Source organism: Helianthus annuus, chromosome 9 (genome assembly GCF_002127325.2).
Source record: "Helianthus annuus cultivar XRQ/B chromosome 9, HanXRQr2.0-SUNRISE, whole genome shotgun sequence".
NCBI lineage: Eukaryota > Viridiplantae > Streptophyta > Magnoliopsida > Asterales > Asteraceae > Helianthus > Helianthus annuus.
This window is the reverse complement of record NC_035441.2, coordinates 180,248,726-180,354,596: the sequence shown is the minus strand read 5'-3', so window position 1 is coordinate 180,354,596 and position 105,871 is coordinate 180,248,726. Positions and strand designations below refer to the sequence as shown.

The following is a 105,871-nucleotide window of genomic DNA, read 5'->3' as shown; positions in this document are numbered from 1 at the left end:
CATTCAAACTTGCTCAAAATTTCTTTTCTTTCTCCCTCGTTATACTGCTATTACACCTAAAGTTCTAAACCTCTGCCCCATAATCAGTGTGCTAACTCGAATCACTGGTACGGTACCCTATCCGATCGATCTGAAAACAAATCAACGGATGTTTAAGTGCTGCCTGAAACTCAGATTTCCTGTAGAACTCGAAAAGCCCTTTTAAAGCCTTTAAAATGACCGAAAAGCCCCTACGGGGCATAATATTAACTTAAACTCGTTACGGGCGTCACGGAAGGTATCCTACTGATACCACAACCTATTTAAGGCATATTGACTTAGGAAATAAGCGTACGACTCTCATGGTTAACCGTTTCGCCTATTGCGCGCACGGTTCGGCTTATGAAACTAGTTTTCATAAATTAGCCGATACGGGTCAAATTATATTATTTGAACCCCAAAATCCAGAGTGTGAACCATTAACCCATGTAAAACAAGTCTCTGAACTCGTTTGGGGCAGAATCACATTCCATTCTCGGTTTTCGCCTTTCACGCGATTAAACCATATCTATACATATCGGAACCAACCGGTCTAGGCTACGGCCATTATAAAGACTCGTTAGGATTCTAAGAGGTTAATTAAAACCTTCGTTCCAGATTAGGAGCCCCAGTAAAAGCTATCGGTGATTTAATCCAATTAAGGAAATATACTTGCAAAGGTAAATACTTTAACTTATTTCCCCTATATGGGCTTGGGTTACGGTATATTAATACCGCTTGATTGAGCATTGTATTCTTCCATCGCTTAGGTGGTTAATTAAATAATATGATCGGCTCATTTAAACAGTTTTGTTTCTTATAAGCCTTTGGGGGTTTAATGACCGTTGTCCCGGATATCCTTGGCATCATTTTACGAAATGGCCACGACCATCGACATCCCGGTGTAGGCGTACACCCGGTATAAAGTGTCGACATTAAATTAAAAGACGTAGCCGTTGGTTTTTATACTACGGTTTTACGCAATGTGGTGTGTCTATAAATCTTTAACCCGGCACGACCCGGGCTACTGAACGCATAAAAGAACATGTAAAACGTTCACAAGATTTTATTATAATTTTCCCAAGTTATAAAAGAGTTTGTGCCTTGTGCATTCAAATCAATTTTAATAAACATTTTCAAATGTGTCAGTTGAATGTATTTACCAGTGTAAACTGACGTATTTTCCCCAAAAAGATTAAGTGCAGGTACTAGACGAAATTGGCTGGTATTAGCTGCCTAAGCATCGAACATAGTCTCGCAAACTCGATGCCGTATCTGAATGAACAATATTTATTTATTTTGATCCGCTGTGGATATATTCAACTTCTGTAATACCTTTGATATTACAACCAGAGGTTGAAGTTTATATATTTATCTTAAGCTTCCGTTGTGCATTATATAATTGTGTGGTTTGACTATATTGTTGCCAACATCGTCACGGTAATCCCCCACCGGGCCCACCGGTGAGACACGTGGAAATCGGGGTGTGACAGGTTGGTATCAGAGCCAACATTGAGTGAATTAAACACTATCCTATTGTGTTTAATCTCAATGACACAATTGCACATACTTGAGTCTAGACAATAACCTAGGACAAATTCGGATTAATACTCCTTTTTGTCTTTATTTTCGATTCGATTTTTAATAAGTTTTGGAGCAGGAAAATGCCACCTGTTATATTCCGAGGAAGAGGAAGGGGAAGAAGAGGCAGAGGAGAAGTCGTGACACATCACGATAACGAAGCTGGACCATCTGGTACAAGACATCCTTCGATGACATGGAGCGAAGAGCCACAACGACGAAGGGATCTTTACGAACCCGCGAGGCATTCCACTTCGCACAGCTCGACGCCGTCTTATCGGCACTCCTTTGGGCCAAACTCAGAGAATGATCCCAACAACCCACAACCTTCCTTCATACCTCTACAATGTTCGGTATCGACCCGGAATTATGACGACCCTACTCCATACTACATAGGTCAGTTTAATCCGGCTGACTACATACATGAACCTTCAGGTTTTGTTCCACTAGGGCCACAAGACCACTTCTCTGAAGATCCCATGGAGGAAGATGAGGATCCTACTGAACCTGCTCGTGGTACGCCCACGCATCCGATAGAAGTCTCTGATGGGTCATCCTTCCATGGCACACCCTATCAGGGACCAGACAGTTTCCAAGCGTTGTTTGACCGACATGAGTGGTACTACACGCCACCTCAACAGACATCTCAACAACCGCGACATCCACAGGATCCCTCTGAGGATTCACGCTTTGAGGCAGTTACGCCACCACCTCCGCCACCGGCGCAACCAGTAGTACCTGATCCGCCAAGGCGTAGGAGGACAAATGCTCGTATGTCTACACGAGGAGGAGGGGGTATTCACTTCAGCACTCCTCGACATTCTAGTAGTAGCCACTATCCGCCACTACAAGAAGAAGGACCTTCAAGTCCTATACATGAGGCGAAATCCGCACCAGCTGCACAAAATTCGCCACCATTTGGGTATGACCAACCCATACCTGCTTACACAGGTCCAACGGCTTACAACCCGTTCGAACCGTCACAAGCACAATACAACTATGGCTATGAGCGCGACCCATATGTGGTGTCGGCAAGATATAATGCGCGCTACCCTGACGGAGCACATGGAAACATGGGACCACCGGACTACTCAGCTCATGGGTATCCAATACCTCCCAGACCTCCAGTTCCGCATCAAGCGCCACAACCACGTTTCTCTCCTCCTGAACAGGAAGAAATACTCCATCGACTAGATCGTGTGGAGAGAGAGTTCGAGGAAGAGAAGAAAAGCCACCGAGGATTTCTCAAAGGCTTGGCGAACCTACTAAAGGGCAAAAAGAAGAAACGTGACCACTAGCCCTTAATAGTTGTACTAATGTAATTTCTACTTTGAAATAAGTCCCTGTGTGGACAACTTATCGTATTTCAGTCCCTACGTGGACTTATCTTTAGTCCTTGCATGGACACCTATCTTGTATTAGTCCCTGCGTGGACTTGTCACTTATTTTAAACCTCTATGGAGGTATGTACTATTTGAAAGACCCGTTTAGGGCAATATGTAATTGTATTTGAGATTATGGAATGTATGTTATGAGTTTTGTTTTAATAAAATAAATCAAAACCAATCCTTTTATATTGATCTGCCTAGATAAAGAATCTTAAAAGGTGAAACCTAGCTTGGTGTCTTTTAAGATCCAGTCAAGATGGTACGACCTAATTGAAAAGATTCTGATTCCCTGTTAACCTCTGTACGCATGTTAACAATCATGGCAGATGTGATTCGTTAAAATCACGCACGTCATTCTTATACAATAATCCTTTGAGGATTTCAGAACCCAAATAAATGATTTATAAATCGTGGGTTAAATCACCAATGAAGGTGATCAATATTATTAAAACATCCATTAGTGATGTAGTGCCTACGGGCCAACCATATTAAAACATCCATTAGTGATGTAGTGCCTACGGGCCAGTATTATTAAAACATCCATTAGTGATGTAGTGCCTACGGGCCAACCATATTAAAACATCCATTAGTGATGTAGTGCCTACGGGCCAGTATTATTAAAACATTCATTAGTGATGTAGTGCCTACGGGCCAACCATATTAAAACATTCATTAGTGATGTAGTGCCTACGGGCCAACCATATTAAAACATCCATTAGTGATGTAGTGCCTACGGGCCAGTATTATTAAAACATCCATTAGTGATGTAGTGCCTACGGGCCAACCTTATTAAAACATCCATTAGTGATGTAGTGCCTACGGGCCAACCATATTAAAACATCCATTAGAGATGTAGTGCCTATGGGCCGTAATAAATGTCTTTTAACGACAAAAGGCAGTGGTGGTCTATGACTCCCTGTTAGAAAGAGATAAAAGAACAACGGTTCAAGTCTCTATGCCTTTGATTCTCTGAAATCTCGGCTAAAATTATAAAACATCCTCATGATTAGGCTTTATGCCGCCAATACTATTTATATAGCTAAAATAGGATATATTCAAATCCTAATATATAATGAAATAATAAGTTAACCAAATATGGTCTCTGTACCATGGTTGACAAATTGTCATAAAAGACAATTATATAATAATCTCCTGAATAAAATTTTGTTATATTCTGTAACAGATTCAAGTTACAATGGCGGATCCCAACGGAGAGAATAGCCATACTAATGATGATGAATACGACAATGCGCCAGTGCATCTGACAGGTGCACAACTGAAGGCTCTGATTGACAATGCTGTTCAGGCAGCTCTTGACCGTCAATATACTGAGTCCCAAGGCAGAACCGTGTCAAAACCACCCTCTAAACCAAAGACACACTCCAAACCACCCTCTGAACCCAAGAAAGATGACGACAAACACTCGTCCACTGAGAACAGCGTTCATCGCGATAGAGAATATACTGATGCATCAAATGCTAAGGGTTGCACCTACAAATACTTTGTATCTTGTAAGCCCCGGGAATTTACAGGGGAGAAAGGTGATGTTGATTGTATCACCTGGCTAGATGAGATGGACACTATTGTGGACATCAGCGGGTGTGCAGCGAGGGATGTGGTGAAGTATGTGTCCTAGTCTTTTAAGGGCGAGGCCCTGGCATGGTGGAGGGCGTTGGTGCAGGCATCTGGTAAGTCTGCTTTGTATAAAATGACATGGGAGGAATTTATTGCTCTCATTAAAGAAAACTACTGCCCTCAGCATGAGGTTGAGAAGATCGAGGCTGACTTTGTGTCACTGGTAATGACGAACCTGGACTGCCAGGCTTATTTGACGAGCTTCAATACGATGTCTCGCCTGGTTCCGTACCTTGTGACCCCAGAACCTCGAAGAATCGCCCGTTTTATTGGGGGCTTGGAGCCCGCAATAAAGGCGAGTGTAAAGGCCTCTCGGCCGACGACCTTCAGGTCAGTTACTGACCTTTCCTTGTCTCTTACCTTAGACGCCGTCCGTCTAAGGACACTAAGGAACAAGGAGGCTGAGAAGAGAAAACGTGAGGATGATACCTCACGAAGATCAGGGAAGAAGCACCGTGGAAGCGGTGAAGGCAAAAGAGGGTCGGAGGCAAAGAAGGATGGGCAAACTGGTGAAAGGCCCAACTGCAAGATATGCAAGAAACCCCACTCTGGGAAATGCAGACTTGCATCAAACTCACAGTCGCAATCAAAGACTCCTTCCTGTGGACTATGCAAGTCCAAGGATCATAAGACTGTGGAGTGCAAGAAAATCAAGGATGCAACCTGCTATGGTTGTAATGAAAAAGGGCACATCAAGAGTAACTGCCCAAAGTATGCCAAGAAGGCGGAAGAGACGAAGAAGTCGAATGCGAGAGTTTTTCGCATGGATGCAAAGGAAGCGGTCCAGAACGACAATGTGCTTACAGGTACTTTCCTCGTAAATAATATATTTGCAAGAGTACTATTCGATTCTGGCGCCGATAAATCCTTTGTAGACCAGAAATTTTGCCAACTACTAAATATGCCTATCAAAACCCTTGATGCGAAATACGAAGTAGAGTTAGCGGACGGCACGATAGAAACCGTCTCAACTGTTCTAGAAGGATGTGAAATGTCCATTAGGAACCATTCTTTTCCTTTATCTCTACTTCCCTTCAAATTAGCGGGTTTTGACATTGTGCTAGGCATGGACTGGTTATCCGGTAATCAGGCCCAAATCATTTGCGGCAAAAGGCAGATAGTTTTAAAGACTCCGAGTGGTGAATCGCTTACCATTCGAGGAGATACGCAGTACGGGTTACCCGAGGACGTATCTATGCTGAAAGCTTCAAGGTGTTTGAACAGAGGCTGTGTAATTTACATGGCTCAGGTGATAATTGAAGAACCAAAGCCGAAGATCGAGGATCTTCCTGTCATTTCTGAATACCCCAAGGTTTTTCCTGAAGAACTACCTGGTTTGCCACCAGATAGACAAGTGGAGTTCAGAATAGACATCATTCCTGGAGCAGCTCCGATAGCAAGAGCACCTTACAGATTAGCTCCGACGGAAATGAAAGAACTGAGGACCCAGTTGGATGAACTGCTGGCGAAAGGTTTTATCAGACCTAGTTCATCTCCCTGGGGAGCTCCTGTCCTGTTTGTAAAGAAGAAGGACGGATCAATGCGGTTGTGCATTGATTACCGTGAGCTGAACAAAGTTACCATAAAGAATAGATATCCGTTGCCACGGATTGACGATCTGTTCGATCAGCTGCAAGGAGCGAGCTACTTTTCGAAGATCGACTTAAGGTCGGGTTATCATCAGCTAAGGGTCAGAGATGAAGATGTACACAAGACTGCATTTAGGACTCGCTATGGTCATTACGAGTTCCTAGTGATGCCTTTTGGGCTCACAAATGCACCGGCTGCGTTCATGGATCTCATGAATCGCGTCTGCAAGCCGTATTTGGACAATTTGTCATAGTCTTCATCGACGATATCCTTATATATTCCAAGAACCAAGCAGACCACGAGAAGCACCTCCGTTGCATTCTCGAATTACTACAGCGTGAGAAACTCTACGCCAAATTCTCGAAATGTGAATTCTGGCTACGAGAGGTTCAGTTTTTAGGAAACGTTGTGAGTGAGCGTGGTATTCAAGTAGATCCCGCTAAGGTAGAGGCAGTTATGAACTGGCAAGAACCAAAGACGCCTACCGAAATCCGTAGTTTCCTAGGATTAGCAGGATACTACCGGAGATTTATTGAAAATTTTTCGAGGATTGCTGCGCCCTTGACTTCCTTGACCAAGAAGAAAGAAAAGTACATTTGGGGCCCAAAGCAGCAAGAGTCCTTCGAAATACTGAAGCAAAAGCTAAGCAACGCACCTGTGTTGACATTACCGGAAGGTACAAATGAATTCGTAGTTTATTGCGATGCATCACACACAGGCATGGGGTGTGTGCTTATGCAGAAGGGCAAGGTGATTGCCTATGCTTCAAGGCAATTAAAGGTGCACGAAAAGAATTACACCACCCATGATTTGGAGTTGGGTGCCGTTGTCTTTGCACTAAAATTATGGAGGCATTACCTTTATGGTATTAAATTTGTGATTTATTCTGATCACAAAAGCCTCCAGCACTTGTTCAACCAGAAAGAGTTGAACATGAGGCAACGCCGTTGGATGGAAACCCTGAATGACTATGACTGTGAGATCAGGTATCATCCCGGCAAGGCGAATGTAGTCGCCGATGCCTTAAGCAGGAAAGAAAGGGTAAAACCTATTCGAATCAATGCCAAGAGCATTGAAGTCAAGAACAATCTAATTGAAAGGATATTAGCTGCACAGCGAGAGGCTGTGTTGGAAGCTAACTATCCAAATGAAAAGCTGGGAGTAACTGAGGAGCAGTTGACTCTTAGCAAGGATGGAATCTTGAGGCTGAATGGACGTGTATGGGTTCCGATTTATGGGGGACTACGAGATGTTGTTCTCCAGGAAGCCCATAGTTCCAAATACTCAGTTCATCCTGGTGCTGATAAGATGTACCAAGACTTAAAGGCAAATTATTGGTGGATAGGCTTGAAAAAGTCTGTAGCCGCCCACGTAGCAAAGTGCTTGACTTGTGCTCAAGTCAAAGCCGAGCACCAAAAGTCGTCTGGCTTGCTACAACAGCCTGAACTTCCCGAGTGGAAGTGGGAATGCGTAACTATGGACTTCATAACCAAGTTACCCAAAACCAGGAAAGGAAACGATACAATATGGGTCATAGTCGATAGGCTGACTAAATCGGCTCATTTTCTACCCACCAAGGAGACGTATAGCTCCGATATGTTAGCCCAACTTTATGTTGATAAGATTGTAGCCTTACACGGCATACCTGTGTCTATTATCTCCGACAGGGATACTAGATACACGTCTCACTTCTGGAAGAGTTTCCAGCAATCTTTGGGCACGCGTTTGAACTTTAGTACGGCTTACCATCCACAGACGGACGGTCAAAGTGAGCGTACTATCCAAACGCTAGAAGACATGCTTCGTGCATGTGCGATCGATTTAGGTGGTAACTGGGATAAAAACCTACCCCTGATCGAATTCTCCTACAATAATAGCTACCACACCAGCATAAAGGCTGCGCCTTTTGAGGCATTATATGGTAGGAAACGTAGATCGCCTGTTTGTTGGGCGGAAGTAGGAGAGGTCCAATTATCGGGACCAGAGATTGTTTTCCAGACAACGGACAAGATTGTCCAGATCTGGGAACGTCTCAAGGCTGCCCGCGATAGGCAGAAGAGCTACGCTGATCCAAAGCGTAAGGATTTTCACTTCGAAGTGGGTGAAAAGGTATTACTTAAGGTGTCACCCTAGAAGGGAGTGATGCGTTTCGGCAAGAAAGGCAAACTGAGTCCGAGATACATAGGACCTTTTGAGGTCATTGAACGGGTCGGGTCAGTCGCCTATAAGTTGAACTTGCCTGAAGAGCTCAATGGAATTCACAATGTGTTCCACATCTGCAATCTCAAAAAGTGCTTCGCCGATGAATCATTGGTGATTCCACACACAGATGTGCATATAGATGAGAGCTTAAAATTTATAGAAAAACCTTTGTCGATTGAAGATCGACAGGTGAAGAAGCTTCGCAGAAAGCACGTACCGATTGTAAAAGTCAAATGGGATGCTCGAAGAGGTCCTGAATATACGTGGGAAGTCGAAGCTACAATGAAAGAAAAGTACCCCTATTTATTTAAGTAAATCTCGGGTCGAGATTTATTTTAAGGGGGTGAGGATGTAACACCTCGAATTTTTGTGTCCAATGATGTGTTAACACGTGTCATTTGATTACACGTGGCATCCATAATAAACAAAGGACTAATTTTGACAAACCTTGAAAGTATATAAATTCGAGGGTTATAAATGTCAACAAGGGTATATATACTGTATAGTAACCCTAAATAACGCTTATACCTTCAAACGAATAAATCATAGATCGTACGGAAGCGAAACGCGGAAAAAGGTGAGAGATTACGAGCTACAGGGGTTAACTGTGTCAACATGTTTAATATTACCTCTGAGTGACCCTTTAACGTTCCCAAGGCTTCGTAACAGTATTACACGCTCACTAGAATATACTGTATAAATTCCGCGAAGTTCCGTCTTAAAACGAAAGAGTTATACTCAAATTCGTATGAGAAGGGTTAAAAGCGTCAACAGTGAAAGTTAAGGCTTTCCAAATAATTAATAAACTAAACGGGGACTTTATAATGCGGGTAAATAACACGAGGCCCCTATCGGTAAATAACCGAGGGCCAAACCGCAAAGTTACCCCTTCAAACCCGAAAGGTCAGGTAAATCATTACGAAAGATTTCGTTATTAATTACCAGGATTTCGTAATCATTTCAAAAGATTTTAAAAATCTGAAAAACAGGCCCCACGCGACCCGCATTGCATTTGTGGTTAAGTTGAGGCGGGCCGCGAGCCTCCTCTTTTACTCGCCTGGTATTTAAATCCCAGGCGGCCCGCATTAGAAACGCATGGAACTCCCATGCGGGCCGCATTAGACGCCCAGATGCAGAAAGTTGTAACTACTTGCCTTTTGGAGCATTTGAACGACCAAACATCAATCAATGAGGCATGGGTGCCCCCTACTCGACCCATAACACTTAGGGACACCTGCCCATCATCCATGATCAGTTGTAGCATGAGTTGTGATGATCTAAAGGCCTTTTGAACATTATAAATAGCCACATTGTGAGCATATGTTCACCACACCTCAAACAACTCATCTACTGATCATTCTAAGCTCTCAAGTCCTTTTCTCTGCTCTATAAACAAGAACACACTTCTGTAAGTCGTTCATAACCATTTTGGTCACACATTTCCATAGTTTTAGCCTATAAACACAACCGTCGTAACTAACGGTTGTCATTACAATAACTTGCAAATGGTTCAGTCTTATGACGGATCAAAAGTAGTTTTGAGTAGGTAATTATGTGGGTAATAAACCTCTAAAAAGGTTCCCCCTGATCACCACTCTAACTATGTCAAATATCGAGTCAAACGTGCGGTTAAAAAGTCAACAGAAAGCTATTTTAGCGATTTATGCATAATCTGTAATGTATATGTTATGAAACCTGTTTTGACACTTATAAAACATGATAATAAGTATATAAACTTGATTGCGCTCGTTTGAATCGACCATTTGCTATATTGATCCGGTTCGGAGCCGAATGTCGCAAAAGTTTGACTTTTGCTTTGACTTCAGTTCTGACCCGTTTTATTGAGGTATAGATATACCTTAGGACTCTCTTAGGACCAGGTTACATGATGGTATGAACCTCTGTGATCGGTTCATGAGTTATCCGAGTCTTTTGCGCATTTCCGTCATTCGCCTAAAAGTTGACCGTAACGGCCTTTATAAAATAAAACGAGTATTTCGGACACGTGAATGGACCATAACCTTGCTTATTAAATTATAAGCATGTCCTTAAAATTTCACGTCAATCCGAGGTCTAGAATGAGAGTTATGCTAAATAGCGCATTTAAAGCAAACTTTAGTAATTAACGGCGCAATTAGCATAACACCTATCTAAACCAAGATTTCGTCACCAAAACTTTTACCCACTGTATTGAAATAATATTTTGGGAATTTTAAAGATTTTTAATAATTTTTACCTCGCTCATAACCTGCGGTTATGGCTACGGTTCGGTAAATACCGAATATGCCCTTTTCGGCCAAAACATGAGTTCTACAAGGTCTTTTGACCCGATTCCAGTTGCTACTGGTTTTAAATAATAAATAAAGTATTTTAAGCTTTATAAGCTGTTCGGGAAACTCAGATTTCCTGTAGAACTCGAAAAGCCCTTTTAAAGCCTTTAAAATGACCGAAAAGCCCCTACGGGGCATAATATTAACTTAAACTCGTTACGGGCGTCACGGAAGGTATCCTACTGATACCACAACCTATTTAAGGCATATTGACTTAGGAAATAAGCGTACGACTCTCATGGTTAACCGTTTCGCCTATTGCGCGCACGGTTCGGCTTATGAAACTAGTTTTCATAAATTAGCCGATACGGGTCAAATTATATTATTTGAACCCCAAAATCCAGAGTGTGAACCATTAACCCATGTAAAACAAGTCTCTGAACTCGTTTGGGGCAGAATCACATTCCATTCTCGGTTTTCGCCTTTCACGCGATTAAACCATATCTATACATATCGGAACCAACCGGTCTAGGCTACGGCCATTATAAAGACTCGTTAGGATTCTAAGAGGTTAATTAAAACCTTCGTTCCAGATTAGGAGCCCCAGTAAAAGCTATCGGTGATTTAATCCAATTAAGGAAATATACTTGCAAAGGTAAATACTTTAACTTATTTCCCCTATATGGGCTTGGGTTACGGTATATTAATACCGCTTGATTGAGCATTGTATTCTTCCATCGCTTAGGTGGTTAATTAAATAATATGATCGGCTCATTTAAACAGTTTTGTTTCTTATAAGCCTTTGGGGGGTTTAATGACCGTTGTCCCGGATATCCTTGGCATCATTTTACGAAATGGCCACGACCATCGACATCCCGGTGTAGGCGTACACCCGGTATAAAGTGTCGACATTAAATTAAAAGACGTAGCCGTTGGTTTTTATACTACGGTTTTACGCAATGTGGTGTGTCTATAAATCTTTAACCCGGCACGACCCGGGCTACTGAACGCATAAAAGAACATGTAAAACGTTCACAAGATTTTATTATAATTTTCCCAAGTTATAAAAGAGTTTGTGCCTTGTGCATTCAAATCAATTTTAATAAACATTTTCAAATGTGTCAGTTGAATGTATTTACCAGTGTAAACTGACGTATTTTCCCCAAAAAGATTAAGTGCAGGTACTAGACGAAATTGGCTGGTATTAGCTGCCTAAGCATCGAACATAGTCTCGCAAACTCGATGCCGTATCTGAATGAACAATATTTATTTATTTTGATCCGCTGTGGATATATTCAACTTCTGTAATACCTTTGATATTACAACCAGAGGTTGAAGTTTATATATTTATCTTAAGCTTCCGCTGTGCATTATATAATTGTGTGGTTTGACTATATTGTTGCCAACATCGTCACGGTAATCCCCCACCGGGCCCACCGGTGAGACACGTGGAAATCGGGGTGTGACAGGTGACCCTCCCGGTGACACGCGGAAGACACCGTGTCTTTTTCCGCGACGCACGGGAGAAGCCAGATTGAGTTATATAAGGCCAGGTCTGGGATGAATTCAGTGCACCAGTTTCGATCAGAAATTGATACTTCTTTCTCTCTCGTTCTGTCATTCAAATTCTAGAACCCTTAAACCTCGAAACTCAGCTCCGCAGAAAGTGTATTAAACCCTAATCGCTGGTACGTTACCTTGTCCGATCGATCTAAAACCAAATCAACGGATGTTTAAGTGCTGCCTGAATAAGGCTATACTTTGTCATCACGTTGTGGTTTGAATCTCGTGATTATCGTTAAAGTTGAATTGGGTTAATACACTACTACGTGTTGCATTGTGTGTTTAATTAGGGGTTAGATCAGAAGGCTTAAATTCACTGATAAAGTAGATGCTTAATTATCGAAAGACTTAGAGCTGGAAACTTATTGTGAATCAAGAGGCTTAGAATCAGGAGGCTTGTTAAATCGAAACCCTAATTCTACAAAGCGAGTCATTCTTTTTTTTATTAAATGCTTTCAAAACCCTAAATGTTTTCCAATTGTTACTTGTATTACAATGATTAAGTTTTTGTATTCTTACTGGGAAACTATCATCGGTATTGGGATTTTGTATACACTACTTGATAATCTTCACTATTGGACAATGGGTTAGCTAATGAGTGATATGACCAGAGTCACAAGAACTGCCATCGAGTGACAAATACTATTTAAATTAGTTCCTTTACTATTGGACGATGAGTTAGCCAATAGTAGTTTGGTAAGATAAACAAATGTAAAAACTCTGAATGTTGTAATTATAAGAACATGTTTTTATATAGATGAATGAACTCAGCAGTATTTCTAGCCGACGCGAATAACCAAGGGGCATCACCGACGGCCTATATGGGCGTCGACGACGCTATGTCTAACTCTTGGTTTCCATTTTATTCACTTCGCGTTCCCGGTTGATCCCGTTCGCTCCCTGATGCTCCTAAAGCTCCCGAATAGCTCATTAAACTTTGTTAGACCTGCAAAACACATTTCTAATCTAAAGTAGGCCATTCGAAATCGAAAGTCATGTAAAAACATAAACTTAAATACGATTAAACACCGGTTTTCAACCACGCATCATGCACATATGGCCATTATAGGATGTTTGTTTTAATGATGTTAAAAATTCAAACATATAACATTATTATAAGATGCGTGTATGTTTATAATACATGTCTCTCGTTTGCTAAAACCATGTATCAACACAACACAACACAACAAACAAAAGATCAAAATAGACAGCAATCTCACAGTTGATCCATATCCATGGCACGTCATGGAATGATAGCCCAACGAAGTTAATAGATACAATATTTAGGGAACATAAGTTTCACGGTCGATAGAATAACTATACCGTGGAACGACCGTGTGCATTCAAGAAACAACCTGACACCCAAATAAGCTATAGTATCTACATATGCGCCATCATCAAGACGACATGGGTATGGTTTAAAATATAGGCACTCACAAGTACATGCTATAAACTAAAATAAGTTTTAAAACCACATAAGATTTTGTGTAACAACCCTTGAAAAGACCATAACGAATCTTAATCGAGACTCCAAACGTGTACGATGGAAACCAGCACGAAAAACGAAGGAATTCTGATTTAGGCCACTTCACGCTACACGACGGTGGAAACATTATGCAGTCGCGCGACACAACGACTCTTTGAGCACCAATGGACACATGGCACCACGTGTTATGCCTACGTGGTGACTCATGACACCTTTGTCCTAGCATAGACCTTTCACGCTACGCGAAGGTGTAACATGTGTTTGGTCGTGTGACGCGACGAGGACCAAGATCAGCTATAAGTTGGATGTGCACTGGGCATTCAAACTTGCTCAAAATTTCTTTTCTTTCTCCCTCATTATACTGCTATTACACCTAAAGTTCTAAACCTCTGCCCCATAATCAGTGTGCTAACTCGAATCACTGGTACGGTACCCTATCCGATCGATCTGAAAACAAATCAACGGATGTTTAAGTGCTGCCTGAATAAGGCTATACTTTGTCATCTCGATATGGTTTTGATCTAGTGATTATCGTTGAAGTTGAATTGAGTTAATACACTAATACATGTGCATTGTGTACTTAATTAGGAAACCAAGACTTAGACGAGAAGGCTATTACTGAAACCCTAAATCTGCAATGTGAGTCATTCTCTTTTGCTCAAGCATCCACAGATACTAGTTCTAAACTTAGTGCCACTACTGGTTCTTTACTTGAGGTCGACTCCTATTATTGTAGTCATGCTTGTGCACTCCAATATTTGACATTTACTAGAACTGATATTGCTTATGCGTCTAACATGTTTGTTTGTTCATGCACGCTCCCCGTGAACCACATTTCCAGTTTCTCAAGCGTATTTTAAGATATATTAAAGGAACAATGGGTTTTGGTCCTTCGAATGAATTGTCATGGTTACACAATCTACTTCTATAACTTCAAGTCCCAATACAACAAGCATCTATTATTATTTATTGTGATAACATCTCAACTATGTACTTATCTCATAACCCAGTACAACATCAATGCACCAAGAACAAGGAAATCAATATACATTTTGTGTGCGAAAAGTTTGCCTTGTGTTGTTCGGGTCTTACATATCCTCGCTGATTACCAATACGTTGCCATTTTTACGAAGGACCTACCACAACCATTATTTACACGATTCAGAACCAGTCTTTGCATTCGGCCGACTACTTATCTGACTACGGGAGTGTATTGGTGGATATATTTTCTGTATATTATATAACTCTTGAAAACAAAGGTCGGTGCTACAGTAGCATCAACATCTGTCATCATCTGAACGGCTATAACTAAAGGAGCACAAGGTACAACATGGGAATTCACAACAGATCTGTGATTGGTACACAACCAAGGGATCGCAAAGTACAATGGGTTGCACATGAGAAAAGCAATGCTGGAGAGAGAGTGAGACCGAGAGAAAGAGGAAGCCAACCGGTGACGATGACGGTGGCAACACTACATCCAACAGAGACCCGGTGGGATAAGAAGCGAGGAAGGAGGAGATGTAGTCAGTTGTCGTTGATGAAATCGAGATCGTCGGCGGTAGTGTGTGGTGACCGGCGACTGGAAATAGAGAGTAGAAGAATAGGGTTTGGTAGATCTTAATTCTTAAACCAACCGACAATGACGGTTCACCGACGGGGAGAGTAGGGGTCACCTCTTGTCACCGGAGAAACATCCAGCACTATTGTTGGTGGCTGGTGAGGAAAAGAACGAGTTGTGGTTAGATGAGATGAGAGGGGATTGACAAAATGTTGAAACAGAGCATAAAGAGGATTATTAACTAAAAGAATATTTTAATAGTTTAATTACATCATATACGAATTTACATTAGTTTCTTTCTCTTTCTCTGTAAGTCTTTTTTCTATATTATTTTATATGAAACAGAATTTAAGTTTAATAACTATTAATAATTTTAATGCTGGTACATCGAGGTGATATCAAATTTCATAGATCAATATCAAATTGAGACATTGGATTGTTATGAGGTTTTAGGGTATGTTTGGCAAAAGTAGCTGGTGGCTGGTAGCTGGAAGCTGGTGGCTGGAAGCTGGTAGCTAGTAGCTGTAACTTTTTAGATATATTTGGTGTTTGGTAGAGTAGCTGGAGCTTTTAATAAAATGCATAAAATTACCAAAATTGACATAACTAAAAATTTAGAAAGTTGGTGCATTAAAAAGTTTCTTATTTTGAGAGGTTAAAATAGTCATTTTTCCCTAAAAGCTTGTAGCTCCTTCTAAACGCTACTAGTAGTAGCGTTCAACCAAAAGCTTCAAGCTCCTAAACTAAAAGCTTAAAGCTCCTTCAACCAAACAAGACTTTTTATTAAGTATGAGTTTTTTCTTAAAAGCTTAAAGCTAGAAGCTCCTAAAAGCTCCATGCCAAACATACCCTTAAATGTATAAGACTTTTTATTTGATTTGATTTGTATAAACGGATTCTTGAAAATAATGTTTTTTTCAGCTTCAAATAAAAAAAAAAAGGTAAGTTCGCTTTAGATAAAAAAGGTATTGCATACGACGATTGGAGAAACAATAAACCAATGCGTATAGATACCGGTTTGGTCATATCACCACTATATTCTTTTGGTTTTCTTTTCGCTTGCTATAATGTATGCGGTATCATAACGAACTGAACCAAATCAAACAGAAATCCTGCTCTCTCCCTAGGCCAACACACAAGTATATACTTAAAAAGAAAGGTGGTGGCAAAGCTACCTACCCATTTCACCCCCAAACTTTGCTATAATGGCAAAAGTAACCCTCTAACTCTGTAAATGTCACTTTGACCCCCTCAAGTTTTTAAATTTTTGACTTTACCCAAAAACTAATTACTTTCGCTTTTATTTTTATGTACGTTTCGGTATAAATTCGAGTTCGCATACGCCTTAACATATTTTTTTGTTTAGAACAAGTCGGGTCAATTATAAGATGCTGGACTACTTTTTGACGTAAATTTTATTTGGAAACAAATCAGATTAAATATATACGTTTTTATTCGATGATATAAATTTAAGTTACTATACGTTCAACGTAAATTTAGTTTGGAAACGACTCAGGTCGATTGTAGTCTATACTTTATCACGCCACATACGATGCCACCGCATGTGTTTATTTTATATACGTTGTAAGTTGGTCTACGTTTCGACATAAATTTTGTTTGGAAACAAATTGGGTCAAATAAATTTAGTTCAAAAACTAGTCGGGGTGATTGTGGTCCATAATTTATCACGTCGCGTATGGCGCCGCCGCAACGTCTGGCGGATAAAAAAAACTAGTATTATATTGTATTTATTGTATATCTTTCTATTAGTTTAGGATATTTGATTTCCTTTGTAACTTTGTATATATACATACCTTTGGGTTTAAGGAATAAGATAATCGAAGCATTTTCTGATTAACTACAGGAACAAGGCACTGATAGTTAACTCATCAATGGCGATCCAGCAGCAACAACCACCGGCAACATCACCGCACCTATCTCCTCCGCCGCGTACCGCCACCGCGGACCTCTTCGGCGATCCAATCGACTCACATCCCTTATGGTTCAAGCAATCCTCATTCCTCAGCCCTAATTTCGACTCCGAATCCTACATCTCCGATCTACGAACCTTCGTCCCTTTCGAAACCCTAAGATCGGAGCTTCAATCACATCTCTCGTCTCTCAAGCACGAACTCGTGGAACTAATCAACAGAGATTACGCTGACTTCGTGAATCTCAGCACGAAACTTGTTGACGTTGATGCTGCTGTTTTGCGTATGCGAGCACCGTTGATTGAGATCCGTGATAAGATAGTGGCGTTTCGTGGTGCTGTTGAAGGATCGCTTGTGTCGTTGCAGGGTGGGCTTAGGCAGAGAGCCGAGGCGTCTGCTGCTAGAGAGATCTTGGAGCTTTTGATTGATACTTCTCATGTTGTGTCTAAGGTAATGTTAGGGTTTTAGTGATTTTTGACAGTTAGTGTTAGATTGAGTTGCAAATGTGTTTGGATAATTGGATCTAAGTAATGTTTAGGAGCAATATTGTTCATGAAGATTGCGGTTATGTCGATTCTTAGATCTCTTATAGACATTGCAGTTGTTCCATTAGCATTACATGTTCTCACTATTTTTTGTAATGATAGATAGTCTAGTTTACGATTTTGGTTCGAGAGGGTATCATATTGACTCATTATCTTGGGCACATTTGACACGGTTAAAAACTCTATAGATGTCAGATACTGTAGTATGTGACTTGGAGGGTCAATTTGAGCAATGGACTTATGTTGTAGTCAGATTTACTATCTTTAAAACGTTAACGATACTGTTACATCAATATAAGTTCACGAGTTCAAAAGGCATTCTTTTTTATTGTATCTAACTGAATTGCTTATTGCTGATTACCTCGATTGATTAGAATATTGGTGCCTGTAGATTGCAGCAAAGGTTATGTAAAATTACTTGTATGAAATGTACCAATCAAGTTTAGGGGTTTATGCAGTTCTGCTGTTGTGATTGCAGGTTGAGAAACTGATAAAGGAGCTGCATAATGTGCCCGTTGATGGCTCAAATGGAGATCTACACACTGCAGAAAAGGGTCATTTAAGTAATGGTGTCTCTATACAACATGCTGAAATTGGAGCAAATCTTAGAGAAACTCAAAGCATGCTTTTAGAAAGAATTGCTAGTGAAATGAACAGGCTAAAGTTCTACTTTGCTCATGCGAAGGTCTTTTCACTGCATCCCTTTTATATTAGTAAACATATTATATATTTTTCTTTTTTTTTATTAACTTACACATTTTTTCTCTGTTAATGGCAGTACAGAACCTGCCTTTTATTGAAAACATGGAAAAAAGGATACAAAATGCCAGCTCATTATTGGATACAAGTTTAGGACACTGTTTTATCGATGGATTAGTACACAAGGATGAAAATGCAGTATACAATTGCTTACGTGCTTATGCTGCTGTGGATAACACACGAAATGCAGAAGAAATATTTCGGTCAACAATTGTGGCTCCATTAGTTCAGAAAGTGATTCCATACACTTCCTCTGGAGTTGTTGGTGGGCTCACCGGGGACGATCTTGAAGAAGACTATAAACAAATTAAACAGCTTATTGCAGAAAACTGTATATTTTTGTTGGAGATTTCTTCTACAGGTATGGTTATTTTAACAATCGGTAATCTTTTTGCTTTTCTATCGTTATCCACAAATCAAGGAATATATCAATGGTTATATATTTGTTTCTCAACATTTTGCAGAAAATTCTGGTTTGCATGTATTTAGCTTCCTTGCTAATTCAATACTTAAGGAGGTTCTTTACGCAATCCAACAGGGAAAGCCAGGGGCCTTTTCGCCCGGAAGACCTACCGAATTCTTGAAAAATTATAAAGCAAGTCTAGGTTTTCTTGCTGATTTAGAAGGTAGTAAAATAAAATCCAGTTTCTTGTATCTCCATTTCTTTTTCAGATAGAGTGGCAAAACAGGCGGGTCGGGCAGTTGGGTAACTTTGGAATGGGATGGCAATGGGTTGGGTTCGGGCCGGGTAGTGGTAATCCCATACCATACCCATACCTGGCCCAATACCCGTTGGGTATTTGTCGGGTATCGGGTATACCCGTTAATTTATCAAAGCATACCGATTGGGATTTCCAAATACATTTTTTTGTATAGTTTTTATTTATATGGCAACTATTATAAATTATAATATAAATTACATACGTATAAGTTTTATCATAAATAAATAATAACATTATTAACTTTTATATACTTCCAAAAGGATTTTTTTTCAGATATCGAACCTACTCAAACAAGTCACTAATAGATAAGGGTTAAGGGAAAATAAAAATATAAATAATAAAAATTCTGGTTTATGATTTGGTATATTGTTCGGGTAAACGGGTATCTGGTTTATAGTAATCGGGTTGGGTATCACCTAATCCCATACCCGTGAAATTATTTAAACTAATCCCATACCGGTGAAATTATTTAAAACTAATCCCATACCCGGTCCATACCCGTCAGGCTCGCGTTTTTTTGCCATTTCTCGGTTGATACTTGATATGACACACTTATATTATGTTAATTATGTTCAAATTTTTGTAATATAGTAATACAAGCAGTTTTATTCATTATATATACGTGTGACCTGTTAAAGACAAAACGTATTCTAAATCGAACCATTCGTAAGCTAACTTTTTATAATCTTCTTGCAAGGATATTGTCCTTCCAGATCTGCTGTCAGCAGCTTTCGAGCCGAGGCTGTATATGTAGATTTCATGAAACAATGGAACATTGGGGTGTATTTCTCATTAAGGTATTGATGATTCTCATCATGGAACAATCCATAAAGTCTAAACCACTATTAGAATCTAACATAAAGCAAGTAATAAAAAGAAATCAAGAATAATTTGAGTGTATACTGTTTGCAGGTTTCAAGAAATTGCTGGTTCTTTAGATTCTGCACTTGTAGGTTCTAGTTTGACCCCAATTCAGAGATCAGGATTGACATTAAAGCAAAGTGTTACTCTTTTGGAATGCCTCAGATCCTGCTGGAAAGAAGACGTTCTTGTTATATCTATTTCTGACAAATTTCTTCGGTTAACATTGCAACTCATATCTAGGTTTGTTGGCATCTAACAATCAAGTTTAAAAAAATATTAAAATGCCATTTTCGTCCTTGAGGTTTGGCCAGTTTTGCAACTTTCGTTCAAAGGTTTGCTTTTTTTTGCATCTGGATCCAAAAGGTTTGAAATCTTGCCATTTTCATCCGGCTCGCTAACTCCATCCAATTTTTCTCCGTTAAGTCAGGGGTATTTCCGTCTTATTTTTTCCGTTAAGTCAGGGGTGTTTACGTCTTATTTTTTTCCATTAAGTCAGGGGTATTTACGTCTTTTTTGTTAACTTAAAGGGCAATTTGGTCTTTTTTCGGGGTATTCGGTCTTTTTACGTAAAGTAAAAAAAGACCAAATTGCCCTTTAAGTTAACAAAAAAGACAGAAATACCCCTGACTTAACAGAGAAAAATGGATGGAGTTAACGAGCCGGATGAAAATAGCAAGATTTCAAACTTTTTGGACCCAGATGCGAAAAAACAAACCTTTGGACGAAAGTTGCAAAACTGGCCAAACCTCAGTGACGAAACTGGCATTTTACTCAAAATAAAATAAAAAACTCAGAGAATGCTTTTAAACTAATATCTCTAACATTTGGACATTTATCAACTGGATCTGTAGATATGCAAATTGGTTGTCAGCTGGACTATCTGCTCGTAGAACCCGTAATTCCGGCTCTAATTCTCCATATGAATGGGCACTTGCTGCTTCTCATGAGGATCTTGTTTATGTACGTTTCACCTTATTTCATAAGTTTTGGGGTCTGTAAGAATATTAATCTGATAGTAGTTTTGTCTTATGTTGCAGATAATTAACGATTTAGATAATCTAGCTGCGGAGGTTTGCGGCAACTATATTGGACATGTGTTTGACGCTATTAAAACATCTACTACAGAAGACGTACTTGATCTTGTTAAAAACAGCATTTCACAAGGTGGCAAATCTCTTAAAGACCTTGTCCCTTCTGTGATTGATTCCATCATTGACACTCTAGTTGATAAGTCTAATGAGGTATATTGTAAGTTGTAACAGCAGTTCTTTATAAATTGAGTTAATTACTGTTTTCGTCCCTGTGGTTTGTCAAAAATCACTATTTCAGTCCATTAGTTTAAAAATTGCGATTTCAGTCTCTGTGGTTTCACTTTCATTACCCATTTCAGTCCACCTCGTAACCATTTCAGTCCCTTTACTAACAGAATAAAGGGATTGAAATGGTTACGAAATTGAAACCACAGGGACTGAAATGTTTACGAAAGTGAAACCACAGGGACTGAAATCACAATTTTTAAACTAATGGACTGAAATAGTGATTTTTGACAAACCACAGGGACGAAAACAGTAATTAACTCTTATAAGTTTTATTAAATTTTTTCCATTGTTGATAATAAACATATTTGGTACCTAATTATAGGAATTAAAACAACTGCATGGAATAGTTGCTGCTTACAGAATGACTAAAAAGCCGCCTCCTGTAAGGCATTCCCATTATGTGTCAGGCGTTTTGCGACCCTTGAAGGTATTCGTTAGTGTAGGGAAAAACAGGTTATGCTAAGTGACTTTTAGTAATAGTTATTTAACAATTTCTGGACTTATACACACACAGGTTTTTCTGGATGGTGAACGGGCCACCACATATCTGACAGAAGATGTTAAAGGTAAACTCGTGCAAGGTGCTGCATTCAAGATTACTGGTCGGTATCATGAGATGGCTGCTGATATCGTTAACACGGTAAATATCATGAAATAGCATAAACATGTATATGAACTCTTTAGGAAGTGTTTGATATGCAGGAATGAAAGAATTTGGTTTTCATTAAAAACTAGAATTTTGACCTGTGCCACGCGTTGCGGCTGTAAGTCACGTTTGTGACTTTGTTACTCGTGTAACGAACACGACAGTAACATCATTAGACATAGATAAAAAGAGTATGTCTCGGACATTGCGGTGTAAAGTTGTAAAAGTAATTTAGACAGTGGTGTAAAGTCGTAAAAGAAAATTTAGACACTAACGTGGTCGTGCATAGATAAAAAATCTAACTTATAAATATAATAAAGGATTCCACGAAATGCCATGTGGCATTTTCTCCGTAGGTCTTTTGTTATTAATTATTATTATTATTAATATAATATAATAAAATAAAGGATATTGATCTAATAATTCTGATATTATTAATTATATAAAATAAGTATATTGATCTAATTCACATTGGTCTAATCTAATTTATTATTATTTTATTATATATCTATATAATATAAATATAAACTATTGTTGAATATAGCTATAGAAGTTGGAGAATTAACGTATATACACTTTTGAATTTAAATTAATTTTATATAGTTAGTAAGTTCTGTTTAACTTATGGTTGTAATTTAATTTACGATCAATCATATATATAAGTTATTTCTCATTATTGTAGAAGATATTTACATAGCTCTTTGAGTTTACATTTTATCGGTGGGATAAACTAATGGGATGAGTTTTGTTTTTTAGTTATTAACAATAACAAATATATAATTTAAAGTTATAAATAGTGGAATCCCTCGCACAATGCGGTAGGAATTCAGCTTTGATCGGTATCAGTTTGATTTGTTATGATATCGTCACTTGGTATGAGATCTTGTGGTAACTTAAAAAAATAAATTTTACTATTCCTTGCACAAAAAATAAAACATAATATCAACGTGAAACCCATTAATGAAATATGTGCTCTAGCTAATATTAGGATTTAGGTGTACTAGCAGATTTATCAGGTGTAGCTTTCCATTTCAAATTATTCATGATTCAAGTTGTCTAAATTGTAAGTTTTAACTTATGTATATATTGATAAATAGCCGGTGGCGGACCCATAAATTATTTGCTGGGGGTGCGGATGAGGCGTTCAACCATTTTTTCAAGGGGTGCGGCTGGGTTTTTTGCCTAAAATATACACTAAATCTTTTTTTTTTCAAGGGTGCGGCCGCCCACCAACGACTGTGGGTAGGCCCGCCACTGTAAATAGCAATAACTATGTATGATATATTAGCATCTTAAATTGTGTAAATTTATTTTTTTTTCTTCAAATTTCAAAGAAATTGACATTTTTATAATTATGGGTGGTCTTAAGCAATTTTTTATGGTATTTGTCATTATTTACTTATGTGAGATATTTTCATTATTCAACTCGTGTAACACACAGGGTCCATAACCTAGTGTATAATAATGTGTCGCACGTTGTGGTGTAAAGTCGTAAAAGTAAACAAAAGGAGGTGTCAAGTTATTAAGTAGAACAAGTTAGGTTCAAAGTTGTCAATTACCAAAAGTTAGTAGTAAATGTGTAACGTACTTATAGATGACGGTTAATAGTGTTCCATGTCAAAAGTTTGAGGGTTAATAATGTTGTCGAAAGTTTGAGGGGTGATATGTAAAAATGTTGTCAAAAGTTGAGGGTTAAAAGAGAGATTATCAAAAGTTGCGGGTTAATGAGTGAATGTGTCAAAAGTTAAGGGTTAAAAGAGAAAGGTCCACCGACCTACCTTTCTCTTTAAGATACAGTAAATAGATCATAGTTCTCAGTGATATTAATAAGGAATACTTATTTTGTCATCCAGGCAAGAAAAACAGAGACTTCACTTCAGAGAATACGTTTAGGTGCTCAAAGGCGAGCTGGTGCCAGCTCAGACGTATCAGACGTCTCGGACCATAACGTTTCTGACACAGAGAAAATATGCATGCAGTTATTTCTAGACATTCAGGTATACATACTTATATTTCATCTGTCTTCTAAGGGGTGTTTGGAACTTATTGAAACTGATCATTGCTATGCTACTTGTAGTCATAATAATAAGAGTTAGCTTTACTGTTTGAATACACTTATTCTGCTTCTTGTTATCTGATTAAATATTTAATCTATTAACGTTCAGGAATACGGGCGTAACCTTGCGACGCTAGAGGTTGAAGCAGCCAAAATTCCAGCATATTGTTCATTGTGGCAGTTGGTTGCACCTCAAAATAGACAAGCGGAAATAAGCTTCTAGTTTTTTTTTTTTTTTTTTTGAGATTTCGTTATTACACAAAAATACATTTCTGGTGCGGCTACTTATGTTTTACATTTCCTGTAAGATTGTTTTGCTGGCGGTCCTGTTACAATATATAGTTTTGTTTGGTCATTCTTACTAATAATTGTATCGAAGACAGTTTTGTAATTAGTGTGATGATTTATCTTTATATGCTTTGAACCCACCCGCATCATTTTTTTCAATGTATTGCTTAGTAACTCTTACGTTACTTTAGGTCACAAGTAGGGGTCTTGAGCTCGGCTCACTGGTAGTTTCTCAAGCTTGAGCTTGGCTCGTTTGTTATCTATCAATCAATACATAATAACAAACTTGTTTAGGCTCACGGGCTCGATAAGCGTTTGGACTTGGCTCGTAAACAAGTTTAAATAAGTTCAGCACGGCTCGTTTATTAGACAACTTTAAATAAGGGGTAGATGTCATTAAATATTAATAATAACTAATATTACACCAAAGCTTGATAAGACTTGATGAGCCTGGCGAGCTTCACATGCCAGGCTCAATAAATAAACAAACTTTAATTTGGGCTCAAGTTTGGCTCTGACTCGATAAAGCTTGACTCATTTCAAGCTTTTTCTCGAACCAATCTCGAGTAGCTTGCGAGCCGCTCGGCTCGTTCGCACCCATAGTCACAAGAAAAGACACTCCTAAAAGTAACATTGGCATTCCACCCTAAAACCCATACATGATGCAATGAGATAATACATGATACATTTGCGCAACTGTATGCACCAAACCTTAAGTTTAAATTAATGACTGAAACAACAAATAAAATCACATCTGGATGCTATTACAACGCTTCCAAACTTTGATGAAAAAATCTAAATTAGAGTTCGGTGTGGCCCGGGAACCAAGGGAGACCAGGTTGAGCACACTGTTTGGTGTCGGGAATAGGAACGATGGGGCCCAAGAAAAGGCGCCATAGATCCAGTATTATGGTAACCAGCATGGCAGCCCCTAAAGCATCAACAGCCACTCTTGGTAGGTCCCATAAATCTTCTGCCTTCTCATCAATCCTACAAACATGAATTGCACCGCTCAGCAACTCACACGTGTCACTTTCATAGGACTTGACAAAGAAGCAGTTTCTTACCTTAGAAACATAGGGAAGCTTACAAGAAAGTAGATGGCATAAAACAAAGAACCAACTTTATACATTAATGTTCTGTCCACAAACGAATAGTAAGGAAACTGCACATTTTAAAACACAAATCTTTAAGTAACATCCTTATTCAATAAATAACAAGAATATATACAAGCTGCAAACAATTGACTTGACAGTTAAAAACACCATATTGATTATCTGTAAAGTATCTAAAATATCTTCATGCTGTTATGTGATGATTGTTGGTAGGCACACATGTAACATTTAGGGCTGCAAACGAACCGAACGAACACGAACAAAACCTTGTACTTGTTCGTTTGTTAAGGAAATATATGTGTTCACGAATTGTTGATGAACACTACCGAACGGGAATTTATGTTTGTGTTTGTTTGTTAATTTTAGGCAACGAACACAAACGGACGTTCATGAACACAAATGGAAACAAACGAACACACACTTACCGAATGTTGTGTTCATGAATAGAATATATAATACACTCATACTTATTAAATATTTTATTTATCAGAATTTTGAAATATTGAAATATAATAAAAAACTAAAAACACAAATGAACTATCAAACATAAACGAACACGTTACTGAACGTTCAGGAACATAAATGAACGAACACGACCCTCTGTTTATGTTTGTCCATTTAACTAAACGAACGAACTTTCTTGTTTGTGTTCGTTCGTTTAATAAACGAACGAACACAAACGAACTTCCCGCCGAACGGTTCATGAACAACGTTCGGTTAGTTTGCAGCCCTAGTAACATTCATAACAAACGGCATATTTAATTAGGGGATACTTCAAAAGAAAAATGAAAAAAAAGCCACATACGTTTGAAATAGCCACGGTTTCCAGGTAAGCAATAAAGTAGGAAAGAGCTAGAATCCATGCGGATTTAATAATCCACTGTGTTTTCACCGGCAAATGAGCAACAGAATGTTGTAGCCTACGAAGTGTTAAATTTGATGTCACATGGTAAAACAAGAAGCAAACAATTGTCAACAAAAAAGTCGTGTGGGGTACCTGTAAAGATATATATTAAAATCAGAACTTTAATTTTCTTAAATTTTACAAATCATACAGAAAACAGGAAAATGTTGAATTACGGCTTACGTCGTTCATCTTCCATGACGGGAAGGTGTAGGAAGCACCAAGCACTGTGAAAAAATAATGGGTCCAAAAGTAATTTCCAACGTAACCAAAGATAATTATCCATAAACTTGCCTGCATTACGAATCATACCAACGTATTATGAATCTAATAGTGACAAGTTCAACTGCAATAAAAATGAAAAATTAAATGAGTAAATTACAAAAATCGTCCTTTATGTATGTCACTTATTGCAAACTGTGTCCTTTGTCTTCAATAATTACAGAAAACGTACTCGATGTTTGCAAACTCTTGAAAGTTATGTCCTTTAGCCCTAACTCAGTTAATTTTTGTGGTTAAGTCTGAGCAAATGGACCCCACATGAGGGTATTTTCGCGATTAAATCTGACCAAATGGACCCCACATGAGAGTAAAATGACCAAAATACCCTCATGTGGGGTTCATTTGGTCAGATTTAACCACAAAAAATTAACTGAGTTAGGGCTAAAGGACATAATTTGCAAGAGTTTGCAAACATCAAGTACGTTTTCTGTAATTATTGAAGACAAAGGACACGGTTTGCAATAAGTGAAATACATAAAGGGCGATTTTTGTAATTTACTCAAATTAAATAGATTTTGAATCGGCAAAAGATGTACTTGCCTTCACCCAATATCGATCCTTCCAGTCAAGGCTACGATCAGCCTGGATAAATTACATGATGTAAACGAAAAAATATAAACAAACCTTTAATATTATAATAAAATTTTGATCCAGTTTTCAAGAGAAGAAGTGAAGGATAAGTAACAATTAGGCAGTTATATACACATAAATTTTAAAGCATAATATCCAATCTTTGCAATGAATCCTTAAATAAAAAAAGCATATAATTTTCACCTTTCCAACCACAAATATTGGTATAAGAAGAGCAGGAAGCACAGAAACAAGTCCTAGAAGCAAGTACTCCAACTCCTTGAAATCCTGTTGATAAAAATCACAACCGTTCAAACGAACAAGTATATAAACACAAATACAATCATCATCTTGTGATAATTATCAATTGAAGCAGTAAACTCCACATAAAAGGACATGAATATGATTTTTTTTTACTTGTCCATGTGTATCCTAAAATAACAGGTACTACATTTGAGTTTAGAAGGTCAAATGAGTTATCAATCAAGGTCAAAACTGACAGCTATTTATTAGACTATGAGCCCACGGGCTTAGTTAGGTTTCTAGGGTTACTCGTAATCCCTATATTGTAACCTACTCATTTAATAATGATCATTTAGTCTTTCATAATCTTACATGGTATCAGAGCCAACCTAGGCTCTATACCGTTTCCGCCGCGCCACACACAAATAACCAAACCCTAGCCGTCACCACTTGAGAAAAACCCTAGACAGGGCGGTGTGCCGTCACTGTCGCCGCCGCCCTGTCTAGCCACTGTTCATTTTCCGTTTCCAGTTCTTTTTTTTTCCCAGTTTCATGTTCAAATAAAGCTTCGTTTTCGGTTGTAAGATTGTAAAATACTGAATGATTTTATTGAATGGTTGAGTTACAATATATAGGGATTATGAGTAACCCTAGAAACCTAACTAAGCCCGTGGGCTCATAGTCTAATACTATTAACCTTTTCAATAACACTTATAATGACCACAACAAACTTCTATAGGTAATCCAAAGTGAAAGAAGCTGGTAAAAACTAGCAGTTATGACACTGAAAACTACCAATAGGTAGCTCCTCTTATGTTCATGAATTTCACATTTAGCCTAATAGGTAATCCAAAGTGAAAGGCCTTGTTCGTGTTTGTTTGTTTGTTTGTTAAGGATGGAATGTGTTCACGAACGGTTCATAAACACTTGAACGAAATTTTAAGTTTGTGTTTGTTCATTAAGGAAAGGAACGTATTCACGAACACAAATAAAATCGGCGAAGACGGCAGTGGCTATAGGTGGATGGTGAGAGGGAGCGGCACTAGACCTTGAAGCCCTAATCGTTGAACGAAGCTAAATAGTATTTGTCGATGTGAATAATGAGAAGGAAAACGGAACGGTGCATAAACAAGGTGGAGATATGGTTTTTTTATTTTATCTGTTCGAGTAATGAGATAAAAATAAAAATTAAAGAATATAAAAAGTTTAAAATAAGTAAATGCTAAAAAAATCTTTAACGAACAACGTAAACAAACCAACATGAACGAATGCTCATGAATAGTTTACCGAACGTTCACGACCGCAATTGAATGAATCGAACGAAATTTCTTGTTCGTGTTCGTTCATTAACTAACGAACAAACATAAACGAACTTCCTGCAGAACGGTTCATGAACTGTTCACTGAACATTCGGTTCGTTTACAGCCCTATCTAAACCTTTTCATAAAATCAAGTAATTCACTTGAAAATAATAATAATAATAACATCTCCGATTGAGGAACAGAAATACATATAGAGGAAAATCATAAAAGAGTACCTCGTAGAGCTTGTAAGGGACGACAATACCGAGACAAAGAGTGAGCCAAAAGGGTGTGTAGAAAAGGAAGAACAGTTCACCCCATCGCTTGCTAGGGTTTGATGCTAGCCATAAACTCGATTTGCATTCACCTGCTTTTACTTTTTCACTTGCTGTACCACCAATTTTCATCCAACAACATTCATTAACATCTGAAAATGTATTTAAAAACCCTAATTTTGGAAGACTGAATTGAATTGAATTGAATTGAGGTTACCTCCCATGGTTACAGTCAGATCGAAAGCTTTGTTTTCTTCTCCACTCAGTCACTGATGCAGTCGGACACTTGATTTGTTGATAGTCACTTCACTATGCACTTTCTCCATATTTAGTGCCTCACTAATTTGTTTTTGCATCTTTTGACCACATATAAACTAAAGTTAACATATTCCATCTTATATATATTAGGTTTAATTTAAACTAAGTGGTGATGCTCATGCTTTGCGGTGGGTTCGTTACGTAGATGAATTCGGTCAGTATTTGCTCGGTAGATTATGGTATAACTAGGATAATGACTCTTGCAATGAGTTTGGTTTTCTATAAAAAAAAGTGGGGTCGGTTATTAGAGCAACCAACCACCACAAATAAGATATAACTTGATATAACCAGGGGCGGACCCAAGGTCAGCCCAGGGTGGGCGGGCGCACCCCCGGGGAAAAAAATATTTAGTGCTAAGTTCCGTCGAAAATCCCGCCCGCACCCCTTGGAATTTTTCGTCCGCACCCCTTGAATTTTTCGACCGCACTCCTTGGAATTTTTCGACCGCACCCCTTGAAATGTTTCATCCGCACCCCTTAGGTAAAAAGTGTCATCAATTTATATTTTAATTTTTTTAGTAAACTTTATTTAAAAAAATAATACTACCTAAATTATATAACTTTTAATACTTAACTAACTAAACCCAAATACTCATACCTTTACCAACCTATAATTCATAACTAGCTAGCCCACTAAGTCTTAGCCCATTAACCAAACCTAACAATATTTCAAACTATAATAAAATAATTAAAGCCCAAAAGCTTTAGAAATTCTCTCTCTCTCTCTCTCTCTCTCTCTCTCTCTCTCTCTCTCTCTTTCGTCCTGCCAACGAATAACATCACCCAGCGACAACAGTCCAGCAGCCGGCGACCACCGTAATTAGCCACCATACCACCGTCGTTCGACACCAAATCTAACCAGAATCCGAACATGGGTAAGTTTCTTTGTTATTTTGATGATTTTGGTTGATATTATAGGAGAAAAAAGGGTAATAAAGTTGTTAAATAGGTTTGAAATTTTGTGTGTTTTGACGTTGTTTATTGTTGTTTAGATGATTTTTAGGGTGATTATGTTGCTTGTATAATTTTAGGGTGATTACAACTTACGTTATGATTTCTAGGGCTTCAATAGTTGAAAATTAAATAGAGAAAGAATTGCTTAAGAAATTAGCTTTAGATGATGTTTTGAATAGATTTCAAAAAATGAAAACCCGCAGGGCGTCGACGTTTTTTATTATTATACAAATTTAGTTTGATGTTCGTTTGTTTTACATGACCCGACCCGACCCGACCCGATACGAACCGATTTTTTTACTTATATATCTAGGGGTCTAAAATTTTTAAAAATGTTCCGCACCCCCATAGAAAAATTCCTGGGTCCGCCACTGGATATAACAATTAAAAAACCGAAACGGAAGAGGGAAACTAGAAAGGAAAAGAACCGGTACGGAAAATGAAAAAGGAAAAGGAAAAGAATGTGAGGAGGGATACCGGCCACCGACATTAAGATAATATGTAATGATTCATGATATTGACAAGTGTTCGTTAAATTAGATCACATAGAGTGCATGAGACGTGATAAATCAAAAGTTATTGTGTGATAATATTTAATTTGTAACTATAGCTAAATAGCGTTCAGAATAATATTTTTATGAGGCTTTGTGTGATAATATTAAATTTGTAACTATAGCTAAATAATGTCTGGAATAATCTTTTTATGAGACTTCAGCGAGTTAAGAATTTAAGAGAAATTACTTTTCTCGACTTAAATCTTACTAGAAAACCATTTTATGTGTACACCACTTCCTAAATAGACTTTATCAATGCTTTTATTTTCAATGATGAGATAAAAGTTGCAAAACTATAATAGAAACACAATATGAATCTTAATAGACTAAATCTATAAAGTTTATGTAAACTTCAGGGACTAGATTTGTAGTTTATTCTGGATCTTTAGATCTTGTATTATTATTGTATTATTATATTAAATAATAAAATAAAGAATTACAGTATAAAAGTTTAAAGTTATTGTTCCATTTTTATTTGTATGTTCAGTTTATTTTGTCTTCATTAAGGAACAATTTAAGTATGCAATAATCAAGATGTAATCAGTTTTTGTTTGAACTAATATCAAATTCAAGTCTATGTTCGTTATATGCTATGAGTCAATAAAGTCACACCCTAAAATCTTATTTTCACACCTCCTATACGGCTCGTATAGAGGGAGAGAATATTGGGTCGTATAACGTTTCAAGAACTTTATGCTTTAATTGTTTACTTTGTTCTGATGTATATGAGCTAAGCTGATCAAGAGCTACTCAAGAATAGAATATTAAAAACTCAAGTTGAGTTGAGTTTGAGCCTAAAAATAAGCTTATTGAAAGAAAGTTTCATATTAAATTAGAACAGTGAGCAGTGTTCGCAACAAGTAAGAACTACAAACAGTGTAGTGTAGCGCGACAATGGGGTTATAGGGTGAAGTGGAGAGGGTAGAGGTGGAACTTGAGACTTGAGGTAGCTAATCTTCATTTTTTTTTATTGTTGTATATTTTGAAAAGATTTTCAGAAGTATTGTGTTGTTTTAACCTTAGGTTCAAATCTCCTCAACGGCTCAACAACATGCCATTTTAACCTTAGGTTCAAATCTCCTCAACAACATGCCATCATGCAAGTAAAACCAGGGTCACAACTCGACAAAGAATGTGACCAAACATTACTTGATATCATCATATAAAAAGGCATTATGAGAATATATGAACCATCAATCAGAGATCTTTAAAGCTTCGGGGATGAAGAACAAAACCGAGATCCATGAATTTTGAAAAATATTTTTTCAAACCAAGGACGACTCAGTCTTTTTAAATCAAGGACGATTGTACCTTTTTCTAAAGACCAAACGGTGTGGGGAACGGCGGGGGCATGTCGTGGGATGTCAGGGTCCGTCCACACCGCCCCCCACAAGCTTGTTCCGTCCTCGCCGTCCCCCTCTCGACGCCCTTGACGATGCAACGGTAATAATTATAGCCGTTTTTTAACGGCATGATTTAAAAAAAAAAATCAATTTTTATATAAATAAACCAATCTTCTACCTTTATTCACACAATCTCAACCCAAACCTCCCTTAGTTTTATACAATCTACAATATTTTTTAAACCCCTCTCGCTATTATTTTTAAATTATCTTATGTTTTTAATTTTCAAGTAATGTAATGTTTTTTTAAGTTATTTAATATTTTTTTTAATTTGTATTGTTTTCATTAATAAGTTACGTAATTTTATAAAAAGAAGAGGATCATCCTTTACACCCTTTAGTCTAATCCGGGCTTAGACCCGAATTTGTATTGTTTTCGTTAATAAGTTACGTAATTCTATAAAAAAAAGAGGATTATCCCCTACACCCTTTACTCTAATCCGGGCTTAGAACCCCAACAATAAATTAAAAGTTTATAATTAGCCTTATTCTAGTATCCCGGTGCATCAGAAATTTGGGCTGTAGATAAGTCAAAGCTATTTGGACTAGATAGTAGATCCTATAAAATGGGCCTAACATTTGTTTCACAAATTAAATTTTGCTAACTAATTAAATGTTTGGTATTTACAGTAAAAAAAGCGAAAATCATTTATGTTATACACTTGAGATTGCTTATTTAATTTGAAAAGTGTTTTTTTTTAAACGGTTAACAAACTCAATTCCGAGTACTCTCGGGGCACCCACTGGACAAACGGAGTACTCCGAGAGTAACCCGAGTCCACCACCAATTCCGGGGAAAACCCGGTAACCCACCCGTCCGTAGGCACGACAGTGAAATTACCAGTAAAACTCGTTTGGCTCAAGGAACCAACCCAGGTTTCCCTGGGTCTCCTATCATTGCCCACCAGTGCCTCACTCTGCACCAAGTGAGAGTCGAACCTGCATCTCTCAAGAGAAATGCAAGCCCTCCACCACTTGATCTAGGAAAAGTGTTTTTTTTTAAGTGTTCATTAACTTATAACCTTTTCAAAAAAAGTTTTAAAAAAATGTTTGGGTTAGCTTTGTGATGGAAAAAGTAAAATGATAAAAAATATGACAAATTTCCATATTTATTTGTTATTTTAAAGGGTAAGGTTACATTGGTTATTTTACGTTGAAAAAGCTAAAATTATTTAAAAACCATGTTTTTAGGATGGAGGGAGTGGTCATCAAATGGTGAGTGTTTAAACAATTTTCTAACCAATAATGTCATGCAATGTCAAGTCCCTACTCCACTCTCCATTTTGCACTCAATCACTAGCAACGGTCAAACACATGAAGAGTGGTAAACAATTTAAAAAAAAAAATTGTGATTGGTTGAAAGGCGTTGGGGGCTACCATTAACCCTCTCTCTCTTCTTTATATTATCTTCTCTTTCGTTTCTCACTCGGTGAGTATACACCAACTTGGACACTCCCCACTCACCGATTATACCCCTGACAATGGTTCCTCACGCGGAAAACTCCTCTCCCCGAAGTAATCCCCGAGTCCCGAGAACACTCCCTCCACCCTTATGAGTTTTAAAAAAGAGAAATTTACGAAAATGTCCAAGAATATTGTTGACTTACGAAAATGGCCATCTCATGCGTCTGTGGAGAAGCGCATCACCGATTACGAGACACCTTTTGCGTCTGCAGGGCTCATTCATGCGTCCACCAATGCAGAAGTGATACGTGTCTCATCCCATCATTCCATGCGTCTGTGACTTATCCCATGCGTCCGTGTCTCGTACCGGGATGCGTCTGGAAGTGTCGGGATGCGTCTGAAAGTACCGGGATGCGTCTGAAAGTTGTAGCCATCTCCGGCTCCATCTCCGGTGAGTTGCAGACGCCTCCGGCTCCGTCTCCGGCAACCATGGCGGCGGTTGGGATTTGGGGGTGGAGGTCTATGGATCGTTTTCACATCTAAACTTTTTTCATTCTTGTAGGTTGCTAGTGAAGCCAGGTTTTCAGCTGAAGAAATCGCATTCTGTACAACAAATCATAAGTTTTGGCCATGCAAATACAAGTACTTGATGCAGAAGCTTTCATGGTCATCAGTATCAGCTATTCTGGCCGGTTGGGATTTGGGGGTGTAGGGGCTAGGGTGGGGTGGGGTGGTAGATGGTGGGTCCTTATGTTCCTTTCCAAAATATGCTTTAATCAGTAGGGTCTCACATGTTTCACATAATTTTGGCTGGATCCATACACGTGTCCATTTAAGAAAGAAGAACGCATAAGAGGGCTGATGCCCTGTTCTAATGAGGCATAAGATGGTTATTTTGGAAAATGATATTGGTCAATGGCATTTTCGTAAATAGCTCTTTAAAAAACAACTTTTTATTCAATGAAAAGCAATTTAATCATTGTGAAAACACTTTTTTAACTTGTTCGTTACTCACAATCCCAAACACCCTGTTGATCATGAAAAGAAGCAAGCAGCAGAGAATGATATTATGGGGGTGTTTGGCCTAGCTTTTTTAACAAAGCTTATAGCTTTTTTAGCTTTTTTTACAAAAATAAGCTTAATTTAGTGTTTGGTTTAGCTTTTTAAGCTTATGCTTATTAGCTTATATAAGCTAATTTTAAGAAGCTTACTTGAAGATGGTTTTTTAGCTTATTTTGAAAAAGCTTCTTTGTGTAAGGGTAAATGATATAAAAAAAGCTATAAGCTAATCCAAACACTTAAACAAGGCTTATCAAATGATAGAAAATAAGCTATAAGCTACTTAAAAATATAAGCATAAGCAAAAAAAAAATAAAAGCTAGGCCAAACACCCCCTATATCAAAAGCATTACAAACAAACTGACATGGCGATCCCCAAATTATTCTTCCATACACACACCAGTGGTGAATTGGAAGGATGAAGGAAGCGTTGGTGGTGTGCGGTGACAACAATTTAACGGTGGGATTGACGATCTGGGACATCGAAACAGGGGTTCATCTTCTTCACATACCCACTTGTGCTTCACCTGTTCATGGAATCACCTGTTTGAGAAATCAATACTTGATTGCTTCTCAGATTCATCGTCCTGGTTCCGTCGCCGCTGGCGTCATCTTCACCTGGCCATTCTCTATAAGGTATTATTTATATTCCCCATTCAATTCAACTCCTTACAAGTGTTTTTTTGTTTTTTTTTTTTTTTTTGGGGGGGGGGGGGTGTCAATGTGAAAAAGAAAATCAGCTCTTACTAAGAAGCTAGAAATTCGCAGCCTCGTGCATCTTTACGGAGCTTACTGTTGAAGCCATTGAGCCGGTTTCCAGTAAAAAAGACGGTATATATTTAGCTGGTGGCGCAAGCTCTGGAAATGTTTATCTTTGGGAGGTAAATGGTTATCTATTACACTCACTATACACTACAACTAGCCACCTTTTCCCTCAAATTAATTTCTATTTCAACAGCATTTCAAGATTATGTTAGGATCAAAATCATACACACGATAACTGGCACAAAACTAAAGGCTAAAAAAAACAATATTTACTTAGTTCACCAATCTTCCTACCATCTGCAGTTATTGCTACGATTCTAAGGGGGTGTTTGGTTTGCGTTTTAAATTTGACTATGGTTGTATGTTTCCTTAATTTTGTCACAGATGCAAATTGTATCTTGTTATTGTATATTGCATCAGGTGGTAGATGGGAAGCTGCTCAAAACATGGCATGCACATAACTCGCCGTTAACCTGCTTGGCGTTTTCTGACGATTCTTCTCTTCTTATATCTGGTTCCGAAGATGGAAGCATAGTTGTCTGGTCAATGATAAGGTGACACATGCCTATTGTTTCTCCAATTTCATTCATTTCCAGCAGCCATTGAAAAATATATTAAAAATCCTTAAAATGATCTTCAATTTTTGACAGTTTGTTAGATGAGACAGACTCGGGATCTTTAAGTACACCCCTAAGCGTTTTAGCCGCCCATGAATCTTTCGTAACTGGCCTCTTACCATCGTCAATTGTCTCTAACTCGGTTTTTGTGTCAAGTTCTCTTGATGGCACTTGCAAGGTTATTTGAAATTTGTAATATTATCTTTTGATATTTGTGTACTTTGAGGTGGCAAAATAGGTGGATTTGGGTTGAATGAAAAGACTTATTTTCATATATATATATAAATCGTTGGTGAGTCAAATTCATTATAAAACTTACATGATTTTAATACAACGTATTTTTTTTCAATATAACGATTTAGGACTTCTACACATAGGAAAATGTCACCTAATAGTTACCAAGTTTCTTTCAACTTCAAAAAACACTCAAGTTTCATCATTAGTGAAAAAAATATGAAATTTGGTTACTATATAACGATTTCCAACCCAAAAAAAAAAAAATACACTTTGGGCGACAGCTAGCCCGTTATAGATAAAAACATAACCCGATTCACCTCATTGATAAGTAAATGGGTCAAAATATCCACCTCTAAATATATCGAATAACTTGAATGTTACCAAATTATGCTTCTTCACAATAGGTATGGGACCTAGTAAATGGGAGTCTTTTGCAAACGTGGTTTTTTCCGCAACCAATAACCGCAACAGTTCTTGACCCTGCAGCGAGGTTTCTGTTTTCTGGAAGTGCAGATGGAAGAATATTCATGACCCCATTTGATGTTGGATTAATGAAGGAATCTACTGTTGAGTCAAAGCAACTAACACTTGAATTGACCGGACACAAGTTAGTATACCAATAAATGAATGTTATATTCTAAGCATATTTTTTAAAAAAATGCACAAGTTTGCTAATTATGGCAATGGAAATTCTAGGGAAGCAATTACGCCATTGACGTTTAGTAGATCTGGTCTCATTTCCGCTTCAGAAGATTGTACTGCTTGCGTATGGGATATTGTTGAAGGTGTGATTATTCGTAGATTTCACCATCATAAAGGTAACTTATATCCTTTAATGGACAATATTTTTTACTGTAAAAGTACTTTTTTAGTTGTCGTATTCTGTTTTTTTATTATTGGGTGCAAACGAGCCGAGCCTGAGCTCGACCAGGCTTGAGCTCGACTCATTGGTAGTTTATCAAGCTCGAGCTTGGCTCGTTTATTATCTATTAATTAATATATTAAATAAAAATAATATAAATAATAGACTCGATTAGGCTCGCGAGCTCCATAAGTGAAGATCGGGCTCCGGCTCGTTTACTAAACAAGCTTATTTTTAGGTTCGGGCTCGGCTGGTAAACAAGTTTAAATAAGCTCGGCTCGGCTCGTTTAGTAGACAACTTTAAATAAAGGGTAAATGTTATTAAATATTAATAAGAACTAATATTACATTTTTTTACTGTAATATTAGATCTTTTCGGTTGTCATGTTTTGTTTTTTATTATTGTTTCCTAGTGAATAATATTACCGGCTTGCAGGTTTTATAACTAATATGGTCGTGATCCCAAAATCTTCACTGATTCCGTCGAATAATTATCAGCGGAATTCTACACGTTTGCCGGTATCTTTGCTGCAAAAGTATTCTCAGCAAAATGATTTAATAAGATCAACTGTTACCCTTATATCTTCACCTGAAGAACAACAAAAAATTAGCCGATATCAAAGTTTCGATTTACTCAACTGGCAGATTCTTGATTTGGAGGTCTAGTCTCTAACTTTTGCCTGATTTTTTCGAAAAATATATCGACTTGTTTGACCATTGAATCTTGTTGTTTTGATGTGACAGATGGAAAGAACACCTGAAGCCTTACAGTTGAAGGTCGAAACAAATATTGAAAGTAGATTGTAGATTAATGGCTTATGGCATGACAAAACGTGTGATGGATATCAAGTTATAAACGATCACTTAAGGCCCTGTTTGCTTGATTTGATAAAATTCAGTTATTCTCTTGTTAAAGCTTGTTCAGACAGGTTTTCAACTTTTCCAAACTGGTCAAAATTTTGGGTGTCAATCGTGTCGGGTTGAATAATTAACCCCAACACGACCCATATATTCACCCGTATTAAAGACATCAAACGTAACTCGGGTAATCAAGTTGTAAACGGGTTGGTAGGTTTTAATATATGGGTTAACGGGTTTGTGGGTCAACTTCTTTAATCAAACGGAACAGGTTAAACATGCCATCCAAACAAGACCCGTTTAATTGAACATGTCAACGTAAACACAGCCTGTTTATTAAACGGGTTAGATACAGTCAGAAAGGAATTACGTTCATGTTGTGTTTCAAGCGATGTCATGAGTTGCAACCGATATAAGTTTTGCATTTTTAACATATTATTAGAAATAAAAGGTCACTGGAATAATATAAATATTTACATCTAAATTAAAAGCATAAGTATGGCATCTGCTTATTCTTCATCATGACAACACCACCAACACCCAATGAGTTAAACTATGTGAGCAGGGCGCTGTACATCGGCCTGAACTTGAGCAGCATATTGCAAGTGCCAAAGCACGTCTTCAAACGATGGCCGGGCCCACGAGTCGCCGACAAAGCATTTTTTAGTTATGGAGATTATAACCGACAAAGATTCCTGTGAGCACGAACCAAGTACAACGGGGTCCACGACTTTCCTTCTTTCGTTTTCTGTTCCAAATGACGCCTGAAACATCCAAACAAATTGTTTAAATCGCTTCAAAAGGCAACGTCTCTTTTTCATGTTAACATTGTTTAAAGAAAATACCATATCGTTCATCAGAAACTCGTCTTTTCTACATACAGCTGAAGGCCCGACTAGCGATTCAAGTAGAATCAACCCAAAGCTGTAGACATCATCCTCTAAGTTCTTCGTTTGCCTGCCAAAAAAATCCATCGAATAACTCTGTTTTATCTCAAACGGGTCAAACTAAATTTTACGTATACCAAGGAAAAAGCCCTTACCATGATTCAACGCCTTCCCCATTTGTCTGCAAAATGAAAAAAAAGTTTAAAAAAGGTTAGATTTTGTTATTGCATAAACAGGCTTTGGCGTGTAAATAACGCTAATATTGTACATACATCTTGTTTAATATCTTCTGCTATAATAGAAAGCCCATAGTCACTCAGCTTTGCCATCCCATATTCATTCAACAAAATATTATTCGCTTTCAATTTGTTGTTAAAGAAACCGGGAATGAGTCCAGTGTGAAGGAAATGCACAGCTTTAGCCACACCGGTTAATATTCGCAATCTGTCTTCCCATTTAAGCACATTTTCAGGATCATTCCCTGCTTTAAACAGTTAAACATTCACAAGTCGTAAATTCTCAAAGTTATGGCCATTTTATATACCGAAATACTTACCAGAAAGTAGCGAGTTATAGTTGCCGTTGTTCATGTATTCATAGACAAGGTGTACTTTGTTTGAAGCACTGTCATTTGGCCCTTCATTGCTAATGCAGTGTCCCAAAAGGCATACTAAATTTGGGTGTCGAAGCCTCGCAAGCAAATCCAACCTTAGTTTAAGGTTTCTTATTGTGTACTTTTTGGAGACGGTTAAATGCCTTATCGCAATGTCTGTTCCATTTGCTAGCTTTCCTTTGTAGATCTGGATAAAAGAAAGTTACTAATGTGTATAATCAACAATCTTACATGTTGAATATTAACAACCCAATCCATTGACTTATGAGTGGTTGACCATTGACATTATAGAAATAATTTCAAAGGAAACGGATTAAAAGTCTCCAAATATGTATTATTATTTATTGCCATAAATCGTTTTTTTAAGCTGTCATTGTAATAGTGTACTTTTTACAAACCGATGTCTCAAATCAAATCAACCCAATCTTATACGTTTTGAATATGATGGGTATAAAAATTTACGCTTTTTGACATGTTACTCGACCTTTCTGTCTAACCTGCCCATTTTGCCACGTGTAATTATTAGTGTGTACATTGTGCTTTTAAATTCGTACCTTGCCGGTTGAACCTTGCCCAATTAAGGTAGAACTATGGAAGTTGTTAGTAGCATCCTTCAACTCTTCAAAAGAGAACAATCTATGCTCCGGGATTCCTTCCGTACCCAACTTTGCAGTCTCGGAAACAAACCCTAATTAAAAAAATCATATTTAAAAAAAATGATGAATCATTGGGGGGGGGGGGGGGGGGGAGCTGTTTTTTTGCTTCCTAGTGTACATTTTACCAAAATTTTTATATGTATTGAGCCCCCCCCCCCCCCCACACACACACACACACCGTTTAAAAGTTCAAGATCTGCCATTGGCTCATGGTTTTCAAAACACTTACTTGCATTGGTTAAGAGCCCAGACGGATAGTCCGAGCCAGAATAGTCTTGCACCGGTTTCTGAGGCAATTTCGGTTCTGATAAGCCGCGAACGCAACTTTTCCTACGAATTACCACAAACCCGAATACCAAAAGCACTAGAACTAAAACACACCCTAAAACCACTCCCACAAGTATTACCGGATTCTTTCTTTTTCGTGAATCTTTGAAACTTTTCGGATCTACTTCAACTCCTCTAGCTTCCTCTACACAATAACTTGATGGATGTTGATGTTTAACATCATCAACCATTAAGCAATTCCCATCATACTTAACAGTCCTATTGTTGTTCATGTCATTGCTTAAACAAGAAGGTAGAGCGCCTGTAAACCGGTTTAGCGAGATATCTACAGCTGCGAGTTTGTTTCCGCATTGTAACCGGCTCGGTAGTTGACCGGTCAACTTGTTTGATGTTAGATTCAAGTAAGTAATGTATGGTAATGAGAAGAGTGAAGAGGGGGTGACACCAGAAAGGGAGTTGAATGAAAGATCAAGCTCTTGAAGGTTATTGAGTTGACCATATGTCACTGGAATTTGACCAGAGAATGAGTTCTTGCTGAGATAAAAAATGGTCAAACTTCTTGGTAAATTTGATAGATCTGGTAGTTGACCAGAGAAAGAGTTATCTTTGAGGCTCAAACTGGTCAAACTTGATAATAAGTCAACCCCATCAGGGAAACTACCATTCAAGAAATTCCCATCAAGATTCACACTTTTAAGACTTGCTAATCTTGTAAAAGTTGGAGGTATTGACCCATACAGGAAATTATACCTCAAATCAATGTACTCAAGTGTGTTTAATCTTTGAATTTTATTAGGGAGTGGGCCCCATATCCCTAAAGACACAAAGCTAAGAACTTTCAAGCTTGTTAATCTTGATAAAGTGGCAATCAAAGAGTCCATTGAGAAATTTTGAGAAAGAGTTTGTGAAGGAATTGGAAACCCATCAAAATTCAAACTTTTTACCTTTTTTGGCAGTTGTTGATCAGCAGAAAAGCCCATTATTTTGAGCTCTGTAACATAATTATTTTCACAAGTAATGTTCACTTGTGGTGATGACAAGTAACAGAAATCATTACTTGTGTTGTTGACCCAAAAATCCAGTTGCTTTGGGTACTCCAGCTGCTTTCTTAGCTGAAGCAAAACTTGTTTTTGTGAAGGTTGAATTGCATTTATAAAGAAAAAACTCCGTGAAAGAGTCAAGAACAGCAAGAAAAAGCTTGAAACCTCCATTAAAATGCTCTGTTTTTGCTCTGTTTTTGTGTCTTCAAGTTTACATAAATTGAGTTTATTGATAGTAAGTTAGTAACCCAACAAGAAAAACATAAACAAGAATACAAAAAACATAACTTTTAGGAACAAGAAGTCAAGATCCAATCCCTAAAAACAGATAACAGTCAACAGACATTATGCTCTGTTTTCCACTGTTCTATATGAAATCAAGATATGTTTTTTTTTTTAAACAAATAGGAGGAATCAAACTATAAGGAAGGAAACAAAGATGAAATATGGTGTGGGTAGTTGAAAATTAATGTGGGTGTGTAAGAAAGTTTCAGAAATTTGAAATTCCACTGCATTTAGTGCTGCCCACATGTAGTTTTGCTGCCATTGAAGATGACATATTATATCAAGAAATAAAGGTGTGGGCTTTTTGGGTGTTTGTGATTCCAATCTTTCTCATTGTTCTACGATCAGATATTTAAGCATAAAAGCAGAACCCACAAGAATTTAATTTAAGAAGAAATTTAATTTTCAAATTCACCTTTGTAATATGTACCTCATGCATGACATTTGGTACACATTAATATTGGATCATACCCACATGCCCAGCTTGTAGCAGGTGATTATTTTAGTCCCATTCTATAGAGTTATTGAGTTAATGTTCTAGACCCATCAAAATTAATAAAATTTATTAATTAAGATCTAGCATTCTGTTATTCTGTTATTTATTGAATTCTTTATAGTTTTCGTTTATTCGAATTTGAATTTAAATGTTTGTGTTATTAATTTATTACTAGTCAAACAAGTGATCCTTTTTTGACTTGACAAAATTTTTTAACGAAATAAAAGTCCGACTGGTCTAAGCCTACCATCACTAGTTTCAAGAAAAACCAACTGTGTGAAGGCCTATTGCTGAAAACCTGGTTAAGATCATATTCGAACTTAAGACCTAAGGCATCAAACCAAAATCTTCAATTCCTCTGCAATGCCAATTAAATCTTCACCTGGCAAATCTAACCTCTGTGCAAAAATCTGATATGATAAAAGTTATTTCCTAAGGGTGAAGGGGGTGCTCACCTAATAGGTGAGTCCCCTCTCTTACGCCAAACCAATCCCCGTGTGCCACGTCAACTCCCCTCTTAAACTCCCCTAACACCCCAATTTGATGGCGTCACTCCCCTCTTAGGTGAATTGGTTTTTTTTTTTTTAAAAAAAAAAAAAAAAAAAAAAAAAGAAAAGGTGTGATTGGACCGCTGCCTTCTCTCTCCTCCCTCTCTCTCGGTGAGCCGCCACCGGTCCCCCTCCATCTCTCCTCCCCGATTTCCTCTCCCGCATCATCGGCGGTGCTTTGCCGATCGGTGTTTCATGTCACCGAAGGGGTCCCCGAAGGGTGCCCCGTACGCCCTAAGCATTTTTAATCATTAGTTTCGTACTTTTTAACGGTAAATTAACGTACTCTTAAATACTAATATAGTTATACATTATAGAATTTAAATTCTTCATCTCGTTGATAGAGGAGATGTATCGTACCACCATATTATGTTCCTTGGCCCTTGAGATAATTTTTACAGGAAAACGTAAGTTTCACAATTGATATTTTATGCTTTACAAAAAATACGAATTTGATCATTAATTAAGTATCCATAATTACATAACACTCATGCTCTTTAAAGATTAAAATGGCTGTTTGTTAAAATTATTATTAAATAATTTTAAATGATCTTTTTACCAATTAAAATTAAAAGTATGGTTCTTATCACCTTTAATTAATTATACTTATTATTATTGAACATTTATAAAAGGCTTAGATAATGATATAATAAATTTAAAACCTTTTATTGTTATAAGTTTATAACTTTGTCTTATAAAAAGATTATAGTTTTGTATATTTATTAAAATATATTTTTTTTCTTAAAAGAGAGAGAGAATAACATTGAAGAGCTCACACACACGAGATAGTGAACTAATCTATCTCTATGATTTTCGCTCATCCTTTGGTTATAGACAGACCCATTCGATACGACGTTCATGGCTTCATCATCCGTCGGATGTCACGGTAGCCTCTTAATGTCTTAAAAAGGTTAGCCTCCCTCGCTCCCTCATGCCATAGCTAGATGATCAAATTACAAATGGGCAAATTGGGTATTGTCTATTCTTGGTGACATAGAGAGTAAGTAGAAGACAGGCTTGTGGCTGAGTTTTTAAATTATGAAATATGAAAAATTCCAAGTTGTGCCATTCCTTAATTTGGATATATTTATTTGGAGGCAAGTTAAAAGAATAACTTTTTAATATTTAAGACGTACAAAAGTACAATTCAATTTCCAAATACTAAACTCTTGCGATTTTTTTATTAAAACTTAAAATAACAAATATGTACTTTTCTAACTACTTAAAAGTTAAACTCCAGTTACTTAAAACATTTTAATTTTTATCAAAACATTATGCAAACCAAGTGTCCCTAGGCATCTCTCTCTTACTTATTAAAATGCTTTTTTTTTTTTTTTTTGTGTGTGTGTGTAATTCTAGGTCGTTAAAAATTGCCATTTCGTTCGCATTTAGTCCGTTAACTATTAATCATACTACAACTGCGACGATATTTGTTTAGCACCAAATATATCCGGTATGATTTCCAAAAAAAAACTTCTAAAAGTACTTAATATTTGGTGAAGTGATGCCAGGGGCGGACTCAATGTACAGTGAGCCGTAGCACGGGCTACGGCTCAACTTTCTTGGCGAAGTATAATTTTTCTTTTAATGTTCGTTTTATTTATCTAGGATACCCCTAAACAAATGTTAGGGTACCTCTAAGTGTTTGTGAAAATAAAATGAAATGAAAATTTACATTTGATGGAAACGAAAATTTATGGGAAGGAACTTGCACCTGGCACACATTGTTAAAGAAGGAAGAAGATGAAGTTATACTTAAAAATTAATATGATAATATGGCATTTGGGCAATAAATGAAAAGGCGGTACTATTCTACAGATGTTAGAAGTCAAATTTAATTAGAGTATTCTACCATTTTTACCAGCTAATCAGGGGCGGATCTAGGCCACTTTTGTGGGTTTTCAGGAACCCATTCGGTTTGGAAAAAAATTAGTGAGAACCTCGTATGGTTATGAAAAAAACAGTGAGAAATATTGAGAATCTAACAAAAGAAATCCAGTGAAAAATGACAGTAAATTACTTAGGGTGTAAGGGGTGCTCACCTAATAGGTGAGTCCCCCATCTTACACGTAACCAACCAGATCAAGCCACGTCAACTCCCCTAATACACTCCCCTAATACCCCTTTTTGATGGCGGCACTCCCCTATTAGGGGAGTTGGTTTTTTTTTTTTTGTTTTTTTTTTTTCTAAAATAATGCATGTTTATAAATTAAAAAAAGATTAATAAAAATAAAAATTAAATAAAAGACATTTCATTAAATTAAAAAAAAAAAACATTCGAACTAGAAAAAAAAATACATTCAACCTAGAAAAATATAAAAACAAACTACTCCTCGTCCGAATCAACTTCAAGGTGAGGCAAATCTAAACTTCCGAGATGCTCAACGAGATCGTGTTTTAGCCTCCAATGCGTGTCTTCGTCAATGAGCTCCGTATAGGCTGTATCATCGAAGACGGGTTCGACTGGAGGATCTTGAATATGAACCGGTGCTATCGCCCTTCCGTCGTCTTTTATAATCATGTTGTGTAAAATAAGGCACGTATACACGATGGACCTTATCTTTCTCACCGTTTTCGAACGCATTGGACGATTTAGTATTCCCCACTTCGACTTTAACACACCAAACGCCCGTTCCACATCTTTTCTTGCGGCCTCGTGTTGCCTCTTGAACTTTTTTTCGTTCGGGTCGTGTGGATATGGAAAAGACTTCACAAACACGGACCAGGTAGGGTAGATCCCATCAGTAAGATAATACCCGCGTTTGTATAAGTGGTTGTTCACTTGAAATGGACAATTTGGCGTCGTTCCGTTTCGTTGAGCAAGAAATAACGGAGATTGTTGCAGCACGTTGATGTCGTTTTGTGAACCCGCTGGCCCACAAAAAGCATGCCAAATCCACAAATCTTGAGACGCTACCGCTTCTAACATAACCGTCGGGTATTGATGATCGCCTCTCATGTATTGTCCACGCAATTCTGTGGGACACATTCTCCAGACGAAGTGTGTACAATCCAGACTCCCTAACATACCCGGTAGGTGATGCCTATCCTCATGAGCCTGATACAATAGCGCGACGTCGTGGCTCGTTGGTCTACGTAGGAATTCACCGCCATACCTTTTACATACCGTCTCGCATAAATATTCAAGGCACTCACGAGAGGTCCTTTCAGACATATTTAAATACTCGTCCCCCTCGTCTGGTGGGTTACCGGTTGCAAGTTGTTTAATTGCCGAAGTAACCTTTTGCAACGGTGTAAAGCTTTTCTTCATTCTCCCGTCTAAGCCTTCTTGAAACCACTCGTCATACGCTTCCACGTCACTAACAATTTTTAGGAACAAAGACTTGGACATACGAAACCTGTGACGAAAAGTATCTTCATTAAATTTTGGATTTTCATCAAAATAATCGGCCATGAGTGTCTCGTGGCCCCCCACACGATCTCGACGGACATAATTTTTTTTACTAGACGATGCCGTGTCTAGTAGCTCCGCTTGTTGGATGAGATTTTGGAAGAAAACTAAGCTACTATCGCTTGACGATGCATCTCCATCGTCGGGAAAGTCGGGTAGGGTAGAAAGAAACGGAAGCTTGGAATCCATTTTGTGTTTGAAAGATTTAAAAGTTTGAGAGTTTTGGTGTGGGTTTGTTGTGAATGTGGTAAAAAAAATGAATTAGATTGGTTAGTATATATTGTTTAAAAAAATTGAATTTTTTTTTTTAATAAATTCGACCGTTTACCAACGGTCAAATCTCGTTCAACGTGCAAAATCAATCGGCAAGCCCACACCCAAAAGCCACCCCGATTCGGGACCCCGCGGGGATGGCGGCGGTGTTCCCGATCGGGGAAAGGCTTCACCGAACGCTTCCCCGAATGCGCCCCGTACACCCTTATTTGTGTTTTTTTTCTTCACTTTGTTTATTTAGAGTTAAATGTCATTTTAGTACTTGTGCTTTGGGTCATTTTGTCAGTTTAGTCCAAATGTTTCATTTTTCGCATGTGAGTCCAAAAAGGTTTCACCGTTGCCATTTTAGTCCACTGGTTAACTTCATCCATTTTTTCTAATAACGAGAAGGGAATTCGGTCATTTTATATGTAATACTGTTAACTAGAAGGCCAATTCGGCCATATAAAATGACCGAATTGCCATTCTCGCTAACAGAAAAAATGAATGAAGTTAACACAGTGAACTAAAATGGCAACAGTGAAACTTTTTTGGATCCACAGGAGAAAAATGAAACCTTTGGACTAAATTGACAAAATGACCCAAACCACATGGACTAAAATGACATTTAACTCGCTTATTTATTATTTTACATGTCCCTAAACATTACTAGCCGCATAAGGCCCCTAAGGGTTTTCAAATTCTCAGAGATGACCCTAAGTAAAAGAAAATTTAAAGAGCCAATTTTTATTAGTCGGCCCTTTGGGGGCCATTGAATTGTCAGGGACGGGTCTAGGTAAAAGTTCTTTTAGGATACCCCTGAATTTTTCTTCTAGTTCCGCCACTGAGTGATGCAGAACTTAGAATTTTACATATGCATTGGTATCATATAAAAAATTAAAAAAAAAATGTAACAATATATTTGTCACAGAAGGCCCCATAACATGTTAATAAATTGTAGGCCAACTTAAATGTGGGGAAGAAAATTGAGGGCATTAAAGTGGGAACTTAGAGACAAGGGCATCTGATGCCAATCCTTTTATTTAGCAATAAATAGAGGTAGAGCCCCATCATCCTTTTCAAATCATTCAGCAATAAATAGTCATGATCAAATAATTGGATACATTTGTTATATTAGATCATTAAATATCTTAATATAACAATCATATTAAAAGTTTTACAATGTAATGTAATATTAAGTCAAACTGATTATGACTAGTGAATATGTGCCACAAGCTCATAATAACCCAAACCGTGAATCGTGAACAATTCAGCAATACTGTCATTTTTCATGAAATAATATCACACAAAATAACGATAATTTGATAGGGTAGATTGTATATTTGTATTTGTATTCACATTCTTATCTTATTTTACTTCCAAATCATTTCATTAGTTTATGTTATATCAATAACAACATATTACCTTTCTTTTATATGCATAATTATTAATAAACAGATAATTTACATCGAGATAGTTGGTAAACGGGCAACAAGCTGCGCCGCTACCCCATATCGTTCTGCTCCCCAAGTCGTCTTAAATACCATTAATGTGTTCTGCATGCATTAATTATGTGTCGGATGAAATATCTACACTTGAGTGCAGTGGCGGATCTAACCCATTAATTTAAGGGTATCCTGAATTTTTTTACCGTGCAATTACACAATAATTAAGAAAACGATAATAATAAAGTAAAAACAAATACCTAATAGATTTGTCTTCTTTTTTTCATAACTTGAAATCGTTCCATCACATCGTCGTCTTTTACTTTATCAAAAATTATTTTTTCGACCATACGAACCATATCATTGTTTAAATATTCCAGGCTCATTCGATTGCGTAAATCCGTCTTAACAAACATCAATTTAGAAAAACATCTTTCAACGGTTGCAGTTGCAACTGGTAAAGCCAAAGCTAGTTTCACTACCCGATAAACCAAATGACAAGAACTGTGTTCCGGTTTCAACCATAAGACGAGCAAGATCACTTATTCAGTTATAATATTGTTTTGGGTCTTTGGCTAACTTTATTAATTATATTTAGGGTCTTCTTTCAATTCTATTATTGTTAATCTAGGCTTATTTTATCATTAGGACTTAATTATGGTACAAATTTTCGGGTTCTAAAATGTTTGGGCTTATAAAAAATGGGATTTTAGTAATATCAAGTATCCTATTTTTTGGTTAGGGGTATTCTCATATTTTTTAGGGGTATCCTCGTATTTTTTAGGGGGATCCTTTGTATAAACCGAAAAAAAACACTACGAATACGTGGTTAAGCCATAGCCCGTGCTATGGCTACTAACACTATGGTTCCGCCCCTGCTTGAGTGTGTTTGGTTGTGAGTAACTAAAATATGGAAGCTCTTCAAAAAAAATGTAAGAGGGAAAACCTTTTGACCATAGGAAATCATCACCCGAACAACAAATACAAAGTTGTGAGCTTTTTATGGTTGCCCACCACCTCTAGCTGTGAAATTTCACAATTAATTTTTTTCACAATTTATCATAAGTCATAACTTATTTCGGAATTACAATATCCAACCCACCATGTTTATTCAAGATCATGTTATGTAATGTTGTGATACATAATGCTCTTTCATGATGTTTGAAAACCCAAGCGTGTTGTCTTTTCATATCGGGTGTAAATGTTCTCTATAAACATTTCGTATACTTTAACGATTTTAATACGTGCTCAATCAAAAAAGCGCTCGTGGCCTAATGGATAAGGCGCTTGACTTCTAATCAAGCGATTGTGGGTTCGAGTCCCACCGGGCGTGTTTTAAAATAGTATTTTTAGAAATCCTAGGTCTCTGTTTTTTTTTTTATCACCTATAGATCCGAAATTTAGTTTTATGGTTTTAGAAAATACTAATTTTGTAGTTGGAATGATGGACTGAAGAAATATATATATCTGTTAGCTTAATTTTTTTTTTTATAATAATTTCTTTGTAGTTGAAATGATGGACCGAAGATATATATATATCTGTTAGTTTAATTTTTTAGATAACAATTTCATTCATATGTTTCAAAATTTACGTGATTTACACTTCACTTGACTTACACAGTCACATTTGGGAGTATATCATACACTTGTGAGTTACTAAGGGTGAGAATGGGCTAGAGGTGTAAAAAAAAACTGGTTTTAGAACCGAAACCAGAAAAAAAAATCGAAACTGGTTTTTTTTTTAACCGGTTTTTTTAACCGCCGGTTTTTATACCGGTTACTATTCTTGACTTCAAAAACCGGTTATTAACTTTTTTTTTTTACTTAAACAAACGATTGATATAACCAGAAAACTTGTTAAGTTATATCAAAAAAAACTTGTTGAGTTATTAACCGAACCGGTTATTAAAAAAAACGGTTAAAACCGGTAAAAAACCGTTTTTTTTTTTTTTTTGGGAAAAAACGGTTAAAAACCGGTCCCAACCGGTTATACCAGTTATTGTTTTGGACCTCAAAAACCGGTTATAAAAAAAAAAAAAAAAAAAAAAAACCGATTTTTATTTTGGGTGAAAAAACCGATTTGTACACCTCTAGAATGGGCACATAAATTCAGCAAATGACACATTTCTTCAGGTCCATAATTCATGCTACTTAATTGTTACTGATATAATTTATCTTTACATGTCCATGGCTTTATAGCCTAGTGGCATCTTAGAGGATGGGATAAGACTTTGGGATCAATAGGTCCTGGGTTCGATTCCCACAATGGGGTTTTTCCCATATTTATTGGATTTCTTCCTGAATTGGTGTATAGCATTATGCCTAGTGGAGATGGATATGATCGGGTGGTTCCGCCGGTGACACAATGATACTCAAGTGGTCCGTCAGTGATCCAAATTTACCGTTAAAAAAAATAATAATTTATCTTTACAAAGCACATTAATATGTAAGGGCATACTGACTCTTTATATATAGTTATAAAGTAGTTTTCGGTTCAAAAAACATATGAAAGGTCTTGTTCATGTAATCATCATCGCTTAAAGTTATCCGGTGCATAATTGGTTTTGATAAAAATTGTTAGTAATTTTAGTGTTATCAACATATTTTGGTGTTATTAGATTAACTTGTCGACTAAGTTAATTCTTATTATTTGTTTAGCGAGGTCGGAGATACAGGAGTGTATGCTTGTTTTAGTTTAATAAGATTTGGTGTATTTGTCGGTTTTGTGTTATAATTAAAACATAAATAAAATGTTATAAATATATGAGATTTATGTTATGGGCCTTGACAAGAAGAATGTTATGCGTAGTTGGGCCTGATATTTATTTGATTGGGTTTTTAAAACAAAGATCAGATGCTTTATGAATAAACCAATTGGGCTTCATGTTAACTGGGTTCATGGATCTGATTTTTAGCTTAAATAAAAATAAAAATGAGTAAAAATATATTAACCTTAAAATGTGTTATATAAAAATATAAAGTTAACGGATAAGCATATAATAAAGGTAAAATGATTATTTATTAGATTGTTTTTAGGGTAAATTACATTTTTCGTCCTTTATGTTGGTAGCGGGTTGCTATGGATAATCTTTAACTTTAATAAATACAGTCACAGTTATTTATTTGGAAAACTCATTACACTCTACGCCCTTTAGCCCTAACCAGGTTATAATTTTCAGTTAAATATGGCATGTGCATTGCAAATGATAGTATTTTAGTCATATATATATATATATATATATATATATATAATTATATAAACCCCTTTCTCTCCAACAAAGTCTGAAAACCCACATCCCCTTCTTCTTTCTTCTCCACTTACCCACCACCACAACCCACCCTCACACCACCCAGTCACAACCACTACACACCGCCACCAATATATTCGGTACGGTATTTGGTACCCAGTTTTGCTCAAATTTAGTATTGGTAAGATACCATAACTCTTTAATTCTTGCAACCACAATCAAACTCCCAAAAAAATATTATAACAAAACTAACCTGACAAGCAAGAAACCCTTTATAATTAAGCAAACAATGAGAAAATGAAACACAAGCAGGGTCACGCGACCTGGCGGCGCATAGGTCAGCAACAAAGGCTGGCCGGAGATCAGGGTCAACAGAAAACGTATTAAGAAACAAATCATAAAGCAGAGTTGACAGCAAAGTGGATGAACAAAGCTTGTTTCCAAGATGAAAAACCAGTGAACGATCAAGAGTCGAGTGAGAGGGTATTGTTGAGTATGAAGTAGCTAGCCAACGCCGACTCCGATTCGGCATCGTGGCGTGCCTCAACTTTGATTTCGTTCCAGACCCATGGCGCCTCTTCGTCTGGGTTAGCTGTTTGCATCGACGCCCATGAGTATCAGGAGTCACCGGCTGGCATTGGTTGGTTGGTGGTGGTGTGTAGTGGTTGCGACAGGGTGGTGTGAGGGTGGGTGTTGGTGTGGTGGCAGGTAAGTGGAGAATAAGGGGATGTGGGTTTTCAGGTGTCACACCCCAACCGATGGCGGAATCATCGGGGCATGGCACTGAGCAAAACAGATTGTTCAAGAGAATCTAGAACAACTATTAGGTGACAATATTTATAAAGTTCAATATCCCATACTATTAAACAAATAAGTCAAAACAGTCATTACAGATATTCAGTCTCAAAATCAAATTCTATTCCGACAACTCAGATTTTATTTGGTGGGTTTCTAGACTTCCTAACTTGATTGCAACACAACATCCAATCAACTTGTCACATACGTTAAAATAAAAGTCAATACATAAAGTAAAGGTGAGTACACAAGTTTGCATAGATAATAGTATAAAAAGCGTTTACGCATAACCAGCATGTAACACGTAACAGGCGAAGCATGTAACTACCAACAATGATACAACCTAACCACGAGACCGCGTTGTAGAGTATGCGCGACACATGTTCACCGAAGCGAACACGTGAAGTAAAGTAATGTGATCCCTAGCAACCCCTGTCAGGCTGTCACACGGGTGTTGAGTCCAAACTATAGTACTATCATTGCTAGATGCGGTCTAGTGTAACATTGTATAAGCATAGTAACAAGCATTCAACAAATCACGTATAGCATGCGGGGGCGGTTACCGTTTATAAAGTATTTGCGTTGTGTGTTGTGTTTTGATAGAGAACACATGTAACATCCAAAAGTACGTTAAACAAACAATGGGTTCGAGTATACTCACAATGTGTGTTTAGCAAGTAAACACAATCTGGATTGGATTGAAGGGAGCGTCGGATCAGTCTGCGTACGGGAACAGAAGCATAAGTCTTCCCAGTGCTGACACGGTCGAATTCAGAGTGTCGAGTGGGGTAAAAAGTGAATTAAATGTTCAACAGACTATCCGAACGGATGGGTCCAGTCCATTCGGGCGGATGGGTTCCATCCGGACTGATGGCCATTCAGATAGTTTGTGGTTGTTTGTGAACCGTTAAAATTCGAAGTTTAGTTAAAAGCGTTTAAACAACGGAGATTGTCAGGGTCAGGTCATCCGAACGAATGGGTTCCATCCGGACGGATGGCCATTCGGGCGGATGGTCTGTGGTTGAAGTTTTTGTAAAATTTTTTAAGTAAAAAGTTTTAAGTTAACGGAGACGGCGTGACGACGTGTCAAACAACGGAATATACCAAATCTAGTTCATTCGGCCGGATGGGCCCATCCCATTCGGACAAACGTGCTGTTCTTGTTGAAGATTCTTGTTTGACCCGTTAATCAGTCCATCTATTTGGTGGAAATCTGTTTTCAAGCCGGCTTTCAGCTAAGGAATGAGTCGAGAGTCTGATTGAGTCCAGATTCCATCAATATTGTGTAAAAATCGAGGAGAAGTTCAAAACTGGTAGAAAAATGTTGAAATCTTTCATACTAAGTTGAGAAGTGTGAAAATCCTTTAGATCTTGAACCAATCTCGATTAAATGATACTCCACAACAGTTTGCCTAAGCAAAACGAGTGGAAACCACCTTCGAGAGGTCTAAAATCAGTGATTTCGAGAAGAGTTAAAATGTGTGTGTGATTTTGATGAAGAAGATGGAGTAGAAGTGAATATAGATGAAGATTGACGAAGATTTGGGAGAAAAAGCTTACAAAATGGCCTTGAATCGCGTCAGAGACTTAGGGAGCGGATGAGAGTGTCAAAGTATTGAAATGAGGGTGTACGACTAGTATTTATAGGGGGAGGGCGAGGTTTAAGTCGGTGTGCGAGTGGCAGTGTCCGGATGGCTCCATCCGGGCGGATGGCCATTCGGACGGCTGAGTTTGTGTTTGTTAGTTTCCCAACTTTGGTTCGTTTGTTAAGCGTTGCGTTGCGTTTAATCGAGTTGCGAGTGAACGTTTGAGCGTATAAACGTTGCGTTGACCACCACAAACAATAACACATAATAATATAATTAAACTAAATGCATAAATAAATCCACGTTTCGAGTTTGCGTTGAGTTTGCGTTGCGAGAGCGTTTAAGTATCAAGCGTTATAGATAGCATTTTAAATGCGACAATTGTAACTAAATAAGCGTTGTAATATGCGTTTAAAATACGTTGAAAACATAGTTTAACCCATAGAGTTAATCGAATCCCAAGAGTACAGGCGTTCACGGAGAAATACGATAAAAGTAGGAACAACCGAACTACGGGTTGTTACATCAGGCTTTGTGGGAGATAAAGAGGATTTTATATATTTTTTTTTGTTAAAGATTCTTCTAAAATGACTAAAGTACCCTCATGTGCAATGCACATGCCATATTTAACTGAAAATTATAACCTGGTTAGGTCTAATTGATGTAGAGTGTAATGATTTTTCCAAATAAAGGATTGTGACTATAATTATTGGAGTTAAATGTTATCCATTGCAACCCGCTACAAACATAAAGGACGAAAAGTGTAATTTACCCTTGTTTTTAATAAATTGGGTATATTTGATATTTTAACTATTTTGTAAGGGCATATATGATACTTTTAGTTTTGATTGAGTGTATATGAAAAATTTTAAGTATGTAAGAGTAGGGTAGGGATAGTGTCCAACGTGTCCAAAGTATGAGAAGTGTAAGAAGTGTTTTAAACTAGTAGATCTTTGATCTAATGGTTGAGATCAATAGTGACAAAATTATAATCTGTGTTTTAATTATTTGGATTGATTTGAAAATTGTAGGGGTTATAGTGTCTTTGTATATGTTTTAAATTAGATAACCTCTCCTAAATTCTAGCGATTCACTTCTAAATTCTATCGATTCAATTTTAAACTTATTCTAAAATCCACATTCTAAAAAATCCAGAAATATGTAACCGCTACAAGAAATATATAACACTATACATCCATCACATAATACTATATAACAATATATAACATTATACATCCATCATAGACATGCTTTCAGAAAAATATAACACTATAACACTATATAACTCTAAATAACAGTATATAACACCATATAATACCATATAACACTATAGGGGAAGGTTCATTTGAGAAGAATATTCTTGTAAGAAGAAAAACAAATTAATCTAGGCCCTATGTTTTTTTGATCAATGGTTGTGAATCAAGATATAATTTTTATCTACTTTTAATTAATGCTTTAATTAATAAGGGTGGGATAGACATTTAAATATAGAATACTAATAAATATTATAAAGGGTTACTCAAGTCTTATTAATGCCACCATAATTTCCTCCTTCACCATCATTAATGTGTTGGTCCTACACCAATTTTATTAGAAGTGACCAAATTATTGAAAAATGTTGTGTCCTACACATATTTTATTATGAGTCGCAAAATTATTTAAAAGTGTTAGGGTCCTACACATTATGTACGTTACACCAAAACATTGTTTTTATGGTGTAGGAAACGTTGAATATGTCGGATCATGTGCATGATTGTTTTTATTGTGTAAGGTGCAAAACTATTTTATAGGATTACTCATTGAATGATTAGGGTTCATTAATTTAAATAGCAAAAATAAAGAATAGATTCATTAAATGCTTTATTCAAATTACCTTTGTACCCTTTATTTTTTTATTCTTAATTTATAATTTCTTCTCATTTGAACTCTCCACTAACACTATATAACACTATACATCCATCATATAACACTATATAACACAAAAAAAACACTATATAACATCATATAACACTATGTAACACTATATAACACTATATAAAAATATATAACATTATACAGTTGTAAACGAGATGACATAAATTCGTAGATTAATTTTTAATTCATATTCCTATAATTAATGGTGGCGGTTATGGAAGGTTATCAATTAATTGCATCAATAAAAAATTACTTGTTTACCCTTTTGAATTAATTTAGATTCATGACACATGTCATCTTCACAATATTTTTCATACTTCTCACATTTTTGAATTAATGTACAAGATCTTCAATCTGTAAGAGTATATATAAAATTAATCCAAAGCTTAAAACATCGTGAAATTTAAAACAATATGCCTAAAAAAAAAGCCTTTTGGCATAAGCTTATCTTGTGTGAGAGAGAACATTAGCCGATTCATAAATTTGACATTTTGAGTTGAATTTAGCATAAAAGACCAATATTAACAAAAATCACCACCTTTTCAATTTACTACATATCTTGGTTTAAATTCATATCAATAATGAATAGGGTTAAGTGTGATCATTTTAATAGTGATGAACATATGTTTACATAAAATTCCACTTTTGAGTCCAATTATGTCAAAATCCATCAACACATGTGATCATGTCTTTTACTTAGGCTATGTACTCATGAATAATGAATTCCAACATGTCGGAAACATCAAATGTGATTTTTCTACACCTTTGAATGACATAATACTATAAGTTCCCATAAATTAGGATTTAACTTCTAAATAGATCGCGAACTCAACTCATCGACCTTTTTATTGAAGTTATGGCGATTCAAGCACATTAGAAACCATAACAACTATTGATTTTTATTATTTTTGTTACCAACGTTGAAAAATTAAGGATGAAAGAGCATACCAACAATTTTTTTAAGAATTCCATTCACTTAGGAATATGTTGAATCGAAGATTATGAACTTATTATAAGTGTGAAAACTTCAATATCTTCAACTTTTTAAAATTACATGTATGTTTGATATTCAAATAGTTCCCTAAGTGGATGCCAGTTAATTTGTTCAACTAAGTTGTTGTGAAATTACTAAATTGTCCGTACTTCTAAGCAAAATAATACTAATAATATTAAATAAAACATTAAAATCTAATTATTTTTTTAACAACAAATATTACACACCAATATAAAACACAAAAATCCAATTAACCATTTAAAATTCAAGTCGCCCCCACCATTTATTAACAAAAAAATAATTAAATTAACTCATTTAAGTGGGCCCACCCTCCACTACCCAAACCCATCCTTCTCCTATACACCATCTCCCACTTCTCCCTTCTCCTCCACCCATACTTGCAACTAGATATGAGCATTTGGTACCGGGTACTGGTACCGAACTGTACCGGTATATTCGGTACCAATACCGGTACCCACCTTTCTTCATTTTTCGGTACCGGTACGGTACTGGTATTTACGGGTAAAACACCGGTAAGTAACGGTACCGAACCAATGTATTCGGTACCCACTTTTCCCATTTTTCGGTACCGGTATTTTACCGGTACCGGTTCGGTACCGAACGGGTATCGTGCTCATCACTACCTGCAACCACGACTGCCTCCACCCAAACCCACACATGCAACAACCGTAGATGGTTCAGCTTGAGTTGCAACCAAATCCACAATATTGTTATGTCGGAATTATGTTTTCAGCATAAAGCTCTTATAACCTATAATTCTATTCAATACATTAGGATAACCATTAACACAATTGCTAATTAGATTAGGAACATTTAAGTAAGGTAAACTCTAGCTTATACCATCTCCCAACTATCTTAACTTAAAAAAAATAATGTTGTAACTGGCTATGCATATGAAATTGTATAAACACCATTATTTATAACAAATTGTTAACAAATCAGATACTATAAGAATACCAAAACGATGGATTAGTTACTAACATATGCATACCAAAGGGCTTAGCCCCCTTATGAGGGTTTAAATGCTTAAGTCTCATTATAAGCAAAAATAAGTATTTAAGAGGAAGTTAGTTTGCTCTTAAAAAAAGTTTTATGGTAACATAATTTATACCTAGAGCTATTTTTATAAAATATACATAGTTGTTGACTTGTTCACATTCAAGCAACTAGAAAGGGTCGAGTTTAGAATATGACAATAAACAAGGGGCAATAATGCAAATCATAAACTTTAGTTCTTTCTTTTGCATTTACCTATAAAACGACTAAAACCCTAAAACCCTAGCGGCTCTGCATAATAAGAGAAGCGACGCCAAACCCTAAATTTGACTCACAGGTGCAAAATCCAGCACATTGAGCTTGAAGCTGTTGGTCTCCAATGGCGTTGTATCTTCTCTACGAGTCAGCGTCTGGATACGGCCTGTTTTTGGCCCACGGTATCGATGAAATCGGACAAAACACAGAGGCTGTTCGTAACTCGGTAACTGACCTCAATCGCTTTGGAAAGGTTGTCAAGCTTGCTGCTTTTAATCCTTTTGAATCTGCTCTTGATGCTCTCAATCAGCAAAATGCTGTATCCGAAGGTATTATACATGATTACAGTTGTTTGTAATATATATGTTCAGTTTGAGAGTTTAATATTTTATTTTTTATTAGGTATTGTAAAGCTTGCTATTTTGAAATGATTGTGTTTGTTTGTAATATATGCTCTAGTTTGTTGTTGTTGTGCTTTGTTTGTTGTTTAACATAGATGCTTTCATTTTTTATTTGATAACTCTGCTTACTTACAAATTGATTTTGAACATATGTCACTGTTAGGGTTAGTTTGGACAAATTAAGGGCAGGTTATGCATGAAAATGTGTAGTATCATTCAGTTTGAGAGTCTGATATGTGTTTTTTTTTAATTATATGGGCATGGTAAAATTTAGCTTTAACACATTACACCTGGTTGTTGTTTGAATTTAATTTTTTTTTGTTATTATTAGGACAAATGACTGATGAACTGAGGAACTTTTTGGAGCTTAGTCTTCCAAAGGTCAAGGAAGGTAAAAAGGCAAAGTTCAGTTTAGGTGTAGTGGATCCCAAAATCGGGTCTCACATACAAGAAGAAACCAAGATTCCATGCCAGAGCAATGAGTTTGTTTCTGAGCTTATTCGCGGTGTTCGTTTGCATTTCGATAGGTTCATTGACAATCTCAAGGTATTCTTTGTTATGTAGTTTTTTTTTTCTAAATTTTGCAAAATGTATTTAGTAAAATAATTCTGAATTTATTTGAAACTTAAACAGCCAGGTGATTTGGAGAAAGCTCAACTCGGTCTGGGCCATAGTTACAGCAGGGCAAAGGTCAAGTTCAACGTTAACCGTGAAGACAACATGGTTATTCAAGCGATCTTTCTGCTTGATACTCTTGATAAGGATGTAAATACATTTTCCATGAGAATCAGGTCCGTTCACTCATAGAAAAGATTGTACTAATTATGTATAAAGTTTAGTTATGAATGTTATAATCTTGCATATGAAGTTTCTCGATGTTTGATTGTTTATTGCAGGGAATGGTACTCATGGCATTTCCCAGAGCTAGTTAAGATTGTCAATGACAATTATCTGTACGCTAAACTTGCAAAGTTTATCGAAGATAAATCAGAATTGTCTGAAGATAAGTTAGAAGGCCTAATAGAAATTCTTGGGGACGAAGATAAAGCAAAGGAAGTACTAGAAGCTGCCAAAGCATCAATGGGTATGCTATAGCTTATATTATTAAAAAACATTGTTTTATGCAATTAATGATGTATATGTATTTTCTTTTTCAGGCCAAGATTTGTCACCGGTTGATTTGATTAACGTTAAGATGTTTGCACAGCGTGTGATGGAGCTTGCTGAGTACAGGAAGAAACTTTTTGATTATCTCGCCACTAAAATGGGTGACATCGCACCTAATCTAGCTGCGTTAATCGGTGAAGTTGTTGGTGCTCGTTTAATATCTCATGCTGGTAGTCTTACAAATCTTGCAAAATGCCCTTCTTCTACCCTTCAAATCCTCGGTGCCGAGAAGGCCCTTTTCAGGTTTTATATCGTTTATTTATTATTAAAACCAACTAAAAGCGGTTCGATTTTGGTGTTGATAGTGTTGTTTTGGTTTTAGGGCTTTGAAAACCAAAGGAAACACACCAAAATATGGTTTGATTTTTCATTCGTCTTTTATTGGGCGTGCATCTGCAAAGAACAAGGGTCGAATGGCTCGTTATCTAGCTAACAAGTGTTCGATTGCTTCTCGAATTGATTGCTTCTCAGGTTTGCTTATTATTGCATATTAGTGACAAACGTTATTTTCTTGATCTATTGTTATGTATATAAATATATTGACTTTTGTTGACCACAGAGAGCAGTACCACTTCATTTGGTGACAAACTTCGTGAGCAAGTTGAAGAACGCCTTGACTTTTACGACAAAGGGGTTGCACCTCGTAAAAACATCGACGTTATGAAAGCTGCTATGGAAACTGCCGCAAATCAAGGTTAGTAATTTCTGGATCTTCGATAGTAGCGGTTTAAATGAGAAGCACACGTTATTTAATTATTGTCCGATATATGATATTCAGGTGCAGAAATGGATGTTGATAAAGAGACCGAACAATCAACAAAGAAAAGCAAGAAGAAGAAATCTAAAGATAACGATGAAGCGAAAGCAGACGACAAAGAGAATGCTGCAACCAACGGAGACGCTGAACCTAAATCTGGAAAGAAGAAAAAGAAGCGCGCACTTGAAGAGGAATCAACGCCCGCAGAAAATGGAAAAGAAAATGGTTTGAATGCAGAAAATGGAACCGAAAAGAAGAAAAAGAAGAGTAAAGATGTTGAAATGGAGGATGTGGCTGCTGTTAGTGAAGGTAAGAAGAAAAAGAAGAAAAAGTCGGCTGAGTGAAGAAGATGATGATGACAAGGTTTGGTAAGTCGCCAACATTTTTGTATCATGGCCTCGGCGTTTTGATGTTATGTTTTCTTAATATACTATTACTGTTATCACAGACATAAGGTTTGAAGTTAGTTAGGGTAATTTAATGTCAACGTTTATTTTGGCTTCATTTTAATTATTTCGTGTTAGTTAAGGTTGTTATGTGCTATTTCTATTGTGATGGTTGTTGATTTTTTTTTTTGTTATATGTTAGTTTTGGTTGATGTGCGTCCTAAACGTGTGTTGTGCATGGGTTATCATTGTGGCTGTTTTAAATACTGGCTAGGCTATTTATACTTTTGTGCTGTGGTTTTGTGGTAATGATGTTCCGCGATGGTTTGAGAATCTGAAAAACAGGCATATTCAGACGTATATTTTTTATTTATTTGTTTTTTCCCACAAAGGTTAGAGCGTAGAACAATGCAAACACATGAAAATTTGGATTTGTAAAAGTTATAAACAAAAATAGATCGAGTTTTGTTCTCTGAAAAAAGTTACTGACATGCACTTGCGCATGATTCGGGTTATAGGATCAAATACAAAGTACTAATAAGATAGGTATCAAAAGGACCAACAACTTTTGTTATATATAACAAATCCATTTGCACCGGAAGAAAGTTGATAGAAGTATAAATAGCCAGAACCAACATACACAATGCATCACCCGTGACTAGCTCGTTCGAGTCCACCTCTTATCTTCGCCATGTTTTCTGAATCCAATGGTGACGAGCTGTTTTAGGTTGTTGTAAGCTTCGAATAAGATCTTTTTAGTAGTATCATAGAAAATTCATGATTTATTCTACACAAAATGATAACTGGTGAGATCAAACAAGTCTGATCGAACGAACCTTCAAATCAAAATTTGAAGATTTTTAGATAGATAATTATAATCACCTCTTCTAGTGAAATACCTTGTTAGCTTAGGGATGCTTACAATATTTTATGTTCATTGTTTTATGAGATTACATATTTTGCATTTTGGTGGGAATCTTCATATAAGTGAAACTTAATCCACAAGGGAATGTAACATTCAATATAAATAGTTAGATAGCCGATCGTTTTGGGTTTGATTTCCACTAGAGTAAACGAGTAAATCTAGAAAAACCCCCTTGTGGAAATCAAACCCAAAACCTAACTTTCCCTAAACCTTGTCACAACTAACATACTTTCAAGAAAAAATAGAACTTATCACAACTAACATACTTTCAAGAAAAAATAAAACTGAGATTTGTTGGAGTCTTTCAATAAGAAAGAGCTCTCCAAAAATTGGCGTATGCCATTTGTAAACAACGAGCACACGGTATTCTTTAGTAAAAGGCGAAAGAATAGTTCGCTTTGTGCTCATTGCATGGCTGCGTGACTTTTACAACTGCAGCTGGGCTGCTTATATACAGACATCCTCACTTTCCAATACCTTTAACCAGACGATGTGGGACAGAACCAGCTCTCCTCTCCTCATTTCATCTTCAAATCCTAATAGGTGTCCTGTTCCTCAATTCTCATTTCTCACTTGTATTTGATTGTTCTTTTACTTTCTTGTTTACGTTTTAAATTCAATTATCTTATTTAGTTGAGTTTTGTGTCGTCATAATATACCAGACCGTGTTCATACGACAATTTATTATTTAAAATTTAGATACTTGAGTTCAATACATTTGTCACTTAAATGAATCAAATCCATCTGTTCTTTATTACAGGTAGTGTGCAATAATACAATCTTCGTTTTCCTAAATTTGAATTAACAACAAATGTAAACATTGAGTATTAATAGCTTTGATGAACATTAATTCATTGATGGAAACTGAGCATAGATATTGAAAATTAAAGCACATTTGGTTTTGATTTGATGACCCTACATCGTGGCTTTTACGACAAAGGGGTTGCAACCTCGAGAAAACATTGAGGTTATAAAAGCTGCGCTGGGAACTGCTGCAAACCAAGGTTAGTAATCTCTAGATCTTGAATATTGTTACTCTCAGGGTGAGTCACACAGTGTTTACTTTATTTATTTTTTGTTTCATATCTGATATTCAGATGCACATATCAAAGAAAAGCAAGAAGAATAAATCTAAAAGATAACGATGAAATGAAAACATACGATATCGAGAATTCTGCAACAAATGGAGACCTGAACCTAAATCCGGAAAGAACAAAAAAAAAACATGCACTTTAAGAGGAATTAAAGCCTGCTGAAAACAGAAAAAAACGGTATTAATGCAGAAAACGGAACAGAAAAATAAGAGTAAAGATGTTGAAATGGAAGATGTGGCTGCTGTTAGTGACGGTAAGAACAAAAGGTCAACAGAATGAAGAAGATGATGATGGATGACAAGGTTTGGTAAGCTGTGTTCAGCTTGCCAACATTTTGTATCATGTCCCCTTCATTTTGTTATCATGTTTTCTTGCTATACTTGTATTGTTATTACAGACATAATTATGTTTAAAGTTATTTAGATTAATTTTTTGTCAAAGTTTCGTCGTAGATTCATATTATTTTTTCATGTTTATAAACATTGTTTTGTACGATTTTACGGTGGTAGATTCTTTAGTTGAGATTGAAATCTGTTCTTAACTAAATGTTGTTTTTTTTTTTTTTATGTCTGATGTTAGTTTTGGTTAATCTTTGTTGAGCCATGAGATGTTTTGTGCAGATATGTATCATTTTGGCGGTCTTGAATAATGCACAAATAATCCAAGTACAAGTTATGTTTGTTATCTCATATAGGTTGTGGTGATATGTGTTTTCGAATTTCGATGGTTTAACATTACAAAATAGTTAAATTTATTTTATATTTATTCCTCTTAGCCATTTCAGATTCATATATATGAATAGGTTATATTATGATAATACTATCATGATAGTAATTAAATTAGAAGGTTATCAAATGGAACAATTTTTAGAACTGAAATTGGTTGGAGTCTTTCAAGAAGAAAGAGCTCTACAAAAATAAGCGTATGTCATTTTAAAGCAACGAGCGCACGGTATTCTTTAGTAAAAGGCGAAAGAATAGTTCGCTTTGTGCTCATTGCATGGCTGCGTGCCTTTCAAAACTGCAGCTGGGCTGCTTATATACACACCCCCTCACTTTCTAATACCTTTAACCAGTTGATGTGGGACAGAAATTGATTAACTCAGGTGGTTTATTGCTTTGTAGAAATGCGTTGAACTTTTAGATCTGTTCCAGATGGATTAATATAACTACATTAGTGTTCTTCGCCAGACATTTCACAAATTTGCTTTCTAAATTGTCATCCATAACTTAGTTGAAGTTGAACATATACAATTTCTTTTACGACCTATTGGTTGAGAGGTCCGTCTCTCCCAAGTATAGTATTATGTTACTCAAAATAACTATGTTTTTTTTGTTACTGATATACAAGTGTATAATTGAGAATTAAAGCCACAAAACAAAACCAACTAGAGAAAGTATTAAGAACTGTGTTTTGTTGGAGTCTTTTCATAAAGAAAAGGACTCTCCAAAAATAGGCGTATGCCATTTGAAAGCAACGAGCACACGGTATTCTTTAGTAAAAGGCGAAAGAATAGTTCGCTTTGTACTCATTGCATGGCTGCGTGCCTTTCACAACTGCAGCTGGGCTGCTTATATACACATCCCCTCACTTTCTAATTTTATGACCAGCCGATGTGGGATAAATCTGGCTCTCCCTTCACTTTCATAACCAAGACTGAAAATATACCCAACCCGACCCGAACCCAAGTACCTAGGTATTTAGATCGGTTCCAAGTTTTCATATAAAATTTGGTCGGGTCGGTTCTCGGTTCTTTTCATGGTGAAACTTTTCATATAAAATCTGGTCGGGTCGGTTCTCGGTTCTTTTCATGGTGAAACCCCACTTGGACCTATGGACCGGAACCGACCCTATATTTAGGGTAGTGAATCGGTTCTGTATTTTATGTTTGATCGGTTCTCGGGTCGGGTAATGGTCGGGTAGGGTCGGTATCCACTTTCTCAATTCTGACTTGTATCTGATGTTTTTTAACTTTATTTCTGAAGTTTTAAATTATTTCTGAGATAGCGGATCATGTTCATATGATTTTTTAGCTTTAGATTTAAGATACCTGAATTGGTCACTTTACCAAATCAAACCCATTTCTTTTTCACTGAGTTAATGTCATCAATATAACAGGTAGTGTCTAATACTATGATCTTCGTTTACCAGCAGATGTTATATCATATATGAACTGCTTTGATGACCGATGTATTGATATTTGATAGATGCCGAGCATAGATATTGCAAATCGAAGCATATTTGGTTTTGATCTATGTAGTAATTTTTGTTGGCCTTTTGATCTTAATATTGTGTGTCCTAGATGTGTTATGTGCATATAAAAAACATGTTAATTGTTATAAAATAACGCACAAATAACCCAAAAACAGCTAGCCTTTTCGCCATGGTTTAACAGTTTTAACAAGTTTTTGGCAGAAGTGATCGTTTTACTTTTAGCAAGAGGCCTCTTGCTTGTTATTTGAGAGAAGCCGATCTGTAAGGTAGATAAAGTAACAAATAAAACAAAAAACAACAAAATAAGCATAAGTTTGGTACCATGTCTTGTTGGAGTCTTTTAAAAAAAAAATAAGCTCTTTAAAGCTAACATGTAAAGTAGATAAAGTATAAAAAAACAAAATAAACATAAGTTTATGACTATGTTTTGTTGAAGTTCTTTCTGAAAGAAAGAAGCTCTCCAAAAATAGGCGTATGCTATTTGAAAGCAACGAGCACACGGTATTCTTTAGTAAAAGGCGAAAGAATAGTTCGCTCTGTGCTCATTGCATAGCTGCATGACTTATTCAACTGCAGCTAATTGCTTATATACACAGAGCTTCACTTTCTAACTTCTGTAAGAGCCAATGTGGGACAAACCTAGCTTGAGCCACATCTACTCATGCTTATGTATCCAGCTGTAGCCACGAGTCTAGTGGTCACCTAATCGAGTTAACGTCGTTTGGTGTTCGCTGGTTTGGTTTCATCAGGTGTAGTGGGAAATCTTTTGAACAAAATGTTTATTGTGATTTGGTTTTGTCGCGATTACCAAAGAATCAAATTCAACACAATGTCACAATGTATCACTGTTTAGGATTCGTGCAGGATTCTTCAAGATCAAGAGAGTAAGAGCATCAAGCACTGTATCTACTATAATTTATTTCTAGTAATGACCATCACTAACTAACTGCGGGAATTAAAACTGTTAAACTAGGTAGTTAGCGACTCTATTCATTATTTATTAAATCATAGGGCCGGAATCCATAATGTGGGCCAAACCATAGAGACCATCCGTATAATTTACTCATTAAAAGATATCATACATTTATATCCATTAAAAACGTAAACACACCAAATTTAACATCTGTAAAACCGAAAAGATTTCACAAATTTCCTTTATATTCGTGATTCTCATAATGTTCTTTAAAATACAAAATTTCACCCCGTTATACTTTTTCATGATCTAAAATAATACGCGGGGTTGAGTATTCTACTTATTTAAAAAAAAAAAATCTAGCATTACTGTAAAAAGTACATCAGGGTCAAGAATATATGAATATGCAGGTATAATAAATCTCTAACACATATGGTTTTTTTATATACTATAGTATTTTTTTAGTGTAATACCAAATATATACCCTAAGCATATTTTTTATACAGATTAAAAACTCCTTAGGTCATAATACAACATCTATTGTTCAGTTAATTCGTTTAGCCTCACTACTTTGACCTCTCAGTTACGGAGTGAGAGGGCTTGAAAAGGGGGTGTTACGCGACATGTGGACGCCACGTCAACATGCGTCAGAAAAGTGTGTGCGGTGCAAAAAAAGGAGTGAGACAGGGCGTGAAAGGGTGATGTTATTCGACACGTGACACACACTTTTTATTATTATTTAATATTTAAAAATTATATAAAATCTATTAAATTTAATTAAAAAATACCGTTAATACAAATTAAACACATAACATAACTTAAAAGATAAAAAGATTACATAACTTAAAGAGTGAATTGCAAGTTTTGTCCTTTATCTTTAGGCCATTTTGCAAGTTTTGTCCTTTATGTTTAAATTTGACGAGTTTTGTCCTTTATGTTTGAAAATCAAACACGTTTTACCCTTTGGGGCAAAACGTGCTTGATTTTTAAGGACAAAACGTGCTTGATTTTTTAAACATAAAAAGACAAAAAGTGCTTGATTTTTAAACATAAAGGACAAAACGTGCTTGATTTTTAAGGCCCAAAGGGTAAAACGTGCTTGATTTTTAAACATAAAGGACAAAACTCGTCAAATTTAAACATAAAGGACAAAACTTGCAAAATGGCCTAAAGACAAAGGACAAAACTTGCAATTCACTCTAACTTAAAAGATCAAAACATTACATAACTTAAAAAAATAAACGCTAGTAAAAGACTAAAAAATAAACGCCAGTAAAAGAAAAATTAGATAACGAAATTTGAATGTTAACATGTACATACTTAACCAAAGAATCTTAATATCATTCACGCCGCGACGTGTTTGAAGTCACGACCATACAAAATTGTTGGAAAACTCGTTCCCAAAACGGATGCGTGGGTAAGGGAGCCTCGTTGTCGGTAATTGTTGCGATCCACGATTCACACAACACAATTTCCTCTCCTTTCCATGGGTTCATTGCCATTTTTTTCTAAAATTTTGAAGTAAAAATGTGAAGAAAGTTGAAAAATTAGATGAATTGAGAGTGGTTGTAAAAAATGGTAGAATAAGTTTGTTTATGTAGAAAATGTTATTTATTTTCAAAAAGATTTTTTTTTTTTTAAATTTAACCGTTGGCACACAACGACTACTACCCACATCCACACACAACGTGCCACGTCGCCCCACATTACTCCTCCACGCCGGTGGAAATCCTATTGCCTCAAGCCCTCCACGCCGTTGGCAGACCAGTGTGCATGGCGTGGAGAGGCCACCACACCATATTTCCACGCCCAAGCTATGTGTTCTAACCATTTATATTTTAGGCTTTAGACATATAAGATAGCTATCTTATATTCTCATGAAGGCTTATAATTGGTGGTCCCGTGGAGCATGTCAAAAATGACTATACGCCATATAAAATGAAATGATGGCATAGTGTCTAACACACGACAAATTGCAATAAAGTATTGAGTGAGAAGGATCGATTTGGTGGGAGCGTCATCGACGGTGTTCAGGCCCAATCTACAAATCTAAGGTACAATTCTTTGTTTTTAAAAGCATGAAAAAAACATCCAAACTTCTATAAACTAAACCAAATAGACAAGTCTAACAAACTATAACGTAGGATACGACCCAATGGAAATAATAGAGTTTTTCTATTGGAAGTATACAAAATGATTTAACATACCTCCCACAATTAGATTCAAATCTTGTTTGCACTTCCGAAATCGTCGCTAAAATAACTATAATTGTACACCGGATGTGTTGTAAAGTAGTAATTCCAAAAACGGCTATATATCTATCTTCAGAACCAATCTCTATACATCCGTGTTTTTTTGTTGGGTGTATAGAACTTGACCCCTATGTCGCATGGTGCTACATCAATTCGTTAGAGCATTAACATTTCATCCCTCATCCCAAACTATATAAGAGTGGACGGGCTCGTCCGTGATAGTATCACGGAATGGAACAACAACGCGTGGAACTTTCATCTCCCCCACCCCGCCTCCTGCATATAACGCATTATTCTATAACGCAATTCCATTTTCGTGATATTTTTAACGCGTTATTGTTTTTGTTTTGTGAGTGTAATTGTTGGTTGGGGGGAATTGTTGGGTGTGGCACCCCGACTAAAAAAGGTTGTGAGTGATGGAAAAATGGTCGATGACATGGCGGAACTTGATTGGTGCTTGTGAGTGATAGAATTCTATCACTAGTGAACCACCCCCCTCCCCTAATTTAACTACAATTCACATTTTTCTAACTTTGTTTCTCACTTTCAAAAAAAAACCTAATACATCTGGTTCCTCATTTTTATCTCTGTTCAAATAAATAATAATACTTCCTTATTCTTTTTCTTTATTCTTATTCTTCCACCCAAAAAATTTATTAAAAATGAAATTTGGAGGATTAATTTGTTTTCTCCTAAAAATATGGGGATGTTAAAGAATGAGAGATGAGATGAGCGATGGACGTCTTATAGCTGTTCTTGAGTCGAGCCCGAGTCAGGCTCGACTTAGATTTGAAACCGAACTGAAAATCTAAGTTTGAGCTCAGCGTGGTTTTAAACCGAGCTAGCTCGGCTAGGCTTGGTTTGGCTCGATTTTAAAAAGAAAATTTAATAAATAGCTCTAAAAATCAGTACTCTAAAATATTATTCAATTGTTGAAAATAACATAACCAAAATAAGTACAACCTAATACATTACAAGCCAAAATCAAGCTTAACAACATAAAACAAGTTTTAAATTTCAACGAAATACAATATTAGTTCATTAGTATGGTAATCAACCTTCATATTTGTCATAGTTATCAAATTACACGACTAAATACATGCAAATAATAATTAGATTTTTGTAATATATTATAATGCATATAAAAATAAATATATTACAAGTAAAATAATCCGAGCTAACAAGCGAGCCAAACCGAGCAAACAAGCTCATTACGAACCAAGCCAAGCTAGGCTCATTTTCTAACCGAGCCGGCTCAACTTAGTTTCAAATTGAGCCATTTCAAACGAGCTTTTTCCGAACTAAATCCAAACGAGTTTCGAGTAAAGTTCGAACCACGAGCCGTATCTTGTGTATCTTTTTAAGATTGTCATCTATCAATTATTCGAACTGCAATTTGTCTACACAAACCGGCCCCATATTTTGGCCCATTATTCAGACGTGGCAGTAAAACAAAAGATGCCAGGGGCTAAATGACGGAAAATCAGACGTGGCAATAAAACTAAAGATACCATTTTTAGTGGCTAAATAACGGAAAAGGATGTGACCTGGACTCCAAAAACAAGGATTTTGAGGTGGTCTCAAGTCTTATCACATTCAAAGCTAAGTGGCACGTGGATCATTAAACTGTCCGGAGAGCAAGTCAATTCGATAGTATCCGTGCGAAGCTGGTCTTCTGTAGTAGTAAGTATCCCACTTCCAAACGTTTCTTCGTACCCAAACCAAATCCTCCTCTCGACGGTTAGTTTTCCGACCTCTTTACTCAGCCTTCGATTTACTATTCTTGTTTCTCTCGAAATTACGTCTTCTTATTTTTATTTTCTACTCGTAAGTTGTAAATTGGTCATAGAATTATATATGGGTCGACCTTAACATGCACTGAATATTAATTTTCTTATTGATATTATTTGAACGTATGCTTCCCATCTAAATGCCGCTTCAGTTATTGTTTTTCTTTTAACAATTCGATAAGATAAATTGCAAGAACGATTCGTCTATTTGATTGGAGGCTACAGGTTACAGCGATTAGTTCATGATTATTGCTGATTAACACAAACTACAAATCCATAACTCTCTATTTAGAGGATTATATGTGTGATTTTTACCTGCTGTGATGTATAGACATGGGCGTGTTTGAGATGTGCAGGGTGGGCGACCACACCGGGTCATGTTTTAGAGGCCCCAGTTTTTTTTTTTCTCATTTAGGTACGGTACGCAGTGGCGGATCTAATAACTTTTTTCATTGGGTTCCTTTTGGTACATTCTCACTATTTTTTTCCAAATAAATCATACGAGGTTTTCACTAATTTTCATATTTTTTCTAAACCGAATGGGTTCCTGGGAACCCACAAAAGTGGCCTAGATCCGCCCCTGATGGTACGTTGATTAATGTGTATAAAAGAAATTGTAAAGTTAGTAACAAATTTATGTTCTAGAGGGGACCTATATAAGGGTACGAGGGGCACCTATCTCGTAACCTATTTGAACAGATGCACTAAAGGGAGGGGGCACCTTTCCAGTTGAACCCACTACCCATTTCGATCCACCATCCAATATTATTGTGCCATGTCACCATCTAGTACAACCCTAAACAAACAAAATTCGATGCAGCAACGTGAACCCGTGATTGAACCCGCGTAGCCAACCCACGGGAGTTGCAGCGGTGGTCCTGTGGAAGCTGTCCGAACATGCGAACCCATCTAGTGGGCGCCCCAGGTACCCTAGTCAATAACCGTCTACTATTAGCCCATTAATCAACTAACCATTCAATCCAAATTCCAGTACACCTTTGACCATTTTAAACACTTAAAATAATAGCCTAATTACTGATACATTAGAAAGTATGAATTATGAAGACTTGAAGAGTTAATCACTTAAATATTTCTTACAAGTCAATTTGCTACAATAGTTTTGTTTATTGTTATAACAATTATTAGCTTACTAGTGAACTTTGTTTATATATATAAGTTTTTATTTTAGGGGACCAATTTTTACTTGTCGCACAGGGCCTCCGAAATTTCAGGGATGACCCTGTGTCCAGAGGCGAAGGATAGTCGGTGCTCGGGGGTGCACCCGCCCACCCCAATATTTCGGTTAGAAGTGTACAAGTTCCGATTTTTCGTCCGAAAATTTTAAAATTATATAGGATCCCCCCCCCCCCGATTATTTTTCCTAAATTGTATATCCTAAATATTTATAAACTTTGTATATAAATGATGGGTAGTTTGGTAAATATACACTTTGTTTTATTTGGAACTATTATTATTTGACTCGATTTGAATCGAATAACCAACCCGACCCGACCACAAACATAACGTTAGGTAAAACAATTTTGGGTCCCATCACTTTACGCCCCCTCGAAACTTTTAGTCAAGCTCCGCCACTGCCTGTGTCTAGAAATTTTGTATTCCATTTTTGTTACATATAAACTTTAAGAGACCAAAAATTTGAAATATAATCATGCCAAATTGTCAAGGGAATTTACTCAAGGCTTGATTAGATCATTTCAACAAACTGTATGGAGACATTTGTGGTGTAGGATGGTTTCTTTCTTCATGTGGTTGCTTTGATCTTGATAATTTCCACAAAATCGTATGCTTCATATGTCACCTAATTGTCAGCCAATGTGCCTAATATAATTTGATGTAAATGGTACCATTACAGACTACAGAGGCATAGTTAACTGCAAAATTATTTATACATGTCGTTCTTCAAGACGTTCCTAAACAGTCCTGTTGGACCGAAAACTACTCATTTCTGGGGTCCCGTGGCCAATTGGGGATTCGTTGCAGCTGTATGCTTTTTCCACTATACTTCTAGTATCATTCGCTTTATGGCAAGAGTGCTTGAATCAACAAGTTAAGATTATTTTTGGAATATGGCAGGCCATGGCTGACATTGAGAAACCTCCGGAAATGTTATCTGGCAACATGACTGGTGGTTAGTAATAGCATGCGTGTTTAAAAACAAGTATTTATAGCGAGCGTGCGAGTGAGATGAGTATTATTATTATTATTATAATTAAAATTAAAATTAAAATTAAAATTTATAAACCTTAACTTTTGGATGTAGTGATGTGCGTGTATTCGGCTTTGTGCATGAGATTTGCATGGATGGTGCAGCCTCGCAACTATCTACTTCTTGTATGCCATGCCTCAAATGAAACGGTACAACTTTATCAACTCTCGCGTTGGGCAAGAGGTCAAGGGTAAGCCGCATTAGTTAACTCTTTGATGCTTTTGCAATGCGTTGATCACACTTACCTTCGTTTTCTTTTCTTCTGAAAGGTACTTGCAGTTGAAGGAAGACAAGACACCCTCACCCTGACTTGAGATTGTTTCCTTCTCACTTACAGACAGAGGTTCTAAGTGGGTGGTTATTTAAGGTTTACTAAAAGTTAATGTATATTGATACATGAAACATACAGATTCACATGTTATCATTTGTGTTCTAGTTTTAACTCCATTTCAGGTTGTCACATGAAAGTGCTCCTTCCCTTGGGGTAGTATTTTTTTTTTCGAATTATAAATTAAGAAAATACTAACTAATTATAAAAGTGACATGCTTTTAACAAGTAGATGTTTCTCTTAAGTGGCGATTATTTACACCATACTTCAATAATCATATCAAGCATACCATGTAGTATCTTTTCATCTCTTATATATAGAGGTAACTAATTAACTATTGTATTAACATTGTCGATGAGGCTTTCCCATGATCCATAGAAGGCCAACGACTTTCGGGCCGTGGGTGATAGGACATATGACTGACCAATAGTGTTTCGCTCCGGACACTGAGATGTCTATACAAAACCAAAATAGGGTTGCCAACTAATTGTTAGGTATCAAGCAGCGCAGTGATTTCCGGGTCATGAGTGATAGGACATATGATTGACCAATAGTGTTTCGCTCCGGACACTGAGATGTCTAGACAAAACCAAAGTAGGGTTGCCAACTAATTGTTAGGTATCAAGTGGCGCAACATTTCAGGTTGCCCTGGACAATGAGATGTCTAGACAAAACCAAAGTAAGGTTGCCAACCAATTATTAGGTATCAAGTGGTGCAACAGAACTAACACACTAAGCACAAACCAATAAAACAGGAAAAAACCGAAAATAAAAGCAAGAAGAACATGATAATTTTTATGTGGTTCGGAATTTCGGATACTGCAACTAGATATTTTTATTAAGCTCGGTAAAAAAGATTACAATATATGAGATAGGTTATATAGAGATATAATTAGTGTTTATAACTTAGGCCACAAGAAAACAATCATTGATCAAAATAGGCCTATAGTCTTCTAAACCTTTATCAAGCCCAATAGCAAAAGAGCTTCAAACCCAACACACATTGGGCACCCACCCGTTAGTTAGTTACCTTTTGTGATAATGCTATATTTCATAATGAGTAAATTGCTAAAATAGTCCCTAACGTTTGTTCACATTTGCTAGATCCATTCAAAAAAAGATTTTTTCTCATATGAACCACTGAGGTTTCAAAAAAGTTGCTAAATTCATCCAAACTTCAGGGACGATTTTAGCAATTTAATAAAACAAACTTTTTTTGGATGGATTTAGCAAATGTGAACAAACGTCAGGGACGATTTTAGCAATTTACTCTTTTTTTTATTTTCATCTTTTTATTATATATCTTAATTAACATAAGATCTATTTATTTTCATCTTTTTATTACATTTCTTATTTAACATAAAATCTACTAGTTTTTTTTTTTTTGAACGGCGAATTTCTACAACAGGCGATTGATTCGCACCTGCTTTTGCAGGCCCTCCACCCCACTCTGGCCAAGACTATGTTGTCTTAACCGGGCTCACGCTTGGCATCAAAGTTTGGCTTGGCGCTCCCTGACAAAATTTCCAGCCTACTGCCATATGCGAGTAGTTGCACCCTCCACAAGAGCCGAAAAATCTCTGGAGTAAATGCACTGTAATAGAAAACTCGGGTGTGCTCTGCGGGTTTCGAACCTGTGACCAGGCCTTCACCCACTTCATAATAAAGATTAATCATTTATATTTTACAATTACAATTATGAATACGGTTTTATATTTATAATCATCTAACCATCTAACCAAGTCTTTTAAAATGTAAACATTTTACTCATTACTAATCCTTTAATAAAGTTAATTATACGACAAAATCTTTTCAACGGTTTAATTTGTTACCTGTTTAGCAAGAACGTGTATTTTATTTTATAAATGAACAAAAAAATACTGGGTGAAGGCCTGGTCACAGGTTCGAAACCCACGGAGTACACCCGAGTTTTCTATTACAGTGCATTTACTCCAGAGAGTTTTCGGCTCTTGTGGAGGGTGCAACTACTCGCATATGGCAGTAGGCTGGAAATTTTGTCGGGGAGCGTCAAACCAAACTCTGATGCCAAGCGTGAGCCCGGTTAAGACAAAATATTGTTGGCCAGAGTGGGGTGGAGGGCCTGCAAAAGCAGATGCGAATCTATCGCCTGTTGTAGAAATTCGTCGTTCAAAAAAAAAAAACTAGTAGATTTTATGTTAAATAAGAAATTTAATAAAAAGATGAAAATAAATAGATTTTATGTTAATTAAGAGATATAATAAAAAGATGAAAATAAAAATAATAGAGTAAATTGCTAAAATCGTCCCTCACGTTTGTTCACATTTGCTAAATCCATCCAAAAAAAGTTTGTTTTATTAAATTGCTAAAATCGTCCTTGAAGTTTGGATGGATTTAGCAACTTTTTTGAAACCTCAGTGGTTCATATGAGAAAAAATCTTTTTTTGGATGGATCTAACAAATGTGAACAAACGTTAGGGACTATTTTAGCAATTTACTCTTTCATAATAAACACGAAGATGCTAAAGTTACAAGTCTAGAACTAACCAGTTGCTCTACTTCCCGTTCAAAAAAAATATATAATATTTCGTTCATTTTTTTTGAGGAATCACTCATTTGTATGATGTTCTATAAGTTCTCTGAATTATTTGAGTTCTCAAATCGAGTTTCAGTTATTTCTTGAGTTGAGACCAAATTTGATCAAGAGGACCCATCTCGAACATAATCTGACATCGTCGAGTCAAGCTCCATATATTTGACTCGTTCGCCGTTTGCAGCCTAATTCAATGTAGTTAATGCCAATGAGGTGGTGGTGGAGTGGTAAGGGGGAGACTTGGTGTTTGAAGGACTAAGGGACCCAAGTTCGATTCCTGCCCTTCGCATTATTTTTTGCGGCACCTGGTGAAGATGAGAGACTAGGTGAATAGGTGGAGATCGCTAGTTCGATCCTTGAATTGAGCGGGTTTTACTCACCGCACTGTCGTGCCTTCGAGCAAGTGTTAACGGGCTTCGGCCCTAAGTGAGGGTTTTCCCCGGTTTGGAGGCGGATGTATCCCGATGTGGTGAATTTCGCCAGTTGCCCATTTGAAGGATTCGTTGGCAGTTTAAAAAAATTCAAATAGTTAATTAAGTTTTGTGTGTGCATGTTTATTTCGTAATACTCGAGAGGAAATGGAAAAGTTAAAAAAAAATCAAATAGTTAATTAAGTTTTGTGTGTGCATGTTTATTTCGTAATACTCGAGAGGAAATGGAAAATTTAAGCAACTATTCTTTGAATTGTTTGTAACTTTAGTATTTTAATAACGAAGTCATATCCAGAAGAGAAAACCTAAGTGGATAACCTTAGATGACACACAAGCAAAGCAGGTGACTCTCAAAGCCATTTGGAATCCATTTAGTTATTATTAACTTTACCTTGAAGATAAGGTTCGTCTTTTGTCATCATTTATTTATTTTTAAAGTTGACGCAAATTAAATTAAATCAATTAATTAATTATTTTGAGCACGAGTTATATATAGAGAAAGAAAAGTGGTTTAAATGTCACTAATTTAACAATTGTATTTATCACAAAATATATATACCTATATGAAATTTGTAGGTCACACATAGTATCTTGTAACGATTCATAATATGTGAAATACCAAATTTGATTAGTAGGTTATTTAAGTAAATATTTAAATCAATGTCGGAATTACGGGAATGCGAACCTTTCAGTTAGATGGTCAATATATGACTTTATTTTTTAAATACGGTAAGAAAATTTATATTTTTTCTAAAAGAAAAACCTATCTTTTTACGTGACAAATTTTGTGAATCTTAATGTCAGAAGAGTCGACGGACACTCTTAACCATAATTTAATTATCTTAATGTAACTACAATACAAATTACTTTTTGTTTGTCCCTCATCTTTAATACCTCCGTCACCACGGACTTCATTTAACAAATTCTTTATTAAAACTATTCAAGATGATTTGATATATAAGTGAATATTTTATAAAACAATGAGATATCTGGTCTTCCAATTGGTATATTTTATTATGCTAATTAACAATGTATCTAATCTACCAATTGATTATGACAATATAATTAGAAAACGAAAGGTAATGTTAAATTTAAGTATAAAAGTATTCAATTATGTTTTCTAGCCATTTGTATCTAGGGCCCATTTGTAATTGTATCTATTAGGCCACTTACTAACTTAGAGCTTAAATTCAAATCAATTAATTGTTAGAGAAAAATGCTCGGATAGTCTCTGTGGTTTCGCCTTTTTTCATCTATAGTCCCCAACTTTCTAAAATTACCTGAATAGTCCCTAACTTTTCATTTTTTGTTCCCGGATAGTCCCTGGGTCTAACTTCAGTTTGTTTTCTCTGTTAAGAGGGTGTGAAATGACAAAAATACTCTTTCCTTTAAAGGCCAAACCATAGTGTAACACCCCGTGTTTTCCAAAAGTCAAAGTCAAAGTCAAGTGTTGACTGTTATTGGAATTAAAGATTAATAAAGATTAATTTCCTTTTAGTTTCATTTTGATTTTCGTATTATTTGGAGTAAGTGTTGTATAATCAAACTAATCGGACGATAATCGAACTGTGAATCAACGACCGACTGTGAATGATAGGAAGTAACAACGCAATAAAGCTAGTCAATCAATAATCAAGCTAGTCAAATCAATCATCAAACTCAAGTGTGGGGATTTTAGTACTTTTATACGTGTGTGTGTGCCTTATGTGTTACTTGTGCATGTTTACTTTTATGTTAAAGTGTGTGGTGAATCAATCAAATCAATCGAGACTCGAAGGATAATCAAACTCAATCGAAACCGACTTTGGAAATAGGTTGTAAGGATGCTTGTATGTTAAATATAGTCTCGACTACTACTAAAAGTAATTTGATTAGGAATTCTATCATTCTCAAATCATCGTTCATCGAACTCGAAATACCAAAAATCGTCGCGAAACACTCAAAACCAGGCTAGCCGATCGAACAGGGCAACCTGATCGAACAGGCTAGCCGATCGAACAGGGCAACCTGATCGAACAGGCTAGCCGATCGAACAGGCAGTTCGATCGGACAGCTGCTCGATCAGGGATGCTGTTCGATCAGCTGACCCTTTCCTCTTTTGGAAGCCTATAAATAGGGCTGTCTTTGTCAAACTTTCCACTTTTGGAAAAGCTCTGACCGACCAGCCTCTTCTTCTCACTAAATCTCAGATTTCTCTCAAACCGGTAAGTATTTCGCTCTAATCCTTGTACGTTTTCGTTCATTAATCGATTCTACATCTTTCTATCTTTCAAAATCTGAATTTCATCCATGAAATCACCAAGATCTAGGTGTTCTTGAGTGATGTCATCATGGTGTTCTTGGTGTTCATCAAGAACTTCATGTTCTTGACTTCATTCAACCATGAATAAGCTAGATCTAACCGATTTCCACATAAATAACCTAAAATCTTCCAAAGATCTTAACATTTTACGGCGGAAAAGGATTGGAAGACGGGTTTTCATCTATCTTTCAACTCTTTTACACTCAAACCGGTGAAAACGAAGCTTGAACCGATTTATAAACCATTCTGAACAAACACATGGTTCAAGATTCGGATTCTATCGAGAGAATTACCGATTCCGGGTTAAACGTTAGACTTAGGTCCTGAAACGCCCACTGACCGGACTTGGGTGATTCCAGCCGAGTCAGTGAGTCGAGTAAAGGCTGAGGTTCTATGGTTCAACTCGTAATCAAACTATCTCTAAAACATCAACAATTAACGGGAATAACCAAGTGTTAAGTGAAAGGTTAACCGAATCGAAAAGCTGGCCGAACGGCTAGGCTGTTCGATCGAACAGCCCAACCGAACGACTATGCCAGCCGATCGACTAGGCTAACCGATCGACTAGCACTTAGTCCCACAAACTCATGAAGTGTAGTATTGACGAGGTACTGTTCGATCGACTACGCCACTCGATTGTAATCATTACTGCTCGAATCATGAGATACTATACTTCAAAACACTTAGACCTTTCGAAACATTGGAATGTCACCGATCGAGCATGCCAACCGATCGAGTGACATATTTGAAAACAATGAAGTGCTAGCCGATCGGTTGGGCTAACCGATCGAACAGCTGTTCGATCGGCCAACTTGAAAGGTAGTACAAACCATCATACACAAACACATCTTTCACATCAAAGGAAGAAACAATCCACTTGAAGGAACCAGCCGATCGAGCCAGCCGGCCGATCGAATGGATGTTCGAACGGACTTTCAAACCAATCGAACAGCCCACTCGATCGAACTGCTATCCGATCGAATGGCCTACTCGATCCAAGTACATTGTTCCCTTTTTCCGCATTACTCATCGTTGTGTTATCGAACTATTCAGGCTAACCTATTCTCAGTGCTCCCTTCAATCCACAACCAACCACTGTGAGTATACTCGATCCCTTTTTGCTTTCAGCACTTTTGGGTGTTACATACGTAATCTATCAAATTCACAAACAACACAAACTATTTGAACGCTAACCTACTTGCATGTATTACTTGTCTAAATGATTGCTGTTTATTATGTTTACACGTGGAGTGCTATCTACCTGCTTTAGCAACGTAGTACTATAGTTTGGACTCAGCACCCGTTCACACGGGGGTTGCTAAGGACAATTACCTGCATGGATTACAGTGGTAATCATGTATTGCGAACTGTCTCGGACAGTCAACTCGAAGTCGTTGGTATCGATGGTCCCATGTTGATAATTTACATGCATCGTTTGCCCTTGTGTACGTGCTTGGTTATGCGTAAACTATTCAAACTTTATATGCTATATCAAACTTGTGTACTCACCTTTACATTATATGTATTGACTTTTATTTTAACGTATGTGACAGGTGTTTAAGCTACTAGCGTGCTAGGGAAGCGAGGCAATAATAAGCTTCTAGGAGCCTGTGACCTTAGGACAGTGTCCACATACCTGCTCCAGGGTCATAATTATCTGTAGATCTTGTACTGGCACCTGTAGTCAGTAAGATCTATAGTTAGCCGTCTAGAAGTCTTAAAACAATATTTAAATTCGGTCTGTAATAATTAAACTTGAGTTGTCGGAACAGTTCCCATATTGTTTAGTTGATTTCTATGATAACTTGTTATTATTTGGGACACGGTATGGGACGTGTTATATAACTGAATTGTATGATAGTTGTTGTGGAAACTTCTGAACAATCTGTTTCGCTCAGTGCCGCGCCCCGATGATTCCGCCATCGGTTGGGGTGTGACAGATTGGTATCAGAGCCATAACTATAGGGAATTAGGTTAGACACGATCTAGTCCGGATCGCTGTCTTAGAGACCTAGACTATAGTTAGGAACCAAGAGACCAAGTTTATGTGCTTATCTTATGTTGTTTCCTTCTATTCTATCATTACATCCGAACTCCGAGCCAAATTTTGTAATTGGACGGGATTAGGAGTGAAACCCGCAAATTCCTGCCTAAATTACAAATCTTTGCCGATTATTTTGTGCGATTTCTATCAACAAACGGGGGAGAATTATACCAAATTAGGGCTGAAACCCGTAATTTGATGAAAATTTTCCTCTAAATTTTCTTAAAACAAGGAAGAAATTGCTGAGCTAGGGGTGAAACCCTAACCTTGGCAGTTATTCCGACTTTATTTTATCTCGCCAAGGCAATTGACGGACTCCAACGACCTGAACTCACGAGTATGACCTAGAATGCGCATGCATAATGCCCAAGAATCGAGGCAGGAACATGTCCCCTAGAGTCGAAAGTGACGACAAGTCAACTGTGAATAGTTAAATTGCCATGGTTAGTCAAAGTCTAGTAGCCGCAGACAATCCATTTTCCGATTTTGAGTGTTGTTTTGTTGAATTTATATGATTTACCTGTTTACGTGTTTTAAGATTTGTTGGTTACTCCATTTGTTATCAATCCGCGTGACCTTTGTTGCTATCCTATCTCGATTCAAATCCCTGTTGATGTGATCTAAACGAAACCAGTGTGCTATGCTCCGCTATACGACTAAGATAGACGATACAATGTGGTGCTATCCGATATGCAAGACGAACGACACTCGACTTGTGGTTATAGGTTTCTGTTTTCTGACAACCTCTGTGATGAAAATGCGTACGTGTTTAGGAAATTAAGTGCTCTACTTGCTTAATTGCTTATGTGCTCTAATTGCTTCTGTGCTTATGTGCCTCTATGATTATGTGCTTATGTGATTATATGTGTTACGTGACGAGAGATGCGACGTGATTCTAAGCTTTAGAGATCTAAGAACGTGTGAGACTCGAATTCGTTGTGTTGAGCCTGTGACGATGTCTGTTGCAGACCATGTCGTCATCTGGACAACCTAGATCACACTCGCGTCTTACCCGCCAGGAGAAAAGAGATCGACGTCTGGCTGCTATCATCTCTAAGACCGTGGCGAAGGCCGTGAGTGAGGTTTATGAGAACGCCAGCAAATCATCTGAGATGTCACAAGCTGATGCTCCGAAAGAATCCAGCAAGACTGCTTTTAGCTTCAAGCAATTTAAGGCATGTGGGCCAAAAGAGTTCACCGGCGAGGATGGTCCAACGGCTATGTTTCACTGGTTTGACTCGATAGAAGTCACCTTTCGTCAAAGTGGATGCCCAGATAATCTCCGGACTCTCAATGCTACTGGCGTCTTCCAGTCCCGTGCTTTGGACTGGTGGACTGCTGAAAGAAACAAGCGCGGAAACGACGCAGCCTATGCTCTGTCATGGAAGAAGCTGAAGGAAATCATGATCGAAGAATACTGTCCCTCCCATGAGCGTCATAAGTTGGAGGATGAATTCTGGGGTATTAAACAAGACAAGGGTGACAACGCCGGTCTCACTGCTCGCTTCAAGCAGTTAAGCATCATCTGTCCAGACCAGGTCAAGACTCCCGACATGACCATCAAGAAATACATCCGCGCTCTTCCTGACTGTGTAGCGGATTTTGTCCTAGCTTCAAAGCCCGCAACGATTGAGGAGACCTACCTGCTCGCCGCTGAGATTAATGACAAGCGGGTGAAGGCTGGTTTCTGGGATAAGCAAGTCAAGCCCCTGCATCAAGTCACCGCCGCATCAACCGACAACACCACCACTCAAGCCTCCAAGTCTTCGAGAAGAAGAAAGAAGAACAAAAGTTGCGCTGCCGCAACCACTGCTGCTCCACTACAGTCTGTACCAGCCCAGCAGCAACAGCCACAGCGTTCAGCGCCAGTGATCAATGCGCCGCCAGCGAAGCGTGCGTACACCGGCCCCCACCCACTCTGTGCTACATGTTCTTATCATCATCCGGTGGGCGTGGCCTGCCGTTTCTGTATCCACTGCAACGTTTACGGACATTTCACTGCAAACTGCCGCTATGGTCCTCGTCAAACGCAAGCTCAAGCCGCTGTCAACCAAGCCCTGCTACCTGCTCCTCAAGCTCCTCAAGCTGCACAGGCCCCGGCAAACACTGTTCGGACCTGCTTTGCATGTGGTGACCCTAACCACTTCGCAAACCGGTTCCCGAACAGGGTGGTGAAACAAGAAGCTCAACAACCCCAGCAACAACAACAACAGCCTCAACAACAAGCCGCTCACGCCAGAACTTTCAACATCAACGCACGCCAGGCTCAAGCTGATAACAACGTGGTCAATGGTACGTTCCTTGTGAATGGTATATATGCATCATGTTTGTTTGATACTGGAGCCGATAACTGCTTTGTGTCATTTGAATTTGAGAAGCTTCTTAGACGTAAGCGCTCTTATCTTTCGACACCCTTCGAAGTAGAAGTCGCTACCGGAAGAACCATTGCTGTCAATTCTGTGCTCCGTGATTGTACTCTCGAGCTCAACAATCATATATTCCCAATTAATCTCATTCCAATGCAGCTCGGAAGTTTCGATGTCATAGTAGGCATGGACTTTCTTCGTGAAAACCGTGCTGAAGTTGTGTGTTCCGATAAGATGATTCGTTTTGTGCTAGCTAGTGGTGATATTTTATGTGTTTATGGTGAAACTACTGCAAAAGATCTCAAGCTCATGTCCTGTCTTCAAGCTCGCAAATATCTCCGCAAGGAATATCGAGCCTTCTTGGCCAACATTGTTGTAGCAGAGACGGACAAGAAAAGGAAAGTTGAAGTCAAGGATGTTCCCGTTGTCCGAGAATTTCCTCAGGTGTTCCCTGATGATCTTCCTGGATTACCTCCAAGTCGTGATATCGACTTTCGAATCGACCTTATTCCAGGAGCCAACCCAGTGGCCAAAGCTCCGTATCGACTCGCTCCATCTGAGATGCGAGAACTCTCGAACCAACTCCAAGAGTTACTCGAAAAAGGCTTCATTCGCCCGAGCACTTCTCCTTGGGGCGCACCAGTCCTTTTCGTCAAAAAGAAGGACGGGTCGTTCCGAATGTGCATCGATTACCGGGAATTGAACAAGCTGACCATCAAGAACCGATACCCCTTACCAAGAATCGATGATCTGTTTGACCAATTACAAGGTGCTCGGTGTTTCTCCAAAATTGATCTACGTTCAGGCGACCATCAGTTGCGGATTCAAGAGGAAGATATACCCAAAACCGCTTTTCGAACCCGATACGGCCACTACGAATTTGTTGTCATGCCTTTTGGTCTGACCAACGCACCCGCGGTCTTTATGGATCTGATGAATCGCGTGTGTAAACCGTTCTTAGACCGTTTCGTCATTGTATTCATCGACGATGTCCTGATCTATTCCAGATCGAGGGCCGAACATGCGCAGCATTTGCGATTGGTTCTCGAGTTGCTTCAGGGAAACCAACTTTACGCCAAATTCTCCAAGTGTGAGTTCTGGTTGGAGGAGGTTCAATTTCTGGGTCACATTGTGAATAGTCGGGGTATACACGTTGATCCCGCAAAGATTGAGGCAGTCAAGGGATGGGTTACGCCAAAGAATCCGTCAGAAGTTCGTTCTTTTCTCGGATTAGCCGGTTACTACCGGCGATTCATCGAAGGATTCTCAAAGATTGCTGTACCGCTTACCTCCCTTACTCATAAAGACAAGCCTTTTGTGTGGGAAACCGCGCAGGAGACTGCTTTCCAAACCCTCAAACACATGCTGTGCCATGCACCAGTTCTTACACTGCCGGACGGAAGCGATGACTTCGTTGTCTATTGTGATGCTTCAAACCTTGGACTTGGCTGTGTTCTCATGCAACGAGACAAGGTTATAGCTTACGCATCTCGACAGCTCAAAATCCACGAGAAGAACTATACAACCCATGACCTCGAGCTAGGCGCAGTTGTCTTTGCCTTAAAGATTTGGCGACACTACCTGTATGGTACAAAGTGTACGATCTTCACCGATCACAAGAGCCTACAACATATCTTTAACCAGAGAGAACTCAATATGCGTCAACGCCGATGGGTAGAACTTCTCAACGATTACGACTGTGAGATCCGTTATCACCCAGGCAAGGCGAACGTAGTTGCAGACGCCCTCAGCAGAAAGAATTACGTGATAGGTGTTCGAAACATCCAGGCTCAGTATAACCTCGAAGCTCTCATCCGCGAAGCACAACACGCTTGCTTTAACGAGCGTACGTTGAAGAAAGAACGAATCTATCACGATGGAACTCAGCTCGTGAGCAAAGCCAACGGGATATTCTATTATCTGGACCGAATCTGGGTTCCGAGGAGGACAGATTTGCGAAAGATCATCATGAACGAAGCCCACAAATCCCGATATTCCATTCATCCCGGTGCGGACAAAATGTACCAGGACCTTCGCTACAAGTACTGGTGGCCTGGGATGAAAAGGGATATTGCTCTATATGTTGGTAGCTGTTTAACTTGTGCAAGAGTCAAGGCTGAACACCAAAGACCTTCAGGCTTACTCGAACAACCGCCGATACCCGTATGGAAGTGGGAAAGCATAGCTATGGATTTCATAACTAAGCTTCCGACCACGCCATCAGATCACGACAGTATTTGGGTTATAGTCGACCGTCTAACCAAATCAGCCCACTTTCTGCCAATACGAGAAGACTATAAGGTGGCCAAGCTAGCCCAAATCTACACCGACGAGATCATTAAGAATCATGGTACGCCTCGAGACATCATTTCGGATCGCGATGCTCGGTTTACATCGAGATTGTGGGAAACTTTTCAAGCAGCTCTTGGTACGACGCTGAATTTGAGTACCGCATTCCACCCGCAAACCGACGGGCAGACTGAAAGAACGATTCGTACTATTGAAGACATGCTCCGTGCGTGTGTTATCGATTTTGGTGGTAGTTGGAGCAAACACCTACCGTTGGTCGAATTTTCGTACAATAATAGCTATCACTCCAGCATCGAAATGGCACCTTTCGAAGCCTTGTATGGTAGGAGATGTCGCTCGCCTATTGTATGGCACGAGGTCGGTCATTCACAATTGACTGGGCCCGAGATTCTGCAAGAAACGACTGACAAGATCCACCAGATAAGGGAAAACTTGGTAAAGGCCCGGGACAGACAAAAGATGTACGCCGATAAACGACGCAGGCCCCGCGAATTTGCAGTTGGCGACTACGTGCTCCTAAAGGTATCACCTTGGAAGGGAGTAGTCCGATTCGGCAAAAGAGGGAAACTTGCGCCTCGATTTGTTGGACCTTTTAAGATTCTGGAAAGGATCGGTAAAGTTGCCTACAAACTCGAATTACCGGAGGAACTCAGCAATGTCCACCCGACTTTCCATATTTCGAACCTTCGAAAATGCGTAGCCGACCACGACGCAATAATACCACTCGACGATCTTCAGGTCAATGAGACGCTACACTTCGTGGAAAAGCCTGTCGAAATCATGGACCGACAGACCAAGCAACTCAGACGCTCTCGCATTCCTATTGTAAAAGTACGATGGGAAGGCAAACGAGGCGCGGAGTTCACTTGGGAACTCGAAAGTGACATGAAAGGCAAGTACCCGCAGTTGTTCAGATAGATCTGAAGCATCAAATTGGTAAAATCACACGGCGATGTACGGTTCTCGGCCTAATTTCGGGACGAAATTCCCTAAAGGAGGGGAGACTGTAACACCCCGTGTTTTCCAAAAGTCAAAGTCAAAGTCAAGTGTTGACTGTTATTGGAATTAAAGATTAATAAAGATTAATTTCCTTTTAGTTTCATTTTGATTTTCGTATTATTTGGAGTAAGTGTTGTATAATCAAACTAATCGGACGATAATCGAACTGTGAATCAACGACCGACTGTGAATGATAGGAAGTAACAACGCAATAAAGCTAGTCAATCAATAATCAAGCTAGTCAAATCAATCATCAAACTCAAGTGTGGGGATTTTAGTACTTTTATACGTGTGTGTGTGCCTTATGTGTTACTTGTGCATGTTTACTTTTATGTTAAAGTGTGTGGTGAATCAATCAAATCAATCGAGACTCGAAGGATAATCAAACTCAATCGAAACCGACTTTGGAAATAGGTTGTAAGGATGCTTGTATGTTAAATATAGTCTCGACTACTACTAAAAGTAATTTGATTAGGAATTCTATCATTCTCAAATCATCGTTCATCGAACTCGAAATACCAAAAATCGTCGCGAAACACTCAAAACCAGGCTAGCCGATCGAACAGGGCAACCTGATCGAACAGGCTAGCCGATCGAACAGGGCAACCTGATCGAACAGGCTAGCCGATCGAACAGGCAGTTCGATCGGACAGCTGCTCGATCAGGGATGCTGTTCGATCAGCTGACCCTTTCCTCTTTTGGAAGCCTATAAATAGGGCTGTCTTTGTCAAACTTTCCACTTTTGGAAAAGCTCTGACCGACCAGCCTCTTCTTCTCACTAAATCTCAGATTTCTCTCAAACCGGTAAGTATTTCGCTCTAATCCTTGTACGTTTTCGTTCATTAATCGATTCTACATCTTTCTATCTTTCAAAATCTGAATTTCATCCATGAAATCACCAAGATCTAGGTGTTCTTGAAAGATGTCATCATGGTGTTCTTGGTGTTCATCAAGAACTTCATGTTCTTGACTTCATTCAACCATGAATAAGCTAGATCTAACCGATTTCCACATAAATAACCTAAAATCTTCCAAAGATCTTAACATTTTACGGCGGAAAAGGATTGGAAGACGGGTTTTCATCTATCTTTCAACTCTTTTACACTCAAACCGGTGAAAACGAAGCTTGAACCGATTTATAAACCATTCTGAACAAACACATGGTTCAAGATTCGGATTCTATCGAGAGAATTACCGATTCCGGGTTAAACGTTAGACTTAGGTCCTGAAACGCCCACTGACCGGACTTGGGTGATTCCAGCCGAGTCAGTGAGTCGAGTAAAGGCTGAGGTTCTATGGTTCAACTCGTAATCAAACTATCTCTAAAACATCAACAATTAACGGGAATAACCAAGTGTTAAGTGAAAGGTTAACCGAATCGAAAAGCTGGCCGAACGGCTAGGCTGTTCGATCGAACAGCCCAACCGAACGACTATGCCAGCCGATCGACTAGGCTAACCGATCGACTAGCACTTAGTCCCACAAACTCATGAAGTGTAGTATTGACGAGGTACTGTTCGATCGACTACGCCACTCGATTGTAATCATTACTGCTCGAATCATGAGATACTATACTTCAAAACACTTAGACCTTTCGAAACATTGGAATGTCACCGATCGAGCATGCCAACCGATCGAGTGACATATTTGAAAACAATGAAGTGCTAGCCGATCGGTTGGGCTAACCGATCGAACAGCTGTTCGATCGGCCAACTTGAAAGGTAGTACAAGCCATCATACACAAACACATCTTTCACATCAAAGGAAGAAACAATCCACTTGAAGGAACCAGCCGATCGAGCCAGCCGGCCGATCGAATGGATGTTCGAACGGACTTTCAAACCAATCGAACAGCCCACTCGATCGAACTGCTGTCCGATCGAATGGCCTACTCGATCCAAGTACATTGTTCCCTTTTTCCGCATTACTCATCGTTGTGTTATCGAACTATTCAGGCTAACCTATTCTCAGTGCTCCCTTCAATCCACAACCAACCACTGTGAGTATACTCGATCCCTTTTTGCTTTCAGCACTTTTGGGTGTTACATACGTAATCTATCAAATTCACAAACAACACAAACTATTTGAACGCTAACCTACTTGCATGTATTACTTGTCTAAATGATTGCTGTTTATTATGTTTACACGTGGAGTGCTATCTACCTGCTTTAGCAACGTAGTACTATAGTTTGGACTCAGCACCCGTTCACACGGGGGTTGCTAAGGACAATTACCTGCATGGATTACAGTGGTAATCATGTATTGCGAACTGTCTCGGACAGTCAACTCGAAGTCGTTGGTATCGATGGTCCCATGTTGATAATTTACATGCATCGTTTGCCCTTGTGTACGTGCTTGGTTATGCGTAAACTATTCAAACTTTATATGCTATATCAAACTTGTGTACTCACCTTTACATTATATGTATTGACTTTTATTTTAACGTATGTGACAGGTGTTTAAGCTACTAGCGTGCTAGGGAAGCGAGGCAATAATAAGCTTCTAGGAGCCTGTGACCTTAGGACAGTGTCCACATACCTGCTCCAGGGTCATAATTATCTGTAGATCTTGTACTGGCACCTGTAGTCAGTAAGATCTATAGTTAGCCGTCTAGAAGTCTTAAAACAATATTTAAATTCGGTCTGTAATAATTAAACTTGAGTTGTCGGAACAGTTCCCATATTGTTTAGTTGATTTCTATGATAACTTGTTATTATTTGGGACACGGTATGGGACGTGTTATATAACTGAATTGTATGATAGTTGTTGTGGAAACTTCTGAACAATCTGTTTCGCTCAGTGCCGCGCCCCGATGATTCCGCCATCGGTTGGGGTGTGACACATAGGGACTATCCGGGCATCTTCTTCATTTTTATTTATAAAACCCCACCACCACACTTCATCTTCAACCTCCACCCACCATCACCCTCCTCCACCCTCCACCATCACCGCCACAATCACTCTGCTGAGGATAGTCCAACAAATTCCTCGAAAAGTTCATTTTCAGAAAAATCCCCAAGAGTATAATAACATAGTTCCACTTTCAGTCCCACATATAACTTTTCGCCCGTTCTGAGTATTTAAATCAAAGAACACAAATTACTGTCAAATGTCAAATTCAGAAAGCAATATAATGTCAAACACGCACTTAACAGATAATAATTAACCTCGCTCTATTATATTCTTCTATTAACACCCTATTCCAAGATATAGACCACATGGAGAAACATTTCCAAGATTTAGAGATCATTTGCCCTTTTCTAAACAGAGGCAAAGTTGTAAATATATCTTTGATGAACTTATTTACAGTTAATGCTTATCTGAAATTAAATTTATTTCTAACTGTTGGTGTGAGTATTGCAAATTTTACATCATATACATACCTTCATTATCACTATTGACAGCGGCTCATCTTCAGAAAATTCTGATTGTGTTTGAACCTGTGAAAATAAGTAAAAGATTAAATGTATGAGCATACAAGTGTAGAAAAGAATAGTTATTGTATCATAAATCATGTTAAGCACATACCTTGTTACTTCGCAGATTACTAACAGATAGAGTGCCGTCTCCACTTGATAAGATTAAAAAAACGATATCATAATTTAGTATGTCTACCAATAGAAGCTTAACCAAAAAACGAAAAGTTATATGTGGGACTGAAAGTGAACTTTTCGAGGAATTTGTTGGACTATCCTGAGCAGAGTGATTGTGGCGGTGATGGTGGAGGGTGGAGGAGGGTGATGGTGGGTGGAGGTTGAAGATGAAGTGTGGTGGTGGGGTTTTATAAATAAAAACGAAGAAGATGCCCGGATAGTCCCTATGGTTTGGCCTTTTAAGGAAAAAGGTATTTTTGTCATTTCACACCCTCTTAACAGAGAAAACAAACTGAAGTTAGACCTAGGGACTATCCGGGAACAAAAAATGAAAAGTTGAGGACTATTCAGGTAATTTTAGAAAGTTGGGGACTATAGGTGAAAAAAGGCGAAACCACAGGGACTATCCGGGTATTTTTCTCTAATTGTTAATTTGTTATCAATCATATCTAAAATTTAATTTGTTAAGTTTATTAATTAAATAATAAAATACTTCCTAGAATGTGTGAGGATGGTATATGCAGGTGTTTAATACGAGAAGAAGGCCTAATACTTTTTTAATTATGATATGTAAGGTGACATTTTACTGACGAGACCGATAAGAGTTATTACACGGATAATCTCTGTGGTTTACATTGATTTCGTAGATACCCTGGTTCACGCTGATGGTCCTAACGCCGACTTTTCATAACTATGATGGTCCTTACCAGCTAACGTCATTAATTTTTCCAGTTAAGTCATGTGACAACAAATATTCAACTTAAATAATAATTTAATGCTATTATTATTATTATTATTATTATTATTATTATTATTAAAGCAGTCATCTATAGACCAGATTCTTTTTATAAACTATAACTCCCATTTTATATGAATCAAAATTGTCGTATGCAAGTACCCATGGCATTATAGCCTAGTGGTATCTTGGTGATGGGATAAGGCTTATGACCATTAGGTCATGGGTTCGATTCCCACAAAGGGGGGTTTTTCCCAGATTTATTGGGTTTCCTCCTGAATTGGTGTATAGGCATTATATTGCCTAGTGGAGATGGATATGATCGGGTGGTTCTGCACGATGATACTCCAGTGGTCCGTCAGTGATCCAAATTTGCCGTTAAAAAAAAAAAAATTGTCGTATGCAAGGAGTGGTTAAAGAAAAGAAACGTGAGAAATTAAATCATCCAACTAATAAACTAATTGCCATAGGTAAGGAATATCCAGCCCAAGTTGTCTTCCACATTTCTTACTCATTAACTTCTTCTGCAGTTTCATCTCCAACAACAACGGTTAGAATCTCCAATCCTCTGTTACTTCATTAATTGCTCCTTTTAGCTATCTAAATTTCGTTTCTCTTTGGAAAAATTAGATTAGCAATCTCTGTTTTTTTTGAACAGCAAACTAACATACTCCTAAATATTTCTTCTGCTCATAATTTGCTAATTAGACGTAAAATTGTATGTTTGACACTTCATGTGTGTTTGGATGTTTTGAATGTGTTAAATGCTTAATGATCAAGAATATGAAATCATGAAATACAGCTGTGTGTTGAATTATCTACATCCTCAAATTAGCGGTCAAATTGAGTTTGAATTTACAAGGATTAGTTTTCTATGCCATTTTAATTCTTTTGATCGCTTGACGATTTGAATTTAGCTTGTTAAATTTGCATGATTAGTGATCAGCGGCTTCACTAGTTTATATAATCTTTAAGTTTGGATAAATCAAAAAACTTCAACTGCTTGACGTGGGATAAACCTGTGTCACACACCCTCTAATCCTACTTTTAAATTTATATCTTAACTTAATTTGCCCACAATAGATTTTGAACCTCAACCCATTCCATCACAACTTTTTAATATTCTTTTACTTATTTGTTTTCGGTAAAATTGGATTTGATTTTCAAAAGGGGTTGTGGTGCAGCTTGTTGCCCATTTACCTGCCATTATCATGAAACGAACAATTTTCTTATTTAAGTTTTGAAACTAATTCGTTTTCTTTTTTAATTTTTTGGTGAAAGATATCATTACAGGTTTAACAACAAGATCACTAATGGCGCTCTTCAAGGCCTTCATCAACAGTCCTGTTGGACCTAAGACTACTCATTTCTGGGGTCCTGTATCCAACTTAGGATTCTTTATTGCGGTGCTTTTCCTATATTTATTACTGATTGCTACACTTATCAAACTAGTCGGGTTACACGGATTGAGTAACGGGTTCAAAAACTAGTTCTTTAGTGTGGAACATAATTATTAAAGGCGCTAGGTGCACTCAAAGCGCATAGGTCTTGCCTGGGCCTAGGCGTAAGACGAAAAAAAGCGCACAACAAAAAAAATTAAAAATTTTTATGTATTAGAAAATCAATACTATTCTTCAAATAAAATAAACAAAAGTGAGTAGTGTATTAGTGTAGAAAAGTAGTTTTAGTTAGATAAAAGTAGAAGTCTAGCTGGAATCTTGCCGGAATTTAGAGAATTCGGCCGGAAACTCTCCATAATCTAGGAATCTCGTTGGAATTTGCGCCTGAACAATCACTTGGAGAGTTAAAACGCAATTGCCTTGAAGTAAGGCGCAATTACCTTGCCTTGCCTGAAAAATGGGCCTAGACGCAAGAGGCGATGACTTTTAAGAAAAATAACTATGGTGTGGATTGGCTTGATATTTTGCTTCTCACTTGTTTTTTGATTGGTGGTTGATACTGTATAAAATTTACCGGGGTAACCCTTTACCAAAAAAAAAAAAAAAAACATTTATTTGTTCATATATAAGGAAAAGTATAAATAACTAATGTGTTAAATAGGATTGCTACTTTTAATTACAAATAAAATGTGAAATTTTAAATAAAATAATTCTGGATTTTTGGGGATTGTATTTATCAATTATTAACTTTTCAATTACTTTCAACCTCTTAACCCGTGAAGACATTTGACCCATTTATTAACGAACTCATAAGTAAATGGTTTGAAATTGACACGTGAAGAAAATATCATTTGCATTTGGCGTATGCCAAAAGTAAGTAACAATTAATGAAATGTGGCAGGGGGTAGCTGACATGAAGAAACCACCAGAGATGTTATCCGGCAACATGACTGGAGGTTGTTAGCTAGCTAGTGACATTTTTAATTAAGGAGATCCATTAACAATTAATGATGTAACCTTAATTAACCTTAACATTTGGATGCATGCAGTGTTGTGTGTTTATTCGGCCTTATTCATGAGGTTTGCATGGATGGTGCGACCTCGAAATCATATGCTTCTTGCCAGCCATGCTTTAAATGAATCGGTTCAGCTTTATCAACTTTCACGTTGGGCAAAAGGAAAAGGGTAAGCCACATTATATCGATATGCTTGGCGGAACTAGAGGGGGGTCAAGAGGGTCTATGGACCCTTTGGTCACCATAATTTGAACTCCCTAATTGTAAATAGTAGAGAAAAGAACCTTGCGATGACCAACCCGACTAAAAAGTTCTGGTTACGTCTGGTTTAACTTAGGGTTGTTCATGAGCCGAGCCGAGCTAGGGCAAGCTCGTGCTCGGCTCGATTATAAACCGAGCTGAAAATCTAAAGTAGGGCTCGGCTTGGTTTTAAACCGAGCTGGCTCGTCTTGGTTTGGCTCGATTTTAAAAATAAAAATTAATACATAGCTCTCAAAATTCAATATTCTAAAATATTATTTAATACTTCAAAAGAACATATTGAAAATAAGTTCAACCTAATTCATTACAAGTCAAAATCACGTTGAAAAATGCAAAATAAGTTTTATATTTTAAGTAAATACAATTTGTTCATTAGCATGACAATCAACCTTTAAATATGCCATAGATATCAAACTACAAGCCTAAATACATGTAAAAAATAATCACTTTTTTGTAATATATTATATGTATATAAAAATAAAATATATTATAAGTAAAATAATTCGCCGAACTACCAAGCGAGCCAAACCGAGCCAATTTGGCTCGTCACGAGCCGATCCGAGCTAGGCTCACTTTCTAACGGAGCCGAGTTGGCCCGGCTCACTTTCAAACCGAGCCATATCGAACGAGCTTTTTCCAAGCTAAATCAGAGCGAGCTCAAAGCCGAGAGCTTTTTGGACAACCCTAGTTTAACTAATGCATTTTACTGTCTTCGATTTTCACAAAAGCCACGTGAAACGCTAACTTTTGTCTTCTTCCAAAAGGTATTTGCAGCCAAAGGAAGATAAGGCACCATCAAGTACTTAACAATTAACATCAGATGCTGTCTTCTCTGATCTTGCATTGATATTTGGGTGGTTATTTCACTTTGATTTGTAACTTTGAAGCTTAATGTGTTCACGGATTTCTCAAAATAAGCATTAGCGATGATGATTTTCATATGATTAGCGTTTATGATAAACACATTATACATATCTATACTATATTAGTTTGGCCTTTAAGGTATGGTGGGTGATATAGCTTGATTTGATTGGCTCAAACAAAAGTGGGTGCGTCTCTGGGAGTTACAAGTTTAACGGAAAAGGTGCTAGCCTCTCCTTGACGCCCATCTGGATCGGTTTGGCGGGTGTTAAAGGCTGACGTGGTTGGCCATTCACGCCTAATACACTCAGTTTTATCCCACAAAGAATCTAAACATTACTATACTTTTGGGGGCGTTATGCGACACGTGTCGTGCCACGTCAGTAAGGGGCTTTATGAGGCGTTATGCAATTTGAGGCCGTAGTCATAAAGCCCCTACCCATCATTACCTATTTAATAATTTTAAGTTTTATTAATTAATATAAAAAACTCTTCTATTTTTTGATTGGCCAAATGAATTAACCAAACAAAAATAACGCCGCGAAAAATCTGGCGCCCTCCCCCCATTTTTGAAACATAGCGCCCGGAGTTTTGGTGTGGCCGGCGTTTTGGCGGCGCTATGGGGGGTTATACCGCCCCACTACGTATGCTCTAAGTAGTGTATTAGGCTAGAGTGTATGGTAATGGTCCTCCAAGGGAGGATGATCTCGCCACGTAGGCGCCACGTCATAGTCCTCCCAAGGATGGTCCATCCCACAAAACTAGAGGGTATGAAGGATGGTCCTAGATGATCCTACCCCATCACACTTTGTACAAGTAACCATGCCTTTGGTACAAACACAAACAAAGGGGGCCCACCATATTTGGTCCGTCGCAAATGGCAACATCTCGACGATGAGGACGGGACGGAGGGGGGGCGGCATGGAGAGGGGGACGGCGACGGATTGAGGACGGGCTGAGGACAGTTCCATACCGTCTAGCCTTAAGATTTTCATTATAACATCAATCAAATATGGTTGTGTGGGTTTTATTTTTTCTTGGTTACAAACAAACCATAAAAAAGTAAGTATTAAATGGTAAGTATAGAAAGAAAATCCACTTGAGTTAAGAAAACCCATTTGGCCTTTTTTTTTTTTGCTCAAAACGTCCGATAACATGTTAGTTACATTCCCTAATTTTTTAGAAAAAAAAGTTTTACATAAGGTTTTGAGTTCTTAACTCAAGTAGGTTTTCTCTCTATAATTTCCAAGTATTAAATGTTTAACAGGTATTAAAAAACCAAATATACCTATGTTAGATTAAGTATTAAAGATATAATTTTTTTTATCATTTAATATATAAAATTACATTTATTCTAAGCCGTGTAATAAACAAGATATAGTATATAAAATTACGTTTTGTAATACACAGGTTCTAACCCAATACATTATTATATATATTGTTTTACAAGTTGTTATCACCATGACTTTTTTTTAAGTTTTTATTTTGACCACTAAACTTTGTTTGGTCGTCAAATTTAGTCCCAGTAGTTTTGATTTTTTTGTCTCTTAGTGAAAAAGGTTCCCCAGGTTTCAAAATTATCACTTTTGCCTCGTTCTACAATATTTCTATGACCTCCTCATGTGTTGGTAAAAATTCGACTTCATGTACATTATACGTCACATGACTCAGTCGGTGTTATAAATTTGTGTTTTTTAACGTTTTTTTTTTCTGGTTTTAGTCCCTCGACTTTTCTTTTTGTCTTTTAGTGAAGGATTTTCCCCTTCTATTCAAGTTTCAAAGTGGACATTTTTGCCCCCCACGCTCCCTTCTAATAAGTTTATAAAATATCTCCTTGACTCCCTGACTTTCTTATATGTGTATAAGTTCGAATTCGTCTACGTTTTATGTCACACGAGTCACTTAAATTCGTGATTTTTTTACGCTTTTCCCTGATAATACGTTTCCGTGCTTATTTTTTAGACGTTTTCAAATGTCTGCATTTCAACGTAAATTTTATTTGAAAACAAGCTTGATTAAATATAAAAAACTTCTGGTGTTACCCCGCAACGCGAGAAATCATTTCTAGTTCTCATAAAATAATTGTTGATTGGAAAGTTTTCAATTTAAGTCAACAAATCAAATCTGTACATCTCATCTTCTCTTCTACTGGTTTTTCACTTGCCTAAAATTTGCACCATCACCAACACACCCATGGCGGATACAACCACCATAGATCCCCGCAACGGCTTCAATTCCACCACCAAAACTTTCCACAGCCTCCGCCCACCGGCTCCTCTCCCTCCTCCATCACAACCACTCTCCATCACCGACTACACACTCTCCCTCCTCCAATCCAACCCTACATCCTCCCCCAATACCGATTTCCTCATCGACTCCACCACCGGCCACCGCCTCTCCTACTCCGATTTCATCCGTCAAACTCACTCTCTAACCGCCTCACTCGCTACAATTCTTCCTCCACATGGCAATAATCAAGTCGCCTTGATTATATCTCCAACTTCCTTTCACATTCCGGTATTATATTTCTCTCTTCTAGCCCTAGGTATCACTATCTCACCTGTTAATCCAGTTTCAACCAAATCGGAGCTAACCGACCTTATTCGGATTAGTAATCCTGTAATCGCCTTCGCTACATCCGCCGTTAGTTCTAAACTACCGTCGTCGTTTCCGTTAGGTACGATTATCATCGATTCTCCAGAATTCGTTTCCATGTTACAAAACTCAAGCTCTGACGTCATTCATCGGAAAGTTAACCAATCCGATACGGCGGCAATTCTGTATTCCTCCGGTACAACCGGCAGAATCAAAGGTGTGGAGTTAACTCACCGGAATTTCATCGCGATTACATCCAATTCACACTACAACAGATTCGTGAGAGACGAGAAGGCATCTCCAGAACCTCAGTCTGTATGGTTGTTTCCGCTACCTTTATTTCACGTTTTCGGGTTTTTTATGATTATTAGGGCTACGTCGTTCGGGGCGACGCTGGTTTTGATGGAGAAATTTGAGTTCAATAACGCGTTGAAAGCGGTGGAGAAATACAAGGTGACGTACATGCCAGTCTCACCGCCGCTCGTGGTGGCGATGGCGAAATCTGATCTCGTTCCCAAATACGACCTGAGCTCGATTCGGATGATCGCTTGCGGTGGCGCTCCGTTAGGAAAAGAAGTGGCTAAGAGCTTCTCGGTGAGGTTTCCCCAAGTCGATATTGTCCAGGTATTTCTAACTGTGTATTGTCCACAGGTATTTTCTTAGTTTCTTACTGTCTGTTACGTTGAATTCTATCCTATGTGAAAAAAAAAAACAAAGTGTTACCTAACTTGGTCAAACTGTATTCCTCTAGCGTCACTTCATTGTTAGAAAAATTCATACACTTGTTCCGAATCGCCAACTATGTGTACATGTCGTTGCTGACTCATGCGAAAACGTCGCCTGAAAAAAGCTTCATTAAACGGGAGCTTCACAATAATAGTAACGTACAGGCCGTTCATTATCGACCTCGCGATCTCGTTCAAGTGGTGGTCAATGGTCATCTTTTTAACGATTGTGAATCACTTTCGGCGCTACTATTTAAGAAATTGATTGTTAATTTGCACGTTTCCATGAAAAGTTAGTCTTCCTCCTAATCGTCAGAACATGATGAGAAATTCATTTTTTTTTAATTATGGAGATTATTTAGAGTAGGAGTAAACTGCCATTTTGGGGTCTCTGTGGTTTGGGCACTTTTGCTATTTTAGTCCAAATCTCAAACTTTTTACATCTGGGTCCTTGTGGTTTGCATTTTGTTGCCATTTTAGTCCAAAATCCAAAAAACTCTATTTTGACTGTTGAAAACTGATTATTTTGTTCTTTAGTGTAGGGGCATTTTGGTCATTTTTTAAATTTCATTTGTTGTAAATTCATTTAAATTTCATTTGCTGTAAATTTCATTTATTGAGCTGCACTCTCTCTCTCTTCTCTCTCAAAACCCAGATCAACTCTCTCTCTCTTCTCTCTCTCTATAGCACCACTACCGCCACCTCCTCCCTCTCTCTCTCTTCTCTCTCTCTATAGCACCACCACCACCGCCACCTCCTCCCCCTTTTCACCACCGCCACTCCGGCGTCGTCCCATCCAACAGTCACACCCACACCTCCTTCCTCGTTTACCCCCTTCTCTCTATAGCACCACCACCACCGCCCCCATCTGCCACCACCGCCCCCATCTCTCTACACCACTGCCCCCATCTCTCTACACCATGAAAAACCCTCAAATCCACCACCGTAACCACCCAAAATCTCCAATTATTCACTTGAAACTTCATAAAACACCCCAAATCCCCAAATACTCACATTATCACTTACCAGACGATGTATCCCTATCACCGGAGTTGCCGCCGTCACCACCTTCACCAAACTCAAAGCAAACCCAAACCCGAGCCACACCATCATCACCATCAGTCATCATCATCATAATCAGTCATCGTCAACCACCCCCTATTTACAGATCTGAAAAGAAAGAAGGATGGCGGAGAGATACAGGTCTTCGCAGGTCTTGGCAGTTGGATGGCGGTGGTGAACGGTGATGATCTGTGGATGACGGATCTGTGGTTATTCGGCGGCGAGAGATGATGGCGGTGGTAGCCATGGTTGTGGTGGTGTTTGTTACAGAGAGAGAGAGAGATGATGTTGGGTTGCGGCGATGGTGGCCACAGTCTGCTGCTGATTTATTTGGGGTTTTATGTTGTTTATAGAGAGAGAAGAGAGAGAGTCAGTTAGGGTTTTATTTGGGGATGATGATGATTTATTTGGGGAAGATGACCAAAATGTTAATTAAGAAAATGTTAAATGAAAAGTAAAATGACCAAAATGCCCCTGCACTAAAAGACAAAATAATCAGTTTTCAACAGTCAAAATAGAGGTTTTTGGATTTTAGACTAAAATGGCAACAAAATGCAAACCACAGGGACCCATATGTAAAAAGTTTGAGATGTGGACTAAAATGGCAAAAGTGCCCAAACCACAGGGACCAAAATGGCAGTTTACTCTTAGAGTAGTAAAGAAAATTTGAGAGTAGAATTTGATTTTTTTTAATAGAATGTGGTGTTCTTTTTAATAAAAATTGGTTTATTAAACAGGTTAAGAAAATCGTTTTTTTTTAAACAGTAATTTTTCAACGGGAGGGGGGATTCCCTATGCACCCACGCCACTGTTGGCGCCCCGCCATGGTGGTGTTTGGCGCCCGCGCCCCTCCGGCGTGACATGGCTTCCACGCCCACAACACACACCCTTAGTTGTTACTTGTCATTGTCTTTATAAAAAATCTTTTTCTACTGTACTTGTGTGGCCCAAGTGTCGGGCCTATTATAAAAATTTGGTGTCGATATATGTCACCAAAAAGCCCGAAACGATTGAATAGATATCATTATATCAACCAAAGGGCTTGTAGAATGGTGGTACCAAGAAGTGTCGCAAGGTATTGTCCCCAAGTGGTGAGGATTCTGGTCCCATAGTAGACATTGATGGTCATTTAGCAGTAGATTTATTGATTTTGTCTGTGTCACTTTGCCGTTCTAAAGAAAAAGATATCGTTATATCAATAATGGACAAATGTATAATTTTCTTTAATATTAGCCTTATCTTTGAGTAGAAATCAGCCGAACTGGTAGTCGGCTGGTTCAAATAGACACAACCTGACCAGTTATGTGTCTTCTTTTTTTTTTAAACAATGTGAAGGGGTTCGGCATGACAGAGACTGGGGGAGCGGTTACAGGAATGAGCAATCCAGATGAGTGTGAACACTATGGATCTGCCGGCCGTTTATCGTGTAATGTGGAGGCCAAAATAGTTGATCCTGAAACCAGTGAGGCTTTATCTCCTATGCAACAAGGGGAACTATGGCTAAGAGGGCCCATGATCATGAAAGGTGACGCATTTTCGGCATGCAGTATTCAAGGGGGTGTTTGGATTTTTTTATTGCAACTGTTTATTGCCTTTCGATATAAGCAGTTTCAAATAAGCAACTTCAAACTGATTACTGAAAATAATGTTAACGGATAGTGTTATGTTTGAATAACAGGTTATGTTGGAGATAAGGAAGCAACTGCTGCAGCTATGGACACTGAGGGGTGGTTAAAGACCGGTGACCTTTGTTATTTCGATTATGATGGTTTCCTTTTTGTTGTTGATCGATTAAAAGAATTAATCAAATATAAGGCTTATCAGGTAATGTCGTAATGATCTTGCTTCAAAGTTCAAACTCATACTGTTTCAAAGCGTCTATGAGGTTACAACTGTCATTTCGTCAAGTGGCTTTTTCCGTCTGATCACCACAATGAAAACATTGTAGGTCCCGCCAGCTGAACTAGAGCGCTACCTTCAATCAATCCCAGAAGTTGTAGATGCTGCTGTGATTCCGTAAGTTAGTACACGTTGGTTCTGGTCCGGTTGGCCTGCAAAAACCTTATGGACTTTTGCTGAATTCGATCACACGTCCCGGGACTTTATATTTGCTTGATAATCACCTAATTCCTAGAACTTAATGATTAAGTACTTGGATATTAATTTTTCCAAAAAGCACCTTGTTTTTTGCATTATTAAATACTTCAACTTTTCAAAAAATAATGAAAACAATCTTTCTTTTTCGTACAATTAAAGCCCTTAATTCTAGGGGTGTAAACAAGCCCAGAGGCTCGAGAGCTACTCGTGATCGGCTCGGTTAAAAGCTCGAACGAGTCGAGCCTTAACGAGCCCGAGCCCGAGCTCGAGCCTGAAATAGAGCTTGTTTAGTTATCGAGCCCGAGCTCGAGCCTGAAATACAAAGCTCGTTTAGGCTCGCGAGCCCAAACGAGCCTAAACAAAATTTTAGTTTTTTATATATATGATATAATAATGATGATGATAACATTGGTGAGCTGAGCTCGAGCCTAGCTTTGGCTCGCTTAATCGCTGTTGAAACGAGCTCGAGCTGAGCTTCTAGCTCATTTGAGGTTGTTCTCGAAATAGCTCGAGCCGAGTCGAGCCGAGCTCGAGCTTTTGGTTTTACTCACGAGCCGAGCTCGAGCTCAGAGAAGTAGGCTCGAACCGAGCCGAGCTCGAGCTCGAGCTTCATAAAAACATAACGAGCCGAGCTCGGGCTCGGCTCGGCTCGTTTACACCCCTACTTAATTCACTATGTTCTGAAAGTCCAGGGACTTTACCTTAACAAAATAAGGTTATATACTTAATGCATTAATCGCGATCATCATATTAATATAGTTACAATAACAATCCATATCTAAGAAGGCTGAAGTCTTATAAATAGACTTATGGGCAACTCTCAACTTGTCTGAATTTCCCCTTTTTTAAATAAAAGTTTTGATTTGACCCGTTTGACATATAACACAGCCCAGATTAATAACTAAATGGATTGAAATTGTCAACTCTAGATAATCGTTTGTGGCATTGAATTCTAAAATCAGATATCCAGATGAAGACGCTGGGCAGATTCCCATGGCGTACGTGGTGAGAAAACCTGGAAGCAAAATCAGTGAGGCCCAAATCATGGAGATTATTGCAAAACAGGCATGTATACTTGAATCTATATTACATGGCTGATTCTATATAGCTTTAGCAACTTTTAGAAAACCTATGATTATTCCACAATTAAGCATTCAAATCAAACATAAGTCCACAATACTTGCACCTTGTTCATCTAGAAGAGTTTGTAAGTCTGTGAGGATTAACGTTTGCAGGTATCACCATACAAAAAGATTAGAAAAGTTGCATTTATAAACGCAATTCCGAAGACCCCAGCAGGAAAGATATTGAGAAGAGAGTTGGTTAAGCATGCTCTATCTGGTGCTTCATCTAAACTGTGATCAACTATTCAACCATATGTTATTTAGTTCTAGATGCATTTGTTCTATAAGGTTCCTTAAAGAGAATACTTCCACTGTCATAATTATTTTGTTCTGATGGACTACACCAAATAATTTGTTCATATTGTTCCTAGGGATTCATTGTCCAATCTTGTTCATAACCTCTTAGATATATCTCAACACTTATACAAAACGTAACACTAAGTCTCTGGAGTTGATGAGCGTTATGAATGGTATTGGTATTTGACTATTCGTTTTAATGGTTTTCGATCGATGCAAAATACGTGTTGATATCCTCTTGGATATATCTCTTTTGGTTGTACCAAGTGTTGTAAGTAGGCCCGACAACACCGGTTCAAAAAATGAGTAGAAAAAGATAGATCTAAGGTCCGCTTGTGATACAGAACCACTAGTCCACCACACAAACGAACAATAGGGCAATGAATTTCCAACCAAGGATGCATATATCTACAATATTAGTTTAGCCTTTGCTATTAAACTACCTCCGCCGTTGCTATTAAACTACCGACGTCGTTTCCGTTAGGTACGATGATCATCGATTCTCCACAATTTGTTTCAATGTTGCAAAATTCAAGCTATGACGTCATTCAACGGAAAGTTATTCAGTCCGATATGGCGGCGATTATGTATTCCTCCGATACAACCGGGAGTATCAAAGATGTGGAGTTTAACTCACCGGAATTTCATTGCGATTACCTCCGATGCACACTATAACAAATTCGTAAAAGACGAGAACGCGCCTCAGCTGCAACCTCACCATGTGTCTTTGCTTTCGCTGCCTTTATTTCATGTTTTTGGAGTTTTATGCTGATTAGGGCTACATCGCTTAGTCAGACGCTGGTTCTTATGGAGAGATTTGATTTCAGTAACTTGTTAAACGTTGTGGAGAAATATAAGGTTACGAACATGCATGTCATGCCGCCGCTCGTAGTGGCCATGGCGAAATCCGACGTTGTTCCGAGATATGACTTGCTACTCCATTGTAAGCTTTATAATATGTTTTACCACAAGTCCTACCCGCGCCGGGGGGGGGGGGGGGGGGGGGGTTTGTTGATGCGGGTCCAAGTGCGGAGGAGCGGGCCATCTTGTAGTTGGAGGGCCAAGCTTGTGTGACAAATGGGGCTTCACTAAAATGGCTCTAACTTGGGCTACGGGGGTCCGTTTTGGGCGTACGACCAAGCGTAACAATCGTGAGAACGAGCTCCATCTTGCTGCAAACAGCCTACGGCGGTTTGGGTCATCGTTCGGGCCTAAAAACGCTTATTTCTATCAATTATTTATCTTTTTATGTTTTTTTCGGTGGTGTTTTGTGCATTTTGTTTTTAGGATTGTGTTTGGCTGTCACACCCCGATTTCCACGTGTATCACCGGTGGGGGATTACCGTGACGTAGTTGGCAACAATATAGTCAAACCACACAATTATATGAATGCACAGCGGAAGCATAAAGATAAATATAATTCAACCTTTTGAATGTAATATCAAGTGTATTACAGAAGTCGAATTGTATCCACAGGGGATCATAAATAAAATAAAGTATTGTTCAGTCAGATACAGCATCAAGTTTGCGAGACTATTCGTGATGCTAGGAAGCTATTACCAGCCAAATTTCGTGTAGTACCTGCACTTAATCTTTTGGGGAAAATACGTCAGTTTACACTGGTAAATACGTTCAACTGACACATTTGAAAATGTTTATTAAAATTGATTTGAATGCACGAGGCACAAACTCTTTTATAACTTGGGAAAATTATTAAAATCTTGTGAACGAATTACATGTCCTTTTATGCGTTCAGTAGCCCGGATCCTGTCCGGGTTAAAGATTAATAGACACACCACATTGCGTAAAACCGTAGTGTAAAAACCAACGGCTACGTCTTTTAATAATAATAATGTCGACATAATATACCGGGTGTACGCCTACACCGAGATGTCGAGGTCGTGGCCATTTCGTAAAATGATGCCAAGGATATCCGGGACAACGGTCATTAACCCCCCAAAGGCTTTTAAGTAACAAGACTGTTTAAATGAGCCGATCAAACTATTCAATTAACCACCTAAGCGATGGAATTATTTGATGCCCAATCAAGCGGTATTTTATATACCGTAACCCAAGCCCGTATAAGGGAAAATAAGTTAAAAGTATTTACCTTTGCAAGTATATTCCTTAATGGATTACGTCACAGATAGCTTTTACTGGGGCTCCTATTCTGGAACGAAGGTTTTAATTAACCTATTAGAATCCTAACGGGTCTTTATATTGGCCGTAGCCTAGACCGGTTGGTTCCGAAATATAAATACGGTTTAATCGCGCGAAAAGGCGAAAACCGAGAAAGGAGTGTGATTCTGACCCAACAAGTTCAGAGACTTGTCTTATATGGGTTTAAGGTTCACACTCTGGATTTTGGGGTCATAATGATATAATTTGACCCATATCGGCTAATTTACGAAAACTAGTTTCATAAGCCGAACCGTGCGCGCATTAGGCGAAACGGTTAGCCATGAGAGTCCTACGCTTATTTCCTAAGTCAATATGCCTTAAAGAGGTTGTGGTATCAGTAGGATACCTTCCGTGATGCCCGTAACGAGTTTTAGTTAATATATCGCCCCGTAGGGGTTTTTCGGTCATTTTAAAGACTTTTAAAGAGCTTTTCAAGTTCTACAGGAAATCTGAGTTTCCCGAACAGTTTATAGAGTCTAAAATACTTTATTTATTATTTAAAATCAGTAGCAACTGGAATCGGGTCAAAAGACCTTGTAGAACTCAAGTTTCGGCCAAAAAGGGCATATTCGGTATTTACCGAACCGTAGCCATAACCGCAGGTTATGAGCAAGGTAAAAATTATTAAAAATCTTTAAAAATCCCAAAATATTATTTTATAACAGTGGGTAAAAGTTTTGGTGACGAAATCTTGGTTTAGATAGGCGTTATGCTAATTGCGCCGTTTATTACAAAAGTTTCTTATAAATGCGCTATTTAGCATAACTCTCATTCTAGATCTCGGATTGACGTGAAACTTTAAGGACATGCTTATAATTTAGTAAGAAAGGTTATGGTCCGTTCACGTGTCCGAAATACTCGTTTTATTTTAAAAAGGCCGTTACGGTCAACTTTTAGGCGATTAACGGAAATGCGTAAAAGACTCGGACAACCAATGAACCGGTCACAGAGGGTTATACCATCATGTAACCTGGTCCTAAGAGAGTCCTAAGGCATATCTATACTTCACTAAAACGGGTCAGAACTGAAGTCAAAGCAAAAGTCAAACTTTTGCGACATTCGGCTCCGAACCGGGTCAATATAGCAAATGGTCGATTCAAACGAGCGTAAACAAGTTTATATGCTTAATATCATGTTTTATGAGTGTCTAAATAGGTTGCATATCATTTATATTACAGATTATGCAAGAATCGCAAAAATAGCTTTCTGTTGACTTTTTAAGCATTCGTTTGACTCGACATTTGAGCTAGTTAGAGTGGTGATCAGAGGGAACCCTTTTAGAGGTTTATTACCCACATGAATACCAACTCATAACTACTTTTGATCCGTCATAAGACTGAGCCATTACGGATTTATTTTGAAGTCAAACCGTAGTTACGACGGTTTGATTTTTAGCTATATTACTAAGTAAAATTGAACCACAAAGGATCTAAACGACTTACAGAAGCTTAGGCTTTCTTAGAGAACAAAGAAGAACACTTGGGAGCTTTTGAAGTGACCAGAGAAGTGTTTTTGAGTTGTGATAAACTTATGCACACAATGTGCTTATTTATAGTGCAAGAAGGGCTTTAAGATCATCACAACACACTCTACAAGTGACCATGGATGAATGGCAGGTGGCCTAGAGAGTTATGGGTCGAGTAGGGGGCGCCCATGCCTCATTTATTGGGTGTTTGGTCGTTCACAAGCTCAAAAGGCATGCAAATCCAAAGTTTCTGCATCTGGGCGTCCCACGCGGCCCGCATGGAGGAGCCAGGCACTTTGTACGCGGGCCGCCTGAGGTTTAAAAATCAGGCGCGTATATTAGAAGGCTCGCGGCCCGCCTTCACTTAACCCAAAACTTAACGCGGGTCGCGAGAGGTTTGTTTTTCAGGATTTTTAAATCTTTTGCAATGATGACGAAATCCTGGTAATTAATAACAAAATCTTTCGTAATTATTAACCTGACCTTTCGGGTTTGAAGGGGTAACTTTGCGGTTTGGCCCTCGGTTAATTACAACTAAGGACCTCGTGTTATTTACCCGCATTGTTAAGTCCCCGGTTAGTTTATTAATTATTCTGAAAGCCTTAACTTTCATTGTTGACGCTTTTAACCCTTCTCATACGAATTTGATCATAACTTTCTCGTTTTAAAACGGAACTTCGTGGAATTCATACAATATATTCTAATGAGCGTATAATACTGTTACAAAGCCTCGGGAGCGTTAAAGGGTCACTCAGAGGTATAATTAAACATGTTGACACAGTTAACCCCTGTAGCTTGTAATCTCTCACTTTCTTCCGCGTTTCGCTTCCGTACGATCCATGATTTATTCGTTTGAAGGTACGAGCATCATTTAGGGTTACTATACAGTAAATTTACCCTTGTTTGACATTTATAACCCTCGAATTTATATACTTTCAAGGTTTGTCAACATTAGTCCTTTATTTAATATCAATGCCACGTGTAAACTAATGACACGTGTTAACACATTATTGGACACAAAATTTCGAGGTGTTACATCCTCACCCCCTTAAACTAAATCTCGACCTGAGATTTACTCAAATAAATAAGGGTATTTTTCTTTCAT

At 37.8% G+C, this 105,871-nt stretch overlaps 8 protein-coding genes, 1 long non-coding RNA gene and 5 other non-coding genes across 26 annotated transcripts; 7 read left to right on the top strand and 7 right to left on the bottom strand.

Annotated features, from left to right (window-relative positions):
- The first annotated feature begins 17,114 nt into the window (after positions 1-17,114).
- LOC110879899 (conserved oligomeric Golgi complex subunit 2) lies at positions 17,115-24,564 on the top strand. Its single transcript, XM_022128437.2, has 12 exons — positions 17,115-17,675; positions 18,249-18,455; positions 18,554-18,890; positions 18,994-19,155; positions 19,949-20,048; positions 20,164-20,355; positions 20,967-21,075; positions 21,153-21,356; positions 21,757-21,861; positions 21,949-22,074; positions 23,934-24,077; positions 24,246-24,564. The coding sequence occupies exons 1-12, from the start codon at positions 17,187-17,189 to the stop codon at positions 24,357-24,359; spliced, it is 2,289 nt and encodes a 762-aa protein (XP_021984129.1). The 5' UTR covers positions 17,115-17,186; the 3' UTR covers positions 24,360-24,564.
- Positions 24,565-25,038: 474 nt separating this feature from the next.
- On the bottom strand, positions 25,039-29,495 carry LOC110879898 (cycloeucalenol cycloisomerase). The gene is made up of 8 exons (XM_022128436.2): positions 29,332-29,495; positions 29,076-29,227; positions 27,500-27,583; positions 27,266-27,307; positions 26,627-26,737; positions 26,345-26,536; positions 25,492-25,589; positions 25,039-25,414 (listed from the first exon to the last, which is right to left on the bottom strand). The coding sequence occupies exons 1-8, from the start codon at positions 29,336-29,338 to the stop codon at positions 25,225-25,227; spliced, it is 876 nt and encodes a 291-aa protein (XP_021984128.1). The 5' UTR covers positions 29,339-29,495; the 3' UTR covers positions 25,039-25,224.
- Positions 29,496-34,873: 5,378 nt separating this feature from the next.
- LOC110879897 (protein ROOT INITIATION DEFECTIVE 3) lies at positions 34,874-38,226 on the top strand. The gene is made up of 8 exons (XM_022128435.2): positions 34,874-35,449; positions 35,598-35,685; positions 35,990-36,123; positions 36,220-36,364; positions 36,828-37,030; positions 37,120-37,241; positions 37,722-37,945; positions 38,030-38,226. Exons 1-8 carry the CDS (start codon positions 35,223-35,225, stop codon positions 38,090-38,092), a joined length of 1,206 nt encoding a protein of 401 aa, XP_021984127.1. The 5' UTR covers positions 34,874-35,222; the 3' UTR covers positions 38,093-38,226.
- A 297-nt stretch (positions 38,227-38,523) lies between these two features.
- On the bottom strand, positions 38,524-42,233 carry LOC110879896 (probable inactive leucine-rich repeat receptor-like protein kinase At3g03770). Of its 2 annotated transcripts, none has more exons than XM_022128433.2 (7): positions 40,529-42,233; positions 40,198-40,331; positions 39,587-39,830; positions 39,303-39,514; positions 39,186-39,211; positions 38,989-39,100; positions 38,524-38,907 (listed from the first exon to the last, which is right to left on the bottom strand). In XM_022128433.2, exons 1-7 carry the CDS (start codon positions 41,796-41,798, stop codon positions 38,692-38,694), a joined length of 2,214 nt encoding a protein of 737 aa, XP_021984125.1. In that variant the 5' UTR covers positions 41,799-42,233; the 3' UTR covers positions 38,524-38,691. The 2 variants fall into 2 exon arrangements, with proteins under 2 accessions (XP_021984125.1, XP_021984126.1); XM_022128434.2 differs by having other exon boundaries at positions 39,303-39,511; positions 40,529-42,232.
- A 7,092-nt stretch (positions 42,234-49,325) lies between these two features.
- On the top strand, positions 49,326-49,398 carry TRNAR-UCU. The gene has a single exon. It is a non-coding gene; the product is annotated as a tRNA-Arg (tRNA).
- An 8,502-nt stretch (positions 49,399-57,900) lies between these two features.
- LOC110879894 (nucleolar protein 56) lies at positions 57,901-60,735 on the top strand. 2 transcript variants are annotated; one of them, XM_022128431.2, is made up of 8 exons: positions 57,901-58,203; positions 58,607-58,821; positions 58,909-59,066; positions 59,172-59,359; positions 59,433-59,685; positions 59,765-59,913; positions 60,002-60,136; positions 60,221-60,735. In XM_022128431.2, the coding sequence occupies exons 1-8, from the start codon at positions 57,999-58,001 to the stop codon at positions 60,541-60,543; spliced, it is 1,626 nt and encodes a 541-aa protein (XP_021984123.1). In that variant the 5' UTR covers positions 57,901-57,998; the 3' UTR covers positions 60,544-60,735. The 2 variants fall into 2 exon arrangements, with proteins under 2 accessions (XP_021984123.1, XP_021984124.1); XM_022128432.2 differs by having other exon boundaries at positions 57,907-58,203; positions 60,227-60,735.
- Positions 60,736-61,808: 1,073 nt separating this feature from the next.
- LOC118482506 lies at positions 61,809-61,927 on the bottom strand. The gene has a single exon (XR_004868540.1). It is a non-coding gene; the product is annotated as a U5 spliceosomal RNA (small nuclear RNA).
- A 1,563-nt stretch (positions 61,928-63,490) lies between these two features.
- LOC118482552 lies at positions 63,491-63,609 on the bottom strand. Its single transcript, XR_004868585.1, has one exon. It is a non-coding gene; the product is annotated as a U5 spliceosomal RNA (small nuclear RNA).
- Positions 63,610-64,025: 416 nt separating this feature from the next.
- Positions 64,026-64,145, bottom strand: LOC118482551. The gene has a single exon (XR_004868584.1). It is a non-coding gene; the product is annotated as a U5 spliceosomal RNA (small nuclear RNA).
- Positions 64,146-65,253: 1,108 nt separating this feature from the next.
- LOC118482545 lies at positions 65,254-65,373 on the bottom strand. Its single transcript, XR_004868579.1, has one exon. It is a non-coding gene; the product is annotated as a U5 spliceosomal RNA (small nuclear RNA).
- Positions 65,374-67,719: 2,346 nt separating this feature from the next.
- Positions 67,720-72,462, top strand: LOC110879891 (mitochondrial pyruvate carrier 1). 9 transcript variants are annotated; one of them, XM_035977942.1, is made up of 6 exons: positions 69,540-69,723; positions 70,989-71,075; positions 71,654-71,776; positions 71,868-71,922; positions 72,055-72,190; positions 72,270-72,462. In XM_035977942.1, the coding sequence occupies exons 3-6, from the start codon at positions 71,684-71,686 to the stop codon at positions 72,307-72,309; spliced, it is 324 nt and encodes a 107-aa protein (XP_035833835.1). In that variant the 5' UTR covers positions 69,540-69,723; positions 70,989-71,075; positions 71,654-71,683; the 3' UTR covers positions 72,310-72,462. The 9 variants fall into 9 exon arrangements, with proteins under 9 accessions (XP_021984117.1, XP_021984120.1, XP_021984119.1 ...); XM_035977943.1 differs by lacking the exon at positions 70,989-71,075 and adding an exon at positions 70,594-70,698; XM_035977941.1 differs by lacking the exon at positions 70,989-71,075 and adding an exon at positions 70,594-70,698 and having other exon boundaries at positions 71,647-71,776.
- Positions 72,463-88,359: 15,897 nt separating this feature from the next.
- LOC110875058 lies at positions 88,360-88,928 on the bottom strand. Its single transcript, XR_002556481.2, has 3 exons — positions 88,882-88,928; positions 88,737-88,793; positions 88,360-88,425 (listed from the first exon to the last, which is right to left on the bottom strand). It is a non-coding gene; the product is annotated as an uncharacterized LOC110875058 (long non-coding RNA).
- Positions 88,929-89,413: 485 nt separating this feature from the next.
- On the top strand, positions 89,414-93,360 carry LOC110879890 (mitochondrial pyruvate carrier 1). 3 transcript variants are annotated; one of them, XM_022128422.2, is made up of 6 exons: positions 89,418-89,677; positions 90,153-90,232; positions 90,964-91,088; positions 91,984-92,038; positions 92,132-92,267; positions 93,124-93,360. In XM_022128422.2, the coding sequence occupies exons 3-6, from the start codon at positions 90,996-90,998 to the stop codon at positions 93,164-93,166; spliced, it is 327 nt and encodes a 108-aa protein (XP_021984114.1). In that variant the 5' UTR covers positions 89,418-89,677; positions 90,153-90,232; positions 90,964-90,995; the 3' UTR covers positions 93,167-93,360. The 3 variants fall into 3 exon arrangements, with proteins under 3 accessions (XP_035833831.1, XP_021984114.1, XP_021984113.1); XM_035977938.1 differs by lacking the exon at positions 93,124-93,360 and having other exon boundaries at positions 89,414-89,677; positions 92,132-92,271; XM_022128421.2 differs by lacking the exon at positions 89,418-89,677 and having other exon boundaries at positions 90,092-90,232.
- Positions 93,361-95,276: 1,916 nt separating this feature from the next.
- LOC110879886 (4-coumarate--CoA ligase-like 9) lies at positions 95,277-101,253 on the top strand. Its single transcript, XM_035977936.1, has 6 exons — positions 95,277-96,439; positions 98,938-99,127; positions 99,281-99,426; positions 99,551-99,618; positions 100,662-100,764; positions 100,935-101,253. Exons 1-6 carry the CDS (start codon positions 95,414-95,416, stop codon positions 101,058-101,060), a joined length of 1,659 nt encoding a protein of 552 aa, XP_035833829.1. The 5' UTR covers positions 95,277-95,413; the 3' UTR covers positions 101,061-101,253.
- The last annotated feature ends 4,618 nt before the right edge of the window (positions 101,254-105,871 follow it).

Bases quoted from the DNA above. Each gene is read 5' to 3' on its own strand.
- LOC110879899 (XM_022128437.2), top strand. From the start codon at position 17,187: ATGGCGATCCAGCAGCAACAACCACCGGCAACATCACCGCACCTATCT. The intron at 21,862-21,948 runs GTATTCGTTAGT...ATACACACACAG, and splicing joins GCGTTTTGCGACCCTTGAAG to GTTTTTCTGGATGGTGAACG. The intron at 22,075-23,933 runs GTAAATATCATG...TTTGTCATCCAG, and splicing joins CTGCTGATATCGTTAACACG to GCAAGAAAAACAGAGACTTC.
- LOC110879898 (XM_022128436.2), bottom strand. The intron at 27,308-27,499 runs GTGAAAATTATA...TAATTTATCCAG, and splicing joins CAATATTTGTGGTTGGAAAG to GCTGATCGTAGCCTTGACTG. The intron at 25,590-26,344 runs GTATGTGGCTTT...TAAAATGTGCAG, and splicing joins AAACCGTGGCTATTTCAAAC to TTTCCTTACTATTCGTTTGT.
- LOC110879897 (XM_022128435.2), top strand. From the start codon at position 35,223: ATGAAGGAAGCGTTGGTGGTGTGCGGTGACAACAATTTAACGGTGGGA. The intron at 36,124-36,219 runs GTGACACATGCC...AATTTTTGACAG, and splicing joins GTTGTCTGGTCAATGATAAG to TTTGTTAGATGAGACAGACT. The intron at 36,365-36,827 runs GTTATTTGAAAT...TCTTCACAATAG, and splicing joins CTCTTGATGGCACTTGCAAG to GTATGGGACCTAGTAAATGG.
- LOC110879896 (XM_022128433.2), bottom strand. From the start codon at position 41,798: ATGGAGGTTTCAAGCTTTTTCTTGCTGTTCTTGACTCTTTCACGGAGT. The intron at 40,332-40,528 runs GTAAGTGTTTTG...TTTTTTAATTAG, and splicing joins TGGGCTCTTAACCAATGCAA to GGTTTGTTTCCGAGACTGCA. The intron at 39,515-39,586 runs GTAAGTATTTCG...AACTGTTTAAAG, and splicing joins CTATAACTCGCTACTTTCTG to CAGGGAATGATCCTGAAAAT.
- LOC110879894 (XM_022128431.2), top strand. From the start codon at position 57,999: ATGGCGTTGTATCTTCTCTACGAGTCAGCGTCTGGATACGGCCTGTTT. The intron at 58,822-58,908 runs GTATTCTTTGTT...AAACTTAAACAG, and splicing joins GGTTCATTGACAATCTCAAG to CCAGGTGATTTGGAGAAAGC. The intron at 59,360-59,432 runs GTATGCTATAGC...TTTCTTTTTCAG, and splicing joins AGCTGCCAAAGCATCAATGG to GCCAAGATTTGTCACCGGTT.
- LOC110879891 (XM_022128425.2), top strand. From the start codon at position 71,684: ATGTCGTTCTTCAAGACGTTCCTAAACAGTCCTGTTGGACCGAAAACT. The intron at 71,777-71,867 runs GTATGCTTTTTC...GGAATATGGCAG, and splicing joins ATTGGGGATTCGTTGCAGCT to GCCATGGCTGACATTGAGAA. The intron at 72,191-72,269 runs GTAAGCCGCATT...TTCTTCTGAAAG, and splicing joins CGTTGGGCAAGAGGTCAAGG to GTACTTGCAGTTGAAGGAAG.
- LOC110879890 (XM_022128422.2), top strand. From the start codon at position 90,996: ATGGCGCTCTTCAAGGCCTTCATCAACAGTCCTGTTGGACCTAAGACT. The intron at 91,089-91,983 runs GTGCTTTTCCTA...GAAATGTGGCAG, and splicing joins ACTTAGGATTCTTTATTGCG to GGGGTAGCTGACATGAAGAA. The intron at 92,268-93,123 runs GTAAGCCACATT...TTCTTCCAAAAG, and splicing joins CGTTGGGCAAAAGGAAAAGG to GTATTTGCAGCCAAAGGAAG.
- LOC110879886 (XM_035977936.1), top strand. From the start codon at position 95,414: ATGGCGGATACAACCACCATAGATCCCCGCAACGGCTTCAATTCCACC. The intron at 96,440-98,937 runs GTATTTCTAACT...AACAATGTGAAG, and splicing joins CCCAAGTCGATATTGTCCAG to GGGTTCGGCATGACAGAGAC. The intron at 99,619-100,661 runs GTAAGTTAGTAC...TTCTAAAATCAG, and splicing joins GTAGATGCTGCTGTGATTCC to ATATCCAGATGAAGACGCTG.